This window comes from Ostrea edulis, chromosome 9, assembly GCF_947568905.1.
Source record: "Ostrea edulis chromosome 9, xbOstEdul1.1, whole genome shotgun sequence".
Classification (NCBI taxonomy): Eukaryota; Metazoa; Mollusca; class Bivalvia; order Ostreida; family Ostreidae; genus Ostrea; species Ostrea edulis.
Window position 1 is genome coordinate 44,426,014 of NC_079172.1, and position 144,179 is coordinate 44,570,192.

The 144,179-nt window shown below is 34.9% G+C and overlaps 6 protein-coding genes and 1 long non-coding RNA gene across 16 annotated transcripts in view; 4 read left to right on the plus strand and 3 right to left on the minus strand.

Annotated features, from left to right (window-relative positions):
- The first annotated feature begins 11,502 nt into the window (after positions 1-11,502).
- LOC125659722 (zinc finger protein ZIC 4-like) lies at positions 11,503-18,672 on the plus strand. Its single transcript, XM_048891492.2, has 2 exons — positions 11,503-12,646; positions 17,684-18,672. Exons 1-2 carry the CDS (start codon positions 11,785-11,787, stop codon positions 18,226-18,228), a joined length of 1,407 nt encoding a protein of 468 aa, XP_048747449.1. The 5' UTR covers positions 11,503-11,784; the 3' UTR covers positions 18,229-18,672.
- Positions 18,673-44,859: 26,187 nt separating this feature from the next.
- On the plus strand, positions 44,860-50,653 carry LOC125659642 (zinc finger protein ZIC 4-like). The gene is made up of 2 exons (XM_048891380.2): positions 44,860-46,319; positions 50,010-50,653. Exons 1-2 carry the CDS (start codon positions 45,455-45,457, stop codon positions 50,516-50,518), a joined length of 1,374 nt encoding a protein of 457 aa, XP_048747337.1. The 5' UTR covers positions 44,860-45,454; the 3' UTR covers positions 50,519-50,653.
- A 26,117-nt stretch (positions 50,654-76,770) lies between these two features.
- Positions 76,771-78,410, plus strand: LOC130050172 (uncharacterized). Its single transcript, XR_008798581.1, has 2 exons — positions 76,771-77,012; positions 78,034-78,410. It is a non-coding gene; the product is annotated as an uncharacterized LOC130050172 (long non-coding RNA).
- LOC125660405 (zinc finger protein ZIC 4-like) lies at positions 77,770-80,601 on the minus strand. Its single transcript, XM_048892220.2, has 2 exons — positions 79,449-80,601; positions 77,770-78,476 (listed from the first exon to the last, which is right to left on the minus strand). Exons 1-2 carry the CDS (start codon positions 80,305-80,307, stop codon positions 77,914-77,916), a joined length of 1,422 nt encoding a protein of 473 aa, XP_048748177.1. The 5' UTR covers positions 80,308-80,601; the 3' UTR covers positions 77,770-77,913.
- Positions 80,602-95,561: 14,960 nt separating this feature from the next.
- LOC125659403 (LHFPL tetraspan subfamily member 6 protein-like) lies at positions 95,562-103,542 on the minus strand. Of its 4 annotated transcripts, none has more exons than XR_008798584.1 (4): positions 102,336-103,542; positions 99,920-100,018; positions 96,774-97,483; positions 95,562-96,413 (listed from the first exon to the last, which is right to left on the minus strand). XR_008798584.1 is itself a non-coding variant. In XM_048891072.2 (3 exons), exons 1-3 carry the CDS (start codon positions 102,712-102,714, stop codon positions 97,359-97,361), a joined length of 603 nt encoding a protein of 200 aa, XP_048747029.1. In that variant the 5' UTR covers positions 102,715-103,542; the 3' UTR covers positions 95,562-97,358. The 4 variants fall into 4 exon arrangements, 1 of the variants encoding a protein (XP_048747029.1); XR_008798583.1 differs by having other exon boundaries at positions 96,766-97,483; XR_008798582.1 differs by having other exon boundaries at positions 95,562-96,438; positions 96,766-97,483.
- A 4,325-nt stretch (positions 103,543-107,867) lies between these two features.
- On the plus strand, positions 107,868-128,947 carry LOC125659694 (transcription factor RFX4-like). The gene is made up of 14 exons (XM_048891439.2): positions 107,868-108,316; positions 108,582-108,732; positions 110,279-110,489; positions 112,221-112,406; positions 116,530-116,598; positions 118,209-118,239; positions 118,337-118,447; positions 118,635-118,715; positions 121,875-122,038; positions 122,726-122,826; positions 123,036-123,236; positions 126,331-126,425; positions 128,482-128,608; positions 128,700-128,947. The coding sequence occupies exons 2-14, from the start codon at positions 108,603-108,605 to the stop codon at positions 128,774-128,776; spliced, it is 1,584 nt and encodes a 527-aa protein (XP_048747396.2). The 5' UTR covers positions 107,868-108,316; positions 108,582-108,602; the 3' UTR covers positions 128,777-128,947.
- A 7,255-nt stretch (positions 128,948-136,202) lies between these two features.
- LOC125658228 (GTPase-activating protein skywalker-like) overlaps positions 136,203-144,179 on the minus strand; it is a 34,104-nt gene continuing 26,127 nt past the window's right edge. For all 7 annotated transcript variants that reach the window (XM_048889398.2, XM_048889403.2, XM_056149330.1 and 4 more), the window contains 3 exons: positions 141,602-141,760; positions 140,635-140,843; positions 136,203-140,009 (listed from right to left, as the gene is read on the minus strand). In XM_048889398.2, the coding sequence (XP_048745355.2) occupies positions 139,874-140,009; positions 140,635-140,843; positions 141,602-141,760 (504 nt within the window). In that variant the 3' untranslated portion in view covers positions 136,203-139,873. The remainder of the gene's footprint in view (positions 140,010-140,634; positions 140,844-141,601; positions 141,761-144,179) is intronic.

Consider the following 144,179-nt stretch of genomic DNA (forward strand, 5'->3'; position numbering starts at 1 on the left):
TAATTGAAAAAATAATGTTAAGAGAAACTCATGTTTGTCCACTGAAAGATAATTCTACATAACAAAATTTATTTTTGTCATTAAAACAAAAAAAAAAATAAATGAAGTTATCATAAAACAAGAACGTATAACATATTTTTGTAAGACAAACATGATTTTATAAGGACATAATTCAATTTTGTTTACACAAAACTGATTTTGATCTCAAAAAGACCAATTCCCAATTGGCGTCCCGCAATTGGAGGTAAATTTGTTTGGAGATAAATCCCCTCGGTCTGAAGATTTACTGAGAAAAATAAACCCCAAGAGGTTTCTATTTTTCTCAGGAACTCTCAAGACTGGGTTATCTTTCTCCAAACATGGGATTATTAAGTCAATTCAGTTTCTCATGGCCTCAAATGAGCGAGGGTGCCTTGGGGATCCAGGTTAATAGGGCTTGAAACTAACTTTTTTGTCACCAATCCAGTTGGACTGATGGGGTATAATTTCAATCAGTCCGCAGAAAAAATTACCAGTCCACCAGAGTTTTCAGAAATAATTAAACATATTTCGTTGGTGTTATTAAAATAAAATAACGGAATTTAGCTTGATATGCCTCAGACAATATTGTAACACTTATGTGAGATTTATATTTACTAATCTGGTTCATAATGTAAAACTTATACGGTACCAATTTTGATGCACCAGATGCGCATTTCGACAAATAATGTCTCTTCAGTGATGCTCAACCGAAATGTTTGAAATCCGAAATAACAATGAAGTTTTAGAGCTATTACAGCCAAAAACATCTCATATCTACAGAGGAATGCCAAATGTGTGTTTAAGATTCCATAAGTATGTTTTCCAAAGTGACGTTTCAAAACATTGACTAGTACCATCGGACTGACTAAAACAAATCTATGTCAGTCCACCAGACTTTTAACCAGTCACGGACTGATGGGCATATATTAATTACAAGCCCTGGAACTTAGAATAGGTCCTCAGTAACCCTTGCTTGTCGTAAGAGGCGACTAAATGGGGGCGGTCCTTCAGATCCGAGGCCCCGTGTCAGAGCAGGTGTGGCACGATAAAGACCACTCCCTGCTCAAAGGCCATAAACGTCGAGCATAGGCCTATATTTTGCAGCCTTTCACCGGCAATGATGACGTCACCATATGAGTGAAAAATTCTCGAGAGGGACATAAAACGATACCAGTATATAATCAATCAATCAAATGAACAACTTAGCCCAATAAATGAACAGTCAAAAAATTTGTGTATTGAATTTCATGTAAATCCTAAATCGAATATATTAGATATGGGCTATCCACATCTTTTCTTGTTACCTGCTGCATACGTCATAACAGCTTTCGATACTGCTATATCTCCATGTTTCGGATTGGCAGGAAAACTACGTATAAAAGTTTCGACAGGATTTAGAGGAGCTTACTGACTTTCACTGCATGCCTATCATATTCCGATAATGAAGAGGCTATTCTTCTGAGTAGGCCTATATATGTCGCAGTATTTTATGGCCAATCAGATTAATCATAAGCAAGACTTGCTACACCCAAAATGCAAGCCTAGTTGAGTTGCCCCTATGAGAAGCAACTTTTCAGGAACATCTCATGATACTGCCTCTACCTTTGGATATCTGCAAGCATACCCAATCCTCCAGTAGACAATCTTTTCTATTTTACTGGTAGGACAAAAAAGGGCAACCTCTGTGTTTTTTCAATGCTACTTGTCTTGGGAACTCTTTAAGGTCTGATGAGTACGCGCAAAGGCAAATGTATATGCTCAAACAGCTGCTGTGAACGAAAGTTGAGCTTTGTCTTCGTCAAGGCAGTTATAATTGCCAAAATGCAAATTTTTACTCTCAAGGCAAATGTTTGCCTGGTGACGATTAGGGCGGTGACTGTTGAACCACGCCACAGTTCTGCCATGAGAAAGGTTTCTGAACAATTTGCCCGTCGGATGGGATAACGAAATCCAATAGCGTTGTCGTGTTAAAAGGAAAACAACCCCTTCACTGTCATGTTGAACGTCTCTGTGGATTTCTAAAGAAAAAAGAATATTGTAAAAGAAAGACTATTGTGGGATGCCACAGGGACTCCAAGACTTCAAAACCAGATTTATTTACAATAATTCACACACACACATGCGCGCTCACACACACATCAACACACACACACGCGTAATATTTTATCATATGGGCGGGTTGGTGGGTGGAAAGTGATATAGTTGAAAAAGAACTTATCATGCAAACAAGCAAGGAAAAGTACTATACAAAAATATGGAAGTAAACAAAAACAAAAAAGATGAGAGGGGAAAGTCTAAAATAAAGAAAACATATATAAAGAAAGAAATATATATAGGTACCAGTTTATAGAAAGGGGAGCAATACGAGGTTCACATTTCTTTTTTGATAATGATAAGTGTACTTGTGAACTATATTTCAAACAGTGCAAAGCTAAGTTTACCACTATACAAAAGGAGAGTAGACTGCGTAGGATGTGAGTTTGAATAGTAAATGAAAAGTCAGATCCTGTGCTCACTGTATTTAAGAAAATCAATAATGAAATGGATTGTACTTTCACACTTAAACATATCACAAGTGGAAACATCTCGTAAATGTCGCTGAAACAGATTAACGTGTGAATTACTTGCACTGTTTCTTCGTTGATGACGCTGAAACAGATTATCGTGTAAATTACTTGCGCTGTTTCGTAGTTGATGACGCTGAAACAGATTAACATGTGAATTACTTGACTGTTTCGTAGTTGATGACGCTGAAACAGATTAACATGTGAATTACTTGACTGTTTCGTAGTTGATGATGCTGAAACAGATTAACATGTGAATTACTTGCACTGTTTCGTAGTTGATGACGCTGGAATAGACTTGCACTGTTTCGTAGTTGATGACGCTGAAACAGATTAACATGTGAATTACTTGACTGTTTCGTAGTTAATGATGCTGAAACAGATTAACATGTGAATTACTTGCACTGTTTTGTAGTTGATGACGCTTAAACAGACTTGCACTGTTTCGTAGTTGATGACGCTGAAACAGATTAACATGTAAATTACTTGCACTGACTCGTAATTGATGACGCTGAAACAGATTAACTTGTGAATTACTTGCACTGTTTCCTAGTAGTTGACAATGTAAGACATTTCCTTTACGTTTTCACAGATTATACAGTTTATATAGCTTTTAGTACATCATATATTGGGAGCTAAGTATATGCTGATACTGTTGAAATCTTCTTTATATGATATGGTAAGTGAAGATTAAGTTTCTAAGATGAAGAAGGCACATGAGACAGTCCTGATCCGAGGAACATTACGTGAATTCTGTGAAGATTTACACGGTATTATGTATTCCTGTAAATACATACTCGTTGGAACAACGCCATGCACCATTTTGGAAAAAATAAAATACTTGAGAAATAAATTTCAGTTTTGGAAATACACGAGGGTATGAACTATGACGCTATACGCCGGTATATACTTTTAAAGAAGCGCAAGTTCATAACCTCATGTATTTTCAAAAACGTAATTTATTTATATTTACGTTCTATTTTTATTTATTTTTTCTCGGAATAAATATATTTATTAAGTTTCATGCGCGCATTGTTTACAACTGCAACGCATTCATGAGGAAATGGCTATCATTACAATTTGTAAATATATCAAAGGACCCTTCTATAAATACAAAGTTTCTCATCCTTGTTTCGCAAATATTTCTAAATGGAAATTGAACACTACTGTGTTTCTGTTCATTCAGTATTCAGGCTTTCTGTCATTGATTAATTGGGCAGTATTGTCACGTTTTAGAACCAAAAAGATATTTTTTGAATTTTCTATTCGAATTTTGGGAATTTTTAGGAGATGATCTTTTACCTTCATTTTTCAAAAGTGGCACTACGTTGGAAGATCACCCCCTTTCCAAAAATGCATAATTTGGTCCTATGATCTCCCTAAGAATTGATTTGAGAGAAAAAGCCTCAGTGCCTTATTTATGCGTCATTGTATGAATTACTTCTGGAATTGTGAAACATACATTCAGTGTTAGGTCTTGGGATTTTCTTGAAAGTTAGATATTCACCGCTCCGAATGTTATTATCCATATCTTTTATAGTAATTACCATGCTACCACTTTCTTGTTTATTGTTCTATTACGACCCTTGTCTTCGTAAGGAGGAAATATGTATAAGCTCTGTCTATCATCTAACCATTTTCGTTAATTGAATATTGTTTGAAAGTGTATTTTTCAACTCTAGAACTCCATAAGTGCAATAATTTAGAGTTGGTATACACAAACTTTCAGAGTTCCAAGTGTATGATAAAGAAAGATAAAGAAATGTTTATGATAGATAAGTGCAAAATATAATCATGATAAAAATTTACAGATCAGATTGTAGCACACAGTTTAACTTAAGAATTCTGTTAAAATGGTTGTTCGTTATGTACAGCATAGTGTTAGTGTGTGTGTGTGTGTATATATATATATATATATATATATATATATATATATATATATATATATTCAAAGTGACCAACAACACGAACAACAGTGAATTGTCAAATTTTTGGGACAACCTGTCCCTTCCTCAGGATGATAGAATATTTACATAAAAAAATAAACTATATAGAAAAGGAAACTAAAACTAAAACTAAACTACAAAAGCTGATAAGAAACAAAACGTCTACATATTAGAATTATTGAGTGTAATATGTGGCAATAGAAAAGAGAAAGGTGAAGATAACGAACAGTGATCAAACTCATAACTCCTACAAGCATTACAAAATAGATAGTTGGGCAAACACGGACCCCTGGACACATCAGAGGTGGGACCAGGTGCCTAGGAGGAGTAAGCATTCCCTGTCGACCGGTCACACCCGCCGTGAGCCCTATATACTGATCAGGTAAACGGAGTTATCCGTAGTCCAAATTAGTATGCCAAGAACGGCCTAACAATCGGTATGAAACACGTGAGACAGCATTTGACCCAATGATAGGTTGTATTGACGAACTAGATCGTTATAACTACCGTAGAATTTGTGAAATGCTGACTTCAATCGAGACTGTTGAAACCCCTGATACTTGGTAGGACTGATCAGTTTTGACGCTCGATGGGAACAGATTTTTCTATTGCCACATATTACACTCAATAATTCTAATATGTAGACGTTTTGTTTGTTATCAGCTTTTGTAGTTTAGTTGCAGTTTTAGTTTCCTTTTCTATTTAGTTTTCTTTTCTGTGTAAATATTCTATCGTCCTGAGGAAGTGACAGGTTGTTCCGAATTTGACAATTCACTGTTGTTCGTGTCTTTGGTCATTTTAGTGCCTTTTTATATCCTTTTTTTTATTAGATTCGACACTTAGGATATTGAGTGTTGTTGGATTGTTTATATATATATATATATATATATATATATATATATATATATATATATATGGGTATCCAAATAAAGTGAAATTTTCTATGCTTTATATTGAATATTTCTTCACTTAGGGCAGTTATGTTCATTTAAGAGTTCATTGCTATTTCTGTGCTTTAGATAGATTTAGCCCCCTTTTCATGTTGTTTTACTAAGAGTTTCCCTATTTCTCTCCATATCCGGATAACACGAGATTTTAGAAATAAATAGTAACGGTTAAACCAACCTGAAATGGATATTTACGACTTTACGTATTTGCTTACACAAATCCAGTTCAGATTAAGGATCCCGCGGGAACGCTAAATGTCTATAATTTTCGTTCCGGGCTATTTACGTTCCGAACCACGTAAGTTTAGTTCCGGCCATAATTTTGGTTCCGGACACACTTTTAAAAATATAAAATGCTTATGTTTACGCACATTTCTTACGGGTTTTGTTTCATTCATCGGGTTTTACATTAATTAAACACTAATATCATTAGAGCCAGATTATTTATACGTCTATTTTTGTGTTTTCAAACAACCAAAAATTGTCAGATCGACAGGTGTTTATTCTTGTTTTATTACGGAGGTTTGATATCCAATTCAAAGGATTGTAAACTGGAGGTGTGAAACCTGTATAGACAGAGTTGTGATATGACTCCTTCTACAATATGCACCGACACAAACCACCACATTATCAAGTGTACATGTAGCATCAGATACTGATCCACATATCTCGAGTAAGAATGAGACTTACTGAAATAAGTTTAGATTTTTATTTTTACGCATCTAGACTATATACAAAGATGTTTGCAATATTTTTCTTTCTTTATTCATTAATGTCATCATATATCTTTAATGATCAAATTATTTCTTACTGGTTACGCGTGAGAGAGAGAGAGAGAGAAAGAGAGAGAGAGAGAGAGAGAGAGAGAATGTACCAGTCCTAGATATGCATGCTTAAAAAAAGTAAAAACAAAAGATGCACACACTTAAAGCATCTGTCTGACACTAGATATGTGCAGTGGTTTGTTAAATAATGATATTTTCATATTAAACATATGTAGAATTGAAATTTATCAATACAAAACGAAACAAGTCAAACATGTAATCAGTTAATGAGATTAACTAAAAGGCGGTCACGGCCTTCTTATCATGTGACCAATGTTTATATTACTTTCTCGTAATTACGAGATAATTTTCTCGTAATTGCGAGATTTTTTCTCGTAATTTCGAGATATTTATCTTGTAATTACGAGATCTCTTTCTCGTAATTACGAGATAATTAGTAATTACGAGATAGTGGAAGGTGAATTTATCTTTTTATATGATACTAATAGGCTTTCTTAGTAGTTGGATCAAAGTGAATATGGATACAAATATCAGGTGTCTACGATTGGATTCGTATTTTCTAATTTGTCATAAGATTCGGCTTGAAACTTCCCGGTAGATAATGCGGTATAAATAGGTCACTCGGTGCGATGCACGTAATATAATATTGTTATATAATTTTGTGATTAAAAATTATATCAGATCTATAAGAAATATGCTGATATTTTTTCGCAGCTGAGTCGGCCTCCTATACACTGTACAAAAAGGGTATTTATGCATGATGACTATTCTTCATAACCTGCGAATGTGTCACAAGTCGAAATCAATATAAGACATAGACCAGGGGAAAATCTTATTAAATTTCTTGTCATACCGAGAAATGACGTTTTATTGATTCATATAGGTTCAATTGTTACGACTCAGTAGTGTGTGAAGAATCCGTGGCTGATATGAACTCAGCCTCTTAACAATTTCCTCAAATACTATCTTCCTGAATATATAGGGGTATATTGCGTTCAATAGTCACATCTTAAACAATTGGTGTTTGTGAGTCCATATCGTAAAGGCAATCACCCACTTAATGAAGTTATGCAGTTCTGAAAATTAAAAACAATGCTTTGATTAGTTGTTGAAAAGGAAAACCACCAAGAACACTGTTAAAGAAAGATGTCATCCAAAAACCTGTCAGTGTGTTCTATACCTGAACATTAAGTGATGCCCAGAAAAGATATTCCCCGAGAAGAGATTGAATCTCACAAGCGGTTAGATACAGATGACATTAAACGGCGAATCTTTTATAATGTCCCTGAAATCAGTTGGGAGGGGTTGTATATCATTTTTGGCCTTTCAATCTCTCTCTTTGTCTGTCTGCAACAGTAACCTTGGTTATGACCTTTGAATTATACAAACAGACTTCAAGCAGAAAGGTCGAGGCGAAACCTATGAGGCTGATATAGATCAAGGTAATTCATCAAGTTTATTATTAAATTTGTCATATATGGATGTAGCCATACTCTGGGGCATCGTGTTTAACATACAAGTCTTTACGAATACCAAAGCCTTCCATAACAGGAAATATATATGAAGAGTTGTTTGATCCACATACATTGTACATGTAGTACCGTATATTGCATTAATGCCTTATTTCCTTTCGACACATGACCACATATATACATGTTAATAAATACCATTAACATTTTTAAGGTCGTTTTAGATTCCTTGAAGGTAGCACAAGACTGCCGTTCTGTAGTCACTGAGATGCTGTTCTTCAGTGACGTTTTTAAATTACATTTGTTCCCCGTTAAGATGTAAAAAGATAAATAAGTAATTAAGAACTTAGATTAAATTTCCCCGCAGTTTAAGAACATCATATCGATATACAATGTGTTATAATGTGAATTTTTTTTTAATTACGTCATTATCTAACGGGATAAAGGGGATGAACAAGAAATTCAATTAGGCATGTGGTATGAATAAATATCAAAAAATATATTTAGTCCAGAATTAGTCATGTTTCACATTAAACTATAAGCATCTAATTCCGTTAGAAATCTTATCACAGCCCACTAAAATCTATAATCTAGAGGTTTGACGGAATTCGTTCAACGATTCTTTTTGTGTCAAGTTACACCAAATATTATCAGAATGATTGCTCGTGAACTGTAAATTTCCGCAGTTTCGCCACATCAGACGATACTGGACATAACATCAAAACTGGTATTTTTTCGAGATATATACGAGTTGATTAGATAAGCCGTTTTGAAGTTATATCAGTAACAAGGTCGTTGGGCATAAACTGAGACTCGACAGGCCGATCCCGACCATAAAAGACGTCTTGGTCGCTAGAGCTCAATGGTCTTTGAAATGATGCCACCACCGATTTAACGGATCTAAAGACGATAGATCTCGCATGTGATGATCAACTTGATGAAAGTTAAGGCCAAATGTAAATCATGTGTGATGTGGAAAGACAGTATTGCACTTCCTTGATTTAGAGCGAATGCTTGACCACTTTCAGGCAGCGTGATTTTGAACACATGCCTGTTGATAATGAGTGTTTGTGCGTGTTTTTAATGTAAGCATATTTACAAGGCCAAGTTTAAATATATTCATTAAAGATCATTTTTGTCGATAACATTCCATTCTCTTTATAAAAAAAGGTTACTTTATGTGTGCTTTGGCATAATAATAATAATAATAATAATAATAATAATAATAATAATAATAATTGTTTCCTCTCAATTAATCTTTCTTCAGAAATAATCTTATATCCTAATGCCATGCACCGGTAGCTAATAGAGTTTGTACCGAAACATTACAATACTGACTACATGGTCAAAAGCTTCGGTTTTTTAAAAAACATAGTTAAACCGTTAATTCAATTTGTATTTAGCTTATTTTTCGTTCAGAAAATCAATTACTAATTTTCTTTAATAAAGAAATATTTCAATTAACTTTACACCTATTCAAAAATTGTAACACAGCGGGATGGAGAATTTGGCGTTCCATAAAGTCATTATATATCGCTAATAGTGACCACTCCCAATGGACATTCTGCTGAGTAAATGGTCAATTATTCCAGTTTGTTATTTGCGTTTGCTGAAGTTAGTGATAAATAGTCATTAGTTACCTTGCTTTTAGTTGTTATCCCCACAGTAAAATGTTAATGTTGTAGACTTTATCTATGAATTCTGCTTTGCTATTGTGAAAGCTTCCGGATTCGGTATTTTTCTACCATTGATATAGAGTCAGAATATAAGCCAGAGAAATTAGCTAACACTTTAATTGATATACATTTCTGCTTGTTGTCCTTGGAAATTTTGGCCTTTTCAGTTCATAAGGAATAAATTCCATTCAACAAGGAAATATCTCGAATGCAGGTGTAGGCCTACATATAGAACACGTGCATCGTGTTAAAATCATTTCGGTAAAATTATCTTTTCTGTGTTTCCGTATTTAACGGTGATAACAAACGTATATAAGATATAACACCATATGTGGAAATTAGGATCTGGATGTGATCGTCTTGGAATCCGAGATATCGCTAACTGACTCTTCGCAGGGTGGCGGTCTCGTAACGGGTGTTACTAATTACGGATCCAGGAAGCGGAGATGGGAGGAAAGATTTCTTTCCGCTTAATGAGCGTTAATCTAAGCACGTGCATTGCTCCCATAGCCTCGATGATAGAATAACCGTGCGTAAAATAATCAACAAATACGTGTAAATGCGTTACATCAGCCAAATGATTAGTGTAGAAACACCGATGACCCTTGAAATAATTCCAATTTCTTTTAATTGGAAACATTACTAGAAAAAACAAGACCGGGGAATAATGACAGTGAAAATTTCGAAGAGAGACAGAGTTTAACTTAAATAAAAGTGAACTTAGAATTAATTAACTGAAGCAGAAAGAAAATGTCGATGAATAACCATAATTAAAAATAGATAATTATCCAAAATCATAAATCTTAAACAATGGATTGATATAACCACATTCCGCATCCTTGAATGTATCACGCAGAGTGGGGAACGGGGGCTTTAATTGTATACAAAAAGTGGATCTAGGGTGTGAAATGCAGGGGGTCTATTTTGTTACCACACCGTCACACGGCTAGGCTTCCAAACTGTGAGTTTGTCGCACAAACTGGTAATTTTTGGACAAAAACGTTAAATTATTACTTATTATCGACACTTATTTGTATAATTATTTGTTATTGATTCCTGCTTTTGTAATAGAAAATTATATAAGAATAAGAATGGCAACATTTAATCCCACACCAAATATTCATAATAAAGACTGAATGTGCGAAATTAGATCTGAGCAACGGAAATTTAGTTTTCCCCCCATTTATTCTATGATTATAAAAGTTTACTTCATCTGCCTATTTTCATGTATGGCGATTCCTATTTATTTACATACAAGTAACATGTCTCTAGAATAATTTTCCTCCTAATCTTTCAAGAAGATATTCAAATGTCATAAAATTACTCTGCAATTGCTTTTGTAAACAAATGAATGAGATAATACCCAACAAGGAACCAGATGACATACTTTTGATTATGAAGTGTTAATCTGACTGAATCGTCTTATTTTGTAACAATGCATGCCATCACGAGCACCCTCCTAGCCAAGTTTAACCCAGCGGTCATCAGAGACACCACTAATAGCCCTCCATTCAATTCTATGTTAGGGCCAGTCTTATTTTAGATATTTTCCCTCTCTAATTGGCTCACTTTCCCATGCTGAACGGACAAATTTGTCACAAAACACCCTAAACCCGTACCAACTGATGACGACGTACAAATACGTTAAACCTCCTTTTGAAATCAATTCAAGTTTACCAGTACGTGTTAGACGAAATATCATGTAGGGTTTGCAAAAATAAAAAAAAAGTGTGTAAAACGAAAATAATTACTACATCAGAGCAGTCGTTTTTCTCGTGAAAATAAGACGAAAATCAGCGTTGAAATATAAATTTAGTTGTATGTTTTTGTTGCATTATATGTCTTCAGTTTAGATAGTATTGAATTAAATAACACATTCACGCGTAGAGTGTTTTCAAGAGCACCAGATTAACCACGCTTACTGACTATTTACTTTTTCATCGTTATCGGCTTATGGACCTCATTTGCATATAAACCGCGCCCACATGCATAATAAACTCCGCCTTGACTGCTATATCGATCCTATCGCAGATAAGGTAAAATGATAAATAAACTTCACTTGTCAGTCAAGGCATTTTCTTCCAATCGAATAATTTTCGAAACAAAATATTTCATGGGGTCAAAATGTTTACTCTAACTCAGCAGTAACCGTCAGCAGTTCCCCAGAATCTCAGAAGTCGGAACAGTAGGGGACTCCCCATAGCCCCGATGACAGAAGTTTTATCTGGGGATCTCAGGGAGTCAACAGTATCAAACACCACCAGGGACTCTGTTCACAAAATTCATCATCAGCGGGATTGTTTTCACTTTGTGTCATTTTTACGTTTTGAATGAAATCGACCGATTAACTGAATTGGCAAAATAGTTTATTTGAAGATGATCAACCCATTCATGGATTCCACCCCCCACCTACCACCTGGGGCCCTGAAGCTGAGTCCTCCCCACCACATGAACGATGGGGGGTTTGTGCACGGACAATCAAACCAGTTTAGTCCCCCTTCCAGTGGATATGGGGTACCTCATTCCCATCACGTCAGCAGCTACACAGCCCGAGACTTCTTGCTTCGTCGTCCAGATATAACAATTCCAGGACACGATGGCAATGGGAACGGACACGCAGGGATGTTCGGAGCCTCCGGCAACCCCTTCCATTCCCATCCCTCGGAAACATCTAGTCACATGCTGCTGCCGGGACTTCATGATTCAGGACATTACCCGGGAAGTCATCATGTTAATGGGCGATTTGGACTTCATTCGGAGATGTATTCCCGTGCAGAACAGTACAACCAAATGGCACCACCTCGCCATGACCATTTTTCTACCCCACAACCATTCAACATGCCCCCTATGAATGGGATGAACCCCATGAACATGGGAGCCCATGGACCAGGGGCGTTTTTCCGCTACATGCGTCCCCCAATAAAGCAGGAACACACGTGTTTGTGGATAGACAAAGATCAATTGGAACCTAAAAAACCCTGCAATAAAGTGTTTTCTACTATGCATGAGATTGTGACACATTTGACTGTGGATCATGTCGGGGGGCCAGAGCAGGCAGATCATGCCTGCTATTGGCAGGAGTGTGCAAGAGATGGTAGACCATTCAAGGCCAAATACAAACTTGTCAACCATATCCGCGTCCACACGGGAGAAAAACCTTTTCCCTGTCCATTTCCGGGATGTGGGAAAGTGTTTGCGAGAAGCGAAAATTTGAAGATTCATAAAAGAACCCACACAGGTCGGTAATAAACATCACTGTAAATTATCCAAAATAAATTCAAAATACCATGCATCTTTTAAATAAGTATATTTTCGTGTCGGTTTCATTTGAATCTGGACACCATTCACTAAAAATCGAATTCTCTTAATTCAAATTATCATTTAAATGCATTCGTTTATATTAAAAAAAAAATACTGCAAGATAATCTCTTATTAAACTGCTCATATAAAGGTTGGTGTGGTTATCTCCACACTGAAACTTTGTTTCCGGCTCGTGTCTGTTGTAATTGTTTGAAATTAAACTCATCTTTTGTGCATAATCTGACATAAAATAAAAAAGTCACACGTGCTGTAATTGTTGTTTCACGGCTTAAAGAAATGTTTGTTTATTTACATTCAAGAAATGTTGCGCAAAATTTATTTACATGTTTCTCCGCGGAAATCAGAACGGACTTACAATGTACATGATTATTGACGCGGGAAAAATCCCTGGGGGCCTGTAATCAGGTGAAAGTTAAATTTTCCATAAAACTCTGTAACACTATTATAAAAAGCGAGGAAATTGAAAGTTAATCTTGTACAATTAAATACTTCGATGGTCAATTTTGTCGCTGTAAAATTAACTTTCGTTCGCTTTGGAAAATTCCTCAGGGTTTTAGCCTCTAAGTAATTGACGTGTTTTACCTATCAAGTATATAGTTTTATCAGGTAACCCCTGTCCTAAGTACTATGTCTTTAAAAATCGTTTTGTCCAGGTGCAATATTCATTTATAGACCATCAAAGCATGCTGTTAAACCTTTATTCACATAATTAAGCATTGGTGTCCTGCTAAATACATCTATGATATGAAAAAAGGTAAGATAAAAGTAGTAGAGAATTGGGCCAGTTCTGGATTTATACGAATAGGGAATTCTAATCTCTAAAACACGTGTTCGTTGTTTGTCTATGCGGAATTATTTTGTGAAACATTCTGTTGATATTTCATTTTATAAACCTGAAACCTCTTGATTCAAACCAAAGGATAAAAAAACCCTCACTTTTATGTATTGAATTAAGCTTGCATTATAATCTATAAAAATTATTATTTATAATAATCATAATAAAAGCATCAAAATTATTTTCATTATTTGTTAGAAATATTAACTATTAACTCAACGTAAACAGTGGTAAATACAAGAGACCAGAAAATATTTCTTATCTAGTATTGCCCGTAACTTTTAATGCATTTTCCTTTCTGAACTAGCAAAGACCACAGTTAAATTCGTTTTACAGCTTTTGGTTCCTTTAATAGCCTCCGAACTCTAGTTTCCGATTTGATCCACAATAACACTTTAACGATCTATCACTTGATAAATTACTAAATGATAGTTCTTCCCTCTTGGTTCCCTTGTAAAACCCAACTTTAACAAATTGAAAAATTTGCGTCTGTGCAAATGCTTGAAAAGAGCAATATAAAAGTGTCTAATTCTATGTAGATGGCTTTGATTACAAAATGGTATTAGGCTGTCAATTCAACAATGCTCTGAACAAACCGTGGAATACGAAACCTGCATCTTGGTTGCAACTTTAAAAAAGGACCATAATTGAGATTGAATTCATTATGAAATGAATGGTAACTTGATTTGAGTGTTTAGAAAAGGGTGCTAAAGGATCTATCAGGGCTCTCGAGGGGTGAATAGGACTGTTTTCGTACAACATAGCCTCTTCAGTCATCTCTTGATTGATTTTGAGGCCATTCAATTTACTGTAAAAAATCAGCTGCACCCTGACATATGTTCTCATCAGAAACCTAATGCTGCCGTGCAATATCTTTTTTTGTTATTGCAATTTCGAATTTCAAAAACATCGCTCAGGCTGACCGGAGCTCGGATTTAAACTGCCAAAATAAAGAAAATATCCGCTCATAAACGAATCCTTTGCTGCCAATAATCCCCTACCCTTGACATGACATTTGGAATAAACTGTGTGTTGATAATGTTCAGTTACAAAGTCCTAGAAAAATAAAAAGCATCTAAAATCGCACCGTACACTACGTGATGGTACTAATAATCTTTAAAACCGTACCGCATGACATAACTAAATCCGCGATATTCATCTATAAAAATAATTCTCACGAATATTAAAACACAGAAGGTATTCATTTACTGAGCAGAGCAACAAATATAAGAAGGGGGAGTGTTAAACAAGATGTTATGTTTTAAAGTCACTCTAAAATGCCGCTCACTGATCATTTTATATTCACTTTGTACATCCATACAACATACTGAACAGTTTGTTTTAATTTTCAAAAGCCATTAGAACATATCCAAAACATAACACTTGAAAAGTGTTTTGTGTATATTTAATATTTCAGCTTAGTCCGTCACACATTATCACATTTCTGAGAGATACCAAGGTACCAAGTTTTTTTTTTTTTATCAAAGATGTTTTAATTAAATAAACTTTCCAGATGCCTTCAGTGCTATTAATTAAAGAAACCTAATAAATTCACAGCATGAAAACTGACCTTGTTGATTGACGAATTGGAATATTTGTATTTGATTAAGTTATAATCAGGTTGAAACAGCAGGGATTGTTAACAATAAATAAAGATGACGGAGTCCCCAGTCATTATCATATAATCGGCGTATTCCCCTCCCGTATCTCCAATGATATTTCTGAGATTTCAGTCTAAGTTTCGGCTAATATGGTAAAAGCTCCTTGATAATTTCTATCCATACAAAGCATTTTTCTTGTGTATGTGTGTGTGTACATGGCGATTAGCCAAACTCACTACAATGTATATCTTTATTCTTAAAAAAGAAAAGGACAGTTCGATTTGATACACCGGTGTACATAAACCAGGGGTGTATTGATATTAAAACTTGAAGCATGATAGCTAAAAATATTTTTGATGGGTGTGTGTGTGTGTGTGTGAATGACGTTCGTTAACAACATTTACCATGCTATGACATTTTATTATAATAATTGAAAATTCAAACGGTATTCATGTCTCTTGTTTACACAGTTAATTAAAATACCAAAAACCTTCCAATTGGACACATATGTGCAATCAACATATGAGATTGTAAACTAATTCTCTATTAACTCGTATCGCAATCACTACAAATTATCCTCCACGATAAAATATCGCATATCAATTTATAAATCCAAACATTTCACCAGTGTCAGGGCTACTGCGGCATAATATTGATGTACATACGATACGGGACCGCATTCCCTGTCTACTGAAATCTTATCGCCCGGGCTAAATGAGACGGCGAGAGTTAATGAAGGGACCGGGGGTTGATAACAGACCACGGCGGGGGTCGGTGAAACAGGTAGTGTCCATTTTATTCTGGATGATCTATATGATTACTGAATAACTTGGTATCACACCGCGCGAACATACATGTAACGAAAATATTGTCTGTACAGTAATGATAATAATAATCACAAATTTTAACAAAATTGTCCTTTTCATATTTTAATCATTTCATTTTTTTTTTTATATTTCATACTAATTGAGTTATTATTATTATTTTCAAATTAGCTTGATTTTCAAATTATTACTGATAAAACATAAACACAATACAATGAAAATTCTAAAAAGTAAAACACTTTTTGAAATATTTTTTATAGTTCAAATGGCACATATATATATTTTACAAGCGCAAAATTTATTCATAAACACTTCGATTAATTTTATGTTTCAGTATTTAATGAAATTATGAGTAATTATTCAGAATATGAATTATTCTATGATCATATACATCTACAATCACATACTGTAGTTTAAGTTAAAAAAAATTGCCGAATTCTGCTTTGCAAAAGAATGAGAAATATATTCGTAGTTTAATACGAAATAACAAATTTAATCAAAATATAAAATTCGAATAGTATTGCAAAGCATTATTTCATTATCTACTTAATTTATTTTAATGTCGCATGCCATAAATATCAGTATTCATCTGTACACTGAAAGAAATATCAATTTTACTGGAAAAGAAGTTTAAATTATTCTTACCATAATTATTTTCTATTGTTTATAATTATCATATTTGGTTGATCAGTATACTTTTCAATGGCTTTTTAATGATATATTTTTGTTGATCAGTTTACTGTTCAGGAGACAGTAATTTGCATACACTCTGATCGGTAACGAGTAATACTTGACGTGTAAACCCTTCGCATACGTTTTACGCCTATTACATGTGCTCCTGCACTGTGTATAATTGTTCCTATTGAGAATTTGTTTTCATGTCAAAACCATGTTTTTATCTGAGTGTCAGAAGATGGAGAGAGTTGCTAAACAAATTAATTGCTGGGATGATAAGTTGCTGTCAAGAGCAGACAGCGTTAGAGAGAATCAAGCGGTAAAGGAAAACAAAGGAGATATTGGCCTGGTTGTTAAAAGCTTCAGATTTATTCCTGAAAAACAAAGCTTGCATGAACTGTTTTGGGGTCTTTTTAAGCTGTACATAGTATCAAAAGTCTTACATTTAGAAGAGTATTTTAGGAGACTATAGATATCCCCCACTCCGTTTCAAATCAAGACCAAGTCCAACCTTTCACAATATTTTAGTTACATTTCTCATATAGAGATAGAGACACATAAGCAGTCTGAAATATGGTCATATACTATTACCCTTCTTGCTGAGGATATACTAGTACTAATAAGGTTTGTTTGTCACTGTCAACAGAAATGTATCGGTTTGTTGAAGCCTATAGAAGGCTAGACGAAGCCAGTCTTCTATGCACTTTAACAACCTGACAATTTCTGTAGACAGTCAGAAACAACCTGAATAATTGTTTTGTTTTCCTGAGGACCAATAAGTTTAATATGTAATATGCGTAAGGAAGAAATAGTTCCGGACGCCATGACGTCGTCTAAATTTTGCTACTCGACATCTAAAAAATTTTTAGGCGCTAATCACATGACGCGTTTTATCCAATGACAGAACGTCATTGTAGTTCGAGGGGCAAAGCAAATGTTTGTAAATATTTACATGTAATCTGAAATTCACTTGTGAAGGAATGTATTCAGGATTTTATATTCATGTTTTCTGATTTTAGGTGAGAAGCCGTTTAAATGTGAGTTTGACGGATGTGATCGTCGATTTGCCAACAGTTCGGACAGGAAAAAACACAGTCATGTGCACACGAGTGACAAACCGTACAACTGCAAGGTTAGAGGCTGTGATAAAAGTTACACACACCCAAGTTCATTGCGGAAACACATGAAAGTTCACGGAAACATTTCACCAAGTATGGAAGAAAAAGATTCAGACGACAGTCACTCTGAAGGGGAAGCTCATCCTCCTCCTAGTCCGCCATTATCAAAACCATTGCAAACCCCGATCCCGAATAACACCACAGGGAATTCACAATCACAGCAACAGACGACACCCGTTTCGTCAATGTCGAGCCCGACCTTGCCACACGAAGGAAATTCTAGTCTTCCACATAATAACACAACGAACCTGAGCGAATGGTATGTTTGTCAAGGTACAAACGGACCCCCGGGATTGAGTGTTTCCCACACGAGCGAGCAATCGCCTTTAAGCACTCTCAGTCATCTTCAAAATCTCCAACCACCTCCGATTCTTCAGTTCTCTTGAGAAATCGATTTTTCACGTTAAGGATTTTTTCAGATCATCGGTGTTAAAATGAAATCATACTCACCTCCTGCAAATAATTCTACATCTAATGTTCGATATTTGTATTTTATTGATCAGGTATGAATTTTCTGTCTTTTGGATCCTTGAGATTTCTTGATCGGTTTGGGGGGATTATGAGAATGAGTTGTAGCCGTGACTTATCAATGTGTTACAAACGATTCTAGTGTTTTAAACCGACCGAGGGGAACGGATTCTCACGGGTCTATCCCCAGATGTTGTAAGCCACAGATAACTATATATTTGATTTAGGATTAAGTTATTTTCACATTTCATGTTATTGTCATTAATCAAATTATACACCTGTATGATGATATGTGATAAGTGAATAATTATACCCATGTACAACATGGCTAATAATGTAAATAAAATTCCTACAAAAATATATATATATTCTGACGTCATGTTTTCTTTCTGGGTCTATGTTTGAAATATTAGAAAAATATGTTTGATTAATAATACATCTATATTTAATGTTGAGTAACACATAATCTAGATATTTGATAGCTAGATTCCTTCGTCCAATGATATATTTCCTACCAGAAGACATACGGTTAAAAGAAATGAAGTGGTTTATTATTTCTGTGAATTTACTTTACATGATCATAATTGATTACTTCTTGAAATACTGACGATGATGAAAAACTCAAGGTATATTTATTGATAAAATTATCAATAACTGAGCATTCTAACACGTGCATATAATCAATGAACTCAGTTTGAAATCTACTAGTATATTGCATTATGGTGCCACCAGTGTTTGAAGTCAATATATGCGTTCGCTGCAAATCACTCTCCGTCTCAAAGATTGTGTACTAGTGCCCTTACCTCTGCTACATTAATAGTGAAATATCTGAAGTCTAATTTATACCAGACTCTCAATTGTTTCGTTTTTTGTAAGAATTACCTGCTAAGTAATCAAATCTCAATGTATTCACCATGTCTGCGTGTCGCAGTCAGCGCCATGAATGCACCGGTTCCCGCCCTCTATTATCTGCGGTCCTTCTCTCATTATGTGCGGACCTATCCTGCACGGCGGGTTCTGTTGACTCTCAGCATTACAGTTAATATTTCACTGCTTTTAAGAACATTTCATTGTGTTCCTGTGGTTTTTAGGATTGAATTAGTTTTCGAATGTTACACATTTGTAATCTAATTTTAAATGGGTAAATACTGCAAGAGTGAAAATCAACGGCAACGAAAGTGTTTTTTATGGAATTTTTTTTTTAAGATTGCAAAAATACCCATACCATTACGACGTTTATGCATTATCATAACATAGAATGGAACTTGGCTACAATATTCATTTTATGCGGCGACGATCAATAACAGCATTTTCGATATTTCTTACCTAAGTAACTTTTTAAAAGTTACTTAATATAAAGGGGGTTCTAAGGTACGCAAGAAATAAAAGGGGTTCTAAGGTACGGAAGAATAATTGTTTTTCAATCTATGATAAGATTATATAGCTAGATTTACCGAGATAAATAAGGATTCACGCTCGACTTTACGAACATTAAATAGTACCAGAAAACCCAGCATCATAAGGAAATTGCAACAACTACGAAATGTGTTTAAAGACAACCCTGAAAGAAGGGAAAAGATGCGATATAAAACCGATAAAACCAAAAGGTTTCATTTAACAAACAGAAAAGATGAATTCTCTGAATCCATTCACCCGGGCCTAATCTTGCATTCTCTGACTGAAACCGCTAACCTGGCTGTCGCCGCGTGGACATTAAAAGTTATAATGTATGAAAGAACCAACAACAGAGACCTACTGCAGACAAATGGAGCAAAATAATTTACTGAATTAATTCTGGGCACAAGAGACCTTCTTCATACACTGTGTTTTTATATCTGGAATGCAAGAAATTGATATTGAATTAAGTTATTCTTCTCTCATTCAGAACCGAAGAATTCAAAATTTTGCGAATACCCAGTTTCAAAGTTCGTAAAAGAAGATTTCCATGAAGTAAAGATAACCATATAGTCATTATAGTGTGATGCATCCAACTACATAACCTAATGATGTCTAAACCTTGCGTTGAATTGTTATTTATACGATTCTGCATAAAATGATGTTCACTAATTCATTTTTAAAATTCATCGGCATTTATTGTGATGGAATATCTACCCTGATTTTTTGGTACAGAGATAAGTGTCGGGTTCGACATACACAGCTGTCTGGATTCCTGCTTTGTACGGAATCATTATAATTTTGACTCTGCATTTTATGTGTAGGATGAAGATGAAGATAAAAAGTGTTGATATACTTTAGCATTTGTGTATCGAGTTATTTAGAGATTCTAAATGTTTTAATACAATCTGTTAAAGACTTTATGATGGAAAATATGTAGCGATAAGGCTAGCGGCAACTGTAGTTTCAGAGATAGAATCTGCTGTTTGGTGGCAATCTCGGGCCATCGACAACAGCTGTAGATATACAAAATATGGACCTTGTATTCAAAGATATCGGTATCAATTTCTATATGTTTCTTCAAAATTTTACATGTATAATTCGTGCAAAGAGTGCATATTAATGGAATCTGTTACTAGTGCAAATATGGCTGTCTAAACGGATGGAGGAATATTTTGGAAAATATAATATGTTTTTGCAACAGAAAGTCAGCGAAAAATTAAACGCAATTTTACAGACCTTTTGTAAATTGTGATAAAATATTAATACCCAATGCCTTATTGTTCAATTAGAGCCCTCCATTTATGGCGTGGATAATCATTAATTGGGGAGGACACTTTTGAATCCTCTTTCCGTTTTTTTACATGTCTCAGTCTAATTTGCATCAAAATTATTGGGTTTCACTTCCTCTATCAAAATGGTGTGAGAGATTCTGCAGTGAAATTTAGGCGCGTGTCCATCAAACTTAGACCTATAATCAAAACGCGATGCAACACTGTTTTCAGATGTTAATTTGGAGACACCTTGGACAATAGAAAATGAAAATTGAGAGAATCGATTTCTTTCATAAGATCAAATCTTATTAGAATCACAGCATGCATGTCTCAAGTCTCCCAAAATGTTCAAAAAATACACGTGCGAATTGTAGCCATTGTGATTGGTTGAAGACGGTCCCGCTGTGCCTCGTTGTCATCTTTGCTCTAATGACCCGGCTGAAGATTACTCCGCCGCCTGCGTCAGTGATATATCATAACAACGTCAACCTTAAATTACGTTAATATTTTTATTAAATAAAATGAAAAGGAAAATACAACTTGGACTTCACAATTCTTTGCTTTTCTTAGACCACCAATACGGTTTATTTCCTATTGGTTTCTATCGTATTGATGAATAGATCGCCGCGGCGCACCTATAAAGTTTCAAATACTTTTATTTAACTCATTAATGATAAGGTAACATGGAGCTAAATAAACAATTGTTAATGATCGACAGCAGGTGTAAAAACGCGGATTGTGTCAGCATCACAGAGTGAGTGAAGCTAAGAGCACGTTATCATCTAGTCTGATCGTGTTCCCGGAGATTTCTCCGCGTTTCCACTGTTTTAGCATGCTGTGATCGCACGGAGTTCCACAGTATTTCGGATTCATTTGAAACTCTACTCCATCGAAAGAGGATAAAGTCAAACTCGGTATTTGTAAGATGCATTTTTAATATCTGCGTTTATGACTTCAAAAAAGAGAGTAAAATACACATTACAAACATCTTTCTGAAGTGGATGCTCCTAGGCAGCATCGCTGACCCGATACAGAGATTCAGTACACTTAAGTCATGTCGCTATAATCACAATCATACCACAACATCTTAAAGGAATTCTTGTCTTAAAATTGTCCTTGATCAATATCTTTTTATCCCAATCAATATGATATTAAATCAACAAGAATTCGGCCCGCGACCTCTCGTCCACGCAGTAAAGGTTCCGAAGTGGGACTGTGGATATATTAATTGAAATACTATATTTCTCGACAATCGCCGAAAGCATATGGGCCACTAGTTCACAAATTAATTCATATAGGATCAGAAGTGTATTGAGTATAGTTTCCTATAATTTCGAATTTATAATACATATGATAATCTTGGCTTTGTAATTACAAATCTATATTTCTCAGTTACATGCCGTGAATTGCAGCACGCAATCAGCTAATTCTAGAATTCATTAAGAGAACAACATATTGTAAAAGTCGTCGGTTCCAAGTCCATTGGACTGAGAATTAATCCGCCATCATAATAGAGCTTTACCGATTACAATACGTGCAGGGTTTGTCAATAACATGACCTATCGAATTGTTACACAATATGGTCTAAGTTTAATTTATCATATCGAGACTGGCACAAAGGGCCATTAACTATAATCTCACTGTGTAACATGCGCAGTCGAGCATCCTTCAGTCTCGTTGTCGTTTGCCTAGAAGATACACCAGTGTGCGATTCTTTGAATTTTGATTGCTATAACCTGTCGTCTGTAACAGATTGAGGACGTTAAGAGGGTCCGAGAGGGCCACATTCCTGTTATATTGGAAACTGTGATATATACAGATATATTAATGTGTACATGTACCTAAAAGTGGGAATAGAAATTGTAACTGATGAAAATTTATCCTGAAACGGAATCAAATACTAATCAAAATTGATGTGTAGTCCCTTGTTTTAGTAAAATCTAAATGACAGAAATAGATAAAACGCAATGAGGAGACGAACAAGCAGGCATCTATGGAGTTAATTGTTATTCACTAGATTTACGGTAGAGCGTTGTTAGCAATTAAAACTGGCGCCATTTAGAACAAATTCTATTTATTTTTTCCGAGGTAAGGATACCCGTATTTCCCCCTATAAGGCGGTATCGAAGTAGGCAATTCATTTAGGCTTCAATTAAACATTAATGCGATTTCGCTGTAAAAATCAGTCATGTTGAAGACGCGTTTTCTTCTTGTGTCAAAAAATCATTCACGGATTTATAGACATATATTGAAAACATATTCTGTCATTCAGTCGCGGGACATATTTTAATATGGTGATCGTTGTTGGATGCGCCTGCGTGTCTAGCTACCGGATTAACGTTAAGGTTTCAATGCATACAAATGGCCGCCGTGGCTTGCAAGGATCATGCTTTTGAAAGGGAAAAGGCATCTCGTTGACACTTATTCTTTAATCATACGGACAAGAATATGGTTCACCTAGATGATTGTGTATAGAAATTGAGCGATACTGTTTTCATTTCGGTGGTTTCGAGGTCTATACATGACTAATTTGCAAATCAAAGCGTAAAACTGCATCCTTCATCCCTCTTCGATTAATAATAAACTCAGTGGTTCTCTGTTTGGATAGTGTTATTGGAGTAATTCAATGGACACGCCCACATTAGCTAAAATTTCTTCGGCCTCTTCTCCTTGTAATGAATTTGAATACCGTCTTAATTTACTACAACTATTTCTTAGTTTATCAAGCCTTACTGACATTAAACACGGCATTATTATTTTTCATACAAAATAGTAAGCGTCTTCTTCATTTCTTTGACAAACCTTTTCGTTGTGACAATCTCGAAGCCTCAGAGCTTGAGTACTTCAATAAAGTCAACAAGAATAACGGAACATTGCTTTTTTTACTTCCACATAGCACTTGACTGCGGCACCAAGGTGCAACAATGCAAATACTGCCTTGAGAAAATGGTGAAGATTTCCCGCCCGATAAAATTCCTTTGTGTGGTTTTGTGAAGTACTACATTAATTAAGCGTTTGAAAATCGAACACGCTTCTCTTTATTGGCACAGAACATTTCTTCTTTCATTTTTCCGCAGGGTATCATTTAAAAATGAGTAAAATGGTACGGTCAATCTGTCATTTGTAAAGGAAGAACAAATTATGGATGGGGAAGACAACGGATTATATATAGTCCATCAAGGAAAGTAGGAAATTTACATTTCAAAACTTCAAAAATTAAATTGCGTTTTATGCTTTTTTTTTCCTCTCTGATTTTTGTTTTAGATCTATTATATGCAATCACCCAACGGAAACTGATTTAATCGTTTAATTAGATATTTTAAAATCTATAACATTTTTTTGGTGATATAGTCAGTACCTTTTCTTATTACCACAAACCTTGTTTGAATTACCTTCGACCTTTGCTGGCTTTTAATGATTGTCAGTATGGAACTGTGGGAGATTCGGTCTTGTTCGTCTCACCGGTTTATTTATTGCAAGAATCATTTATCATGACCACCGGTCAATGTCAGGCCTCAAAGCTCACGTGGTTTTCTGCGGATTCACTTGCTTTTTTAATGGAACACAATCGTTTTTACATGAACCATATTCCATCATTTATCATCTACGAAAAGATCATAGAAGTTTATCATTTACTCTTATTTCCATCTATTTCTCAGTTTTGTCTGTTTTTGTTTTGCATCTAATCTTGATAGACGATATGTTTACATCCTTAATGATTTATATAGTCTCGAATGACAAAAAAAAAATCATTATGCAGAAATGGAGTTTTATATTTCCATGGCAAAATCATTTCATTTCTATCTTATTCATATCATCACCGATTATATAGGAGAAAAAAGAATCGCGCTTAACTTTCATATACACATGGTAAAATTTGATAAGATCGAGAAATTTTTGTTCACGGAGATATTTTTCTTGCTAATGACGGAGTCGTATGTAATATATACATACAGACACCCTCCGAAAAATAAAACTTGGAAAATGCAACTAGAATGCCAAGTTAGATTAAGGAGTTTCAAGGGAGGACCAAAACCAGAAACAGGTCTCCCGTCAACTCAGTCACAAGGAACCTTGTATTCCAAGCGAAGGAAGGCAATAAAAAGGGCTTCTGGAAGTAACATTAATATGTTTCAGGAGAGTTCGTTGTCAAGATTGTTAATTTATTTAAAAGCAACATTCTATATCTTGAATAATTTGCAGACAAGGAGATGGCGACGAAAATTTGAAAATGAACATAGATTGTGTATGACTGCTGGGGTGTTGCTAATATGAAAACATCTAAAACTCGGAGGGGGATTTTGACGTTTTGAACAAACTAAGAAGTTCATTAACTTTCCTTCAAAAATGCCACAGAGGAGATTAAACGAATTGTGTATGTTTTCTCTCAACAAATATGCTGATTATAAATTCATGACAGATTTTAAAAACTATATTAAGTTGAAAGATACAACACTAGTAGGAAGCCATTACTTATTCAATAATATAGTTTCATAAAGGGATGAGACCCTTTAGAAATATATGCTCAGCATATAAATTTTCCATAGTATGTCTCTATGAAATAAACAAGTTTGATTTAATGTCCTACCAGTGTCCATTTGTACACTATACCCTGATATTTCAAAATTGAATTAATCAACTACATGTATATCTCTCAGTTTCAATTTACACTAGAATGCATCGCCTACAAAACTTGAACCCAGACTTCTATAATACTGTATGCTGGAAAAACTTCAATTTGATGCATTGAATCACGCTTTCGTTCAGTTTAGTATTTGTTCTGAGGCATTGTGCGACTTTGCAATGCATTGGCGGCAAGAGCGAAAAACTGGAGAGAAAGTATGGATTAAAATTCTTCATTCTAGTACCATAGATATTTTTTCTCGCAGTGACTAAATGACAGGTTTTATCCTAAACACGATCTAACGAAACACACAAGGCGTGATACACGCAATCACGGCTAATCATTGTCTTTTCTTTACCTTTTTAAGTTCCTTGGCAAAATTATAACGATGGAGATTAAAGACAGACAAATTATCATCCTTCTAATTCAATTGTAAGTAGTCAAGATATAATTAAAGATCAATGCAGCAAGAGACTCTAATACACGATCTGCATTTTTTGCCGTTTTACATGTACCATACTTTAATTTATTACATATTAGTATATAACATCATATATTCATTGCCCCTGAAGGACTACAAACTTTGGCCTATGCTCGGCGCTTACGGCCTTTGAGCAGGGAGGGATCTTTATCGTGGCACACCTACTGTGACACGGGGCCTCGGTTTTTGCGGTCTCATCCGAAGGACCGCCCCATTTAGTAACCTCCAACGACAAGCAAGGGCTATTAAGGACCTATTTTAACCCGGATCCCCACGGGAATATTTGCTTTAGAAAAAAAAAAGTAATCCAGAAGTTATTAATACTTTGAGATATGCTTTGTTGGACACGTATATCAGAGAATACATATATGAACTTTCTATTGACTAATTATTAAGATTGTCAAGATTCTTTTCCTCCCAAGGTTAGTTTAAGGTCGTAATGGGTTTTTTTTTGTTCATTCTGAAGGAGTTAAAATTCTGGTTTATTACGAAATATGTACATCTGCCAATGTCTCCCCTTCTCTACATGGTATCTGTCCTATCGTGAAGTTTGAATTTACCGGGTGGTACTAAATATAAAATTTACAATATGACACCTGTCAGAGTGATTTCATATTTGCTTATACACCATTTCAACGAGATGGTACATGAAATCTCACATAATAGGTATTCCATTCACCTCATGTACAGTACTTGTTGAATATTTTCCTGTTGCATCACGCAAGGTTACCTCGCTCGACAATCGGAAGTACCTTTATCCAACGGGTGTTAAATAAATAGCTATGTTCTTATACGACCATAAATACTTACTATACCCAATTAAAAATCATAACAACACTATTTATGGTTAATTGCTCGAAGACTTGCGCATTTATTCATGATAAATACATATATACACGCAATCTCCCTCTCTGCCTTGAGGGAAAATATCTTCAAATCTACAATGATATACATGTATATATATATACCCCTTATGCGTAATACATATTTGTATCATATACATTATACACAAGCATGATAACCATACATTACGACACAATTGTGCATGTAGAGATTGGGTGTACAGTGTGAGAACAGCGCAGTCTTGAGCTCGAATGACTGAAAATTCATGCTCTACATAAGCGGCCTTACTGGTATGACACGCCCGAATCCCTTCACAAACTATAAATAGCAACCACATGTTCGATGTAACAGGTTAGATTTATGAACCTGCAATAAATGATTTTTATGTTAGTTTGCTCAATGATGCTAGGGCTCACAGCGGGTGTGATCGGTCGACAGTGGTATGCTTATTCCTCCTACGCACCTAATCCCACCTCTGGTGTGTAGGGGGGGGGGGGTGTCCGTGCTTGCCCTACCTTTAATTTTGCATTCTTTGTTGGAATTATCATCTTCACCTTTTCATGATATAAACCACATGTATGATATAAATACACTCATGCATCAAGACGTCACAGCAACGCGGTTCAATAGTTCACGTCATTATAAGCACTGACATTCCTGAAAAAAACCCAACAACATTGTAACCCAAAATAACACCTTCTTATATCAGTGTCTCGGACTAAATCTGCCTAGCATCTTCAAAAGAAGATACTGTTCCATCATATCGGTCACAAATGAAAATATAAGAAATAGGTCGGCACGTGATCAAATCAGCCTTGACCGATCGCGGTACCTCAGCGGTAGAGCGTTCGCTTTGTAACCAGGAGGTGGTGAGTTCGATCCCCGCTCGTGCCATTGTCGCGTCAAACCTTGGTCATAAACAAAGGTAATGAACACCTTCGTAAACCTTGCTCCTTTGCCAACCAATCTGCATATTAGAAATGTATATGACTTTAATAACGGAAATCCCGTGTTGCGCAGACGTTGTCACGCTAAAGAACCCTTAGTGCTACGGTCCTGAGCGCTAAGTTTAATTATAAATTTGTGGGACTTTATCTATAGCTGGTAATGTTTCAATATCGGTGAATATTCTTTCGAATAGACGTTAAACAAACAAACAGACAAAGCAATGTGGGTTTTATGGTATTTTATCACGTGATCGACTTTATTCTTGTCGTTAAGTTGTTTAAAGCTGTATGACCAGATATTTCTCTTCCAAACCATAAAAAATTATTATAATGCAGCAGTATATGCTGTTTAGAACGCCTGTGCTTGCGCAACATGTCGATGGAAGAGCCAAGAAAGAGAAAACGTGGTTGTCCAAGAAATACCAAATAAAGTGTTTTACAAAAGCGCCGCAAGAACATGCAAGGTGAAGATAACGAACAGTGATCAATCTCATAACTCCTACAAGCAATACAAAATAGATAGTTGGGCAAACACGGACCCCTGGACACACCAGAGGTGGGATCAGGTGCATAGGAGGAGTAAGCATCCCCTGTTGACCGGTCACACCCGCCGTGAGCCCCATATCCTGATCAGGTAAACGGAGTTATCCGCAGTCAAAATCAGTGTGCCAAGAACGGCTTAACAATCGGTATGAAACACGTCAGACAGCATTTGACCCAATGCGAGGTTGTATTGACGAACTAGATCGTTATAACGACCATAGAATTTGCGAAATGCTGACTTCAATCGAGACTGTTGAAATTCCTGTACCATCAACTTGTTTGTCACTAGCTTACCTCGATGTAAAAACTGACTATACCCAGAACAAGCTCTTGCATATCGAATCAGTTGAGATATATAAACACCATATGCAGGTGATAATGGAATATTGCTACATAAATGTGGGAAGTTGACGATGGAGAAGCTGAAATCATCCCGTTTGTCATACAGTTGAGTGACATCGTTGATCTTGCTTCAGTATCCCTCTTTGTTGACGTTTTTTATAAACACGAATTTAAAACCAAATACGTCTGGTTAAAACAGTTATAATAATATACAGTCGTAGCTCGGTGGTAGACCGTTCGCCTCGTAACCGGGAGGTCGTGAGCTTGAGCCCCAATCGTACCAATGACCGCATCAAACCTTAGACATTAATGTAGGTACTGATTGCTCCTTCGCCAAACACTCGGCATTTAGAAGTAAGTAACACGGGTCTTTCGGATATAACCTTAAAAACAGAGGTCCCATGTCACGGTAGGCGTTGGCACGTTGAAGAACCCTCACCGCTACGGTCCTGCGCGTTATGCATAGGTCTAAATTTGTGGTACTTCACCTACAGCTGGTGACATCCCAATATGAGGGGGAAATTCCAGACGGGACGTAAAACTATTTAATAGTACATCCTATTTGAACCATAAACAATGTACAAGGAGGCATTTTACGACGACGAGTGACTTTTTGGCGTGATATACAGAACGCAATATTTATGATAGAAATAAGCTTAATCGCAAAATATGAATATAAGGAATAAATGTTTAGGTTGTTTGTATTTTGGAGGTATGAAATAATTAACCCTGTGAGATATGTGTATATATATCATTGTTCGTTATCTTCACCTTTCATTAGTGACGTCATATACGGAATATGAAATTTCAAATCATAAACTGTATGGATCTTATCTGATGATCGTTTTCTCAAAATTCCGAATATTGCAAAATCGATAGTGTTTGAACAAAAAGAATATTATTGACAATTTCGTGCATTTCAAAATGAATTTGAATTTGCCGATCCTTTCTCTTGATAAAAGAATACCTGTGCAAATCCTACTTCCAGATTTGTCCGGTCCACCATGATCAAGGAAATCCGCTGTTTAATTCCGTCCTTTTTAATATTGCCCATAACTGAAGGAATGTTGATATGTTGTCAAACAATAAATTTAAACTGACTTTTAGTGAAAGAATATCGGATGCTCTCTTGAAAGGAAGTTTTTAAACCTTTTTTCAGACATCACCATGACTAAAAACTATTATACAATTTCTTTGTTACATCCTGTACTCGTTTCAAATATGTCACACAATCTACATGCCAGTCCTAAATCAGGAGGTTATTTATGATTTGCTTTGTTTGTTTGTTTGTTTTCCCTATTATTGTTTTTTGATTACTTCATGTTGCGCCAACAATCCTCTGAAACTACAAAATGAAATTTCTGTTATTGTGGATCTGTATATGATAACCTCCCCTTACTTTTATTCCTTTTTGAACTCCGTGTACCTAGTATAAATGTGAATACGGACGGTTCACGTGTGCATTACAAATCAAAGAAATGTGAATCCAGGCGGTCTTTTGGGTCACGTGTGCATTACAAATCGGAACGTTGCAAGTACAAATTGTCAGTATAGCATACATGTAGGTATATCTGTCGTTTGATTATGTATTGAACAAGTAATTAAAATATGAACATGCAAGTGATGTCAGCAAAAACTCTCAACATTTTTTTTTATTCCACCACTGTTTAGCAGAACACTGTGATGAATCCAGGATATCATAAAAAGGCCACTTTGAAGGCTTAAAGTTTTCTTCTTCTCGATATTAAAATAAGAATTAAAAGTTAGGGTTTTTGTAATAATTTATGAAGCGGGGTCAAACTTTCTAGGCACAAGTTGAGGTCTGCATAATTCATAAAATAGCTGGGACCAAAACAGGCAACTTGGGGCTTACGACCTAGGCTAGTCAAACATTTCTAATATGCTTCTCTCCTTACAACCCTAGAAACCCTTGGCGATCAAGATGGGGCAAAAGTTTGTGAGGTGAGTAGTGTATCAGAAATTCTTGTCTAGCCATAGAGACATAGAGATTCCACGTGTTAATTTCACTTTAACATCGATTATCCCATTCTATCTTCTAACGTTACATGTGTGAGTCCATTTTTAATCCACATCAGAGACCCCAAAAAAAAAAAAATGTTGAATATTTACATTCACTTCGTTTCCCTATAACTTAATTTCTTACTAACTGAAATTAAAGGTCAGTATTTCATCAAGTTAAAACTTTCAACTTTTGAAATATGCTAATCACAGCGTATGTATATACTTGACCTCAAAGAGTACAATATGCCGCTTATTATATGGGTTTATCATCAAAATGCAATTGAAAAGATTAAAAGGTAAATATGAAAGTACAATGTACGTGTATACGAGATGGCATGCCTTGAGCCTCTCACACCGATATATACTGTATTTCTTGAAACGCTGTAATGCGCTCGATTTACTATGTCGCTGTGAAGAGGCTTGAGGTATAAAATCTAGTATATTTCTAAAAGCTGAAAGACATTTCTTGATTATATAAAAAAAAAAAATAATCGCACAGGCGAGGGTTAAATCTAATGAATATTAAAACTAAAGTTATTATAATTTTTCAATACTGGAATTATTTATCAAAATTGTATTATAATTCTTTCCATTTCATATTATGTCGACTTTTTCTTCTAAAGAAAGAAGCGTTGCATTATACAGTTAGCATGGAGTATAGATTACTGGTGCACTTGTTTTGATATCTTTCTTTGCACTTTAGTGAATGCATGTACATTCATGCTTTTAAAGTGATGTGTTAATGATGTTGAACGCAAACTTTACAACATAACTGCCTTTGCTACCACTGATAAATTCAAAATTTTCAGCGTGTTCATTTTGCTTGTTTACATGTTTCCAACTGAGAGGAAACATACAGATATGTACCTGGTTCCATGACCATAAAGTGAGAATAGACTCAAGTCAAATATTTGAAATTGATCAAATCCATAAAATATTGACATTTATAAGTCAATCAAATTCATGCTGAGATTTTTTTAAAAATATGAATCAAAATGTCGGTAGAGTATAGTAGTGTGATGTTCACACGCCAAAGGTCAGTTCAGGGTCATAGAGCCGGGCATTCAGATTTAATTGGGCTGAATTTCTTTGCGATGTAAAAATTTAAATAGTCTCAGTGTTCGAATCAGTAGAAGGTATTCCAAACACTTTTATGGAGGAGAAGATGGTATTGTTCAAGATTTAGTGCCGAAATTATGTTCAATTACCACAAAAGGTATATTCTTTCAAGATTTTCATACCTGGACATGGAAATTGTTTTGTAATGTTTTCCTTTTTTGTATTTCATGTGTATCAAAATGATTTTTTTCTAAAACAGGTTCCCCCCTCAATATCAGTCCAAAGTATCTCCATAGAAGGTATCCGACAAAACTAGGCTTTTTTTTTTTTTTTTACTTTAGACCCCATTGGTATGTAATCGACTCATGAATTACAACATGGCAACTAATCAAAGAGTCCAGAAGTTTTTCAACATTTTTTTTTTTATTTAAAAAAAAAAAAGCCACAGTAAACGTATGTTTAAAATATGTAAATCATGTATATAACTGTCCGTAACTCTGATGTTGAACGCATTCGGTTATCATTGCATAAGATTTCTTTGAAAAGAATTAGTGAGTTATTTTCAAGTTCAATCAAGGCTGTATAGAGTACTGGGATATTAGGAAGACACCGACGTTTTTCAGGAGATATTTGCTTTCTGGGTAACCAATATCGAGACAAATCAAGTCCAACCTGACTCAGCGTTAAACACACATAGATGTCCTCCATCGACCGGGATTAATGAAGATCATCGCTTACCAGAGATCCCCCTTACTCATATGATTAGAATGTGACCAGCGCAATTGACAGGTTAATCTTAAAACAATGCAAACAATACGATGCCACTTGTGAAATTAAACCAATTTTAAATATTTGCCCCCTTTGCGTTCCGCGTCACACGTGGCCAGCGATAACTGGAGTTAGTTGTGACAACTATGTCATTAAAGTGACCACTAGTGAGAATTGATTGTCACTTTAAGCCCATGTTTGTCTAATTAACTGCTAGTTCAAATTCACCATGCAGCTACTGAGCGCTCAAACGAGGCAAGATTAGATAAATTGTATATCTATTCAAAACCCTCAGCTTCATGAACATATCGCAAAAGAAAAACTTTCTTACAGACAAAATAAGTTTATGTTTAAGTTTTCAGAAATTTCGAAAAATACCTTGGATTTTTTTTTTTACGATAAAGCTTGTTATAAAAGATTCCTAGAAATATTTGGAAAAGGTTTGTTGTGATATTCAGATTATTCTGCTTCAAAGAAGTACGAAAAACCAAAAAACAAAACAAAAAACCACCATATCATCAGAACTTTTAAGAAACCTGTATTTTTTAAGTAATGCATACTTAATGGACAGACGTACGCCAGTTAATAAAGCAGACGTGATTTTGGTAAATACACTCCGGATTCCCGCCAATTTTAAGGATTATGTTAATTTACAAATTATATCCACTATACCCTGTAATAACCAGGAGCCGCACATTAAATTGAAAATGAGATTTATATTCTTGAATCCCCGTCGAGGTGACGTGAAATATGGCGGTGTATGAATTGTATGTGGCAGACAGCGTACAAGAGCCGGGATTCAGTTTCAAGCATACTTCTATAGGATGCGATACCACTGACAACAAGACTTTTTTTTCACACAGCATTTATATCTAAATTTCACGACTGCAGACTTTTGTTATCCGTTTTCATATTCACAAATATGTATTGTGATACATTTAAGCACTCCCAGAGATAAACTTGATATTCATTTATGATATATACAGTCGTACCGCTACTCGGTCTACATTGGATATATTTTTGAATGGTTAAAAATATGTTGATATTCATAGAGAAGGAAACAATTTATTACAGTACATAAACTCCAAGAATAGATTATTTATATATATATATATTGCTGTCAAGTCTACGATAGAAGTCTTACTTCTCAATATTTGTACATCCTCATAGACATAGTGTTACGAAGCAATTGTGACTTCGTTCTATAGTGCTTCGAGGTTTAAGAAATAATGGTCCATCTTTACTGGGCCTTGTAATAATTACGCGAATCATTACACCTTCCAATGCAAAACATCTATCACCTTACACATCCTAAAACTAAACATGTGCATGCATTCCTTAAGGAGGTATGCTACACCAGAGAAATTTGATGTAGATGAAAAGTGGAGGATATGTACAACAATATTTTGAAGTTGAAAATTTTCAAATTTACTTTATTTTGTCAAAAAATACAGTTTTAGTAAAAGGTAATCTGAAAAAAAATTAAAACTCCTGCTGGACTCGAACCTGCGACCTACAGTTAAGCAGTCGGTATTCTTTTTTCTCTCTCTTTTAGTCGATATTCTAACCTACTGAGCTACTCGGCTAGGTATTTAAATGGAAAAGGAAAAGTCAAATATTGCTGATATCGATTTTTTCATCCATGTTTTCAAAGGAAGTCAGCCATTATGACGATGTAGAGTACTACCTTAATCTCAACACTTTTTCTCAAAAGAATGCAAGTCCTGTTTTAGAGGAATATGGGCTACCTGGTATGCGTTTTATATAAACTACCAACGCATTACTAATAATCCAATTAAACCCGCATGATTTCTTTTAATGAGAAATAAAAACTCTACAACAACAGTCATCACATATCCAACTTCCGGTTTTTTGCAATCAATATCGCTCCTTACCATGACAATCGTGATAACGTCACTATCTGACGTCATATTTACAGCAGTAAAAACTGTCAAAGTATGCAACTGATTGCCAATCTGTTGATTGAAAGGTCGCTTATGACTTAAGTCAAAGAGGAGAAGCTTATCTGGCTTTTATTTTCTTTTATTTCTACCTGAGACTGGAACATATCTGTATATCAACATGGCTATTTGGATAACCCTCTGCCGCAAGCGACCAGATGCTACTTTTAGCTTCATAATTTGCTTGAAGCAGTTATCATTGATTAAATATAGCTTTATTTACTCACTGTTTGAAGGTAAATACCCAAGGCGCGATAATTTGTTTCTGACTTTTGAAAATTGTCCATTTTTCACTCTTAAAGTAAAGGAAATGATTTTATCATAAACATATCTGTTGTAAAGGACGGATTTTAAAGCTAATGGTGAATTCGATATCTCCTGTTTCGAGTTCCATTGATCTCCTATCGCAAAAGCAATGTTCTGAACCTGTTTCGCACAGAATCTTATAAATGCTTGTGAAATGTGTATCACTCATAAACGAATTATCATTCGAGGTTTACAGCCCGTCGAAAAATTATCATTAATAAGAATTTTACTGATTTAAACAGGGAAAAACAACACATGTTTGTTTGAAGTTCTACCATAAATCACTACAATTCTCTGTATATTTCTCTCTGAGCTGGTGCATCATGCCGACTCCAAAATTACTGCCATCGTGAATCAAACAAAATCAAAGTTCCTGCTGTGTTATAGGTGTCCGGTAACTTTTGATGCGTGTCAGAGTGTTAATTCTTATTTGATTAAATTAATTCCGAAATGATATATCAAGTGTATTTCTAGAATTCTATATTAATAATATTCCTGCGAGTGTTCATAATGCCCCCAGTATTACTCCATATACGCTTCCTCTCTGAACACTAGCCGGAAAATGAAACATAAATAAGGTAGAAGACAAATAATCTATATACATCGGCATGGGAATGGTAAATTTTATATTGTCCCCAACCTACGATCTATCAATGAAATGGTATAATAATCTCTTTTTCACTCTGAATGATGACGTTATAATGAGATAGTGTTTTTAAGTCTATGTTGAATAAGACCATATAACAATGCCAGTAAATGTACTCTCTGAGATTAATGAGATGCTAATTCCTTGGTTATTAAAAGACATAAGGTTTATTATACCTAAGATCAACTTTCGACTTTTGCTTCTCGGCCTTCTTTTGAATTGATGACTGAGATTGTCCTACTGTGATCCTTTTTATTCTCTCTGTGATGAAAAATGACACGTTATGGTATCCGACTACCACGAACAATTAGTCCCTCCAGGAGGGGCTATATACAGAACCTGAGTGAAATAAAATCCATTTTCATGGTATTTTGAAATCTGATTCCATTTTCCATTACACCTGAAGTAAAGGCTATCAAGATACCAAAGGTAAGAGATGCTATTTGTTATACCTTATGATCGTCTTTTGAACTCCACCTGTACAGAGGAAGGTGGTGCACTCCGCAACATCAACAAGGATGTTTTCAGATGAGGAATTGCAGAACAAAACGATGGGTGGGTGGTAGGAAATGGAAGGGTACAATTAAATATGTTCAATCATTTCTTTTATGATGATGATGTCCAATTGGTGCTTCTTTTTTGTTTGACTTTTTGGACACCTTATAGCTTCTATTTCTACACTAGCATGGGTACTCAAAGATATATGTTAATGCTTTAAGTGATAAAATACATTATTTCTCTAACCCTGGGAAAGGTGAAAACAATCTGAAACAATCCAGATTATCTAAGCCTTCGAAAAAAGCCATCAACTTGACGTTGCAAAACATTTTCACAGGTAGAAGGATAAGCATTTAGGCCATCTTAACACCTCGAGGTGCTTCAAATAGCCATCCTACCTTCCACGGATCAAATCTATTGATTAGAGCTCCGTCTTGCCATACCTTGCCGATTCTTTCGATACCCCGGGTACGCCATTCCACGCTCGGCATCCGTAGCTGTTTAGAGATTAAAGCAATGCGCTCTTTTTATCTCATTTGGTAAACACTGGCAAAGCAACGATAGTCACGGAGGGACAATCCGATGGTTCATCCAGGCTTTGATTTTTAGATAAAATGGCATGAAAAATGATCCTTCTAGTCTTACAGCTGTTTACGATGCACTAGTTTAAATGTATTTATCATTTTCAAACTCCACCATTTTTGAGAAATAAGCAAAACGATGGGCTTTAATTACCAATGTACGACTTAGGTACTTAAGGTAGACCTCCCGCGGAGGAAAAACAAGGGAATCAAGACACATAACCCGAATTTAATCAAAATTAATTGCTGAGGGAAAAGATAAATACAATGTCATACTCGCCGATCAAGAGGATTGTTTGGATGTCGTAGAGCGGCCACACAAGACTAGAGAGATTTGTGTGTCACTGGGTTGTGGCTCAACAGAATTTTGTATGTAATAGAAACTTTGGAAATTTCGTCCAACTCAGGAATCCCTATAGTAATATCGACGTCATTATCATTTTTATCAAGTAAAACGTGAAATATAGATATATACATGTATACAGACATCTTTCATTTTATCTTGACGAAACTTTCACATGTTTCATATATCTATGTCTGATTCAGGCGTCATGTTTACGTTTGATTTTATGTATATCAAAGTAACAGAAAAAATGACATGGAAGCATGACATTGGCAGTTCCTTGTTTGTCAGTACCTACAGTATTTATACATGTCTGTCTTGTTTTTCTAGCAAGTCAATATCACAAGAATGAAAGAAATACATTGTCAATGAAATCTACATTTACACCTTCACGAAAATATTATGACGTGCCCATTTCACAAAAAATATTATACATGTAATCTACATGCATAGCATTAGATGAGATTTTAGACTGCAGTTTTCTACTCGGAGACTTAAATAATGTTATTCATGTCTCTAAGAAACTATAGTTTACCTTTTAACTATACTTGGCGCGAATACAAACCCGCTTCAGTACCCATTAAGGGTAGCCTTTGTTGTTGAATAGACGATCTTACTAAAATGGATGTTTTGTGTGGAAAGTATAGTTTTCAGTTATTTATTCATTAGAAAAAATATAGTTTGGAGATTTAGGTATTGTTCATTAACTAGACATTTATAAAGTGTTATTTAGAATCGTTAGGTTTTATAACCTAATTCGTAAGCAATATTTTAAATATAAATATAGATATCATAAAACGTGAATGAAACATTGCAAACTACATAACATCTGCAATCAATATAAAACGAGTTTTATCAACTGCACGCTATACCTTCCGTACTGTTAACTATAATTACACTGCCAATGTTTTTTGCATTTGATATAGCTAAAAATTGTATTTGCCATATCCTTACGAATCCGCTGCAGTGGTGAACAATGCGCGTATGAATATTATAGTACGTCTATTTTCAGTGGTTGGGAATTCTGATACAAATAAAAGTAGAATGTAAATATAAGAAATATATTTCATTTCTGAATATACATTGTACATGAAGGGATGAACTGCGCCGCTTCTCGCCAGCATAAAGCGCCAATGAAGTATGCCGGTGTGAGGCTTCTCGTATTTTCAAAAATAACATTTATTTCTTAAATGTAATAAATGTTTTACATAGTCTATTCTAAACATCTCTAAACCCTAAACAGACTTTAAAGATACATTTAAAGATATATTTTACAAATATTAAGTAACGTTAACCAAGTGTATTGTTTAGGCCTGTTGAATAAAGATTCAGACGTAAATTAATGTTTAGGGCTTAAAGGAAACTACATATATATATTACAATTTCATTAGTTGACTTTTCTTTTGGTGAAAATGGCGTGTCAATGATACATGTATATACCTTACATTTTTACGTTTGATATTTTTCGTTTGGTAAGATTGTACATGTGTTTATGCAACCTTTGCCAGGTATTTACAGTGGTTCCTGTTACCTCAGGGGCTTGCTCCCCTTTGGAAATAAATATTATAAACAATATCATATTTTAACCATAGTATTGTTTACAATTTTTGACGGGAGCAAGCCCCTGTAGTATGACGTAATATGGTTTTTATTTCAGCATCAAATATCAACATCAAATTCAATTTAGCATCAGTCGTCATAAAATTTCAAAAAGTTATAAATTCTTACAGGTTTTTTAAAGATAAATTTGTGTTGAATGAAAGGTATTGTTTTGAGAATTAAAATCATAAATTGTAATGCTAGGCAGATGATCCTCATTTTTGTCACTAGAATACTGTTATTATAACAGCGCTACCCGCACCCTCGTTTTTGCCTCCACACATAATGAAACTTTATTCAAGGTTATTATGCTAGCTCAGTTGCGCATATTTTTACACGTACCATCCTTGTTACGTCATTGTAAAACGTACGTATATAGTTATGTGAAATTGTAGTTGGTGATAAAAATCTAATTCCACCCAGGCACGATTTTAAAGTGGGAGGAGGGGATGGGAGAGCCGGTAGAGAAGTTGGCTTCACAATTGTATTTTAGTCCAGGGTGGGGGAGGATGTCTACAGGTGTTTTGTTTTCTGAGGACGGGAAATGGTACAGGATTCGAGTAAAGGAGAACTCGGAAGGATGTTCCTTCATGGTATTTTGTTTTCGCAAAAACCCCACCTAGATGTTCTAAAGATTAAGACAGAGAAAAGTCAAGTCTTTAGACAGATATGGTGTAACGGTCTTTGATTTGACATCATAAAACAAATGATGAAGTGGCGGATCTATTTGAGAAGGTTGTTTTGTACAACAGAAATACAAACTTTTGTGAACAGCAACCGCTTATGTCGAGGTTTTTGTTATACCGGTGATGCGAAATTCGATGACGGACTCCTCCTCAACCAATGCTTTAAATAGAGTTAGTTTAGCATACGTTTAACAATAATCAGTATCGGATTTAAGAGGGGGGGGGGGGGCGCAGCCGGCGCGCGCCCCCTAAAATTTTCAAATTTAACGTAAATCGTGGTATCTTGTTTAGAAAAATGATATTTATCGATAAAAGAAGCAATAATTTCTTCCACTCCCGGAGAAATAGATGACAAAATCTTTTGATTTCTTGAATTACATGTACTTTATTGGGAGAACTTAAAATTTGCGTCATTTTACTAATTTCACCTTATTAAAAATGATAGAAAATAGTATCAATGACTTAAATAAGAGACATATTTCAAACCCTATGAAACCCAGGAGCTTTCGGGGGATTTGCCCCCTGGGTCCCCACCAGGGCTTCGCCCCAGATCTCTTGCCTCATAAAGTGGCGCCCCCCCCCCCTAACCGCAATTCCTGGATCCGCCCCTGATAATAGATGGTGTATTTCCCTGCCGTTTAGTTATATATTCTGTACATATATATATAAAGGGAAGAAAGCAGATGATTTGTCAGGAAAGTGTAACTGTTTAACAAAACAACTCTACACAAAGTCGTTGCCTTCAAAGGTTATATTCAGCATAGACGTGAATGTCGAACAAGGAATGATTTTTTTTTTTTAAATTTACGAAGTCAAAAACGATATCTTAGTAAATATTTTCAAGTAATAATAGGAAAAGGCTTAAAATAGAGAGAAAATATAATTGTTATAGATCAACATTATAAAAATGATTAATTTCTTAACTTATAAACTCGGTACATTTGTAGAGAAATATTGAACTAATTGCGATATATTCATGAACTATATTCTACGAATAAAATGAAACATATACATACAAAAACTACGGTTGTATAAATATAAATGAAATTGGTTTCAAAAGACAGTCTGTCTTTTGAAACACGTTCTTTACGAAATGAGCCGAGTGTTGACCATATGACTGCTGTTTTGCCTCGGACTAGAATGGCGCTCTGTCATTGGATAAAACGCGTCACGTGACTGTCATCTAAATTTCTTTAGACGGCGAGGCTGAAATTTAGACGGCAAGATGGCGGCCGTTACGTCTTTTTAGAATTGACACTAACTTTTCGCCAAACCCAATCAATACGGAAGTCCCGAGTTCCCCAAGACTTATTTCCCTTTGTCGAACTCTTCCGTAAATTATGACGTAAAATATTATGAGAGTGGGTACATTTGCTAATTACTATCGTTGTATTATTTCTTAAAAGATGATATCTAGAGTTTCTAAGACCATCCTATCTCAAGGAAAAGGCAACTTTAGTGAGTTTATGAGTATTGGGTAACAAAATGGCTCAAACAAATATTGTTAATTGCCATCTTTCTTTGATAAAAGCGTCACTCATATAGAAGAGGAAACGAATAATAATTCAATAGCCAATTTGATGATCTTATTCAAACAAATTATGCTTGATATGGCCAGAATATGCATACCAGTGATTGATATAAACAAAAGTTACGCTTTTATTACATTAATCGTACGTAATCGTTATGTACAATGCCAGTCTACGATATAATGAATACATTGTGTACCCACCTTACGTCATAAAATGCGAAAGAGTTCGACAAAGGGAAATAACTTTTGGGTAACTCGGAACTTGCGTATTGAAGTAAATTAATTAATTATTGACTAATTTGTTAATTTGTGTTCAGGTATTGTTATTACTATGTTGAAATTATCATTGTTCAGTTCTTGTTGACTGTTAATAAATGAAAGCATTGTATTTCTTTCTTATATTTATTAACATGCAAAAGGGTTTCGTCCTCGACAAAACAAAACACTTATTAAGTTTGTTACTGACTGTCTACGAAAATATGACGGGTTGTTCCAAGACCATAAAAGGCTTGGCAAACAACCCCACATACTTCCGTATACAGTCATTAACAAACCTAATAAGTAATATTAGCATACCACGAGCTATTCTTCCAGCAATTCTTGAATCTGCATATCTAATTACTCTTTAGTGTTTCAAACATAATCTAACACAATAAATCTTGTAAGATACGTCTTTAGTTCTAAATCTTAGTCGATGAACTCGCCATCAAAACTTACCGATGACATGGTTTTCTCTCTGACCACGTGTGAAGGCACGAGAATTGCATCCATCATACAAATAATGCCAACTGAAGATGTCCAAGAGTTAAATTAGTCAAGAATGAATTAAAATTACCGACCGATTCCTGTCATCTTGGGTGAAATCAAATAATTAACGTTGCACAAGTAATTATATATCGCCATTATAAATACATTAAGCATTTTAGTTTGGAAACAAAACACACAAAAATTATTAGTAGGTATTTACCTTTAAGGTTACCATGTATTATTTTATTTTGATAAAGAAAATGGACACATGAGGTATGATTTCTGCAGAAATCTGGACACATGAGGAATGTAAAAAAAATATCAATTTCTTCTCTTTACGTTTTGATGGTAGATAGCATGTTTGTTATACAGGAAAGAAATATATCGACGATGTTCATCGAAATATGGTCACACATGGCATTGTTTCAAAAAGTGACATTCCAGAGGGTGCAGTTTATTTGTTAACTGTGGATCTTCGCTCCACAAATTCATAACGCGAAAAAACCTCAGAATTTCAGTTTATCTAAATTTTAAAAACTGGATAAAATAACGCAACACTTATCTTTGTCAGTAAATATCATTTTATCATGTATATGTCCCCAATAGCCACGCAGAATAGAGCGTTGGTTTATAGTACATACAATATTCATAATTTACATTAGTTATTCATCGGCTCCATCCTCTATTGGCGTATGGCGTTTTTTATTTTCCCTATTCTTGAATTGAAGATTTTTATGGCAATACACATTTGAATTTATACTTGTATCACTTTTGTAAAAATAGAAAGTAAATTACTTCGTTGCGAATAGGTGTCCCTATAAAAATGAGAAATGTAATTAAATACCTCGATCCTCTCGATTCCTGCAATAGATCGCCTTTATCAGTCCACTTTCTTTTGAAATCTTCACTAAATCATTCAAACTTTAGTCAATCGGGGTGTTGTTGTTTTTTTTGGTTGGTGTTTTTTTTTTTTTGGAAATATTAAATTAGTGTTCAACAAATATAACGACGATAATATAATCAACAAGTCTGGACCCTGTTCACAACAGAAATATTTGAATGTTTAATTAAGTTTGCAACTTTTGCAATTGTCATTTTTGTATAAGCTAAAAATCAGTTCGAAAATGATACACAAGATTTCAAAACACAAGTCAGACTTTGGTGGTATATAGTCGTAATTCCTTTGGTAAACCTTTTGTGACGATATATTTTCGTACGCTCATGCATTCTGAACGAAAACTGTACTACATGTACTTAAAATTTGTAATACAGGGTGGGATGAAGTATTTTGTAGATTCATTAGATTTCGTGGGGATTAATTTTCGTGGATTTCTTAGGTATCCAAATCCCATGAATTTCAAACCACACCGAAACGCAAATTATATGATATTTTGATTCACGAAAAACTATATTTGCAAATCTCCGCATTCCACAAAAATTGGCTTCCACGAATTTTAAATACTTTAATAGTAATATACATTTAGGATTCGATGTTGTGACAAGATTGATGAGTATAATCAATGGCGATCCCAAAATAGTAACAAATTGTCCCTCTATGCTGCGGGTCTGCAGAAAAACAAAACAGTTTGAATGTCTTATTTTTGTTATTATTTCATTTTTCACGTGCAATTCCTTGACATAGATATGTAAAATAGTGGGATGTGTTAAAGAGTAAGAAATGAGAGCGTATTATAGGTACCGGTAATCTTTACTATATATATATATATATATATATATATATATATATATATATATATATACACACATACATGCATGTGGTTTGTTTTGATTCGTACAAGTGTACTAAAAAAATCATCAATAAAACTTAGAATTATGAATTATCAATAGAACACAAAAATAAAAATTTCATAGAGGTCGCAGAGTAAGTAAACGACAAATAAATGAAATAGTTACTTCTTAAATATTGAAATGCATGTTTATTAAAAGTAATTTTTATTAAACGTTTTATTCTAAATTTAAAAGATGTGAAATTTCACCATTCAAATCTGTCGTGGTGTGTTGTCAACGTTAAGGAATAATCTCTAAACTAATACAGTAGCCCCTCGTGTAGCTAACACTATCTAGGTATCGCTGAGATTGTTATAAGATCTGCAGACTATCATTACGATGGATGATGAGTTTATGATGACAGACAGAAGTAGAAGAACTTTAAAGAAAATTACTTAATGAATTGGTTGAAGTGATTGCTGAAACATTTACAAAATTATCTGCATATCTTGTACCTGTGGTATATATATATATATATATATATATATATATATATATATATCTTCTTTCACATGTGTAGACTATTTATAAATAACTGAATTGAAATACATAGACATCCGGCGAAAGACATCAAAATAGAGGAAATGCAAATATAATTAAAAACGTAAAAACTTTTTAAGAAACAATTTCTTTCGTTTTTTTGTTGTTTTTTTTGGGGGGGGGGCTTTTTTAATTTTTATTGTTTTACTGTATTGATAAAATAGATCAGGCACAAATCCTTGATCTCATTGTGTTCAAAACGTAGACATTACGAAACTAACACTTACACATAACAAAGGAAAACCTGATATCGTGACTACGAAAACAACACTAAAAGTAAGGAAATAGGATAAACTGTGTAAAATTCAATACGGGATTCTGTTTTCATAGAGTGCATGTAGAAAATAGTTTAGATCGGCTTATAAAACACTTTTAAATTGCGCTCAAATAATAAAGTGTTAGTACCTTCAATCAAGAAGGGGAATTTAAAAAAAAGAAAAAGAAATTTAAAAAAAAAAAAAAAAAAAAAGAAGACAGAAAGAAAGATGAAACGAGATTTTTCCAGTTTCAAATTTAATAACCTCTTCATATTTATCTCTAAACAAAATAATATCTTAGTTGATCAGTTGAGTTTTCTTTCCAACCCGCACGCTAATAGAAATTATGACATTGCCCTATCTAAATGACCGCATGTCGCTCGCAGAACGAAGGCCGGTCGATTTCATATGGCAAGGGTAATTATGCTTGTGGAGTTATAATTAGTTCCAGTCCCCTCAATATTTTCCGCAATATTCCCTCTCTCCTTGGAATCTTTGCGTTAAAATAATTTGATTGGAACAGTGCAATGTGCCTATGAACAAAGTACTTATTTTCTAATGTCTCAATAACATTGATTTTCGCCATAACGTTTTGTATATTAATTTTTTAAAAATTTGTTTTAATCATTAATCCTATCATAAATGATAATTTTTAAAATATTTTAAACATAAAACTCCCTAGTATAATACTTACTCAAATTTTGAAGAAGATACAAATTAAGATATATAAAGAAATTGTAATTGGTCAAACTTTCAGAAATCTAAATAATTCAATATACATTTCTATACGTATAAATAAAAAAAAAATCAAATATATTTGCAAGTTATACATTTTCGGTTAATAATTCTAGGTACAATAAATACTCTGCAGAATAAAAACATATAATTAAAAAAAGAAAAGAAAGAAAGAAAGAAATACTAGTGGAGCGCACATAAGAAAATATTTTTTCATGAAATTATACCTCCATTTAATTCATCCATGTAGTTTGTGTAAGCTTTGATTGCTATATTATTGATTTCACACTGATATTAAGACCCAATGACGATACAAAGGGGCGGAGTCAAAGTTTGATAAGTCTCCAACAGCGCAAACATACTGGTCTCAAAACACAACGCCGTAACTCGCACACCGTATTAAATATCCAGACGCACCGTTCACTGTTTATCCAAAGATGTTTTCATTGTACTTTATTACTGTCAAAATATCCTACCAATATTCCGGAATGTAGATTTCAACCTTTAATTTCCGAGGAAATGTTTTAAAAAGACATTGATGGTTAAAGTGTTTGTTTGTTTTATAAGACGGTGAATATTCCAGTATCGTTGCAGAAGCTACAGGATTTATCTTGAGAACTTATTGACTATGCTGAGTTCGTTTGTGGACAGAGGTGACTCCCAGCATCTTTCGACCCCCGGGGTGGGATACCCTGATGGCACAATGCTTCAGAACCAGCAGTATAACTACTACAATACCCAATCAAGTGGATACCCAGTGCCGTACTCCAACGTAGGAAACTTAGCATCCCGAGATCTGTTGATAAGGAGATCTGAATTCGGACTGTCAGCCAATGATGGAAACGTTTCCGCTCGTTCAGGGATGCTTTTTCCTGCCTCATCCGGATTCCCGCCACAACATCATCAGGAGGTTTCTCCGCACGTGCTGTATCAGGGACTCCGTCCGGATGTGTCGTCATATCACAGTCCTCGTCACCAACACGTACATTCTCAATCTGGGTACTTTAACATGCCAACTAGTGGAGGCGATATGTATGCTAGGACTGAACAAATGGGGTTTAATGCCACGAGCAGAATTGATCAATATGAACACGCACAGCAGCAGTTCATGAATCCTATGAACATGTTACAGAGTGGTCCGGGATTATTTCTTCCCTACATCGGAAGACCTACCATTAAACAAGAAAGAACGTGTCTTTGGGTAGACCCAGAACAATCGGATCCAAAGAAGCCTTGTAACAAAGTGTTTTACACAATGCATGAAATAGTGAATCACATTACCATAGATCATGTCGGGGGACCCGAACAGACCAATCACACATGTTACTGGCAGGAATGTGCGCGGGAATTCAAACCATTCAAGGCAAAGTATAAGCTGGTCAATCACATTCGAGTCCATACCGGAGAAAAACCATTCCCATGTCCCTTTCCAGGATGTGGAAAAGTCTTCGCTAGAAGTGAAAACCTCAAGATCCACAAACGAATCCACACAGGTTTGTATTATGTTTAAGTAAAAACCTCGAAGTCTTGACTACAAATCATAATCGCAATGATATGAGAATAGCCATTTCTGATTGAATTAGTATACACTTTCAAATACTTAGCTCAAGGACTAAAATTATCTAATTAAAGTAAATAAAAATTGGCCAATTGTACCCTGAAAAGACCTTGTTATATGTCTTTGCATCATTTGTTGGATAAATTTACAGATTCTTATATATGTCAGAAATCTCCTTTTTATGTTCATTAGATACTATACATATAATTTTAATGACTTGTATTTTTTTTTTAATAATTCACTAATAAATAAGAAAATAAAAAATATATACTATTGACATTAATCTGCGATTAAAATAAAATGTTACCCATAGTTGTTTTTAAAAAAAATAATCCTGTCATAAAATATATGTGTGGTGATCGTTTACAATCTAGGTGTAAATGTAAATTGATTCGTGGCGATTGTAATAGATAACAATATAGATACGATCATTGTTTAGGAAAATATCTGATAAAGCAATGAATAAATAGAAATCTAGATTGACATTCACGAATTGGCCACGTACTTATATTACAACTTGACATTGACAATATTCCGAGAGTTTATTTTGACTAGATAATTTCCACCACCTGCTTTCTGAACATTTCCGAGCCCGATGTTTAGCCAGTCAAAATATTTACGGTACTTACTCCGATTTTATTATTTCTGAAACAAGTAGGCGCGCTGACAGGTGTGAGAAAAGTAGATCACCTGCAATCACTTTACATGATGTGCACGGGAGAGTCCGAGGCTAGGAAAACATGTGCCCTGTAGACTAGTCTTTGAACATTCAGTGTTCCCACAATACATTGCTTTGAAAATGGACTCCTAACTATTTTTTTACTCAATTTACGAATCGCTTGAAGACATACGCTCTGGAAAAATATGTACAGATGTTAAAGTACAAACGAGAAAGCTCCCTCCGTGAGAATTCTGAGGAGGGAGGGTTCTCTCCCGCCATCTGAGGAGGTCATTACGAAGCGTTATGTATTGAAAATGCATTATTTTTTTGTCCTTCAAAAACCGCCGAGAAATATGCTTCTTTTGTAGATGGTTGTGTTTTGGAACACAGGTCCTTCTGAACAGCTAAGAACGATTTGTCAGAATTTCTTTTTCTTTGATCTACGTTTTAACATCAATTGTTGAGTTCTGGTTTGCTCATTTGTGCATTCTTTATATATTTTAATAATTAATTTTTTTTTCAACTACAGTAAAATTTGTCAGCAGATAAATTCATTATTTGATTCAGAAAGTGCGCAAAATCAAATAAATAAATAAAAAATTAAATCACCAGATTCAGGAATCATAACAAATCAATTCTTTCCCCTAACGCGATTCTGAAATTATCCTGTCGCAGTGAATTTATCATTTCACAGAACTGCTGAAATTTCCAGATTTTTCTTCTCGGTCTTTTTCAGTCAGGATGCTGACCATCTGAGAGAGATATTACAAGTGTCTTCCAGCCACAAATCGGCCAGCAATTTAGATAATAAACACACAATAAGCATCCCCAAGGACTGTTAAGAAATAATTAGGAAGGGTAATCTAATCGCCAATGAGATTAACGACGTGTCCATCACATAACTTGATTCAATATCGCGAACATGAGGATGGGTGATGCCGAATTTTACGCCCAATGTACCATGTAGAAAATTATAACTTGTACAATCCTTACAATAGTGAAAAAGATTATGAGAGAGAGAGAGAGAGAGAGAGAGAGAGAGAGAGAGAGAGAGAGAGAGAGAGAGAGACCGAGAGTGAGAGAAAGAAGAAACGGCAGTGAGCTCATTTTGTAAGAATACATGTATAACCGAGTATCCGAGATACCGGAAGTTTAATTTCTTGTATGTAGCAGATCTATAACACATTATGGTTTTCTTTGTAATTAACAAAGCCCAGGCCTATAATTCATATAATTCTACATTTAGCTTTATCTATAAATGAGGTAGTTTTGACTTTCAGCACTTCTGTCAAATCTGCCATCTAATTGCAGAGAATTTATCAACATCATTATCCGAGAAATCAGATAAATTGACAACAAGAAGATATTATATCAAGGACAAATAGGAGAAATTTCAGGGGGGAATGTTGTTTATGTTAGACGTACATTTAGTTCAAATTCTTCTTTTTTCCTTAAAAAATTAAAATCAACAATTTATTGCTAGTTGATTTTATGTTGATATTTATTATATAGACATATATAATAATGCACTCGAAATCTAAAAGCAAAAATAATTCACTGTAAAATGTATTTCAATTTTACAATTAAATATCATTATCATTAACCAATCGATTTCGCTTACAACTACTGCATACATCTTTATAAATTAGCCGCTGGTTTTCCTATTCCTGTTTGATTTTTCCCCCCACGAAGTTTTAAATCACGGTCGTTTTGTCCTTTTTATATAAATGTTATGAATGTGCTATATCCACAGCAGTTCTTAATTTTCATTGAAAATAACGAAAATTAATAGTAGACAGAAAAAAATAATGGCAGTATTAATTGCTAAATGATACTAAAAATGTCTATTTTAAATATTTCAGAGCTAAATTATCGTGAAATATTCCGAATATATTGACTGACATTTAAAATGGTCTTAAAAATACTCTGTCTTGTGCTTTGAAAACATCTTAAGTGAATTATAGAATATTAATTAACATTCGTCCTCAATTCGCAAGTGTGTTTAAGTCATTATTTTTAGTCATTTTCTTTGCTTTCTCAGTACAAACTTTTAATGATCTTTACTTACAAAGATCAACCTGTAGTAGACAATTATTTGCATTACTTTTGTGTTATTTGAAGACCAAGTAATTCTGCATCAATAGGGCTTAGTGACTGCAGCTGCACAGCAGTGTTTATCGACGAATTAAGGGACTAATGTCAACAAAACGCCTGAAATCGGATTACCTTCGAGATGTAGCTTTCATTTTCGAGCAGCAGGTTTTGCACCATTTGGCTTAAAAAGTCGGGGTCGGCGCCATGCGAGGGTCCAAGGTGGGCCACTTTACCCATTGATCTTCTCTTGTTCTTTTCTCGTCGTCTTATTCAGCATGTCTGGTATCGAAGACTATGATATCTTATTATTTACCTACGTTATCTTGGATATATGATCCTCCACGAAAACATAATAACTATAATTTCAATAGCTTAATCGTAAAATAATAGGTATTGTTCATGTTCACCAACCATGGCATCAAGAAATTGACCAGCTTCTCCAACAGTTTGATAATCTTAATTTATGTAATTTTAACATTTGCGTCGTTGAAATTTACAAAGTGCGTAGATTCAGCTTTTTACATAAGCAAAGTTCAGAAGAGTTGGCCAACACAAAGGACATGTAATCAACATTTTAAAAATTATCCAAATATCGAGATACTTTATTTAGAAAGTTAGTACACACATAATATAGATAGACATTTTATGTACATCATGCATGCTGTCAACCTACGGGTGTATTGCAAATACCTCTACAGCTGATAATGAAATAAAAATAAAGTTGCGCTCTTCAGCTGAAAAAAGACTGAAATCGAAATTATCTGTCCCAAGTTCTCACTCGTAAATCTTCACTTGAACGTCGAACAACGATATTCATTCCTGTAATGCTAATTATTATGTTGTTTATAATATATACTTCTTCTTTTGTAGGTGAGAAGCCGTTTAAGTGCGAGTTTGAGGGATGTGATCGTCGATTTGCGAATAGCTCGGACAGGAAAAAGCATTCCCATGTCCACACCAGTGATAAGCCTTATAATTGTCGGGTTCGGGGTTGTGAGAAAAGTTACACTCATCCTAGTTCACTACGAAAGCATATGAAAATCCATGGAGATGTGTCTCCGACAATTGAACGTCAGGATTCTGATGAGGTGTCAATCTGCAGCGAGAGCACCTCCCGAACCTCCCCGTCCACAGATCACGCCATTAAATCTCCTGCATTATCCGAACAACCAGTCGAACGAAAACCTGATATAAATGTCATTTCCGGCGCACCACACTTAGACCATAGCATTCATCCGCCCGAAGTTCCAAAAATGAACGATTGGTTTGTGTGTCACCCTCGTACTACAGTGAATCCTGGAAGTAAAGACCACACCCATTTTTCCAGCATCGCCTCTCTGTCGTCGTTTCATCCAATGCCCATTATGCAATATTCGTGACGTCACAAAGACCTCAGTTAGGAACGTTTTACCCATTTTTTGTTAAAATTTCATAGCTTAAATAGATATTGGTGTATTTAACATTAATGTTTTATGAACTGATTTTTTATGAAATAAAAAATATTACAAAATTAGTATCGATATCTTTTAAACTCTTTAGTAATATTATTGGTGAACTTATTTTACTAGTCAGTGATAGGTATTTAAGATACTATATATCATTATAATTCGCGATATTGAAATGTTTAGAATAAATATTTGGAAATAAAAATCCTTGTTAGGTTAATATACACGATTGTCATTAACGATTGCTATACACTGCATATACTCCTTTGACTCACCCTTATAAAATATTCCATTTGATTCGTGCTACAGTCACATTGATTAGTCCGAAAAATAAAGCTATGAATAGATCATCACAAGCAAACGCTAGTATAATTTTTAAATTGAAACCAAAAACCCACTCTCGTCCAAATCATGGAATTTGTACCATTAGAATTTTATGATGCGGACCTTTATACAGTTGTCATTTACTGTCTTCTAGGGTCCCATGCATTACAAAATTACATACCAAAGAAATATAATAGGACGTCAAACTTAAAGATATCATTTTGAATTTTAAGGAATAGAATTCTTGAAATTATACCAATATCCATTAGTGAAACCTTGATGAAATATCCAGATGTGTAGTAAATCAACTAAACCCTAGAGCAGTGGCTTCATAGAACTCGTTTACATACATGAACGAAATGTCATACACGTATGAATATCATACACGTATTAATTGGGTGGTATATCATACACGTATTAATTGGTGGTATATCATACACGTATTAATTGATGGTATATCATGCACGTATTGATTGATGGTATATCATACACGTATTAACTGATGGTATATCATACACGTATTAATTAATGGTATATCAATTGCTGCTCTTGTTTACTTCCATGGAGAAAACAATTATTTTATGTTTTATTACCCTCGGTTCGATGAGCAGTGATACTTTAAAAGAAAATCTTATGATTTACAAACACTATAATTTCTTCACATCTTGCAGATTTTCTGAATTAGTATATAAAATGAATTCATAGTTGATAAAATTTGGACACTTGCATCTGACCTTACAAGTGATGTGAGTGATGTGTATTTTATAGAAAGGGAAACAATCTTGTTTGGTTTTTTTAATCGTTGGTTATTTCGTGGTATACACATTTTGTTGTTTGTCATTTTGTTACTTTAACCTTAGTCAAAACTTACAAAAGACTTCATACTGGTCAAGGTCGGATCTTTATTACTTGTCAAAACTTTTGTTTTACGGTACGGTATTGCTTTTGAAATCTATCAAATGGTAGATCTATCGACACACTATTTATGTAATTGTAGATCTCTTGAAGAATTATCTATCTAATGGTACATCTCGAGAAAAATCGCCAGTAGTCAAAGTGTGGATCAATGGAATGGTAGATCTGTTGAAGAAAGTCGATTAAAGCATTTGATCCTAGTGTCTTCAAATCCTGTAAAATGATTAAACAATTTAAATCTGTTAGAGCCTAATGAAGTGACTTAAATACACTAAAGTGTCATGATAAAGGGATTCTCAATATCATACATCCACGTAACTTCCTGCAAGCCGAGTTCATCTTTAAGTCTTTGAAAGCCTTCATGATTTCTGTATGGAATGAAATATTTATCAAATTAGATTGTACCACCCTGAATTTCTATTTTCCCGCTATGGTTCCTGTCTTACGTCTTTAATGGTTAAGTAACAAACATATGATTTGTTTGGATCAATTGAATGGTTATTGTATTAGTACCTGTATAGTTAGTTTAATTAACAGCATTTTATTCAATAAATAATTGAATAGGATTAGGCAACATGGATAGCCTATAAATACCTTATCCCTTTAGTGTCGCGGCAATCATGCCAATGTTATAAATATTGAATATAAATTATACATGTAATATGTTACGGTATGTGATATCATACTAGTGCTTGTAATGAGTAAAACAATTATAAATATATGTAGTTAGGAACTATTTGAAATATATTCTATCTATAGCATGGCATCTTTGCGGTTGTGCTCAAATGTCGAGTTCACACGTTACCATGTCCCTGTGTGAGGGTCAGTTTTATTGTCTTAACGTTGACAAGAATATTATAGGTAAACTTGAATTTAATCAAATATCAGTAAATAGGTACATTGTTTCACAATATATTTCAATTCTATGTTACATAGAAAGTCTAAATTCTTGTCCACTCGTCCGCATGTAGCATGATTAGGAGATTTCTAAACAGTGCAATACTAACTTAACCGTCTCCTCAAATTTGAACTACCAACAACACCTGCATCAGCAGAGATGAGGGTAAATATTTCCTCACGTAGGTCTAACAAGGTTCAGCTATGTCCCATTATCTCTCTAACCAAATAGAACAAAATAGGTAACGAACAGAAATAAATACGGTCTGTACGTCACTTCAATACTAGAAATATTTTAAATATCAGTCGAGTCATTGCTATTATCTGGGGTCTATGATAAATCTGTCATCCTCCTGTTGACAGTATACCGTATCTGGTTTGGCCCCGGGTACTTCGGTCCGTTCTCACAAGGATATGAAGTTCCACTATGACTCACCGAGAGGGCGTTCGAAATTACGGCCACCTTCCCACTGGCCTTGTGCGAAACCTACTAATTAGAGGGCATTCGAAAGAGCCAGGTACATTTTGTCATGGCAGAAGAATTTTGCTACTGTCAGTTGCTTTTTACATCAACCTACATTGCTCCATGCAATGGAATTATCAACTGGGGTCTAATCATTACACCTACATATATATGCCAAGATATTTCTGTGATTGTATATTTTTGAATTATTGATTAACAAGTATAACGCTATAATTTCGGTTATTTTAACAAAAATTAGAAAAAGAAAAGGGTGCCGAAATTTGGAAAATTCACAGCATGTAGCTTATTGTAATGAGTCATTTTGGAAGCCGCGCGGCTTAAACATCCGAACTTCGACCAAGTGACCGCGCACCTGTACGGTAGAGTCGCAAAGGCCCAGGCACTGCTCCTCAACTATCAGTCAGCAAACAGAAAAAAATACCCACACATTGCTGGCTTATCTCAGAACTAACTTTTTCGAGTGTTATGATTCCCGATTAGACCGATAATGATGTTCTATCAATAGGGTACTATCGACCTCTGAATTGTTCAATATTAGTTAAATCTTTGTGTGTTATAAGCATTTTATGATTATTGAGTATGATTAGAAATGTAGGGTAGACATCTGCATGTTTTGCAATAAAAGTCCTGACAAAAATCATATCATATCATGTAGCACATGAAACAATATAAAAGGGTGACGAGGCTCTCTCAGACATCATATTTGTTATTGAATATTTGGAGACGGTACCTAATTGCTCATATTAGATGATAAAACATCTTTGATAAGAAAGTTAATAAACTTTCCGTGTGATAGAAGCATTCTGAGACAGTGGAAAGTCTTAACAAATTATGAGCTCGGAAAAATCAACATTTCCTGCCTGTGGACGTTTCCGGAAGCGACCTGTCAGTGTCCACATTAGCACCGGGAGTAGTGTATTAACCAGAACAAAAACGTGCTATAATCACTGACGGACTCAACCAACATGAAATACGTGCAATGACACTTATTATTATAAAAGGACAAAGCAAAGTGCCTTCACACTGAGATAGAGAGAGAAAATTACCCTCATATTACCCACCAATCGCTGCCCCTGTTATTTTAGCACGAATTCCAGCACAGCAAGGAAAAGACTCACCATGAACTCCCAGCAGTCTCTAGCGGAACTTGTCTAGTTAGGACTGCCATGCCGGTGGTCGCTTATGTCTTCATAAAAAGCTTCACAGTTGACGTGTCACCTTTGTCGTGTCTTCTTTATTATCCTACTGTGGCAGACACAGTTTTTTTTTGTCGTTGTAAACGGTATATGATATAACTAGATACTCCAAATACATGTAAATCAAAACATTTGTTCAATGCAAACACATTTGACAATCTCAAGGTCAAATTGTCCTGACAAAACCTTATACAACCTTGACCCTATGCAAACGAATTTTAATGCAACGATATTGTAAACACACGGCCTACATAAAACATTTCAGGAAAAAGCCAGCCATTACCAAACATGATCATCGTTAATATCATAAAGAAATGTTCATTCATGTGCAATTTTCGTTTGTCAATGAGAACATGACTAGTTAGAAAATAGTAAATTAATGTTGTTACTTTAGTGAAAGACAAGCATCTCTTTGAAACTAGATTCTTTCTAAATGTACATGTATACTGTTTTGAAATACGTTGGAAAGTGGGACACACGAATCAATCTACAAATTTTTCATTTCTACCAAATACATGTATAGAATAACGGAAAGCGACTACTTTTTTCGTGAATTATTTGTAAAACCTATTCGCTACAATTGAAATTCTCTTGATATAATACTACGGATAAAGAAGTCGTGGATTGCCTGTGTAGAGTTAAATTTTTAGAATTATGAATAGAATTATTATTGAATGCAAACATATTTCAAACTATGATCGGATAGGGTGGAAAGGAAGAGGTTGGTCACTTGACATTGTATCATTGGATAAGGCATTTCAATCTGTTTTGTCTCCATTCACCTAGCTTTTGTGTGTGTGTGTGGGGGGGGGGGGGTGTTAGTGCCCAACCCAAGGTTAGAGGTCCATTTTCACATCTGTTTAGCACTTAATTAGTAATAAGCACCACTCGTTTTAGGCTTCGTTCCCACTCGTTTTAGGCTTCGGAACTAAGAGAAGGTTTTCACTTCTAGCATTAGTAGATAATCTTGGATACTTTTCTCTGGACTTCTCACTGAACATGAATACCGTTTGGTTACTTGGACGTTCTGTTGATGAGCTATAATTTTCTTTAGGGTTATCCAGGGTCAGGTCATTGTTGACAAGGATATGATAGGAAGTTATCCGTTAGATGGGTGGGCAAACAAAGTATGGTACAAAGTCTGTTTAATAATTGTCTCTGCTTCTTTTTATAGATAAATTATGCATACCGAGTACATCACAGGCAAACTGAAGACTTACAAGTGTAGAACCTCCTCAGAGAGTCATATATATCAAGCATCAGTAACCAAACGAATATCATTGACTGCACTAGGGACATGTTATACACTTTTAGTGAATTTAATACATGTTTCATATCTACCTCTATTGACAATCGTTTGAATTCCTAGTGAAGCCCAGGGTCAATGGTGTTCTTCCTCCTTAAACGAAGGTCACCAATGGCAAAATTAATGACATAAACAGGATTGGTGTTTTCTATGGCTACCTTTGGATTTGAACTGGAAATGGCAATATTTTACAGACTCTGTGTAGAGAAGTCTAATGAATTTTTAAAGATTATTTATTAAATATATTTAGTGTTCACGTGTTAATTTTATCGAAATGAATTATCATTTATCTCGGAATGTGGATCGTTTTTGATCTCGTCAACAAAAAGGTAACAGTTTATCATTATATGATATGATAGTATTCTCCAAAAGGCTCCCAAGTGCGGACAGCTGTGATGTTATAACTTATCAGTATTTACCTACATGATACCGCATACTCTGCAGGTCTACTTATGGTGTAGCAACGTGATACCCTACACGAAACAGAGGGACCGTCAGCAGCTGCCAATAGAGAAGGCACACAATGAAAAAAATTCATGTCATCTTCTGTTTGTTTGTATTTGGTCGGTTGAATATTGTTTATCGTCCCTCTCGAGGATATTTCACTCATATGGATACGTCACCATTGCCGGTGAAGGGCTGTAAAATTTAGGCCTATGCTCGGCGCTTACGGCCTTTGGAGCAGGGAGGGATCTTTATCGGGTCACACCATGCTGTGACACGGGGTCTCGGTTTTTGGCGGTCTCAACCGAAGGACCGCCCCATTTAATCGCCTCTTACATCAAGCAAGGGATACTGAGAACCTATTCTAACCCGGATCTCCAAAACTGTTCAGTGGCTCTGTCAATGGAATGCGAGTGGCTGGATAACGGGATTGGGCCGTGACATCACCAGAGTGCTGTAAATTGAATAGTCATTTTTCAGCATATACGCCCAATGAAACGACGTATATTGATATTACATCTCTATTACATGGGATTTCTTAATACTGGACAGTTTACTACTGGGATCGAACTATCTAACACTGTGACGTCGGCATTAACTACTAAATACGCATACGATACACTTCTATGCCAGCCATGTGTTCTTTCGGTAACAATTCTTATGATCTCGGTCCTGCATGTGTATGTTTCCGTATGGACACGACTAACCCCCACCCATCCCCTCCAAAAAACCTAAAGAAAACCAAACACCACCACCCCAAAAAACCAACAAACAAAAACCCAGTAATAATAATGTATAATGAATAAAAACAACAATTGGAACAGCTGCATGACTGGTGTGATATGTATGCGACATTTGTGACTGGTGCGATATGTAAGCGACATTCGTGTGATGGGACTGCAATTTGCTATGACACTTTGCTTTTTCTATTTATAAAGCAATAAAAGATATACCAGATTATATGTTTAGGACAAACGCCATCAAGTGGCCAAATTCTTTCCTCATAGATTTCATTATTCATGATGTAAATCAAAACCTCTGTCAAACTAGTATCTTTTTGTCCACTGTCCACTGCCCTGCAATGAAAAAATATAGGATGTTGCGGCATTTTCACCTGAAAACACCGGTACCACGTCAAATGGAAATCTCTCATCAGTGTGTCCACTTACGTCAAATTCTCACCTGCCACACCAGTTTTTGCTCACAAATACCCCAATTAAAGGCTTCATTGTTCAATCACCATTTCTCTTACTGACCAAGCATGTCCCCTATCACAGTTTTTTTCTCTGCGAACGTGGGGTCCAAAATGGCAGCAAGACGATGGTGTCTTGTTGATTTTTCGTTTGTTTGTTTGTCGAGCTTTGGCGGAGGTCTACAATTAAGTTTTGAACACTCATTTTTTATTTCTTAATCTTTTGAAATAGATAAAATCTAATCTGTGATTGAAATGTTAAGTCTTTCGGCTGTAGATTTTGAAAAGTTATAACAGAATTAGTTAAATTTATATATTTTCTTTGAGGCATTTGATAGAAAGTGTTTTCCCATCCATCTCATAAAATGGCTAAATCTGTTAAATGAATCAAGCTGATTTTACGAGACACGGAGATATTCTATCCTCCATCACTTCACTACATTTCACCCTGATTTATTAAATGATGAATTATACAGAAGATTAATGTATTCAGGATGTTGGTGATATTATTTTTAGGAGACAATACGTATTTTTGTTGGATTCCTGAGTGGTCACAAACAGAAATGATAAATTTCAGTAAGGCATTCAAAAATTTACATTGCATTCATGGTAATAGTTACCTAGAGAAAGACAGTTCCATTCAAAGATAGTTTTTGAAGAACAGTTTATCCTTGCTCGTTCTTTATTTAAATTCCACTACAGTGAAATTGCGTTAAACATCAGAGAGAACTCGTTGCATATGGTCTAACATCATCCTACAATATCAAATTTATGGCAAAACAAACACGATAAACTTGTAAAAATAAATACATATGCCATAGAATTTTCTATATCAGAAGTTATTGAGTGTCAAAGTAAAACATCTGTCTGATTCAGAAGATAGGGGAGCGAGGTATACATTATGTGCTTGGTGCAATTTCCATAACAGTTTATTCTTCAGATAATGTACAACCATAATGATAATGGCTAATACTGATTAAATGTTCTCACTCTCTACATATACCCCCCCCCTCTATACAATATTTGTGCTTTTTGAATTATTTCAAATGCAGTGTGTATTTTGTATAATCCTCTTGAACATGTTCAATTTACGTCAAATGACTGTATCCTATTTCCATTTTCATTGACTGTGTATAACGTGAAATATCTTTATGGTAGTGTTCCGGATTCTCATTTAAATACGCTATATATAATTTGATTACGCTATATATAATTTAGTTACACTATATATAATCATAAAAGGAGAATGGGGAATTTACAGAAGATACTAGTTGTCGTAGAAGCGGGTTTAATACGTTACATTACAACAGGGTTGTTTAAAGAAGAAATTACGTGTAAACATGCTGATATGTCATTTTTCTTACAATAAGAAATTACGTGTAAAGATGCCGATATGTCGTTTTTTTACAATAAGAAATTACGTTTAAATATGCCGATATGTCGTTTTTTTACAATAAGAAATTACGTTTAAATATGTCGATATGTCGTTTTTTTACAATAAGAAATTACGTTTAAATATGCCGATATGTCGTTTTTTTACAATAAGAAATTACGTTTAAATATGCCGATATGTCGTTTTTTTACAATAAGAAATTACGTTTAAATATGTCGATATGTCGTTTTTTTACAATAAAAAATTACGTTTAAATATGCCGATATGTCATGTTCTATTTTTAGATAAAGAAGTACATGTAAACATGTATGTTATGACTGGTTGAATGATAAATACGGCATACCATGGCTGTGCTAGAATTGTAGTCCTCCAGCACACGGGGACGCTTTATAATGACCGGGCGGTTTTAATTAATTCTAAAAGGGATGAAAGATTTGAAGTGTTGATGTATTTCATAATATTGATTTTCCCCGTCAAAATCAGTTTAATTGTGTCGTAAGTTGTTAAGTTCGAGAAAGCGTTATTCATGCTGCTTCACAGGAAGTGTATGTAAACGCAACCTGATTCCCACAGAGAAACAAACAACTAGATTCTTCGTGAATTCTATTGAAATCACAATTATTTGTCGATGATACATACCCCTTTTACAAGATTGGACTAATTGATGAAAAAGTGTCACCCCCTTAATGACGAAAGGCATCGAAGAGTTGATTGTAATATGAACATCATTAGAAGCGCGTTCACCCCTGTGAACCCGCCATTGTTAGGCTATGCTACTCAACACCGCCTCAAAATTCTGAACGTTTTAAATACACTAAATGCATTATGTACGATTCTTTAGAAGGAAATAGACTATCAAAATTGACGAATTCAGTATAATTGATGTTGAAAACGTGTTTTTGTTACAGCTATGAATGACCCCTGATGCGTGTCGCCCCGGGTGGCATTATCACGCCCACTTGTCCAGATTCAATCTTCATTTGAAAATACAATTTGAGAAATATACGGTTTGAGGGATTATCCTCTTTATGACTAACTGGATCGGCTTGTACAAATTTCATTTTTAGCAGCTTCAATTTTTTTTTTTTTTTTTTTTTTACAAGCGAGCACCTTCGTTTAAAAGGGGATCATTTTTCATTTGTCACAGTGTAACTATATATGGGATATCTGCTGGGAATATTATTCATTCATTTCACAAGTCAAGATAGAAAGTGTTTTGAAAAATGATCAAAACCAGCGTGAAATTGTGATTTCCCCTTTCAGTTGTGGATTAAAGGACTAAATTGCCGACGAAATTTCGAATGAAACATTTTTGCTTTCATATTACATGTAGATTCATAAAATCAAATGCAAAGCCCTGAAACATTATACAAATGATACCGATTAACATATATGCATTAAAAAATCTTAAATGTTCTCCATATGAATGGTAATTTATGATAAATATGGAAACGCAAAACACTTTTTGTATAGTTATTGGCAGAGCTGTGGAATCCTCTAAGTTACAATGAAATACCCTCCTGCACAAATCTACGTATTGACAGATACCTACATGTTGTGGAAGGTGTGATTTGACGTTCCATAGAAACGGGAGAAATGTATGATAATCGTCAACACCTTGAACCAAAACTTGAGCTGATACTTTACATTTCTCGCATTTACTGTTTACTGCAGGTATTTTACATCCCAATCTCGTGAAATGTGCACCTTTAGATATGTCTATGATGTCATGAAAGTCAGTTTACATCGCAGAGTGTGGTAAAACTACACTCCTCCCTTGACACAGTTTTACTGAGCATCCATTCTACAAATCCGGTTTTGAAAGGTAACAACATGCTCACGCGCCACAGTTGACGCTCATCAAAGCAGTTGCATTCTCCCATGTAAACCTTAATCTCATTGTGAATCCAACATATCCAACGGGACAAAGTCTGAATGACTTTATTCTACACTATATCTTCATCAAATGATATTCAAGGGTTTTTCTTAAAGCAAATAATTTCCTACGTAAAATTGTAGACCTTTATTGCGACCCTGATCTGAGGGCCATAGATTTAACAAACTTAAATCTACTCTGTTAGTGTACGTGTATAACCGATGCTTTCGTGCAGATTTGGCTCTGCTGGTGTAGTGGTTCTTGAAAAGATTTTTTTCGATGATTTTTGCTAATTATCTCTCTATAGAAGGGGCGTGATTCTCCATATGAACGAAGTTGCTCTCCTCTACTTGATTTGGTTGAAATTTTCCCAGAGGTTCTTTTGAAGAAGTGTAAAGGTTAGACAGACGGCTGATAAAAGATCTCGAACTTTCAGCTCAGGTGAGTTCCACTAAAACCTTCAGAAACAGTTCATTTGTTCAATCCATGAACTGTTCAATCAACAAAACCCAACATAGTTTTCGACAGTAAACCCTTACATGTAGTATAGTAAAACAAACAACAACCTTTAATACTAGTCTTAAGTTTAGTATTTATCGGTTAGTGGTACTCATTTTCTGCTTCAAATATGACAGAATAATTCGCTTTATTTGATTTGCTAGTTGAAAATAATCACACACTTAAGCTTCTAAAATAACATCTGTGGTTGAGAACATTAATACAATCGTATTACAAGTATTGCAACATCGCCAAATTTTGATTTAATTATCAGACGTAGTACTTGTTACTGAGATGAGTTACCAAAATAGTACACATATCCATCCACCTCTCTGTCTTTCGATTGTACTTTGCATCATGCTAGGATTCCCAAGAGAATCGCAATGAAAATGTAGCACGTGTTTTTAACTGCTGCACCAGCACCTGGAAGTGGGAGTATTCTGTCAGCAAACGTATATCAGTGTCGTTACGAATAGATAGGTCTTAATTTGGGTGTCTGACAGTCAAATGGCTATCTAACTGCACTTGATGAAAGCGTTCATCTGCACCTGATCTCTATCACAGAGGTGCATCGCTCAAACGTTTGACATTGTGGGAATGAGACCAATTTAGGTAATGTAAAAGTTTTGTAATATGATTACTTCATTCCATTTAACAACGAATTAAAATGCTAATTTGGAAATGTAAGTTTAATCGTCATCTGAATTAATTGGATTGATGTTTATAACAAAGATGGATCCACGGTACCTTCACACCTGCACAACTACCAGTATGTTGTCGATGTAGAAAATTTATCTAACAGATATTACAAGAGAGTATAATTAGGCTCTGAAGGAAACTTTAGAATTTATCGGATGACAGGTTTTTTGAATGACTAAATTTCTGCATTATCTGACAAGAAAACCAAACTACGGAAATGGAGGCGTTGATTTCCAAGTTTGCAGAGTCTTGCCTAGAGTGAAAATGGAAATAAGCTTGCCAATCCTCTTTCTCTGTGTTCTCTCTCTCTCTCTCTCTCTCTCTCTCTCTCTCTCTCTCTCTCTCTCTCTCTCTCTCTGCTGATCCTAATTACAACTACTCTCTCATGTTGTTTGACTATAAGAGTTTTACATGATCAGATCCATTCTAGACGAGAGAGTAAGAGCTTTATTTGGTGCGATGTTCTCGTGGACTTACTGAGGATATGCTGCTGCTTAAAAGGGATCACGCCACTTGACGCCATCACTGAATGAAATTATCAACGTCGTTTTGCAGAGTACAGGCTTCAACTTCGTTAACAAATTCTCGGGATTTGTGCAAAAGATACCAGCATGTCATGGTCATGCGATAGATGAGGATTGACAATACAAGAAATGCGATGACAAATTTGTTTTTGTTTTACAAACAAAAATGATATTACAAAAATCTGCCTTTTTTAGGGAGACAAATCACCGTGACCATGATTAGCACTGCGGGCCGTCTAAATGCTGCCCGGTTCTGCACAGTACTGACACTAATCCGGATCAGCTATTTCCCTCCGAATTATGTCCTACAGTAAGTTGTTCGTATCAAATATTTTTATCAGTGGTCTTTGTGAATGCAAAATGGCCTGAAAATCTCAATTCCTCACTGTGATCGTCATTGAAACCATTATAGGATCGTGAAACTATAATCTGTTTTAATTATTTTCATGTTGATAGAATACTGTCTTCATTCATATAAGCTTTAAAGAATAGAGCTTAAAATTCGATGCTAAATGAACGGAAGCAGTATAACAATTTGCTTATTCGTAATCTCATCAACTCAATGATACTTTTACTTTTTTTTTTTCAAGTTTTTATCATTCGAGACTCAAGGATGGGAAGCCTGTCATAAGCCATCCACAAGATTGCATTTATACACGGTATAGATTTTAAGGCACTCTGAAAACAACGAGTATTAGACTTCCTAGACCCTCAACACACAATATACGTTGTGCTCTCTCCAAACAATACGCATTAACCTTTTATAAACAAATTATACTAGTTTAGAATTTAAAACAAATACATATGCAGTACATCAACGCTCAAAAAAAGCAATGCACTTTAGACCTACAAGATGTTGAGCTTAGAAACGATGCACATATATTTATTGTGTAGAGGGACGTACTTCCCCTCATGAATTTATTCTCGTCATTTCGTCCTTGCCATAAATGAATCAGATTTAAAACTGAGCGGACGTAAACGAAAATTCATCTAGTACTTTAAAATAACAAATACTACTTTGAGTGAATTTAAACCAATCTGTAATAGCAAAAATAACATGGGACGAAACTGGGATGTCCGTTTTCGATATCGATCTCGGTATAGGTTTAACATAAGTTGAGATTGTTTCTTCGCCAAGCGCCCGGGATTACAAGGGAAAGTTACAGGTGAAAGGTGAAGATAACGAACAGTGATCAATCTCATAACTCTCATAACACCTATAAGCAATACAAAATAGAGAGTTGGACAAAGACGGACCCCTGGATATACAATCAATGGAATCAGGTGCCTAGGAGGAGCAAGTATTCTCCATCGACCGGTCACACCCACCGCGAGTCCCACATCCCGACCAGGCAAACGGAGCCACCACAGAATTTGCGAAATGCTGACTTTAAACGAAACTGTTAAAACCCCTCCACCATTAACTTGTTTGTCAGTAGCCTGCCTCGATTTAAGAACTGATCATACGTAGAACCAGCTCTTGTGTATCGAATGATTTGAGAGATAAAAACACCAGGTGCAGGTAATATTGGAATATTGCTACATAAATATGGAAAGTTGACGATGGAGAACCTGAAATCATCCCGTTTATCATAAAGTTGAGTTGCTAGTTTGCCGTTAATATCTATTTTTTACAAAAATTCTAATTATGACACAGAAGCAGACGATTCGGTGGTGTTTTTTTTTTTTAGTTCACTGGGATATATCGAATCGACATATGAATTAAAATTATTAATGTTAATAAATAAAACGTCGATACATCTAAATGTCACATTGAACGCCACAGCAAGAGATTTTTACTTCTCATGTAGAAGTTTTTCAAATGAATTTTGATTCATAAGAATGCAAGGTGAAGATAACGAACAGTGATCAATCTCATAACTCCTACAAGCAATACAAAATAGATAGTTGGGCAAATACGGACCCCTGGACACACCAGAGGTGGAATCAGGTGCCTAGGAGGAATAAGCATCCCCTGTTGACCGGTCACACCCGCCGTGAGCCCCATATCCTGATCAGGTAAACGGAGTTATCCGCAGTCAAATCAGTGTGCCAAGAACGGCTTAACAATCGGTATGAAACACGTCAGACAGCATTTGACCCAATGCGAGGTTGTATTGACGAACTAGATCGTTATAACGACCATAGAATTTGCGAAATGCTGACTTCAATCGAGACTGTTGAAATCCCTGTACCATCAACTTGTTTGTCAGTAGCTTACCTCGATTTAAAAACTGACTATACCCAGAACAAGTTCTTGCATATCGAATCAGTTGAGATATATAAACACCATATGCAGGTGATAATGGAATATTGCTACATAAATGTGGGAAGTTGACGATGGAGAAGCTGAAATCATCCCGTTTGTCATATAGTTGAGTTGTCAGTTTGCCGTTAATGTCTACTTTCAATAAAATATCTAAGTATGAAGCAGAAGTGGACGACTCTGTGGTGTCCTTTATTTCGAGCTCACAGGGATATATCAAATCGACATATGAATGAAAGCTATCATTGTTAATAGACAAAACGTCATCGGTATATCTAAAAGTCGAATTGAAGGTCACAGCGAGAGATTTTTTCTTCTCACGTAGAAGTTTTTGAATAAATTCTGCTTCATATGAATATAAAAGCAGGTCAGCTAACAAAGGAGCACAATTCGTGCCCATGGGAATATAAAACAGGTCAGCTAACAACAAGGAGCACAATTTGTGCCCATGGAAATTCCAACAGACTGTTGGAAGACCTGATCATCATAGACTACAAAAATATTGTCAATGAATATCCTTCGTGTATGGCTTTAAAAACGAAGGTCCCTTGTCACGATGGATTTTGGCACCATAAAAAACCCCATTTACTACGATTGTAAGCGCCATGCACAGGCAAAAATATGTGGCAATTCACCTTAAAGCTGGTGATGTCTCTACAGAAGAGAAAAAATCTCGAATGGGGCGTTAAACAGCAAACAATTGAAATAGATGTAGAACAACACGCATTTTTGTTAATCTTCTTAAAACAATAGTAGACCATGTAGGAAAAGATACACATCATTACTTCTATAGACGCACTTGATACTAGGTCTAGAAACAATACACATGAAGTACAATGCTTACTGGACCTAAAACACTGGTTTTTACCCTCTGTAAACACTAGAACCCCCCAAAAATACAATTGTAAACAGACATTTACACGTCAGAAAAACATCAATATGAATTGAATTGGGCAACATTGTACATCTGTTTAAAGTGATGCTAGTTTGGTTGGATCTTTCATCCTTGTACTAAATGCGAGTTATTGCTTGACACACAGATGTCACCTAATATATCATTACCCGTCTCCCCGGACTCTCCGCTGAATTCCCACTAACAGGCATTTATAGTACCGCTGGTTCAGAAAATGGTTTGTTAACGTTTTAATTTAATAACCGCTGATCTGATGATGTGTTCTTCGGGAGGGTTTCTCCAGCCAGGGGTAACACGTTTTGTGTGAAAAATAAAAGAATATAAATTACAAAATTATCAATCTATAGATGTCTATAAATTAACATGTCTCATGTTCGGAAGAGGAAATATGTTTTATAAAAAAAGATTGAAAGGCATGTAAATATATATAAATATACATGTATATAGATCCGACTTGTCTTCTGTTCTTTTTCTACCACTTGTAAATAAATTTTCAGAATTCAAGTTAAACTTTTTGTTGTATTATCAGCAAAAAGGGCCCTTAAGTATATTAGTGCTAAAGTGTGAACTAAAGAGAACATCTCTCAAAATATTAGAGCAATGTTGATTGTCGTTGAAATATTACAGTCAATCAATGACAACCAACTCGTGATTGGTAATTATGACCTTTTTCTTTACAAGTATGCAAAAAATGACGTTACGTTTTTTGATTATGACGGTTTTTTTTAAAAAAAATATATTGTTGGATGAGATAAGGGCCTTTTTTGCTAGGAACGGCTCATTTTTTCCTAAATAGCAGTTTCGTGAGAATGAACAACAATATGAAAATCTTGGGTACGTACAAAGTGCAGGGAAACAAGATATAAAACATAAATCATCGTTTTCATCACGATTGCACAAAGATTTTGACGAACCCTGTCGTTTCTTGATATACTTCGATGCACCATCGTAAGTGTTGTACGTATGTTTTACACATCTTCTTTCGTATCAGTACCATTAATCAGTTTGAACAACCGAAGATTCTAAATTCAAACAAGTGAAACAAAATTGTCAAACGTTGCAAAATCTGAAAGCAAACATTTTTTTTATCATTTGGAAATAATTTTGGGAATTTTAATGAAGTGACGATGACGAGCGGCATTCCCATTTACCACAGACTTGAGGGGTAGTGTCAATTAATCCATCTCACCAGTGGTTCCCAACAACTTGACAATTAGTAACTAGGACCATTGTTCACTGTCTTTATCATTCCATGTTTCTGTTGTGGTGTATCGCACTGGCCGGTGCTGTATTTAATGGAACGATTCTGCAGTAATTTGTCTCTATATAAATAGAGAGCACGGTGCCTAAGGCAAGGACTTGTTCCGCGTAATGCACCTGTATAGCAGATTCTCTGTCTCAATTAGGATGGACAGTTTGCATGTAGTTCTAATGCTCCGACGTCTCGAAGGGCTTGTCATTTATTTTCAGTAATTTAAAGGCCTCGTTACTGTAAACTGACAGATTTTCCACGCCTTTGTCGAGTTAATGAAAGAAATGCCAGTGCTCATGCGCAAAATGGCGTCGCTTCCTGTACGCAAAAGTAAGATAATTCAACAAATAATAGTTTTAGAAATAGTCCATGCAAGATGCATGCATGCTTTTATTGATTTCGTTTATGTATGCTATGAATTTCATTCAATTTTCCGATATATAAATGCAAAGAAACAATTCATTCAAGTATTGCCATCCGAGTGCTGGGCTCGTCCTCTCGGCGCCGGGCTATCAATTAGGACTACTTTAAAAATCGTGGCAACAAAGCCATTGACTTCAAAGACAGCTTCTACACAATAAGGCTTTTTATTGATGAAATTGACTTCCTTTATGATGGATTTTGAAACATTTCCTGATAGTTTATCAAAAGGAAAAGTAAATTAATTTTAGGATAATAAGTTTTTATGTCCTCTTAATTCATTTTTTATGAACCAGCATTATTTTTATATAAACGTTACCCAAAAAGTTTATTGAAAATTTTTCCACACCTGATTTGGAATTGGTGAATGGAGGAAAAGATATATTTCAATAATTTTAACGTAAATGTGACATTAAGGAGAAATGGAATACATTTTACTATTTCTTCTCTCATTAACTTGCATATGGCTATACATATACTGGAAATATTTGAGGGGTTTTTTTTTTCTTATTTGATATTCACATTCACCAATGCTTTATCTGTAGTAAACCTTGGCTCTTTCATTGTAATTTATTTCTTGATAGAGGCACCGTGACGCGCAAATGACCTTCCGACCTAAACTTTAAAAAAAAGAATTATCACAATTTTGAATATGATTTATCAATTCATTTTTTTTAATCTTAGGGATAAGGAAATTGTGGAAGCATTGGTTATATATACAAAATTCGCTCTCACGCTTCCATAATTTTATATGTACAAACAAACCATGCAAAAATATTACAGTATAAATAACAAGTGCTACTACTACATATGTAGTTACTACTACTACTACTACTATATACTACTACTACTACTACTACTACTACTACTATTACTAGTGCTACTACTAAATGTACTACTACTCCACTAGGCTACTATTAAATACTATCACTGTGGTTACTATTACATATATTGTGTATAGTGATGTACTTAGCCGTTTAGATTATTTGAGGAATTAAGCTAATTTTGACCTATGTTATACGATATAATTTAACGTGGTGCAGTTTACGCTTTATAATCCGCGAAGTGAAATTAGATTATTGTTTTACATTGCTTATTTCACATTCCTATGTCGATTTGATTTTCAGAGAAGAATACTAGACACCGTGCGTATTATTCTTTAAAGAAATTGGAAAATGAAGTTGTTTAACAATAAATTTTATTCTATAATAAGAACATCCTCTTCTCATACTCTCACATTAATTATAAAGCTGTATGATGTGAAATACGACATCGTGATGAAGAAATATAAAACGGATAATGAATTAATTGAAGTGGTTTAAATATTGCAATTTCTGCATTTGTTTTGGAACTAAAAGCTTATTTTGATCTGTCAAAATTTGATCCAGCATTAAATCATAGAATTACTGCCGAAGGAAAGTTGTCTTTGTTGATTTTAAAGTATTCTTTTGTAGTGTCATAGTAAAATAACATTCTATAGAATGATCAGACTACTCAGAATGAATAGGACAGCTTCTCACAGATACTCGATAATTATATTTCAGTGTAAATAAGGTCTGCATAATTTCCCATGGAGCCCCTTTAATAAAAGTAGTAAGAAATATTATGATTTTTCTATGCGAGAAACTTCTTTTGATAACATGGGGAGTCTTTGAAAAGGCATTTAACACTTTCGATCGTGTAACACTCCCTAAATGGTAAACTCCATGAGGATTTTCTACTTTGAATCATGAAAGGCAATCACAAGTAGAAATTCGCCACAGGAAGTAAAATAAAGAACCGTTATAAATCATTGAAACGAAACAAAAATCTCCGTAATACTTAAGTTCGTTACAATAGATTGCCTCACGAAAACAGAAAAGTCGAATTCGACAAATGAACATAGATGGCAATGTTATTAGTCGTTTACATTTGAAAACGGTGGGTTATTATGTGTTATAGAAAACCATGTCTCTTGAAGAGAATTAATTTTTTTTCAACAACCTTGCGATACTTTGGAATTTCTTAATACCAGTAACTTGCATATGATAGCTTCAGTAAAGTGCAGTGTGGTTAAAAAAACACCAATTGACACACTACATGTACTACGTATATAGAATTTACATTGAGAAAACTTCATTTGATTTTCAATGAACTTCTTTATGATAATTTCCAACATAAAACTATTGCACGAATACCTACGCATGATAATATGCCTGAGTTTGTTTTGATGCTTTTTTATTTGTCATTTTATAGCGTAGCACTATTTTCGTTATTTTGTCTTCTTTGGGGGAAATCAGAATTTGAGTAATTTAGCTTTGCAGGTACTTTGATGTAGAATTGTATTAGATGATTTCCCCCAGAATCTTTTGTTGAATATGTTTTTTTTGTCATTTAGTAAGTAATAAATGACAGTTTTCAATCTCAAACAGTCTTACGTTTTTGTTGAGATATTAGATGACAGCAAAACCGAGCTACGATGAGCAGAGAGTTTGGGTAATATAAGCTTATAAACATAAAAGACGTATTGATTTGAATGGTACCTTTATCTTTTACACTATCTGGATTTCATGCAAACATCGTGTTTGCTCTTGTTGTATGCTGGTTAGTCTTGCATCTTTTCTGTCCCGTAAGTAGAAGTTGAAACCTATGTAGGCTAAGAATTAATCAGAGTGGGTTCTTTTTTTTTTAAAACATCGCCACTCTCATTCATATTTCATTTTATTTGTAATTCGTATTGATTTAAAAAATAAGATGAAAACGAAATCTTTGTCAGACGTGTTCGATTTGAATTATTGTTGCTATTCTTTCTATCGGAGATATGTCAAAAATCATACTTCAGAAACTCTATTGGCATTTTAAATTAGATATTGGTAGTGTTTGCACTTCTCGATCTTGGACTCAAATTTACAATTGATTGGCTAATTTAAATGTCTTCATAAAAATATCAGTTAGAAGTACCTGATCATATTCATAATGCCTTTGCTAATGATGACTAAACAAGTTATATTAGAGTCGAAATATTACATTCATCATTTCAAGCAAACTGTTCTGATCTAGTTTACTCAAAATTTAGTCCCCACATTGTCTTCCATTATATATCAAGTATACATTTAAAGGGACTGGTTCATGATTTTTGATAAAAATATTTTTCATTTTTGATGTTACACATTAGAAATATAACTCATTTAATGTTGACAGCCAAAAGTTTGACCGTCTGAATGCAAGAATGAAAGCAATACTTTAGCCTTAAATATGTGTTATGTAAACAAAGACTCGAGTCTTTTTACGTAAACAAACAAGTGAAATATTGATTTTGTAATATAATGCATCTTAATTTTGCATAGTCACAAATTTTAACTTTTAGATTTCACATTTTACCCCAAAAATGCTTGAAATGTGAGAGATATAATACACTTAGATCAATATCCATTTCTTTTGAAAATGTAGTAAACAAGAGCATACCGCAATCTTTGTTTAGAAAACAAAGAATAAACTCTCTAAAATGAGCCTCTGTGATGATGTATAACTTAATTTTCATGTGAAATCTTTCAAACACATTAGACAGTAGATTTTGATCATTAAAAGTGAAAAACAAAAAGTTTAGGTAAAATCGTGAATCAGTCCCTTTAAAGCGTTAATTTCGTTATTGTTTTAACGAAATGAAAATGCGTGTTCTGTAAATACAATATTTCTGAAGTCCAATCCACCCTTTGAAGTGGCACTGATAAAACCATATCGAGTATATCATCTGCATGACAGTATGTAATCTGTCTTACGTTTGCTATTCAGTGACAAACAATCCTTCGATAACCTGTTACTGCTCATTGCCGCGGAAATAGAAGGAATTATGGGTGTTTAATGTGGTGAGTGTAAATCTAGGGAGCAGAAAATCGGGGTACATATCATTGTCACTGTGATAAGTGACGGGAAAAAATTAATGTCCGCATACGAAGAATTCGTAAATCATCTTTAGTTGGAATTTTCCCCAATGCTATTTGAGCAAATACTATTAATGATAGAATAGCTTCACTTATAATAGGCACATATTGTAAACGTTCAAAGTATTTTATATAATCATTGATTGTGAAATACTTTATATTTCTTGCTTCACTAGCGAAGCCGTTCATGCGAGAATTAGTATGTGCTCAATCTCGGTATCATTCTTATATGTCTACAGAAGCGTACTACAGAGTTTTTTTCTCATTATTTATAATCTTACATTCACATTGGGGCATGTATATAAGTATACGTTAAATTTGATATATTGGGAGATACATGTACAATCATTTTATAAGAAATAATAGGCCCCAAGATTATAAACTGAGAATAGACTTAGGTCAAAAGTTTGATTATTTACATCTTAAGATTTATCAAGCATAGATATTTTTTTTTTAAAAACTGCAGGTTTATAAAAATATCAAATGCAAACACATATTGAAAATGTTATTTGTTTATGAAAATTATTTCAAAAGTTAGGAGAATATTCTCAGTTTATGGTCTTGAGGCTAGGGGTCATAGTTCAAACTGATCATGATATGAATATATACTGCCTAAAATGGTACATGTAGCTTGGATATTCTTTTTGCCAAATTGTGTAACCGAGAAAACTTGCTCATCAAAGAATTCCTATTAAAATTTTTATTGACACTTATTTTGGCCCCCATCGTTCTTCCTGTGGAAAGATGACATACACTGCCCAGATTTGAATCTAATGCATACTGTATGAGGATGTATCTAACCAAAGTTTAGTCCTGTTGCTTTAAGAGAACTTTCCCCAGAAGATTTTCCCTATATATCCGATAATAATTAATATCAATAAAAACAAAATTGTATAACACTCTATCAATGTAAATCGCTTTACAACAGAAACAATACATTGATTATTAATTAAAATCCCCCACAGGAATTATGAATTAATTACAAAATATCTAATATCAACAAGTAATGTCCTATTATTGGGTAAAACTGCTGGAATAAAAATCACGCATTCACAAATTAAAAGCAAGCCTGAACAAAAGCAATTTAGATCGACCTTTTTAAAACTAGTCAGAGAAGCACACTGAGAGAGAGAGAGAGAGAGAGAGAGAGAGAGAGAGAGAGAGTTTCAGAAGATGTCTCATCCAGACGAGGGAACTATACAGATATAAAAAGAAACAGAGAGTTTCAGAGGGCAGAAGATCCAGACGACGCTCTTCCTAAGTTGTTTTTGTTGTTGTACATGTTTGTGGTAAATAAAGAAAATGTGAGGATTCTGAGCATAGTGACCAACGCGGATTGTATATACAAGCTCTTTTAGATAAAGTGATGAAATTTGAAGTGTGTGGAAGGATTTTGTATTTCATTCCCTTTTAACTGGACTCGTTCGTGGTCCCATCTCAATCCTAAGGGCCACGGCTTGAACAGAATTACCGTATCAATGCATGCGGATGTTTAATTATTGTTATGATAAATGGGAGTCTTGAAGTTCTACTGGAGAAGAACGTTTAAAAATATTTTCGTCCTGCATATTCCCACGTAAAACTTTAATGTTTGTTGTAGAACCACCCTGACCCCAATCTTCCATGTATCTAAATTACTCGAATATATGTAAGCTCTTACATAAAAGATTTTTTTCAAATTTAGACCTAGTGGTACTCGAGAAGAAAATGGTTTCATCCTTTATTCACCATTTCCTAATTATCTCCCCTTGATATAACCCTTTTCTAGAAAATGTAAATTATGTTCAGAGAGTATTGAAGATGAATATCATTTTATATTAGTATGTCCTTTTTATAATTATTGTAGAAAACAGTATCTAAAGAAATATTATTACTATTTCATTGTATAAGTTGTTGTATATACTTTATACCTATGAACTGTATGGTTCTTGGTCAATAAACAATACAAATTTGAACAAAGTTGTTAATGAGTATCTTCACCCAAGCATGGTTTGCACTAAGTGGCCTAGTGTTTCTGTTAGTGTGTATAAATCAAAAATTCAAACCTTGTAGACATTTATAATAAAGTTAAGTCACTGAAACGTTTTACTTTTACATTACACTCTTTTCTATGATAACATTCCCAGTTTTCTTTTTGATTTTTTTTTTTGGGAGGGGGGGGGGCAATTTTTGGGTATGTTAAAAAATGGGTATCAAATAGAAGTCGTCAAAGAAATTAAGGGAAACAACGGGTAAGGGAGAATGTTAATCGAAAATTTATCAGCTAAATCTTTCGTGCACCTGCGGATGATCTTGCTAAAAACCCGACCACCCGTTCCGTTGCCCAGTTATGGACTTGAAAGTAAAACCGTTGGTCGTTTTATGTTCAGAAGATAAAACAGTTTTGCTGTAAAAGTTGTTGTTTCTCGCTATACATTGATCATTTCTCCTCATTCCTATTTTAAAAATGGAGTTACTTTGCACACCTGCAAGTGTCTAAAAACAAGTCTCAACGACGAACACTTGAACTTTGAAACATTCGCCTGCAATTGGTGTGTTGCTACGGAGTTACATTCGACATCTGGGAGACCCTGTGTGGTGTGGAGGTCCTCTGCGCGTTTTACTCCAGCATGAAATCGTTTACAGTGGACTTTGATAAGCCAACAGTCTTTGCAGAAACTATTCAAAAAGACCATGAGTACTTGTGTTTTAGAGGTCAGCAATATCCCCACATTCTTTGACAATAAATCTTGAAGAAGTGGCAATTTGTCATCTTGCAAGTGTTTCACATATTGTTGATGTATTCTAACAAATTTGTCAAAATGTGTTTTTCTTCTGATATACCTGTCGAAAAAGATCTTCAGAATGCTAATCTTATCTCAAACTGTATAACATTGCTTCTTGAGCGACAATTAAAGGCACATTTTCGATGATAGTTTTGTCACTCCGAAATGCCATTGTGTTACCTGTGTGAAGTGGCTGAAAATTTCCATTCCGTGAAAAGTCGACTCATGAGGGTGAAGAGCAAGAGATATATATCTTATTTCAGGTAATTGTCACCTCACACACGAAAGAAAGGAACCCGCTTAAGGATATGTCTTCACCTCTAAGGCAGCCTTGTTCCAGAAGTACATGGTATACCCGGATGATGAATGGTCTAGTCAGAGAGGATTCCAATTGATTATCATCTGTATATAACCCAACAAATTTACATACCTTTAGCTTTTCTTCACTAATAACTTTTTTTTGTGTGTTCAGGCCGAAGGAAAATATTCCAGTGATTAATCTTCATTAAATGATACTCTTCACAATAATTAGCCTGTATGATCATTTGCAAAAGTATGCTATTCCTCTAAGATACGCATGTGGTTTTATGTACAACAACCTGTTTTTGTCTGTAGAATTTAATTCGACATCATGAGAACAAGAAATAGAATAAGAACGGATAAAATGACACTGAAGTGTCTGTTTGAAAAGAAGTAGTAAGAAATTTTAAAGTGCTCTCAACTAGAAATAGAACAACACCTGATCACATGCAACAGAACTGTTTAATGATTTTGTGAATGAACTTTACTGATAAAGTACCTTAACAGTTCGTTCGTGTATTGCAAACGTGTAATTGTAATCCGGCTTTTGTCCCGGAAAGTGACCATTCAAGTTTAATAAACCAATTAGGACTGTAGGCTGCGCTCTACTACGATTTCCATCATTCTTAACTGAAACTTGAAAGATAAGCCGCTCAGAATTAGTCACGTGACTTTCACATTTTCAGATAGTCGCATTCATGTTTACGAAAATGAGTAAAAGAACAGTGACGTAACAGACGCTACAGTGGGGGGATCTTCACGCCAATTAGACTGAGAGGGGAGCCTACAAATTTGAAAAACAAGTCCATTTTGTCAGGTTTTGTCCAACAAAGGACAGACTGGATTAAAAGACATTCAATGGAGTGTCAGTTTTGGTATTAAATAGGGGACCCAGCGAGACTCCTGAATTCGATGGACCCCGATACAAGATCTAGTCGATTGTTATTGTATGTCGCAGTGGGCTCCTCCCCGCCTCTCGGCATGCAGTAACAATTGCAAAATTTTCTGCCAAGTGCCCCTTCGTTAAGTTGATTTGAGGGTAGTTTTGAGAGAGGGGTGCTGAAAGCATTTTGGGGGATTTGTGTCATCTCAATGTCTGTGAAAATAAATAGGAGTTTGGGGGATCAGAGTGAGTGATCTGCGATTATCGGGTATGGCAAACAATGCAATATATGTGTATATCTATATCCATCTAGCTGAATCGTGTGTTGAACATACTAGTACATTGTTACAAATCTATAAACAATATCATTACTTAGGTATACCATCAATTCATGTTGGAATGATATTTATATCTATAAATGAAGAAGAAAAAACATTTCTGAACTGCGCAGACTTTAACAATGATGATTAATCACTTGACTGGTACAGAATACTCGTGTCTTTGTAGATTTATTGATACAAACCGAAAGGAAATTTACAAGGATCGTTACAGATGAAATGTTGTGTCAATGTGCTTTGCTATATGGAAAAAAAAGAAAATTTGTTAAAATTCAATATTTTTGATAAAAGGTAGGAAAACCATGGAATTTGAAGGCAAAACTTCTGTATGAAGTGAAAATTGAATAATACTTGTTTGTTGGCTGTGCAAACAAGTCCTCTTAGTACGCCGCCTTATTCAGAAGACTAGAAGGAGGATCAATTTAACGATTTGGAATGTTAAAGGCAAGGAAGAGTAGGTAGACCTGACAATGCTTACGTGGCTATTAGGTATTGTGTCACACAAGAACTCCTCTGGCAGCCGTTCTGTTGGGGGAGAAGTCTTTGACGTATTTCAATTGAGACGTTGATTTTCCCCTTTCAGATCAAAATAAAATATCAGTTGAATAACACGACAGAAGTGGAATTCTAAAGAAGAGAATGGTGTACTTGCTGTGTAAGGTTAAATGTTGATTTGTCTGTTTTCTACTAAGGACTGTATGAATCAAAATCAGTGAAGTATTTTAAGGAGTAACCCTCCACATTGTGGAAAATATGACACGTGGCTTAAATTCAGAAATAAAAAAAACTTTCTGATTAGTTGTCACCAATTTTATGAAGATATAGGCCTAAAAGAAACAATTTTTCTGGAGTATTTTGTAGTCTGAAGTTTTTGGACTTTCAAACTTTGACGCATTACCATAAGCAGACACACGTGCACGTATATGCATGTCTTTGTGGAACTTCAAACACTTACTTAGACATGTGGTTCAGTCAGTTCCTGTTGACTGTATTTACACACATACATGTCTCAAACTGAGTAATCTTTGAATTGAGAACACTTTTCTTCCTAGTTTTCATTTTCAACACTCTCAATTTCGTAAGATGCAATATAATACCATTGCAGTCTATGTGTGAGATTTCAATATTATGGTCACAGGGTATTGACAATGGAGAGCAAACATTGAACTAAAACTGACTATTATTCTATGAACAATATACATGCATGTGTGCATCTTTGAAAATTTTATCGAGAAAAACAGGTTTGGTTTTGTCATGCTCATATTCTAATATTTCATTAAGGAAGTTTAGTTTTTTGTTGTTGCAATTATTCGATAAGCTATTGTGAATCTGTAACCTATTTATTATTTCTATATGGCTCTATTCTTAGGTGAAGGCTAAATGCACGTTTGGAGAGTAGAGAGTACTACTTAGTATATATTTCATAGTCCTGTGGACTGACCGGGGCAACGCTATGTAGAAAAACGTCCACGTCCATTGTTCTCCTATTGTTTTGCTCCGAAAAAGAAAACTGAGGTCCCTAATACAATCAAGGCAGTCCCCCTACAATGACTCGCGGAGGAAACTGGTCAAAGTCCTGCTAAAACACTCCCATAAGTGAAAAATACGACCTTCGTGAAAAAGGTAAATAGATAAGGCATAATACTCTCTCTCTCTCTCTCTCTCTCTCTCTCTCTCTCTCTCTCTCTCTGCAGATAAATATAATTTGGTAAAGATGTATTGTTGATTGAAAGTAAATCATTTTTACATTTTTGACCCAAATCTGAAATATTTTTCTACCTACTTACCCATTGGAGGCAGAGAGGTCTAGGTCTTGTATGCTGGTATATAATCTATGTGCTCGGATTTCTAAACCAGTTGTAGTCCACTTCGGAAATGTTCAACTGTTTTCAATATCTCACATCTAACAATACATTTTTGTAAACAAAACAAAAAATATTTTGTACATACACTGTATAATGAAAAGTTCTGTTTGTTTGGTATCGATAAAATCTTTCTAAAACAATTGGCATGTCTTGTGAATGAAATACAAGGAGACGGTATTTCGATCGACAGTCAAAATGTCAAACTCCCCAATATCAGATCAGGATTGATTGATTGAATATTGTTTAACGTCCCTCTCGAGAATATTTCACTCATATGGAGACGTCACCACTGCCGGTGAAGGGCTGCAAAATTAAAGCCTATGCTCGGCGCTTATGGCCATTGAGCAGGGAGGGATCTTTATCGTGCCACATCTGCTGTGACACGGGACCTCAGCTTTTTGCGGTCTCGTCCGAAGGACCGTCAAATCAGGATCTCCGCCTTGTAGGAATATTTGTCAAACTAAACGACAGGGAGGAAAGCATAACCTTATATATGACGAACAACTGTATCTGTCAACATTGTTAATAATTTTATTAAATTTCAATATAATATCAATTTTACATAATGAACAAACTCAACAAATATATTAATATCATGCACAAATTACAGAGAACTCATATACAGCACAACGGGTAGTCAATTATAACGCAGTTTTTCTCTATGTATATTGCATCAAAGATTGTTGATGCGTGGAATTCAAATGTGTACAAAAAGAGGAGAGAGGCATATGCTCGCTCGTTTGTAGTCCATTATTTTGACAAATCATCCACTCATTCAGATTGGTAGGCTGTGATGCTGGCAAAGCTGCAGGGTGGATGGGCAAAGTTGGACTTGCGTTAGGTGAGTGTTTATGAACAAGATCGCGCTCGCCCTTGAAACAAGAGCGAGCATCTGGAATGACTTCTGGTTGAGATGACTGGTCTGAACTGACGCTAGGTGGTGTGATGAGATGACGGGATTTTTCTGTAGTCGGGCTCGGGATGCTTTCTGTTCCGATGCTGTGGTCGTCAGACTCATAATCATCCGGGAGTGGAGACATGTTGCCGTGGGCTTTCATGTGTTTTCTGAGTGAACTGGGGTGGGTGTAACTTTTGTCGCAGCCACGGAACTTGCAGAGGTATGGCTTGTCGCTCGTGTGAACATGGCTGTGTTTCTTACGATCAGAACTATTGGCAAACCTGCGGTCACATCCGGGGAATTCACACTGGAATGGCTTCTCTCCTAAAAATGAAATGAAAATGCATTTAATGGAATTTGAAAGAAACTTACTTTCACATTCAGTTGACATACCGGTATCCATTATCCGATGTGACAATATAAATGTATCAATAGTAGTTTTAGTAAAATACTCTTGTTTTTGTTTGTTGTTTTACGTCAATTTAAGACTTTTCACCCGTGTAGAGACGTCACCAGCAGAAGGTAAAGTGCGACAAATGCATGGCGTTTACGCTTCTTTATGATCCCAATGCCTACCGTGACACAGGGCCTCCATTTTCAAGGTCATATCCGAAAGACCCGTGACTGCTTGGCAAAGGAACAGTCTCTACCTATGTTAAACATCTTAGCCGATCTTGCGAACTGAACGCGGGTATTCCGGATGTAAATCGAGTATCCTAACCACTAAGTCTAAACTCAATTTTAGGAAAGATTTATATGAATAGACGCACTGTAAAAAGAATTTGTAAAATGACCATACTGTGGTTAGAATTCACTACCGTGTTCTCATTACTTATATTCCAGCATTTTCATGATAATTCAATGGGGATGAAATGAAGTAACTAATTCGATATTTTCTAATTACTGAATGGTTATAAAGATATAGATATATTCAAAGACCATAACCACTGAAAAATATTTGCATGCACTTTGTGTATTAGAAGAGAAGTCATTAGTTATAATCTAAAACAAATTAAAGAATGTTATTATTTTTTCAAAGTTACTGATAAAATTTTGAAACGAATATTAGTAGTTATTCAAAATCAATAATTCAAATATATTCAATTCATAACAGAAATCACAATTTTCCATTAAAAAATTTGTGATTCTATATGTTACCAATTGAATTTTAAAAATTTAAATTCATAAAGTAATGCACAAAATTTTCATTGTAAAACTTTGTGATTCTGCTTTATGAATTTAGATTTAGAACTAAGTGTTGTTAATGTAAACAAATAAAACTGAAGTATGACCTACCTGTGTGGGTTCTTTTGTGAATTTTAAGATTCTCGCTTCGTGCGAAAACTTTTCCACAGCCTGGGAATGGGCAGGGAAATGGTTTCTCTCCGGTGTGGACTCGAATATGGTTAACTAATTTATACTTGGCCTTGAAGGGCCTCCCATTCCGGGCACATTCCTGCCACAGACATGTATGGTCAGCCTGCTCAGGACCCCCAACGTGGTCAACAGAGATGTGGTTGACGATTTCATGCATGGTGGTGAACACTTTATTGCAAGGATTCTTGGGTTCAGGTTGTTCTTTGTCTATCCACAAACACGTGTGTTCCTGTTTTATTGGATGTCTCATATATCGAAGAAATGCCCCTGGTCCATTGGACCCAATATTCATTGAGTTAAGGCCCCCCACAGAGGGTACATTAAACCCCTGGGGTTGTGGGTAATGTTCAGGTCTCTGAGACACCATGGGGTGGTACTGATCCATACGAGTGTACGTATCAGAGGGAAATCCCAATCTGTTTGATATGTGGTGTCCGGAGGAAAAGTTTGGGGGATCCTGGAGTCCGGACAACAGCATATGGTTATCCGAGGGATGGGAGTGGAAGGATCCCGAGGGTGTTCCGAACATTCCGGTGTGTCCATTTCCATTTGAGTCATGTACATTAATAGGTAAATGATCTGGACGTCGACGAAGAAGATCCCGTGCCGCGTAGCTGTTTACATGATGTGAATAAGGTACTCCATACCCGCTTGAGGGGACACTGAATTGATTGGAATGTCCATGCAGGTACCCTGCATCGTTCATATGATTTGGAGGGCTCAGTTTTAAGGCCCCGGCACCCAGGTGTGAACTGGTCTCCAGGAACGGGTTTATCATTCTCCTGAATGATCAACTTCACCACACGAAAAAGTAACGATGTCCAGTGTTTTACAGAGTCCCGTGGTCCCCGGCTGACCACGAAGTCAAACAGGAATCTGCTGTTTGTAAACTTCAGAATCTGCTGAGAGGCAGACCCAGGTTGCTCGGTGTTAGAATAAGCGCTGCAAGTTCTCCTTGTATACTCCTGTCAAAATCTCACCAGTCGGCCGGGGGGTTCTAAACAAAGATTTTTTCAAGGTCTTGATTCACTGTTAGGTGAATGAAGAAGCTCACTGTTGGATATCAAAATATTCGGAATCATTTATATCACAGCAAGATATAATCCTGGTATTTGCATACAAAATCAATATGCATATATTCTGATTGGTGGTTACTCTATTTAATTGATATTCCGCTTGTCTGATTGGTCGACAGAACCCGTAAATCGATAGCGCTTGGAGTAGGCGGGGTTAATTGTGACACGTTCCGATTATGAATAAACATATAATCCAAGCTAAGAGAAAAAAACTGTTCATGCTTAATGACACTTCATCAAATTTTCAATGACATTGAACACTTTTTGATTAAGATTTTACATGTCATATGAAAGATATAATTAGAATATTGTCAATTGGGACTTCGTTGCAATTATTTTTCATTTTGAATTTGTTTTTTATCAAGATTTTCTCGTAGCGTTTTGGGAATGAAATAATCATGAATATATTCTGAATGTTTTAAATAACATTTTCTAATAAATATATTTTACATTCATATCTACTATGTCTTATATAGATTGTTAAAAACAGAAGGTGTATTGCATGAAATTAAACTATATTCCATGTACTATATATACTAAATTAACTTTGGAAATAATATATAGCGTGGTTTTGTGATTAATAGATGCATGGTGAATATGTTAAGAACGTATCTCACACTTCTGCGTGATACGTTAATTAAATTTACACCAAGAAGGGGTTTAATTAATTTCTCATGTGGAAGATTAAATATAATGGGAGCAAGTTAATTGAAAAACAAAATAAATAAACACGTAGTAAAAATATGTTAAAGTTTATCTCAAGTTTACATTATTTCATATAGAGCCTTCTATTTTATGTCGTTTTTGAAAGGGAAATACTTAATTACATGCCTGAAATATTTCGTGATGTTGGTCTTATTTGGACCTTGCTGTAAAATTGTAAATCGAGAGCTCGGGATTGTGGCCATCTCATTAGTGTCTAACATGAGGTTTTTGGGCCAAATAATACATTTTCGGTAGAGTATATAAATGAAAACATATTTAACAGTAAACCATGTGTTGTTTGGGGGGAAATAGATTTTGAGTTTGACAGTAAGACTGTACACCTAATAAGTGTCAGCAGTAGCGCCACCCAGCGAGCAAATATTGCGTTATCCGATATTTCTTATCTAGGAATAATATTATTCAACCGCTAATGAGATTCATTTGATAAGTAAATCAATGACACTGGTGCAATCACTTTCATAACGCTACATACTTTATTAATTTTCTTCTCTTTGGAATGTCAATATTTGCGTATTATCAGATTTACACAGCTTTTGTCAATATGTCTATCTTTTCTTAACGGCATTTAAGATTAGAAAATTTTCTCAGTGTCCTTAATCTTCTTACAACAGCACCACCACTTGTTTAAACGAAAGTGTAAACCGATAGATTAGGGTTGACCTAAACCTGATCACCCGTCAACTTTATGAATTGGTCATCATTTTGACACACGGCAGTTAAAAAATATTAATCACTCTCAGAACAGGAGACTAACTTTCCGTCTTGAGGCAATCTGTCTGGCAGATACCAATATATTTTTATAAGGGACAGAAAGTGACCACAGCTAAATTGGATTTTTTGATTTTCAAATTATTTTCAAAACCGGTTAAGCCATGTGGATTTTTTGTCATATAGTAATTACAATTTTCATGAAAAAGGTAGAAAAATTGTTGACCGTGTTTATGAATGACATTCGATTCATTGAGAGGCAAAGGCAAAAAATTGACTTCAAAATCTTACTATCCAGCATGCAGCTTTCTATAAATATTTAATTACTTTATGGACGTTTTTTCTATAATAATTTGCAAGATGATTTATTATACTGTCGGTGGGACCACAGGAGGTTCTTTGAAAATCGAATTAAATTATTCTCTAATATAGCAATAGGAACTTCACTTGTAAATACAATATCATGTTGACGAAAGTCATCAGAATTATTCAATTTTCGCCAACAAAATCAATATCTTTGAAGTATTTCAGTAAACTCTCTTTGACAAATTATAATTTATCATTAATTTAGCATAAAGTTTTATGCAATTTTGTAAAAATTTATCATGATTATAATTCTCATACCGTAAAAATTTCATAACAAATATTACTAAGTTCAATATAATTTAAAAAAAAAACTATCAATCGTTATTTTTTTTACATCTACCATTTATTGACCTGAATTCATAAGAATGTTTATCATGTTATCGTGTCACTAATGTGTATTCTTGTATACGGAAGCTGAGAATTGTGTGGTACACAGTGGCTAAACTTCCCGCCATAAAAATGTCAGCAAGGCGAGTGGTCAACGGGATACATATACCGGAAGCCCGTGTCTCTATATTATATCCCTGTGTGTAGTGTATGTACACTCATCAAGAGGTCAATTTCAATTAGCACAGCAACGAATTTACGAAGCTTTGAGCATTATAACATTTAATATGTATTCAAAATACTTGCTGAGATTTTAAAAGTTCAGTGACGTTTCATGTATGTCATTTAATGATCTTGTATTTTTGACGAGTTTGAATAATTGGTTAATTAATGATCAGCTTGCGTATCACACCATTAGCCTCGGACACATGCCAGTACTGAACTGAAAGATAACTGTATAAACACCAAGCTGATTCATTAATTTACAATTATCGTCAGTTGTACTATGAACTGATAATTAATGTCTACTAATTGACGGAAGCTTTATTTCAATTTCAAACGAAATTCAGTTGACGAATTTGAAGTGAAAATATAGAAAGCATTTAAGAAAATTATGTTTAATCTTTTCCCCTGAACTATAAATTTGTATCATGATACGAACTTGTTTTGCCAAAGATATATATATATATATATATATATATATATATATATATATATATATATATATATAATCCATTACTCAAACTTTTATCTGCGAAAGTGCTATAGATAAAAGTTTGAGTATTGGATTTTATTTTTTGACTTTATTCTACCCCGATACCAAGAAAAAGAATTTATTGAATATATATATATATATATATATATATATATATATATATATATATATATATATATATATATATATATCGGACAGCTGTTGAGTAGACATGGAGTAAAAACTCCAATCAGTGAGAATAACCCCAGATTCCAGACATAATTATAGATTATTTATTTTCATTTCACTTTATCTCCTTAAACTGGTTTCTGGTTTCTTTCCTAACATTTAAATGAGCAAATTGATCGAATACATTCGAGCTCTGCATTGGATATCCATCCGTATTCTTCATAATACACTCATATATCAAAAAGTCAGATAATCTCCATTTGCATTGGGTATATTTGTAAGTTTTTTACAACCCAGTAATTTTAAAAATGCACAGTATACATGTAAATACATCAATACATAATATATTCTAGGGAGGACGCATTAAGTTTTCAGAACTATTACCACCGTTGTATTAAAATAGAATATTCAAATCACGTGAATTTCTGATAACCGATCTTATATTACATTGGGGGATGATTGAATACACCGTGACCGTCTATAAACCATGATGAAAATTGATAAATTAATATTATTTTGTGGAATCATCAATTAATTGTTTGGTGTGGGGTTTTTTCAGCAAGAGACTCTACGATTTGATTAGAGAATGTTATCCTATATCACATTCCTGTAATCACATATTTTCCTCCACACCAAGACTTTGGAATATTTTGTCTGATGAATGTTTCACTGATATCAATGTTTGAATTTCATACATATTATGTTCATTGATATTACCGGTATGGACCATTGGACTTTCTTTTGAATAGTTGAATTATGTATTGCAAACCAGTACAAGCTTTTATGAAACGTTGACACATTGCTTTGAAAAATAACGTGTGCCCACCCCCTCCCGTCAGGTTGCACTACCTCTAAAGATATTTCATGGTTTCACTGTTATAAGATATGCTTTAAATCATTTTTCTTCTAATAACTAAATCACTAGATTATTGCAAAAATCCATGAATATAAAGGCTTACGGTAGCTTTTTTATCAAATCATATAGGACCTTAGATGACGTTACAACAAGCACATTGTGTATTCCAGAAACCCCGATATCTTATTCACAGGAACTAGTAGTCCCCTATACACGTGTCAACACCCGCCCTAATCCTCAAATAACAAACACACAGGAAGTGCGTGTCGCTACTGGGGCCCCAAAAGTTATCTGCTGATTGTCATTAGGGGCAATAGTTTTGGATAGCAAATTTACATGTGCAAAAAGTTATAATTTTGAACGGGAATAAAAACAAAATTCTGACAGAGTAAACTTTTACCATTTTAATACATATATGCGATTAAATTTGTATATTTTAATGCGTATATGATCACCAGTTGGGGTGGATGTTGCTTATAAGATACAAAAGTATTAGAAGATATATAAATTGAAGCAGCACGAATAATTACGGGAATGAGATTTAATTCTCCAAGAAGTAAATTGTATGCCGAATTGTAATGGGAACCCTTAGAAACCAGGGGAAGGAATCAAAGACTTGTCATCTTCTATAAAATCGTAAATGGATATACTCCAAACTATCTTAGATAGAATAAAGTAAAACATGACACCGTTATTACAACCTTAGAGCCACTAGGACATGTACTGTTCCTCAGGTTAGAACATCATCTTATATGAATAGTTTTGTACCAGCAACAATAAAATGCTGGAATAACCTTCCTGAAGACAAAGCAAAATCACTTTCCATTATATCTTTCAAAAACACAAACTTTAAATCCTGCAAGAAATACATTTATTGAATTACAGTGTATATGATTATGATAAGCGTAGAGTAAATATCATACATTGCCAGCTTCGCAATCAGGCTAGCAATCTTAATGCACATGTCTTTAATCATTGTCTTATTAGTAACCCATTTTGTAATCGTTGTGGTAATCCATGTGAGGATAGTTACCATTTCTTCATGGAGTGTCCATATTACAATGTACAAAGAGAGATACTCTAGAATAGTTTAAATTCTCTTACTAATATCCTTGTTTCTGTCGAAATATTGTTGTATGGTTTCAGTGGTGAATCTTTTAGTTTTAGTACAAATTCAAAAATATTAAATATAGTACATTCCTTTCTTGGAAAAAGTATAGGATTCAGTATTTAAAACTGTTTTTCAAAATGTATGTACAAAACATGTGTACTCACTCAATACTTCACTGTACATATAGCTAAACATATTTCTAATTTAAACTAATTCTTACCAGAACCGACACCCAATTGCAGTCTCCCTTATTTAGAATTGTTTAATTCTTTTTCTCTTATTTTTAATCTATTTTCTTTTTTAAAATTACTTTGTTGATATTATCACGTTTTATATCAATTACACCATTATAACTGACCTAAGATCAATGGAGGGCTTATATATTGCGCCTGCAGCCCATCCTATATATATATATATATATATATATATATCTTACAGTAAATTTGTTTGCAAACATGTATAGCAGATTTCGTCTTTAGAGCTTATATTTGAAATTACAAACTCTTGTTCCTAATTCTTCAGACATTGGCTGTGTTTTTGCATTTGTTTTATCGGATAAAACATATGGGTATGTAACATTCAATTTTAGATGAAGGTCATCAAATCAATCAATCTTTATTTAGAGTCGAACACGGTATATAACATTCCACAGAGCCCATAAAAGAATTCATAACAGACCATTCGAAAACGTCGTAAGGTTCCACATCTTTATTTTCATTGATGTTCACAACAACAGAAACATCCCGTTTCACGTGACATTTTTGTGTTAGAAATCGCACATACAATAGGAACCCCGTCGCGCTAATAAACGTTATTTTTACAGTTGGACGGAGTTATGTAAGTTACAAACAAAAAGCGAGATTTGCAGATCCCTGTGATAAGTGGACGATAAGCAGTTTTGATTAGCACGCTATTGAGTCGGCATCTTCTTGATCATTCAAAGCGCGACAACTTCTGCACATAATAAAATAATAAATTCTTCTGATCTATGCAGCTACTAAATAATGAATGAGCACGTGCTTAATCTAAATTTATTGATATTTATTGCTGCAGAGAGGTACCTAGCTCTCGGGGAGGGGGGGGGGGGGTAAAACAGATTACAAAAAAAAAGGATGCATGGGTTAATATACAATACAATGTATTTTAATGGCTTGGTTTTGTTGTAATAACTACAAATATAAAATTCCTGAAAATATATTATTTATTACCATGAACCACACAGTTCATAGATTTAACGTATATGTATGAAATACATAATCATATTCATAAGACAAGGCAAGAAAAAAAACCGAAGAAAAATAAGTACAAATTTTCTAATCATGAATTAAAGCATACCAGACAACCCCAACCCCTCCAAAAGACCCAGAATAATATTGATAATACTAACGAGGATAGCTCGTAATATCCTTTAAGTATATCTCGTAATTTATACCCCAGAAAATGGACAAACCAATATAAGTGACACTCCTGAGTCCTCCCCATGACAGTGAACATAATTTACAAAGTCTTTCATTTCTTGGTATATTATAAAATTGTCCATGTTCAATCTCTATAGGCGATCAGAAGATAAACAGTATTTACTAGTGTATTGTACTGAAATATTTGATTTTGGTTTTGTATAGCTGAAGATCAAACCCATCATTTAAATATTTGTACAAAATACACTTTGTAGAAATTTCAAAATTACTATGTGCTTCTCGTATGAACATATCATTTAATCTTAATTTCACCTCACATAAAATTGGTTTTCATGTACATATTCTTTATAATTCCACACGTATTCAAAGTATTTCAATCACATGCATCTCTCATTTCTGATAAATATAACTTGGAATACAATTTTTACTATTTTTAGTTTTAACTAATATTTCAGGAATACAATTTTTACTATTTTTAGTTTTAACTAATATTTCAGTAGTGTAATGGCTTCCGCTCTAATTTATGATATATCTTCATAGAAACAGTGTATTTCTTAACATCTAGCAGTTTTTTAAAACAAAAATCTGAGTGTATACTTTCTCTAGATGCAATCACCAAACTTCACAGCAATAATTTGCAACACTACCAATATATGTAACGAACAATGGCAATTTTGTGCTTACATTAAAAAACAATGATTTCATTCATTTCACTTAGAGTCTTTCTACACTGTGGTGCTGGTGCAGTCTGTGTCTTATGTTTACCGTTATTATTCAGAGTTATTTTCAACTAATTCGCCCTGCACCAAGCCCTCTTGACAACAAAAACAGGATACCTAATTTCTATGCCTTACATATGATTCAATATTACCATAGATATATTTTATCACATGCAATGTTTCACAATCAATGCCATGTCAATTTCCCCAATTTAAGAACATCATGTTTCTTGTCAATTATATATATATATATACACTGTATATATATATATATATATATATATCCTTCGATAATCTGCAAAAATGTTTTTTCCTTTAGCAATACTTCGGCTGATTAGCCATTGTAAAACTAAAATTGTCATCTGTTGTTCGATAACCATATTTAAAACCAAATTCAGCGTAATTAATAATCTCTTGTTCAGCGAGGATGTAGACAACCCGAGTCCCTATATAATTATTACAGTCATTTGAATTACCCATTTTGAAAATTGCTGTTATGATACCTTCTGACCATCTTTTATAGTTATATATGTCTCTGGTGGTGGCCTAGGGAAGTTGAACAAAGTTCAATCCTCTAAAGATGAAATGCGAATCAATAAATGAAATAAATGCTAGCACTGGGTCTTAGATTTTATTGTATATTTGTCGATGTATTTTTCGTGCACATATTTTGAGTTTAACCCCGGCCCTTTCCTTTCACGCTGTGGTATTATTATCTGATGCTGGGCGGTAGAACCTATTGTCAATGTAAAGTTTGTTATCACCTAGTTGGACGTTGTGCCCTTCCTTACGTTTTTTTCTCTCTCTGCAACAATTTCGGGTGGATATTGTTCATTCATATAATAATTTGTTCCTCGTAGTTTTTTAATCTCGTGGGGATCCGGGTTAGAATAGGTCCTCAGTATCCCCTTGTTTGTCGTGAGAGGCGACTAAATGTAGCGATCCTTTGGATGAGACCGCAAAACCGAGGTCCTGTGTCACAGCATGTGTGGAACGTTTTAAAAAGATCCCTCCCTACTAAAAGACCGTAAGCGCCCTCTACCGGTAATGGTGACGTCTCCATATGAGTGAGAGAAAAAAACCACCAATAATATACGATAAATCAATCGTAGATCCCCACACATACTTTTAATTAGTGTTAAAAAATCGAAAAAAAAATTCATAATCGATAATCGGTCATAATCGGAAGAACTGTATTGATCAATGATCGATATACATGTAATTGGTATTTACATGTAGTTAATAAATGTTTATTATTCTTGGGGTTATTTCTACTTAGTTTTATGGATATGTGCAGCATACAGTGTGCAGCTAGTGTAGCTGGTGTCACTGAATTCCCACTTTTCAATGTGGAGTCCACTCTGACTCTCCCCTGCACATGCCTCGATATAAAAGAGGGATTAAACAGTCAGATGAATCTTGGATAAGATATCAATCAGTGTACAGGCGACAACCGATTATGAAAAATAGAATCGATAATCGGAATCGAAGAGCCAAAAACGATCGACAATCGATTGTCGGCGACAATCGTTTCATCACTACTTTTAATTAAATATTTTGGATGTATCTCACAAGGGGAGTATGTACATAAGATCTGTACAAGCTTTCCACACTTCCGGTGCCTGTGCGATATAAGGCCTCAACAGTGCGCAATTTTTTTCTGTGCCGTAAATCGAAGGATTTTATAAGGGGTGGATCTGTAGCTCCCTGGTCTGTTCCGATATTTTCCCCAGAGAGCTACAGATCTGCAGCTATATTCAGCATTACTTTTACTTACAGATTTGAGGCCTTTTTCACTTTTCTATTTGTTAGGTGTTTTTTTTGTTTTTTGTTTTGTTTTGGTTGTTTCTGCTGTCCACTACACGTCCTCCTCTCTGATTGCCCACAGTGTAGACCGCTGCAGAAGTGTCAAGATAAGCACAAAAACTTTCTCCCGGTTTTAAAATGCGTCCACTCTATCGCACCTTATTCAATATGTATGTATATACAGTATGTATGTATGTATGTATGTATGTATGTTTGCATGTATGTATATTTGCATGTATATATGTATGTACTCGTATGTATGTATGTCATCGAAAGACAACTCTTCGAAAAATACATAGATGGGACAACTCATTGAGATCAGACGAGTCATAGAATGGGTATCTCATACACACGACAATTTATCGACACTCATAGAAACTAGTTGAGGAACAAGAAAAACAAACAATGATTAATTTTGATTATGTTTTTATTAACTCATTTAACATAATATTCAACATTTCATTATTATGTGTAAAGCCCTTAATGTATTGTAGATAGCTTTTGTTTCCTATCCGTAAAGTAAGTGAAGATTCTATAGTATTTTTTTAATGCAATTTCCACTTTGCGGGGAAGGTCGATATCTTCATCATGTACGAGGAAACTTATAAACATTTCAGTTAGGGATTGTTCTCCTTTGAAAGCATAAACATTTTTTCTGTAAAATTCCTCTTCACTGTACAGCTTATGAGGGACTTAAGCATGCTATTTATATGCAATGCCAGGAGTGAACCTTAGTCGTAAGACCAGCTCGCCCTGAGTTTATAAGTTTTATGTCAAGATAAGAAGGGTTCAAGAAGAATATATGATTTCGATTTGTTAATGTCTCAGTTACATGTACAACATTAACCTGTCTGTGAATGAAGCTGACTAATATTTTAACACTTCAAGGTGATTTTAACTGGAAACAAGTGTGTACAAATCTTAAATGCTTGACAAAAGATAACCCCTTAAGGAAGGCTTCTACATCGTCATAATGGCCGGTTTCCTTTTAAAACATGAATGAAAATAAAAATATCAGCAATATTTGTTTATTCATTTTTAAAAATATTATTGCCTTGCTGAGTAGGTTAGCACTATGACTCTTGAACTGTAGATCGCGGGTTCGAGTCCAGCAGAGGTTTTAATTTTTTTCAGATCGCTTTCTACTAAAACTGCATTTTTTGACTAAATAAAGTAAATCTAAAAGTTTTCAATTTTAAAATATTATTGTTCATATCCTCCACTTTTCGTCCAGATCAAATTTCGCTGGTTTAGCATTCATCCTTAAAGGGACATGGACACAGTTTGAGATGAAAATTGGTCAACAAAAATTCAAGTGTCAGTTGTCAAGGTACATAGGAGAAACAGAGCTCACAATTGTTTGTTATGTAAACAAGGCTCGTGCCATGTGTTTGTTTACATAGGTTGATTATACAAGTAAAAGTTTCGTTTAAAGCAGATTTTTTAATTTATAAGTTAATTCTGAACACAGTTAAATAGTTTCTAGTATTTGTAGTATTTGGCAACATCTCATTTTGTTTTAACATGCTATTTTCTTTTAAGCAATCTATATATGTAAACAAAAACATGGCACGAGCCTTGTTTACATTTCAAAGAATTGAGAGTGCTGTATATATATATATATATATATATATATATATATATATATATATATATATATATATATTATTCGGTATATACATACATACAATCATACATACATAAGATACCAAGGATAACCCATTAAGCTCGAAAGCTTATTTCCAATGGGGTCCTTTTGATGTATCTCGTTTGTAACTCAACAAATAATATTCAAATTTTAGTAGACCGTTAGAAATACTTTAATTAAGCATTGTAAACAGTAAAAATGGAAAAATCAAATTTTCAACACAAATTGTGTCCATGCCCCTTTAAGTGGTTCCAGTATAGAATTGTGCATAGAATTCTGGGAGTAAAACTGCTTGTGTTTTTCAAAGGTAACTGAAAGGCAGCTTTGTACATGCTGGGGGCCATGACACACTTATCATGATATTGTTTAAATAATTTGGTCATCCTTGGAAGATTTCATCTGCGTGAAAACTGGCAAAATAGTTATTTTCACTGCACATAATGTTATACTTGGTGATGTAGATGAAGATACAGTTTTAAATCTGATTAATTTTAGTCATCACAGCCACATTCATGACTGTTTAACACATGATCTTGCTGGCCTTGACCTAGAATCTACAATAAGGTAGAGCAAATTATTGTTTGACGTGCTTGTCATTTAATTATTCAATGTCAATTCACAAAATATGCGCCGATCTTCAAATCTACATGGCAGCACATGCACCTTAGAAGTACCACCGTGACCCAAGGGACCTTGAAAGTAACAGTGCCCGATGGAGGTGACATTCTATGCAAAATTCAATAATTCTTGACTTTGATTTTTCAGTTATACGATAATACTTTAAAACATTTTCCAGTCACAATCACTGGCACACACTCCTCTTGAAAAATCCACATGAGGCCGTGATGCTAAAAGTAGAAATTGGAAAATCTAGCCGAAACACACATGTAGATCATCGTAAGGTAAATTGAAATTAAAAAAAAAACAACTACATAAATGAAAGGAAATGGAATTTTCAGTGACATTTCTGGCACCCTACAGCTTTTGTATAACCGGAAAAAGGAAGTTACGCTGGAGCATGCCCAGTCGAGTAGATACCAATACTTCCCAAGATAACTAGTACGAGTTATAGCTCTTGTAATGATAAAAAAAAATAATAACCTGGTTTATCAAGGCAGGCCTTTATGTTGACATTTAATCTGAATGTTATTCTGCAATGTGATGAGGACCAAAGCTCCGAGCAGAACCATTGGGCTCTTATTTTTTGACGTTTTGTTGTTAATTATGTGAACAAGTACTAAATCGTCGACATGCAATAGCACTTTGTTGGAAGCTATTTTTTCCCCAGGTAACAACACATAACACTAATGGGTCAAGCAAAGTTATATCTTTCCTCAAACCCTGAATCAGGTCATTAAATGTTTCTATAAATACACGTGTACAACCCACATCTGAAGGTCCAACTTAATCTCATTTGATTTATTTACACCTTGCAATGATTCTACAAAATGCTCTACCAGCAGGTGATGCTATTACCACAAAAAACTGTCCACATCACTGAATCTATTCCTAACCCTAAAATGACAAGCTACATATGTAGTACAAGGACCTTGTGTATTTCCTGGTGCAACTGAGACGCTTAAATATTGGCACAATTTCTGAAAATGATGCATTAATTTTTGGCACACTGATTTTGACTATGGATTACTCCATTTGTCTGATCAAGATATGGGGCTTGTGGCGGGTTTGACCGGTCGATAGGGGATGTTTACTCCTCCTAAGCACCTTGTCCCATCTCTGGTATATCCAGGAATCCGTGTTTGACCAACTTTGACAAACTTTCTATTTTGTATTCCTTATAGGCGTTATGAGATTGGTCTCTGTTCGTTATCTTCACCTTTCATTCGTTAGAAGTAGCAGATGCAACAAATACGAACTTATCCAAGTAATGTACAATTCCATCATTATATGATATGGTATATATTGTAAATATAAAAATGTTCTCGAACCATGAACAAAATGCTGAACAGCCTACTAGGAGGCACTAGTCAATAAAGTATGAATACCTAGCAGACAAAATTCTCGAGGACTCATTACTAAAAGCCTAAAGGCACTACAAATGTTTATTTTTGCACGAGCGTCTTCTTTCCTTTATTTTGAATTGTGGCAACCATCAGATGAAGCGTGGTTGACTGAACTAACTTGCTGATCTAGGATTGTAATCATGCGTCATGCACCAAACTTGCTTTTTTCGGTAACCTAACAGGATTTCACCTTAAATTGGACATTGCTGGGGCTGGAGAGGGACCTAAAAATCTACCCAGATTAACTCCTTAGACTTTCTTAATCTTGACTGTTAATTCGCTGGAGTGAATGGTCGCAGATTTCATGTTCTTTTATTCAATCCCAATTCTAGGTCCCTGATAAAAAAAACTTCTTTGAAAACCATGTGCCAATATGTTGGGAACTTCTTCGTCCGGATAACTAATTAACAATTTGTGCAGATTAACAGTGCTAGTAGGAGTATGTCACAAGTGTCATAATTCATCGAGTACGTATGTTTATTCAGAAAAACAATCTGTTTACAGCATGTGATTAACAAAATACGAAGATGTGGCAACAGTGACTATAGCAGATGCTGGTGGATGGGCAGTAAAGAGGCGAGTTGGCCTCTGCGAGTACCCAGGACGGATTGCTGTGGAGCAGGCTTTAACTGGGGAATTGTTTGACATTGCTAATCTGGGAAGGCCTACAATTCAAATAAGGGTGTCATCCATTACACTTGACACAAATATGCAAAAACCTATATTTCTGCTTTTTACAAAATCCCTGGAAGATACACGAATGCTATTTGAAATGCTTTGGAGAATTTTGATTATTGTTTAGCACTGCATGTAGGCTGTATATAAAACAGCCGTATCTCTGCATCAGCAGAACCCTAAATGAGGGTGGAATCAGTGGGTTTCTTCAATCAGAATGCCATACTGAAGATTCCGTATTTTACGTGAGTATTTAATACAATGTATCGCAAAATGTCTCGTAGATGTCAATTCGCGTAATCATGAATTCGCGAGTGCTCTATTGATCAAGAGTTTTACATGTATTTCAGCAATATAAAGATAAAAACGTGTAATGTTTTTTCGCGTTTTTTGGTGCTTCTCGTGAAATTACACGATAATAAATCCCACGCTTATGTTTAAGAAATTACAGTAATCTCTGCAACTGAGAGAATTTGGTAAACGTTCTGCACTCTTGATTCCTAATTGTTGTCATGGAACGAATTAAGCTTATAGCTTGCGTAGACTGTTTAGTACAATGATTTGAAGCAAAAATCAAAAAGGCATCAATGGACATTATTGTATGCGCTCGTGAATAATTCTATATGAAACGATTTTTATTTTCCTTCTTGGCGCACAATTTTAATGATATAAGGTAATAATTAATATCACCATTTTCAGTTCATATATTATTTTGAGAGGAACCCTATTAGTTGGAGGAGGGAGAATGCGTAAAAGAAGAAAGGAGGAGAGCGCGGGAGAGGCAGACCTAATTCCTAACCGCCCAACCACTACTCTACATGGGGATATATAATCCTATCTCAAATACAGAGAAATATTAAAATGAGTTATCTTCCTTCGCACTGTGTTCTAGACATACATTGCCAGTAGCGGATCCAGAAATTGTCAAACGGGAAGCACAGTATAAGACTGTCTTGAAGGCCGCAGGAGGTGAGACCCCTGGACTTAATGAATTCTGACTAAATAAGTCTTAAATATGTTTTACATGTAGTGGGGTTTGTTTTGTGGTTGGTTTTTTTTTTTTTTTTTGGGGGGGGGGGGGCATTTGTGAGGGGGTTTGCCCGGTGCTGGATCCGCCAGTGATCGAATAGGTGTGGATAAATCATAAGAAATCAGCGGTGGACAAGAAACCAAAAATACACGTGCCTTGGCAGAATAAATTGGTCAAATGGTCTCCCATGGTCACATGATTTCCTGTATATGTCTTATTAACTTAAAACCGTAATAAACATTTTTATAGTTGTCAATCTACACTGCGTTTGCTTCTAAAGTTTATAAAATCTTCACTACAAAGAGGAAAAAATCAACACAATTGGTGTCACTTTATGAAAGGTGAATGGTGAGAATTGAATTCGGCAAAACAATATTGAACCCTTAATCGTCACTATATACATATGATATTTGAGTGTACAGTTTCTTATGTTTTAGAGATCAAACCTCTCGTCAATCTAAAGATTCCATAGATTCGCATCCAAAGTCTTTGCACCCCTTCTGAAAAATCCTGGACACTAATCTGTCAATATATGAAGTGGTGGATCCTGTAGGAGCTGGGGGTTGAAATGGTCACCGCAAGGGGAAAACGATTCCGTATATTATAAGTTGTCTTTGGCTGTTCATTGTCATAAATAGGGCACATTAAATGGACACATATTGTACATGTAGTAAATTTTATTTTACGACATAATATCAACAAAGACATTTGAACAGTGTATGTAACATGGTATTACACGTATATACATTGTACATGATTATGATGCACTTAAGGTTAAACATGGGGCATGCTTCTATCTCTTTCTTTCTGTCTCTTTCTTCTTTCCTCTCCAACTTCCCTTACACAGTTACAGCTCAAGTTATACTCTGATAAGTCATGACTCTCTCTCTCTTCTCTCTCTCTTTCTCAAAAACTTAAATGCGAACTGTCTCAAGTATCATACATGAACGCGTATGACACGTGATACACAAATACGACGGTGGGAAATGTTACGTACCGGCTCTGTCATGTTTTCACCACAACTTCACGTGGACAAGTAAAACACCCATGACCACAACGCTGACCCGAGTTGTTACAAAATAATGAATCTTAACGGCGGTGGACCCTCCTCAATGTGTATGTACTTATAGACTAGTATATCAGTATGTACATGAATGTACCTATAAACTAGTATATCAGTGTGTACATGTACTTATAAACTACATGTAGTATATCAGTGTGTACATCTACGTATAAACTAGTATATCAGTATGTACATGTACCTATAAACTAGTATATCAGTGTGTACATGTACTTATAAACTACATGTAGTATATCAGTGTGTACATGTACTTATAAACTAGTATATCAGTGTGTACATGTACTTATAAACTACATGTAGTATATCAGTGTGTACATGTACGTATAAACTAGTATATCAGTGTGTACATGTACCTATAAACTAGTATATCAGTGTGTACATGTACTTATAAACTACATGTAGTATATCAGTGTGTACATGTACATATAAACTAGTATATCAGTGTGTACACAGGGCTGTAAATTAACCTTCAATTTGGAGGAGGCAGGAAATTAGGCGGGGGTCTGGGGGCCGCCCAGGCCCCCAGACGCTGAGCACATTTTGTGCACACTGAACACGTTTCGTGCAAAATCCTTGATTCTAGGGCCTTCTAAGATGTTACTTGACTAACTCATTCTAAAAGAAAGATTTGGAATGCTTTTTAAGGGAGGTATCATGTTCTTAGTTATTGGAAACAACATAAATTCTAATGAACTTTAAATTTTAATTTTTTTTGGCTCAAAAGTTGGAGGAGGCAGCTGCCTCCTCCGCCTCCATGTAATTTACGGCCCTGGTACATGTACATATAAACTAGTATATCAGTGTGTACATCTACGTATAAACTAGTATATCAGTGTGTACATGTACGTATAAACTAGTATATCAGTGTGTACATGTACGTATAAACTAGTATATCAGTGTATACATGTACATATAAACTAGTATATCAGCGTTTTTAAAGTCGTTATGGTATAAATATTTGATCCAGTTGTTCCCTTGGCATGCAAATATTTCTCCGAATAGCTTGGAAATAAGTAGCACTATTTTCATGAATACAGAGTCATTATAATCCAACCAAATTCAGTTCCGTCGCCGAAATGTTAGAAAAACCATATCCTTTATTCATCAATCCTAATACATGTATAACGAAGGCTATGGTTAAATTTAACTGAGAGTGGTCCTATATTCCTTGAAAGGACTGTTTTATAGACCAACAAACGTTATAAAGACAGACGGACGACGGGGCACATTTCCATCAAAAACTCATCCGACTCAGCTCAGTTGAGTTAAAATCTCTACAGGTAGTGATTGCTCATATACAAAAATATGTTGTGTTTTCTAGAAGTGAGCGAGTCTGCGCTGGGGCACATGTATAAAAATAACACCTTCCATAACGCTACACGTCGGCATACGGTCGGTCCCTTTTGGGTGTGCTAGCACAGCAAGAAAACATGGCGGCGAACAATGTGAGGGCGGCTCCCCCTGCCGTTAAGTAAAATGCCCAATAGAATGTGCAGGTTCCTGGAAAAGATAGAACACATAATAATATAAAGAATGTATTTTCATCTGATATGTGAATATACCAGAACTGGTCTCTGGTTTCGAAAGGATTACAACAGTAATAATATGCAATTACGAAAACCACTTGGACCCGATTACGTAATAATTACAAAATAGTTGTCTCAATTTCTTTGTTTTTCTAACAAAGTCTCCGATTTTATGGTTCTATTCGAATTTCATATCATATAGCTGACTTTGATAAGATTAAATCTATATAATCTATCACAAAATTTATGAGCCTGATAAGACAAACATTTATAAATTACTTTAGAATCATCTAAAACGTGCCATTCTATAAGACAGATGATTGTTTTCTGGCAAGTAAAACGTTTTTAATACAATATCTTGAAAGAAAGGAAATAAAAGCACGACATGATAGGGCATCTTATCTCCCAGGTACACCTAAATCCTGTTCAATCAGCGTTTCTCAAAATAAAAACATAAATTGGTGTAATTTCGCAAAAATCATCCCCGTTTTATAGATTAATTTGACTGAAGGCTCTGCAGGTATAAAACAGAAACACGATAGTTCGCCAGATACAAAGAGATAATGGCTGCTTCCGACACGGTTTCTTCCTTGACTTCCGGCGGTCGCATGCGCCCCCACACTATGAAACGGCAGCAGTGCTGCTGAAAGATGACCTGCCTGTGTCTGTGTGTGTCAGTCGTAGAGTTGTCTGATTATCGTTTGTTACAGAAATATCGACCATTGCCATAGTAATCAGGATCAATCAGGACGAGATAGCCCATTAACTTTAATAGTATATAACTCGAGGCATATTGATGGCAGAATATCACAAGAAAATATATGTAAACCGAATTTTAGATATACACATTGCCTTTAATTGCCTTTATCTAGTAAATGTTAATTCATATATATATATATATATATATATATATATATATATATATATATATATATATATAAGTGCATACACTGTTTTAACATTTAAACATCAAAAGATGACTAATTTGGACTCATCCTAAAGTCATAACCCTGGGTTATGATCGAAATTCACCATTTTTTGTACATCCTTTTCTGCTATTCCTAAGTATGCATTTAGATTTTATACAGTATCAGCAAACTTACACATAAATACTATATATATACTAAGTTATATACTAAGTTTGGCCCCACCCTGGGGTCAGAACCCTTAGTCTGGGGATCATCAAATTTACAATTTTGGTAGAGGCTTAATTACCTTCTCTACATCACTATGCATTTAGTTTTTCTTACACGTGTGCGGTTCTTGAGAAGAAGACTTTTGAAAATTGGTCAATTTTGGGCATTTTTTGTCCCATCCCAAAGGCCCCAGGGGTGCAGGAATCCTGAAATTTACAATTTATGTTCCCCTGGTTCCAAATATGCTTCATACTAAATTTTATTGATTGATTGATTGAATATTGTTTAACATCCCTCTCAAGAATATTTCACTCATATGGAGACGTCATCACTGCCGGTGAAGAGCTGCAAAATTTCGGCCTATGCTCGGCGCTGAGGGCCTTTGAGCAGGGAGGGATCTTTATCGTGCCACACCTGCTGTGACACGGGACCTCGGTTTTTACGGTCTCATCCGAAGGACCGCGCCATTTAGTCGCCTTCTACGACAAGCAAGGGGTACTGAGGACCTATTCTAACCCGGATCCCCATGGGATTACTAAATTTGAAAAGAATTGGAATGATAGTTTTCAAGAAGAAGTTAAAAATGTCTATTGTTCACACATTTAATAACTGACCATTTTGGCCCCACTCTGATACCAAAACCCCTACCCCTGGGATCATCAAATTTACAATTTTGGCAAAGAACTATCAGTTCTTTCTAAATATTCACTTAGTTTCAACATAGTGTCAATAGCACTAAAGAAGATGTTTTTTAAGTGTTTTACACATAAAAACTATATACCAAGTTTGGTTCCGCCCTGGGGTCAGAATCCCTACCCCGGGAATCATGAAATTTACAATTTTGGTAGAGGCCTTCCTGCTCTCCATCACCATGCATTTAGTTTTTCTTACACTGTACACGTGTGCGGTTCTTGAGAAGAAGGTTTTTTGAAAATTGGTCAATTTTTGGCAGTTGTTGCCCCCATCCCTAAGGCCCCAGGGGTGCTGGATTCCTGGAATTTACAATTTATATCCCCCTTGTCCTAAAGATGCTTCATACCAAATTTGAAAAGAATTGGACTGGTAGTTATCAAGAAGTTAAAATGTTCAATTGTTAACGCACGACGGACGACAACCAATTGCAATAGATCACCTGAGTTTACTCAAGTGACCTAAAAATAAATAAATAAGATCCAAACAAACAAAACATTCACCAAACATCAATACAAACAGCAACCAAATCTTCAAAATGAACAAAACTCATTCATGCTTGTGTCATTAATGTTGTTCCTTACCAAATTTATAGGAACTGGACAGGTTCCCGCATGCTTGCTGAACCTCTTCACTGGTCCAACCGTGCGGGTAAATAGCAACACCTCCCCCTACAAGCAAACCTAAGAACAGAGAAAAAGAAATTACAAAGATAATAGTATATTTCTTCCTGGCACTTGTATTGTCATTAAACTAGAGGAATCAAATATAAAATGCTTCACCAGTCGTGTGTTGGAGATTTCTATGTATAACAGGATATGCATGGGTCTGGTCCCTTACATATGAAATGTACAAAACAAAACGGCGGACGATGACGGACAAATTTTAATTAGAAAAGTCACTTGAGCCTTGAGGTCATGTGAGCTGATGCAAGACGAAATTTCCTTAGACCAATTATGTATCGGGCACCTTAAAACCAGGACATTATAAAGTGGTACAATGAACTGATGATGCTAAAACCATGAAAACAAATATCTACAAGTATTAACTGATTGTACTACAAATATCAACTGTAAGTTCTGAATAACAGACATTCATTTTTTATGTAGGGGCAGTATGGTGGTCTCTTATAAAGCGTGATGCGTTTCTCATTCGTTCGAGCATTTTCAACGGATTCACGAACGAACATAACTTGTGTCAAACTTATAGATTTGTCGGTGGAGCCCAAATGTAAGATGAAAGGTGGAAAATCAATGATCTAAGATCTACATGCAAACATTTAGACTGCGTACAATACGTAGGTCAACTAGCTATATATAAAAAAAAAAAAAAAAAAAAAAAAAAAAAGAAGAACACCCCCCCTCCCACACACACACAATTACCAGAATGAGACTCCGTTTTTTCGTATCATGCAGGTGTTAGAATTCCATTTCTTTTACATCTTCTTCTTTCCATTTCTTATTATTGCATTATTTATTTCATTCATTTAAATTGAAAACTCGTTAATGTATTCTTTCGTGTCAAGATTCGGAAAACTAACTTCTATAGATGGAAGCTTTTTTTTCTAAAATGGTGAAAAGGACATTGGATCTGTACAAGGATTGATGCTACACGTGCATGGTTCTTCACCTGGTGACATATATAACTGGTGATTGCAAAAAACGGACAGGTGTAAATCACCGGTATACATCACTTGGGTTGTTTTATTGTTTACGGGCAAGTACGATATTTGTTAACCACAACGTTTTATAATCCTGGGATTGGTCACTTGGCCAAAATATAGGTGGTCATTGGGTTCTCTATACACTTGTGGTTTTTGGCATCGACACACCCACTTTCCCCCTTTCAACTCAATCAATCTTGTATTTCTTTGATCCAAACCGTTTACTGGTTTTGCTTAGCTTGGATCACAAAATGACACTCTTCACAAAGGGGTTATATATCTCATTTTCATAAAAAGTTAAATCTTGTAAAGTTATTACTACCGGATATATAGCAAAAGAGATTGAAGTATTGTTGAATGGTCTATTGAACTATTGTTGAATGGTCTCCTGACGTTGGTAGAGTAAAACGTATGAGATAACCTTTAAGTATGTCAAACTTCAGGTGTATCAAATCCCCCTTCTTTATTAAATAAAATGACTGCCCTCAGCATTGATCGGATTTTCTCCTACGTCCCAGTATCTCCCTACAGATTATACGACAGGGACACTAGGTGACAGAGGACCAGGTGTTGTTGAACTTGTTTACACCAACCCACTAACCAGGTCAGTTTTACAGCCCCCCTGTTTATCATGTCATTACATAAACCCCTGTGTACATGTGCTAATACACAGAAGATAACATGAATGAAATTCCTAATGCACTGGTGCCAACATTTTCTTTGAATTTGATAAAATTATCAGTATGGTGATGCCCTTACCACGAGGCGTGAAGATTACTTGCACGTTTTTGCCTGGGTTTTTTTCTGCTGCAGTTTAAAGAGTTCTGTGTTTTGTATTCGCATCATGACTCACAGTCTATTTTATTTTCTAACTCCAATTGCTGGTAGAAAATCTCTGAATCTTGGGCAAAAATAAATCGATAAAAAGTATGAATCACCAGTGCCGAGCGATGACAATTGTAGTCATTGTATATGACAGTCTAACATACAGACACCAGCAAACAGCTGTGCCGTCAATTTAGTTTCATAATATGTGATTTAGAGCGTGGTCGTACGTATTAACTTTTAATACCTAAAAGCAGGTGTCAAATTTTGTAAATTGCGCTTGGTCATTATTTTTATTTATAACAAAGATGTGCAGTTCATGATCAGAACCTCCAGATCAACTCTCTCTCTCTCTCTCTCTCTCTCTCTCTCTCTCTCTCTCTCGTTAAAGGACAAATTGTCATCTCCTTTATGTACAGATGTACTAACATATTGACAAATTTGATTGTTAGAATAGATTACATTTGTCCTTTAAAATAGAAAACATTTGTTAATAGTGCTATAATACGTACCCGAACACATCTGTAAAACACCTGCAATCCTAGCAATAAAAGGTGAAACTATTCCCCTGATACAAATCGCCAATATAGCAATTAAGGCTATTAGGACAGCCAGTCCACATCCGGCCCCCACCGCTACGGTAGCCACTTGCCACCATAAGCTGGGAATATCACTGAAACTCGAATATCGTCCACATTGCTCCACCATTTCAAATGCACCATCTAAGGTTCTTCGCGGGTAGTTACAGCGCCTGAACACACCGAAATACACCGGTATATCGTTCAGCTGTCCTTTCAACCAGTAAGGCATGTAAAATCCAAAACTGGCCCCTATCGCGGCCAGAAGGGACAACAAAGCCCAGAAAACCCCTATTCCTGAGAGCCTGGTCATCGCTAATTGTTGCCTCTGTGAGCGGCGCAACAGCTCTGTACGCCAAAGATCGCGCTGACTATCCGTACCAGTAATAAGAATTCCAGCTTCGCATTTAAGTTATTGAAGTTCATTCATGATTGCGCTTCGTTTGTGCGCTGTTTTATTGTTAATATAGATCATTATCCAATTTGTATAGGGGCATATATCGGAGCTCAGCTGAGAAAGCGCACGGCGAGGCGATGGTAGTCCCTCTACTTGTGGTGTCGATTAACCTCACCATACCGGCTGAGGTTTTCCAACAAAAGATTTCATGTCAAAGTCTACAGTCCTTGTAAAGAAAATGTCAACCTTAACTCTCGAGAAATCTCTCTATCATCCGTTTACCTCACGGCTGACGAAAATGAATTAAATATGTTGAATACCTTTTTTCATAATAAGAAATCGATTGAGGTTTTAAAAACAGGTTGAATAAACAATTATTCAAAATCTTTCCTGTGAAGACCTTCGTTCAGGTAGAACGTAAATAATGCTATTATCCAAACACACGTATAACTGTTCCGTAACAAATGAAACAACACGGTAGAATTTTCTACACTGCATACGGTGGAAAAAGAGTCCCAGGCAATTTTGTGTATTGCTGTAATATTTTGAACCATGTCTTGATTCATTCCGATTTAAAGACCGCGTTTGATAACTCTTGACCCATATTGTACAAAATCTGATACCCTGTCGATTAAATCTGACAAGGAACAAGGATCTACACAACAGAATCCAGAAACAAAGGCGCGTTCAGATCCCACTGTCACGAATTAAGGCGTCTTCCGTATCTGTGTTATATCAGTTTCGACAAACCTTTGATTAATTCTGCATGCAAAGAAAACTGCAAATATACGCGCAGAGACAAGATTTACAGAAAGCAATCTGAAATTTTACTTAAGCTAGGGTATTTTCAAGAAAACACGTTCTTGCCATCAAGCGTAATGCGCACTACTCGCCTTCGTTAAAACTACATGTACGTAGACCAGAATCTTGAGGAAGAAGATTTAATGATACCTGCAGGATATCTAAAATCAGTTTGGCAAATGAATAAAAAATATAAGACATCGATACATTAAACTTAAAGATTTTAATAGGCACAGCAATATTTTTGAACTTGAACGCAGGATAATTTTTGACGTCTTGCTCAGCCAAGAATAGGCTTTCATTTGAGTTAGTACTGAAAATGGTTGCACGACAGGCTATAAGCCGTGAACGCCATCTATATGATTACGACGTTATCAAGCAGTAGCTACACGAATACACATATGTACACGTAATTAAAAATGTCAGCGTATCATACTAGTAGTAAATATAAAAGTTTTCATAAAAATAAAGAAAGGGGGAACAGGTACAATCTGACAATTTTTTGTTTATGTACATATAAAAAGAAGAGAAATTACACAAGAGCTACACCCCCCCCCCTTACACACACACACACATAGATGATGCGGGAGTACAAATGTTCTTATAGAAATGATTTTAAACTTAAATTATCATGAAGAATATAAATGATGATTAGCGTCTGAAACATATGCTACACTTGCATGACAGTCTTGTTTGTCAATTTTAAGTTTTATTGAAAAGTTGAATTAGGCAATGAACTGTAAAAATACATTCCTCATATATAAACTAATTAGTTAGTCCATGTCACTGAAACAAGATAATTACACATTCGTGGATAAAAAGTCCTACATTTTCTAATTCTCTTTCATCTACCAGAAATTAGTTACCAGTACTGCATGAACGTACAGTGTAGTAGGTGTTTTTTGTTGACTGTCAATTACGTTAACAAGAACTCCGGTAATTAATCAACATTCGATTATTATCATATATATTCATCAGTGACTCACCTCTACAGGGTCAGAGAGAGCTTGATTATGGTTTTTGGAACAGGTTCATTTCCAAGAAAATAAGTTCCCATGTAACTAAATCCCCGTGTAAGTAAAGTACCATGTATTTAAATTCATATGTAACTAAATTCCCATGAAATTAATTCCATAAGTAACTAAATTCCCATGCAACTAAATTTCCAAGTAAATAAATTATCAAGTAACTAAATTCCCAAGTAATAAATCCCCATATAATTAAATTCCCAAGTTACTAAATTCCCATATAACTAAATTTCCAAGTAACTAAATTCCCTTGTAACTAAAATCCTACATAACCAAATTCCCATGTACATAACTAAATTCCTATGTAACTAAATTCCCTTGTAACCAAATTCTTATGTAACTGAACTCCCATATAACTATTTCCATGTAACTAATAGGTAGACATAATACCAGTGACGCCTGTAATGATGGTGCGTGTGACCTATATATCTTTATAGAAAGTCCATGTCAGACGTATGTATAGCTGTTGTTTGATATTTTCACGCTTTTCCGAGTCACCTCGCCTACGCAGAAGTACTTTCACAATTATTTGCTTCGTAGAAATGTTTATTTCACCATCAGTTGCATTTGATACCAATATTTACCAAGGTATCACCGATGTCAAGATGACTACTAACACTGTACAACAAGCAGCCAGTAAGTCTACAATTTCTAAGACTATGAATAAACCTTAAAAATGATAAAGTGTGTGGTATAAACCTATCTGTTGTATAGTTTGCAGATTGGACATAACAACATATTTTAACAAATAATGAAGACATAGAACTATGAAATGTGATTCTGGGCACAGAAACACAAGATATTGAGCTGCATTTGACATGGAACTATCATCAAGTGTAATAATTAATAAAAATTAACAAAAATTCAACTTGTTATCGGGCCGCAGAAGATGGAACAAATTCTATTTCTCTTTCTTTTTTTTATGGATAGGACCTCACTTACGATATGCATTTTGTACATAACTTCAGGACGAAGACTTAATTGTGAAGTCATATTTTAATTAAGGTATCTTTCTTGTTATAAATTGTTTAGTAAACAAAATTATTTAGTAGAAACAATTTTACGCGATAGGACAACGATTTTAAAAGATATACATGTACAATGTATATGTACATGTATACAAGCGTATGTGTTTTGAGTTTTAACTAGTCTAGACTCGACTCCCCTTATCACTCAAGACCACTTGTATATATTTATAGACCTGACTGAATCCGTAAAAATGGTCTAGAATCCACAAAACACTGCACAGCCGCTTTGTATTTCGTGAAGAACAAATAGATATAAAGAAATTAATGAAAAGAATATTAATTAAACCCAAAACAAACGCAGCACAAATTGACAACTATAATGTTTATTTCATATTTTTTTTAATATACTAATTTGCTTGGAATGTTTCTAGAGATTATACAACCCAAAGGCTAACATTAACCCAAATAGGTATGTATTACATTAATTTCGGAACTATTTTGAAAATGCATTCACATTAATCCAGCAGAAACGCAAACATTAATTCCAAAGAAACACAATCCATATCAGAACAGACCAGTCACTCTCGCTGCCTGTAATGACATCAGAAGAACGAACTTCACAACCAAAAATATGATTGAAAAAGCTAAGATGTCTGAGGATACGACAGAGTACTCCCAAAAGTGTGTGTGTGTGGGGGGGGGGGGGGGGGGGGGGGGAGGATTATCACTACACATACATTTAATTTAGAACTGAAAATTAATATTTGATTGTATATTGTTTAACGTCCCTCTTGACATATGGAGACGCGTCATCATTGCCGGTGAAGGGCTGCAAAATTTAGGCCTATGCTTACGGCCTTTAAATTGAAAGTACAGGGAGGGATCTTTATCGTGCCACACCTTCTGTGACACGGGGCCTCGGTTTTTGCGGTCTCATTCCAATTATTATTTGTATTTAACAGTTATCTTTTAACGTTTACTTTTAAATCAGAGAAGATACAACTTTATTGACCATTAGAAAGTTTCCCATGCATTTAGTCCACAGGGATATGCGGTAATTCAACTAATTAGTTAGAAATGTATTCTTTCAATATACTGTTTCCAATCAATATGTAGATTGGATAATGGGGAAACCTGGAGAGAGAGAGAGAGAGAGAGAGAGAGAGAGAGAGAGAGAGAATTTGAAGGAAGTCAGATGGCATCTCCATAAGGCAGGAACGAAAAACAGAACAAGAGGCTAATGGACCACATCGCTCACCTGAGTCACCTTGGCCTTGCCATTGTTTAGCTGTTGTGATTTTTAAAAGATTTTTTTATCAATATTTATCCCCATGTTGATCCCATATTGTGGTCCCGAAATAATCCCAAAGGACCACAATATAACTGAAAATGAATTCACATAACACGGATATGCCTCAACATCAATATAATCAACACTTGCTGTTCTGGTCAAGTCCAAGATCACAAGGTCATAGGTCATGGTATGAAATGAAAGATCTTCCCAAAAGAAATCGATATACAAAACATAAAAGATCTATCTTAAATAGTTGATGATATATTGAATAGATAAGATTTTTTATATCAAAAGTGGGTCAAACTTCCAGGTCAAGGTCACAAAGTCAAACACTGAAGTATATCAAGGTCTTGCAGTAAAAATTTCTATACAAATCTAAAAACTTTTCCTTAAGTAGTTCAGGAGATATTGATTAGGCAAGAGTTTTAAAGAAAGTTGGTCAAAATCAAATATGATTGTATCAGAAGGTCGTCGTGTCATAAAGAATCTATATACAAAATATGAAAGCCATACCTTGAATACTTCTGAAAATATTTAATAGGTTACATTTTCTTAAAAGTAGGTCAAATTTCAAGGTCACAAAGTCAAAGGTTATAGTATGAAATAAAAAGTATTGTCGTAACCCATAAAAAAAACTATATACAGAATATGAAAGATCTATCTTAAAGGTTATATTGAATAGGTAAGATTCTATAAAAGTAGGTCCAACTCCCAGATCAAGGTCAAACTTCACAAAATTAGGTCTTGTCATAAATAATCTTTATATAAAAATGAAAGCTCCATCCGAAATAGCCCTGGAAATATTTACTGTGTTACATTTTCTTCCAAGTAGGTCAAATTCCACTTCTCTGGCGCTGTGATTTTTGAAAAGAATATTTGAAAAGATTTTCCCAACGTAACCATATGTAAAATGTTGATCCCCTATTGTGGCCCCACCCTACTCGCGGGGGGGGGGGGGGGGGGGGGATTTTACAAACTTGAATTTGCACTATATCAGGGAGCATTCATGTAAAATTGAACTTTTCTGGCCTTGTGGTTCTTTAGAGAGTTTCCCTAATAACTCTGATCCCCTATCGTGGCCTCATCTACGCCTGGAGGACATGATTTTAACAAACTTAAACCTGCATTTCGTCAGAGAGTTGCCATGTATATTTGAACTTCCCTGGTCAAGTGGTTTTTCTTCATAAGATGTTGGACACAAGATCATATAGGAGTGATCATAGGAGTTCTTAATTTACCCAAACCTTGCAAGAAGATAAGCGTCCTATTGATGTAGATTTGCACCGTCCAGAACGCCTCGGTCCTTTGCACAAGAAAATATAGAAAGGCTTGAGGCTTTTCGAATTACTTGATGTATAACTCCAAAATGCGGGAAACTGTGAACGATACACATTTTGATAGACCCACTGAGACTAGCTACACAGTAGGTAAGTAAACTGGTGTAAGTTTGGACAGTTTATGCTCTCTTATGAAAAACTTTTCGGTTTATAATTCGTGAACTGTCCCAGTATTGGCCCAACACTTACTTCATACTGTATCGTATAAAATGAGAAAAATTCATTTATTTTCATTCAGTATAAATGTAAACTTGTACCATAGGTCTAATAATATAAAACTAAATTAGAATAATGTTCAAATTGATGTATAATACCAATAGACCTGCAATTTTACAGAAGTGGAGTTTATTTACAGATTCTTAGTTGTAAACAGAATATGAAAGACCTGGAATATCGAGTGCCCTCTCCTCACTATCTTAGACTTTCTATGGGAGACAGAACACTCTGTTTGAAGACCTATAATGACCCTATTCTGACATCCACCAGGCTCCAACCCAGTGAATCTGGTATTTATATTTCTATATTATTCTCTGACTATATGAAGTACAAGACGGTGAATAACTCTTTAGAACTGTTGTTGTGTTACAAGTTGTATACCATGTCCGACTCTGAACATCTGGAAATTGATTTCAAGTTATGACAATTTTTCTAGACCAAGGTTTTGAGGTGATGCACATACATGTATATTACACATACTTAGAAGCATCTGGGATAAATGACTGGTTTAGCTTGAAGCTTTCCATATACAGTAGTTAAAAAAAGGCTAAATTGCTTAAATGCTTAAACATGTATTTTTTAAGTTTTAGTCAGAAATTTTGATAACATATTTCATAGTTTTCTTGTTTTTTAAAATTACATTACATATGTACACATATATGTCTATGATTTAATTTCACTTGCAAAATGCAGTTTGATTGGGTAGTCTTCTAACTTTATCAACCATCTTTACATCATATATAAACATAGTTGATTTTTTATAATCAAGTCTCTCTACAATATAATTTCTTTGTACTTGTTTTGTTATCAAATTTACCTTAAACATTTATGAACTATTGCTGAACATTATGGAAAGCCAACAGGGTCAAAATTCTATCCCTGTAACTGTATTTGTAACTGTGCATTGCACCATTCATTTATTGAAATGTTAAATATAATTAATGTAGAAATTTTAAATATAACTGTAGAAACAGGGCTTGAAGCCAGACTGATGGGGTATAATTTTAACCAGTCCGCAGAAAAATTTACCAGTCCAACAGAGTTTTCCAGAAATAATTAAACATATTTCGTTAATGTTATTAAAATGAAATTTAACTCAATATGCCTCAGACAATATTGTAACACTTAAATGTGGGATTTATATTTACAAATCAAATTCGTCTGATGTCTACATATTGAAACATGCCAAATGTGTGTTTAAAATTTCATAAGTATAATTTCCAAAATGATGCTTTAGAAAATTAACCAGTCTCATCGGACTGACTAAAAAAAAAGTCCGTCAGACTTTTAACCAGTCACAGACTGACGGGCATATGTTAATTTCGAACCCTGTAGAAATGTTAAACGTTATAACTTTACAATTGATTATTATTGGTGCAATGTCAATCCAGTGGGTTGGAATAACTTCATTTAAATGTTGCTACGTTATGCGTTATCCATGCAATATTTAGAAATGCATATTCGAAAGTTTGAGTTGCTAGTGTGTAATTTGTTCAGTGATAAGTATAGATGCAAAATTTGTTTTGAGTTATAGGTAAATCCATCATTTCATTTGTTCCTTTGAAATTGAATTCTCCTACTTTGTAATCAGTGTTTACAGAATTCAAAAATGCCACATGTATCACATTACTTCATCATTCATTCAATTAAATTTGTAAGCTGTAGTGCCACATTATGACAACAGGGGACGTGTGGTGTATCAAAAATGCAAAATTGATTTCGAAGAAAAAAATGCTATTATTAGATAAATGTGTGATTTGATTTACAGTTGGGAAACAAGCGTTGAAAATGGAAAAGTTTTCCTAATGTTTCTGAATTCTTTTCTTGTCTTGCCAGATGAAGCAATTAAAACAGAACTTAATGAGGCAAAATCTGCAATTGAATGGCAATCTAAGAGAACATTAGGAAAGAAACTTAGCTCCGCCATCCTGTCTGATGAGGACACCAGTTCTTCTTCTTCTGAGGAGGAGGAGGGCAAGGAGGAGAAAGATTTCCACACAGAATCCCCCAAAATGAGAGGGGTGCATGGAGCTTTTGCCTCCAAATGGTTCGTACCAAGAGAATGCAACTTTCTCAGAAAAGTCTCCTAAGGGGAAATGAAATAATTTTGTCAAAATGGTTTTAGAATTGTGTTATTTTCTGAATGTCATGTTTTGCTGAAGTCATTTATTTTTGTGGGTACATATTTTCATGGAAATGAAATGTTTGTGGTTGAAAACATTTTTATTGTACATGTAGAACATTTTTCCTTTTTCATAGAGGTTCTGAATTTGTAGTGCTTAATATAAAACTATCAAACACAACGTTCTAAAGTTGGATCCCAACTAGAATATGTTTTAAAACACTATATTCTTGCTTAGCCATGCAACATTTTGAAGAGGCTATAATTCTATGAAATATATTAAACTTGGCAAAATTGAATTGGATAAAGGTATTCTGATGATAATAATGCATCTAAACTTGTAAATCTTTATTCTTACCAACATTCAATGAACCTCCAGCTGTTTAAGAGAAAATGAGATACATGTAAGATGTCTCCCAATATGGATGTCCTGGCATTTGGAATGTACAAAACCAATATCATACCCCAATGTATTGCCAGGGCATAAAAAAGTCATTATACAGTATATATGTATGTAATTGACTTAGCTGTCAGGAAGTAATGCTTTCAGACTTGTGCATTTCTGTGTTATCAGATGAAGAGTTTTTAAGGTTTTGAGCTTTTCTGATCGAAATTTGTCCGTTGTCTGTCGTTGTTGTTGTAAACTTTTCGCATTTTCATCTTCTCCTCCAGAACCATTGGGCCAAATTTGACACAAAGCATCCTTGGGTGAAGGGAAATCAAGTTTGTTCAAATCAAGGGCCATGCCCTTCTCCTACGGGAGATAATAGTGAAAATACATTAACAACTTTTTAAAATCTTCTCCAGAACCACTGGGCCAATTTCAACCAAACTTGGCACCAAGCATCCTTGGGTGAAGGGGATTCAAGTTTGTTCAAATCAAGGACCGCGCCCTTCTCCAAGGGGAGATAATAGTGAAAATTCATTAACGACTTTTAAAAAGTCTTCTTCTCCAGAACCACTGGGCCAATTTCAAATAGGTTGGGGCCACAATATGGGATCAAAGTTTTGCATACAAATATATAGGGAAAATCTTTTAAAAACAAGAACCATAGGGCCAAAGAATTTTACATTTACAAGAAAACTTCCTGACATAGTGCAGATTCAAGTTTGTAAAAATCATGGCCCCAGGGGGTAGGTTGGCGCCACAGTAGGGATCAAAAATTACATGCGAATATATAAGGAAAATCTTTAAATATGAGCCAAGGTATCTGAAAGGTGATCGATATGGTCCATGGACCTCTTGTTTGTTTTAAATGTCTGTTATGCTGATAATACACAATACATTACAATGTGCACACTAATTTACACAATACATTACAATGTGCACACTAATTACATAAGGTTTGTAACATTAGATGTGATTTTTTGAAAGCGTCATTGTATTGTCCCATTTTTGGAACTCCTCAACTAGTCAATCAACAAGTTGTATTATTATACCTCAGTATGAAAATTCTATGCAACACATAATCTGATTTGTTTAGACAGTCACAAGCAAGGGAGAATAAAACTTCACATCTCCCTCAAACATCATATTTTACCCCCTTCAGCAGCCTTGTGCATTTCCATCAATATATTTAAAAGTTGTTCATTGCAAAATCATGTTGTAATGTAAATATTTGGAATCCAAAGAATACAACATTTTGAATTTTACAGGCTTCACCACCATTTTGTGGTCCAGCCTGATAATTCCTTCAGCCGGGGTGAAATATATCGGGCTTACATCATTCACTGTGAGAAGAACAACATCACCCACTGTAATCCTGCAATTTTTGGTAAAGTCCTACGCACTGTGTTTCCTGATATCAAAACAAAAAGGATAGGGACAAGGGGAAAATCCAGGTAATATCCTACAGCTTTGTCATGAAGTACGGGAATTGTCAATAGAACCTGTACTGTGTAACATCCTACAGCTATGTCATGTAACATCCTACAGCTATGTCGTGAAGTACGGGAATTGTCAATAGAACCTGTACTGTGTAATATCCTACAGCTACGTCGTGAAGTACGGGAATTGTTAATAGAACCTGTACTGTGTAACATCCTACAGCTTTGTCATGAAGTACGGGAATTGTCAATAGAACCTGTACTGTGTAACATCCTACAGCTACGTCGTGAAGTACGGGAATTGTCAATAGAACCTGTACTGTGTAACATCCTACAGCTATGTCGTGAAGTACGGGAATTGTCAATAGAACCTGTACTGTGTAACATCCTACAGCTACGTCGTGAAGTACGGGAATTGTCAATAGAACCTGTACTGTGTAACATCCTACAGCTACGTCGTGAAGTACGGGAATTGTCAATAGAACCTGTACTGTGGAATCATTCAATTTCAAAGGGGCTCAGTTTTCTTGGATACCCCATCCTACAAATTTCTAACCACCACAAAATACAGAATGTATGATGTTTCAATGTACAGAAATCATCTCTATGAAATTACATCCCAGCGGAACTGTAAAATATTGGCTGCACAAAAATTTGCCGCCACAGATTTAAATCATTTCACAATATGTGTGTATACTTTGAACTGGATCATGTGGAGTAAGAAAGACTGTAAAATTACGATAAAACTTGTAAATTAAGAGAAAAACACCTCAATGGTAAATACGTACTTATTAAAGTGCCAGTGGGTTATGAAAGGAGCCTGATGTATCAACTGTTGCCAGAACTTTTAAAGGGGAAAGGAAACCGAGAGTGATTGTTTATATCATGTGATTATATTGTCATGTGATTACAAGCGTTGACAGAGGTGCATGTGAAGCTTGTGTAACGCACCCTCTGGTGAGAGAATGTTTTAATTATTGTAGAATGGAAATTTTGTGTGGCATATCATTGGGGGGGGGGGGGGGGGGACCTGGTTCTCTATGCATGGCCTCAAACTTGGGGTTCCTGTATTGGGTTTATTATCTGAACAGACTAGTCAAATGTAATTAAAGCAAATACGAAAATTTGACATTGAATATATGGTACTTTATTATTTTACATGTACTAGCATTCAATTTACATTAATTGTGTGAAAGGCAGATGAGTTTCATCATAGGTGCCAGATAGCTGAATAGGTAGGGCCCCTGGAACTGAAAGATGAAAATGCCTGCCATGATATAGATATCTAGGGTTGATGTCATCAGAGTGTGAATACATTTAAAGAGAAAGGAATGTGGCAGTCAAATGAATTTGATTGCTGGTGGCCATGCAGATGGCTCAGTTGGTAGAGCACCTGACTAGAGATTCAGAGGGTCCAGGTTCAATTTCCCATTTGGTCCATTGTATGTTCTCCCTTTTATAACATGGTTTAGACTTATTGCTTCCTTTGAAATATTTCCAAACTTTAGAGAAAGATTTCAATGACATGTTGTCCATAGACAGTTACAGGACCCTATCAATACAGTATTTTCATATTTTCTATTAAGGAGGAATAACACCTTGTCATAATGGCTGACTTCCTTTTGAAACACGAATGAAAATATAAATATCAGCAATGCTTGTACAGTGTATATTCCTTGTAAGTCTAATTGCCTAGCTGCATGGGTAGCTCTGTAGGGTAACATGTTGACTACTAATCTGTAGATCGTGGGTTCTAAAATAAACTTTTCAGATTACTCATTGCTATGGTTGCATTTTTTAAACTAAATAAATAAAGTAAATTTAAAAGTTTTTAGTTTCAAAATATTATAGTACATTTCTTCCATTTTCCACCCATATCAGATTTTTTACGGTGTGTTAAATTCATCCTTAATGTGCGCGCCTGCACAAAAGAATTATTCTCATGCATTTATTTTTAGCTCTTTGGGCCAAAGACCAGAAGAGCTTATATATAAGTAAGTTGTCCATTGTCTGTAAGGAATGGTTCAAGATGAATCTCCCACAAGTTTTGCCGAATTTTCTGTTTAAAGTTACTGTTTTTAAAGAAAAAATATTTATACATTTTCATATTTTCCCCATGAGACCAAGTATCAATTTTGGTTTATGATAATTACATATGTATACCTTCTATGGATTTCAATGAGTATTCATACAGTTAACCAGCTAACCAATGGTGTTGTAGCAGTGTTATATAAAAAATCTCACCTGGATGTCTGACATGGGTAATATTGGTGGTTATAGATAGGCTTGTTCACTGTGAGACAGCAGTGTAAGATTTTTATGTCTAATGCACTGCTATGATGTCATTGAAATTTGATGGTATCTATTTTTATTTTACAATACTTGAGGGATGAAAGTGATTTTTACTCATTTTATATGATATTATCTATTGAATAAATGACCTTTCTTATTCCTTAATATGTGTGTTGTCTAATTTTACCATAGTAGTCAACCGACATAAATTAAGTTGGGGCAGTTTACACATCATGATCAGTGAAACAGTGTAATAGTATGAACTGTCCCATCTTACTTTACATCATATAAAATGAGGCAAAATTACTTTCATTCCATATAATTTAATTTAGTAAATCATGCTTGATAAATTTATAATTCTAAAGAAAATATTAATTCTATATGATGCAGACTGATATTGCCATAGCAACAAAATTGAAACAGAACAGCCAAATTTATTGTGATGTCATTCCTAAGGACATCATATAGTGGAACTAAACAGCAACTTTATTTATAAATACGATATAAAGAATGTTGATTAAGTCAAAGGAACCAAATCACATTAATGCGTGTTACAAGTAAAATCAAATTATATGGTAATATAATATTTTGTATTATTTTCCTCAAACTTTGATTTGATTTAACTTTATGAACCGCTAAGGTTTTTTTTTTTTTTAGTAATACATGTATATACATAAAGTGTCAGCCATTTTGGGGTATGCTTTCTGACTTGGCATTAGAGTTCTAATGAGGATTTTGAGAATTTTCTCAAAGCTCCTAAACTGGATAAAATGTGAGAAGTAGGGGACTAATAATCATTCATGCATCGAATTTATATTGGATAGTGAAATTCTGCCAAGGTCAAAGCCTTGTCCTTGACAGTAAATCTTATATTGTTTCCCTAGTGGAATTTCACTATCCTACACTCATTATAATAAATGATTCTGTAACAGGAAGGGAGAAAATGCGACATATCAGACTGGGACTCAAACCCAAGCCACCTGAATCTCTAATCAGGTGATCTACCAACTGAGCTATCAGGTCACTGGTGATCAAACCCATCTGACCGCTGCATTCCTCCCTCCTTAAATGTCTTCCCTCCTTGAAGATATCAACCCAGGATCTTTATCCTCTGGCAGGCATTTTCACCTGTCAACTCTATGGCACCGTATGTAATAGGAAGGGAGAAAATGCAATGGACCACACTGGGATTCAAACCCAGGCCCCCTGAATCTCTAGTCAATTGCTTTACCAAATGAGCTAGCTGGCCATCAGTGTTTGAACCCGTCTGAATGCCACAATTCTATTATTCCTTGTTTTAATAGGATGCTATATATTACAGGACCCAGTTGCACAAACGTTAGTTAAGTTTAACTGACAGTTAACATCTAGTATACATCTATTTACTGGCTATGTATTACAGGACCCAGTTGCACAAACGTTACTGGGATAGTTAAGTTTAACTGACAGTTAATATCTAGTACATGTATACACCTATTTACTGGCTATGAGGACAATAGCAAGTTTATTGTCCCCCAAGACCGCAACTATTTCCCAAGGCACAGCCATAGCCAGTAAATAGGTGTTTTATTATACTAAAGTAGACTTTACTTGTGTCAGACCTACCAAAGTGAAGTAGACTAGCATTCGGCATTAGATGGAATTGACTGAGGTGATCTGACTGGTAAAATAATTACAGTTATCAGACTTTGACATCACAATAAAGAAAATGCGGGAAAATATAGATCCAGTAGATACTTTGGAGACTATTTCTCTAGGGCAGATAGGGATTGTTGATCAATCGAAACTCATCTTGTAAGCTACATAGAAAATAAGGACTGTAGTTGAATACTATTGAATGTTACAGATATCACTATTGTGGCATTGGAATCAAACCCAGAGCAGCAAAAAGACAGAGTGAGAGCCACAATGACAGGTATGGGATTGTAGAGATAACATGTAGGTTAGGACTTCTGCATTTTGTGTCTTCATGTAAGCCACAACATGTTTTGTTTTTCAAGAACCCCATATATTTCAGTATTACCCCTCAATCTACATGTAAGTGGCTACATAAAAAAATTATTCTGTCCATGATTTTTCGTACATTCAAAGGCATACATGTATTGATATTATGACATCTTGATGCCTTATCGTATGTACAGCAATAATAAATGACTGCTTAAATTTCTTTAGACAGTAACAAAATGGCGGCCTTATGTCTTCTATTACCATAAATAACTTTACTGCCATACTGCTTACACCTCGCCCAATATGATTTTTTATCCAATCTCATATCTCCTAAACCTTTCAACAGAAATTGATATAATTGATCACAAATGATCCTTGAGACGAGATATTTTGGACCAAGATCTTTCAAGGTTGTTTTGAAAAGGTCAAAGTCACTCAGAGCATATAAAAGTTCCTTATTTCAAATTTTTTTTAACCAGTTTTGAAGAGCTGAGCCACCTGGACTTTGAAAAATTTCAAACAATTCAGCTAGCTTTCGCTCATTATTTCGACATTTTGGATACTATTACTTATTAGGATTGTTACTGTCAACAGAAATTTGTCATGTTAAAAGTCCATAGAAGGCTGAACATGACAAATTTCTATAGACAGTAACAATTCTAATAAGTTTATCATTTTGTTCAGGACCAATATATTTAATATGTACAATGAATATGAAAGATATACAATTAAAAAGACATTCTGGATACCATGCTGCCATCTAAATCTTGCTACTCGCTATCTGAAGTCATTTAGACGACAATCACATGATGCGTTTTATCCAGTGACGGAACTTCATTTTAGTTCGAGGCAAAACAAATATAGATAATGAGAATACACAGTCAAGTACTTATGCAGAAAACTTTTTGCAGAGTTATGGCCCATGGGCGGGGCATTTGTGTTGCTCTGACACATCCAATCTGATTATAAAACCAGACCTTCAAACTAGCTCCCCCTTCAACGAGCGAGCGGACATAGAAAAAAGGGGGAGATTGAGACTGCTGACACATCTAGTTTGTTTGGCCTTATACATTTTACAATGATACGTGTATGTGTGTGTTATGCTGATACATTTGTAGAATTACCAATTTACAATCAACTTGAACATGAAAAGGCATTCACAGTTACAGATGTTTTTTGTATATATATACATACATAAAATAAGTGTAATTAAGTGATGTACATAATGTATTCTGTATTGACCACCCCACAGGGAATATTGCTTCTACCTATCAATGAAATATGATACATTGTACTATATTGTTCATTAACATAACACGCCATACACAAGGTGTACATCTTTATATATACATGTAGAGGTATGTTTTCACGACAAATTCTTTTCCATTGGCATTATAAAATTTGATTATGTTATTGATAGTTATGCATTCTAGAATGATCATCCGCTATGTATCTGTCATAACCTACCTGGGATATGAGAGATTGCTATCCAGCTAGGCCAGAAATGTGACAAAACTTATTCCAACTTCATTAATGATGTTCTTCAATATTTATAAAGAATATTAATTTTTCTTCCAGGATCAATGAAATCCATGATGGAATTACTTCAGTAAGTATGATTATTTTTAATTTAAAGAAACTTTATGGGGAAGCTAGTGAAACATTTCAGTATCTTAGAATTAATATGAATTCATTCAATTTTGTAGATTTGTAAAGAATCCAATATTTTACTTGAGCACTCACAAGAGTTGTTGCCCTTACTACAGAATTTTCCTACCTGTCAGGATCTTGGACTTCCAGAGTCTGAAAATCAAGTGGTATGTGTAATGTGTACATGGAAACTTGAATAACTCTTTTCTTCCTTTTCTTTGTGGATTGTGAAAACTCAGTAACTAAGTAATTATCTCCAGCTTAACTTTGAAAGGAAAATGACTTTCCAATGAATTTGTAAAGTGCAGATTGCAAGCAGTTGGTATTTGATAAAGATCTATTTTAATCACACAGTTGGAGGAGTTTCTGAATTTAACATACAGATGGCATGCTGTGAGAGTGCTGGACTGTATCCTCAGAGCTGAGTTCTACCAGGTACACAAAGCGCTTTTCATGTGTAACGGGAAGGGGGAATTGAATACAGAAATGCACTTTGGAATTCAAACCTGGGACCCATTAATCTTTTGTCACTGCATACATTCCTTCCCCTTTTTAAAATGATTTGCACCCACAAACTGCCAGGTTCTCTTCAACAGGACACTCTCCTGCCAGTTATAAGGGAAGGCCAGGGAGAAAATGTATGGACTAGGCTGGTATTTGAACTTTGGGGCCTAGAATCTCTGGTCAAGTGCTCCACTAAATGGTACAATATATTACACTATGTTTGGTCATTGGCATTTGAACCTTTCTGACTGCTATACATATGTGTAGGAATACTTACTGAACCTTTCTGACTGCTTCACACGAGTAGGGATACTTACTGAACCTTTCTCACTGCTTCACATGAGTAGGGATACTTACTGAACCTTTCTGACTGCTTCACACGAGTAGGGATACTTACTGAACCTTTCTGACTGCTTCACACGAGTAGGGATACTTACTGAACCTTTCTCACTGCTTCACATGAGTAGGGATACTTACTGAACCTTTCTGACTGCTTCACACGAGTAGGGATACTTACTGAACCTTTCTGACTGCTTCACACGAGTAGGGATACTTACTGAACCTTTCTCACTGCTTCACATGAGTAGGGATACTTACTGAACCTTTCTGACTGCTACACATGAGTAGGAATACTTTCTGACTGCTATACATATGAGTAGGGATACTTACTGTTAGTGATACTTACAGACCACAAGTGGAGTTGCTTGTGTTGCAAAACACACAAATTACGAATCACTATGGTATGTTAGTCTGTCTGACACTGTCACCTGATGCATACAGTGGACATGACTATATATTACTGTCTTACCGAAGACTGTGCTAGTCTTGTCCTGTAGTAGTCTAGTAGTTAGGGCTAATATGGACCGTGGATATCGGCCTGGGTAGCTCAGTAATTAGAATACTTGACTAGTAATGCAGGGATCCCGGATTTGATTCCCAGTCCAGTTGTAGATTTTCTTCTTTTCTATATATTACAATTGGTGCCATTTTTTCCTGCCAGGGGTGAATTAATCTGGGTTGTGTGTCTTCAAGGGTGAAGAAAATTAAAGAAGAGAGGAATGTAGTAGTTAGGGCTATATGCATGGACAGTGGATATCGGCCTGGGTAGCTCAGTGGTTGTACCTGACTAGTAATGCAGGGGTTCTGGGTCCAGCCATAGATTTCCTCCTTTTCTATGTACAGTCAAACCTGTATTAAGAGACCGTCCAACGGAGAATGAAAAAAAGGTCACATATGACAGGTGGTCTCTTAATACAGGTTGCCTATTTTCCGCAGTTAATTGATAAAATTTCGCAAATAATATATACAATGGAGAAAATGACTACATGTATTTGGAATTTATCATTAAGAATATCAAGTACGGTTTTAATAGTTGTAAAATTAAATTAATAATACACTGTAGTTAAAAATCTAGAATACAAGGTGTTGTATCATAATTTTTTATTCATCAAAAATTACATTTAATCTATTTAAGAATGATAAACTTTTCATGCATTTCATATTACACATTTACATGAAATTTAAAAATTATTTATGACTGCATATAAATTTTATAAAACTTATAAACACTTTGTTGTAAAGGGTATTTATGTATAGCCTGCTTGTACAGTGTAACTAAAAAATGCAATGCTTGTGGTAAGAAAACAAATGGTGAAGTGTTGCGTCTCCTTTTGTACAATAGATGCTGGAAAAATGTTATTCAATTTGAGAAACATTAAATAAATCACAATATCCATTGTACATGCACAGCAAATCTTTTAAGCTTAGAACTAATGCAGGCAATTTTCTTGAACTCGGACGTGTCAAATACTCGGGACATGTCGAAGTGAGCCGCTAGTTCCAGTCATTATTCTGGAAACCTTTAGTATCTCATGGAGGAAAACTGCGAATACTCCGTTTAAAATTTAGTCCTAAGCACAATATTTACCTGATTTATATCACAATCGGGCAAATTTTTTACTCTGTTGAACATAATGGTATAACAAGTGGTAGATTTTCATTTCCGATCTAGCCTACCCGGCACTTCTTAAAGTTAGTCGAAATTCACACCTTCAAATACATCGGCCTTGATTCCCTGATCCTTGATTTTGTTGAATAAACAACAACTCGGGTTTTATTAATTAACCACACTCGACCCTGCATGTTGACAGCTTAGGTATAATAATTTATCCAGAGGGCCGACTAAACAAGATCATCGACAAACTGTGCGTATAAAAACGAAAGTGTTAAGGGCGATAATTCCCAGAATAGTCGTGCGTTTGAAAACGAAAGTGTTAGGGGTGATAATTCCCAAAATAGTCGGCTCAACCGAAATTAGTAATCACATTGTAATCGAAAATGTACAGTCGTTAAATAGAGTTAAAATTTCGTGAAAATACACGAAAAGGTTGTAAAAATCATGGTCGTTGGTCGTGTCAGACAGGTGGTCGTTTAATACAGGTACAATATATAGAGTAACGTCTTGGGGGGGAACTTTTTATGGTCACATACGACTGAGTCGCTTAATACAGTGGGTCGCTATGGCAGTTTTGACTGTATATATTACAGTTCACTGTTGGTGCTGTTAACCACCCCGCCACTGCATGTTGTCCTGCCAAGGGCGAAAAGAATCTGGGTTGAGTCATGCTTAAACTACAGTAAACTGGTTCCCCACTGATTGGTGCTACACACAAAGGGTCAGCGGTACTTTGAGTTGTTTACATTTGTCAATTGATTTTTATGTTGCACTAGAGAGATTCCTAATGGTAGCGTCATTGAAGCCTCCTTGAAACTCGTGCTTCATAGTTCACCGTATATTCGTACCATAGTGTAGTAGACTAACGTCATTATAAGCTAGCATCGTTGTTGTTTTGAAATGAACTCTCATGTTATACACATGAGATTTTGATACGGCCCAAATCCTGGCTCTCTATAATTAGTGCTGACCGGTTGTACACGAGAGAAGCAAGGTCAACAGGGGTACCAGTTTAATGCGTGACAGTCCATTATCTTTAGAATGTAAATTGGTTACTTTCCTTAAACAGCAAGTTGATTTTTCATATCTGAGAAAAATAATATATGAATTTACTGTTCATTCCATTCTATTGGTAGGTGAAGGACATTATAGGAGAATTCTGGGGGTCAGTGCCAGCCCCTACACTGAGTTTGTTGTCGGTGCCACTGGTATTAGCCGCCATAGAGAGATGTGATCAGATAGTTTACAGAATCATCAGTGATATCCTCCTACCTCATGTCCTCACTCCACTACCTACAGGGTAAGTTCTATATAACATACTGCTGTCACACTCCACTACCTACAGGGTAAGTTCTATATAACATACTGCTGTCTCACTCCACTACCTACAGGGTAAGTTCTATATACAGGCTGTCCAGCGGCCCTAAAATTCCTAATTTTTTTCAGTTTTGCTAAAATTCCTAAAAAAAATGTAAAATTCAAGGGGAAATCCTAAAAAAAGCCCTTATTTTTCATGTCAATTCCTACTTTTTTATCAGTCTTGAAAGATCAAAATGCATTCATACAAAATGTGTGTTATTAACGTAGATTGCAGTTCTTATTCAGATAATGCTGATGCAGTGAAAGGCAGTTGACCTGTGGATCCATGTGTCAAGCTTGTTTATTGGTTGTGACTTTGTGATAAAGAGTTGAGATTTATGTAACATCTTATTTGTGTGTCATGTGAGTTTCTTTATTGTCAAATTTGACAAGGTAAGTCCTTTTAAATAATTAAAACTTCCGCAATTTGGTTAAAAATTCCTAATTTAGCCCTAATTTTTTTAAATTTTACCCCTAAAATTTGCCCTTATTTTTTGTCCAAGGGTGCTGGACAGCCTGATTGAGTCATCAAAAGTTACCTGTATTTATGATATTTTTTAGGTTGAATGAAGATAAATAGGGAAGTGCAATCAGATATGATAATCAAATTGTGTTCTTGTTGTTACAGTCTTATGCTAACTCTGAAGAACTTTGTAAAGAATCTCCTACATTGGCACGAGGATGGACTGACCTATATCCCCTCAGTCATAAAGCATGCCAAGGTCAAAGGTAAAAATCATGTGCTGAGGGTTAAGGAATTCCTAGTTTTAAAATGCTGCAGCTGGACCCAGTTGCTTAAAAGCTATTTAAAAATGAATTTAATCTACAGTTATATTTCATTTTATACCATACAGAGGAAAGGATAAGTTAAATTTGCATTTAGTTCTAATTGTATTCACGATGTTCCTCCAACTTGACCCTCTGAACATTTTTTATAGCTTGTCATCAATTCAAGACCAGTTTTACAAGACGGATACAGATTAATCACATGAGCGTCACTGCTTCTACAGTGATTGACAGTGGAGACATAGCTGGGATGATCCGGGGAGGCTGGCACCTGTTACAACAGTCCTTCAGGGACAATCCTTCACTGTACCATGTCTCCCAGGACTTGGCAAGCACAGATCTGGTATCTCAGTGCAAGTATCTCCATCATGACTTTATTTCTAGTGAATTTGCTAGCAGTTTTGTAGGTTAACAACAAAGTGTATATAATAGCACAGCTAGGTTTTTCATGGTTTCCTGTCTTCATGAAGTAGTAATTGTAAATGAAATTGTAGTTAGTTCCAAAATTTGTCAAATTGTCCATTGTTTTTTTTAACACACTACTTCTTGGACTTTTACAGATCTATACAAAATTATCTGTGCATTATCAATCAACTTCAATGCATAAATTGGAAAAAGTGAAGATTATCTGAAACAGTGTCCTTTAGGAATGTGCTTTTAATTGACATCAGTAAAATTATAAATATTTTATATTTCAACCCCCCCCCCCCCCCCCCCCCAAAAAAAACTATTAAAAAAATGAAGAAAACAAACATTCTGTAAGTATTGCATAGTAATACCCATGTCCCCCTACCAGTCCCAAATCAAGTTGTTTGTGTAATATTTTGCATGCAATCCCCTTGAAATCTATTTTGTGTAACTTAATTCAAATCAACAATCAAAGCGGCAGATCCAGGAATTTTTGAAGGGGGAGGGTGTTCTATCATTAATTTTTGTTTTAAATTTTTCCGACGAAAGGGAGTTCCAACCTCTCCATCTCGATCCACCACTGAATCATTTGCAAACAAAATGTCTTTATCATCACATCAAAATCAAACAACTCTTCATTTGAATTCTGTTGCTGTGTTTGAAACAACGTCAATGTGTCATCCTTCAGTATTCTGTACAATGAAGCATATAAACATCAGCAATTCACTTCTACATGGTCTAGCATCTTCAACAGGCACAACTTTCTTCCTATATTTTTGTCGGCACATGATGTCTAGATGTTTTTGTGTTTAAATAAAAAGATTTAAAAATCTGTAATTGGACATTTCTGGACGATCGGTCAGATATGATTTAATTTTTGATATCAGAAAAATATTATAATTTTGATCTCTTGTGATATAGATGCAGCAAATCAAATGAAATGGATTACAAATTGGTTTTCCTTAGATTATATAGATGTCATAAAAATACACAGAACTATATAGACAAAGTACAAGAATGAATTCAGTCAACCAGGAGACGTAAGATTTTAACAAGTTTTGTTAGAAATACTTCAACTGTAATGAAAGTAAACCTTCATGAGTATTTACTCATTTGATAACCATGCACATATCAAATTTCAGATTCCTAAGTTAAGGCATTGTAGAGAAAATTCCAGAAAACTCTTGTAAAAATTCACCCAACTGTGACGAAACCTAAACTGTAGACATACAATTGTAAAGAGCATATTAAATTTCAGCTTTCTAAATTAAAACATGGTGAAAAAAGTCCGGAAAACAAAAATTGAAGAAGCTCATTTAACCATGCTCCCCAAAAATTTTTCAGGGAGAGTATTGTCACCGTCGTGTCTCCTTCCATCCAAGCTTATAATCCTTTCATCCGTAATTGATCGTAATTCATCACAAATAAAATTGGGACAGGGACTTTTGGACCAAGTATTCCTTGGGACAGGGACTTTTGGACCAAGTTCATTTTTGGAAAGGTCATGGTCACTCAGAACTTGTACCTAATATAAGGAAAAAGTTCTTTATTTCAACAGTTTTTGAACAGGTATTGATCATATATCACACAAATAAGTAACAGGTAAATGGCTTTCAGACAAGGTCACTCAAAGTCATATTGTGAAGGTCAATGTCATTCAACATATATACCTTATGTATGAAAAAGAAAATTCATTTCAACAATATTTCAACAATTATTGATCATTGTGTGAGTCATATGTCATATGAAGTAGTTAATTGGTTAGAGGCAGTTTTACTGATGTTCTTATTAGAAACAAAAGTGTTACTAGATATGTATCTACTCATTCTAGGTAACCACATATCAAATTTCAGATTCAGATGGATTCAGAAAACCATAGTGTAGTGATCACACTCAATGAAGTTAGCAGTATCAAAAGACAGAATATTGATGGGTACAGTCTACTACAGATATAATGAAATCCAGGGGACCGGCCTGAATTTTTCATTATATCCAAAGTTCAATATAACAGATAGTTCAATATAACTGACTTCAATATAAGTGATCCCGTGGGGATCTGGGTTAGAATAGGTCCTCAGCATCTCCTTGCTTGTCGTAAGAGGCGACTAAATGGAGCGGTCCTTCGGATGAGACCGCAAAAACCGAGGTCTCGTGTCGCAGCAGGTGTGGCACGATAAAGACCCCTCCCTGCTCAATGGCCATAAGCGCCGAGCATAGGCCTAAATTTTGCAGCCCGGCAATGTTGATGTCTCCATATGAGTGAAATATTCTCGAGAGGAATGTAAAACAATATTCAATCAATATAAGTGGAGTGGACTGTATATGATAAAATGTTTTATGATACCTCAGTATGAGAATTCTATGCAATGTGTAATCTGATTGGTCTGGACAGTCACGTGCCAGGGATGACAAAACTTCATATCTCCCTCACAAACATCATATCTCCCCATCATATTTACCCCTTGGGCAGCCTCGTGCATTTTCCATTAATTTAACATCAATGTATATGAAGTGTATTGTGATGTCACAATAAGTCCGAGTCATTCTACTTTCATAGTTCGTCTCTGATACACAATTAAATCACCTGGTTTTGGTTAATACAAAAACAAGCAAGTAAATTAGCATTCAAAGAGAATGGACATACAAACACTGGTTATCATATCACTGTATTTCATTGTTTGTACCTTCTACCGTAATATGTTGACGGCGTGCGGTGTTACCGTTAAGGCGATCTGAGCTACATACAATGTATAGATGAGCAGACTCCAATTTCAAATGCACTTTTGTAGCCTTGCTTTGTTTCGGTATAATAAACAATTTATTGCATGAATGTTTGGGAGATATGAAGATTTATTCACCCAAGAAAAATCATATTCCCCTCGGACGTTGCCCTCAGGGAATATGATTTTTCTTCGGTGAATAAATCTTCATATCTCCCTCACTATCATGCAATAGATGTATAAAAGCAGGGTAATGCAGTTGTCTTCATTGCTCTTAGAATCATGTGTTATTGTTGATGATGTTTGTTCTCTCTTTCAGTTTTACAGGAGTATGGTCATCTTTGGGACACCTCTAGTTCCCTCCTTCAACACCTATATTGGGTGGAGGGTGTTGTGTTGAAGAGCATGGAAAAGGTATTTTTTAAATTGAGTGGAGGGTGTTGTATTGAAGAGCATAGAAATTGAGTGGAGGGTGTTGTGTTGAAGAGCATGGAAAAGGTATTTTTTAAATTGGGTGGAGGGTGTTGTATTGAAGAGCTTGAAAATGGTACTACTTTCTGTATTTGGTGGAGGATGTTGTATTGAAGGGCAAGGAAAAGGTACTTTCTATATTGGATGGAGGGTGTTGTATAGAAGGGCATGGAAATGGTACTTTCTATATTGGGTGGAGGGTGTTGTATTGAAGGACAAGGAAAAGGTACTTTCTATATTGGGTGGAGGTTGGGAGGGTGTTGTATTGAAGAGCATGCAAAAGATGCTATTTTCTGTATAAGGTGGAGAATGTTGTGTTGAAGAACATGGAAATGGCACTACTTTCTATACCTACATGTGTGTTCTGTACAACTTGTAGAAAAACTGGGGGGGGGGGGGGGGGGGGGGGGGGTGTTTCCCACTTTGAATCACTTTATATGTTTGAAATTAATCAGCGAGACATAATTTTTTTTGGGAATGTCCTATTTGTACATTTGGTATAATATATATATTCTGAAAATATTCATAGGAATTGTATTTTTCTATAAGCAGACCTACTGATAGCAAATTCATGCTAAATAAAACTTGTTTATTTAGATATGTCTCAATCCCTCATCCAGAAGAAGGCATATTGTTTCTGTAGTATCTGTCAGTCTATCTATCAGAAAATCTTGTGAACACTTCTCTTCCTGTGTTGCTTTCATGGATAGACTTCATTGCCATTTTGTAGATATGCATATTGTCAGAACGTAATGATCCATTTATCTTCCTAAAAGTTGTGGTAGATCTATGAGAGGGTGGAAGATGTAAAATAGCTTGTGAATTTTAACACTTCTTTTTCTATATAGCTTATCTGATAAACTTAAAACTTGGTACAATGCTTCATTGCCATTTGAAAATATCCATATTGGTGGGATAGGAGAATCTAATTATTCTGAAAGTTTTAGTGGATCTAAGAGGATGGGTGGTGTAAAATAGCTTGTAAACACTTCCTCTATGGCTTATTGGACAGACTTGAAATTTTGTACCATAATTCATTATCATTTAATGATGTTCACACTAGCTGTTCTAACCCAGGGATCTGATATTTTCCTACAATTACAGTGGATCAAAATGAAGTGCTTTATAGCTTTTGTTTAATGTACAAGGGTATGCTCACTTTCGTACAGGTACTTCAGCATAACAGGTATTATTTCTGTATGATATACAACAATGACATTGCTCATATCAATGTCAAATCTTTTCTGCATCTTTTTCCTCAATGCACAAAGTGCAGTTCATAATGTCTATGTTCCTGCTCATGCTTTCTCCTCCATACCATGCAGTACATTAAGGGAAGGGGGTGTAATTTGGAGCACTTTCAATCTGGGGAGCTGGGAAGACATTAATTTTTAAGGTGGTTCACTACACCCAGAAATAGTTTCTCAAATCAGTACGAATTGATTTAATTAGAAGAGATATGATAATATACAATAAGTATATATGTCAAAAAGGCAAAAAATATACAAATTTGGATAAAAACATGATTTTCAAAAAAATTAATTCAACACATATGAACAAAAGACTCTGGGGGATTTGCACTCGAGATCTGCGGTTCACCAGCCCAATGCTTTAACCACTGAGCTATGATGATAAACAAACAAATCAATCGATACAAATAATTTCACAAAACATTTAAATCGCCATCTTGTGACGTAGTGTCATACAGAGTATAAGCTTTAGTGTAGTGAGCTACCTTAACAAAAACAAATTACACATGTATATTTTAAATTATGATAAGTGATGTACTGTATTTTTTGTGAAAAGTTTAAGTATTCCTTCAACCCTCCCTCCAAAAATAATTAAATTTCAAAATATGCAAAATAATACTACAATGTGGCAATTTCAAATGATCAATCTGTAGTAAAAAAAAAAAAAAAAAAAAGGGGGGGGGGGCTGCCCCCTATTCGCACAGACCTGCCATAATACTAGTAAGATGTGAGAATTGTGTAAATTTTAGATAACACGCCTCTCACAGAAGGAGTCCAGAGTGAGGCAGGAACTCATCAGACAGTTTGTACTGGAGTGGACCTTCATCTGCTCTCAGATTCTGAAAGTACTGACTTTCATAAGTCCTGCAGCATTAGGTAAAAAAAGAATGATTTAAAATCTAAACTGTTACAAGCGTTGTGTTCTCTAGATTACATGGATTTTAAAGAAATTGCCTCTTTTTTTCAGGACCTCTGCAGTTGCTAGACATGCTGTATAGAGATTATATGCTTTTCCTGCTGGAGAGATGGAATATCCATTGTTGAAGTAAATCTATTTTTGTTGATTCCTTAATTTGTTATTTTTTGTCCTGCAGTGAGAAAGGGAGTTCTATGTAACTTCTGAACCTTGCACATTCAAATGTAAAAACAGACAACAGCTTTAAAGACAATTGCACTCGGATTCATGTTTATAATAAAATGTTTTCACAACACAAAGTTTATTTGTATTGCCATCTAAAAGATGGTGTTTAAAACATTGAGACTAAATACTGAATATTTGGTAATTCTGGCCTGTTGGAAATGTTGCTTTATACATGTAATACCTGTACCATTGGCAGTGAAAATCCATAACCATCAGTTTCCATTGGAAAGGTTGATCCTTGGCACTACACAGACCATGGTGCAATGGCAAATAAAACTTCAAATTACTCGCCCTTGATTACAGGTGGCGCACGATCCGTTAACGTCCAAGGCGTTTCTAACCTCATGTTTAAGAGAGCGTCGGAAGATTAGAAAGTTGTTGAATATTTAGTAACGATGGCGGATTACGGTTCGTAGGACCTCACTGCGCTTAGAGACGAACTTAGAAAACGCATTGCAAGACTCTCTGGGCGGGAAGGAAAGCACATTGAGAGTTTCAGCTGTAACCGAATTTTCTCTGTCACATCGATTAAATAAAGACATTCAATACACATTGAACGTTTTTCATTATAAACTACTTCGTGGTGAAGTTTACATACTTAAACAGTAGTTTAGGTTGAATATACAATACAAAATAATTCTTTATAAGTTGTTGAATTGCATATGTTTAAAACAATAAGATGCCCCCCCCCCCCCTTCTTCTCTCTCTCTCTCGATTGAGGATTAAGAATATCAATTATAAATATATCCATATATATCTGAAATTCTATTATTAAGCTGTTAAAATGTGTAGTAATAGTGAATGTATATGTATAACTTCTCTTTTTTATTAGTCCATAGGGCAAGCGAGAGCATAATAATTGGCAGGTCAAATAAATTTTACTACCCCATATGCTAGCTGTATAATAATGATTCAAAATTTCGAATTTCTACATTTTAATTGAATTTTACAATTTGGATTGCAAGTTTAAGACGGAAGTTCAAGCTTTCTTTCAACTTCTAAGTTCACGTCTCCATCCATATACTATGATTGATATACTATGAGTTGGTTGTACTCTGCGTGAAAAGTACGACTAGTTATACACTGAATGGTTGTATCCAAATGACGTTTGTCCATGGTGTTGCAGGAAACTGATGTAGGCCTACATAATTTGACCCGTGTTTACTTTCATGTATAAGATTTATCATGTTTATATGTACCATTACAGTTCATGATATGAATGATTTAATACTAAAATACATCACTTAACAAATGTAGTACACTTTTCAATTTGAAGGTCAATTTGAATGCTCATACTTCACATTGAAATCGAAGTTACAAGTGAATATTGAAAAACGTAATGCAATGATTTTTTAAAATAAAAACCACAATGAACAATAGTCCTATGTGTGGCTTTTATTATAAACACAACATTGTATATATGATAGTGAAATTTGTAATTTAGTTCACTTGGATAAATTTATAGCTTTATGAATTTGCATTTAATTTTGATAAAAGTAGATATGATTCAAATTTTGTTTCTAAAAAATTCAGAAATATCTTAATCTCTTGAGATGCATTTTTCTTCTGGTTTGCGTCAACAGTTAAAATAGGCTAGGACTGGTATTCGTTTCTTTGACGTATTGGACTGTACTTCCGTGGGTCAGTTCATAAACATGACATAACAACATAACTATGATAATGCAAACTTTGATAAGTTAGAAAGTTTGACAATTTCATCTCATATATTGATTAATTTCATACGTATTGACTATTGAAGAATCCAGACTCGTTTTCCCTGAAATTGAAACAATATTTTACAACACTTTTTGAATTATAACAAAATTAACAATGAAAGTAAAGTGTTGAAATTAATTTACAATCCAGTCATCAAAAACGAAAACAAGACCTAAGAATATTCACTGCCTTACAGTTACAGTCTGATTATAGCCACCCCTCCATTGCAGTCGTGTTGTCGTACCGAGTGACGGCGGAAGGGGGGGGGGGGTGCTATTAGCAATCGCATTCATTCATATTTTGACGACCTTGGTTAACTCTAAAATTAATTTTTAAATGACATCTGAAATGTATTTTTGTACCATACTTGGTTTATATATTGAGGACTCAAATTTCCCCTGTTCGATTATAGATCTAGTCTAGAAAGACGGGGGGGGGGGGGGGGGGGGGGGGGGGGGGTCATAGAATTATAAGATCATTGATGACTGTATCACTAAGGATAAAAATAAAATTTCAGCATAAAACATTCATGCAGAATATTACGATCTACAGAGCAAATGTTTAATCCCCCGTAAATACTATCTGCAACAAAGTCGTCGTCTGATAGATCTGTGAAGTCGGACTGAACTGAAGACTGAAGTTTATAGCGCACGACGCTAAGTGGAACATAAAACGATCGTTGTCGCTGTCACATTTGATGACAATGAACCAATTGATTTTTTTTAAAAGCTTCATATCTCGGGAATTCTACCCCCGCTCCCTGTTTGCACAACAAAAACCTTGCACTCTCTTATAAATCTTATGTACACCGGAAGTCAACAAGGACGTAAACGAGTCTTGCGCCACCTATGTTTGAAATAGGGGAAACAACTGACAAATATTCGCAATTGTAGTCGATCATATTTACACCAAGATTTTTACAGGAGTTATGGGACTTTTGCGCTTCAAATCCATTGTATTTTGCGGCGTTGAGGTACATATTGCTACACATAGCAATCTTGTTTCTAATAAGGATTTTGAAGAAGCCTTACTAAAACTTCATACATCTGGGTAAAAGCATGACATCTAGGCTAGCATTGACATTACACCTTGACACTTTACTGGATAATGCTGTCCCTCATTTCTGAGGAGTTTGCCGAGGATGACTGCAGTTCATTTACGTTACTGTACTGTTGGGAATTTTTCCTCCCGACATTTTATAAACAAACTACGTAAAATTGACGTTTATTTGTGACGTCCCAAACGGAGTAGGAAAACACTGTAATAATTAGAATTTATGTAATGGGCGATGTCCACTGGATAAAGGAGTAAACATGTTCTTAAAATTTAAAATGCCTTTGAAAGGTTTTGATGAAAAGCTTTACATAATGTAATATTTGTAGCACTAACACAATATGACTAATTTGGACCCATCTTCGGGTCAACACCCTGGGGTTGCAAAATTCATAAGTTTGGTACACCCTTTTCCTAAATGTGCATTTGGTTTTTATACCACATTAGGAAAGTTCAAGAAGTATTTCAAATGATAAAGAATATATAATCACTTATGATTTTGTCTCAACCCTGGAACCAAAAACCTTACCCCTTAGGATCATGAAATTTGCAATTTTGGTCTACTTCTAAATATTTATATAGTATCAATAGCATTAAAAAGGGTATGATCTAAATGTTTTACACATACAATGTATACACTATATATACACACAAAGTTTGGTCCTCTCTGGAGTCGGAACCTCTTCCCTGGGGGTCATGAAATTTCTAATTTTGGTATAAGTCTTCTGATTTACATCACTATGCATTTAGTTTTTCTTGCATGTGTGGTTGTAGAAAAGAAAAATTTTGAAAATTGGTCAATTTTTGTCTTGCCTCTCGGGGGTGCAAGAATCTAGAAATTTACATTAGGCCACCCTTGTCTGAAAGATGCTTCATACCAATTGTAACGTTATTTTCTCAATATCTGACAGCAACAAGTAAATGGTACACATTATATATGAATGAAACGAGAAAATTATCACCTTTCTACCTGCAAAATATGGTCAGCTTTTGAAGCGTGGCCAATAACGGCCCTTGTCCTTTGAAAAGAATTGGAATGCTAGTTAGGCCACACCAATTTGTAAAATAGTTCTTCGGATTTTCAAACAAAAAAAGTGAGGCGAGAGGGCGAAATTATTTTACAAATATTATTTTTAATTTTGGAGATAAAAATTATAAGGCGAGCGAATACAAGAAATATAAATATTTTTAATTGAATTAAGTGTGATTTTAAAAAGCGGGCGCCTAAAAATAAAGATCTAAAATCATCAGATATCATTTGTTTACCACATAAACTTAATATTTTTCAACTTTGTTGATATAGTTTACAATAAATAAGAAGTATTTCAGGTTTCAAAGACTTATTTTCTTCATACCTAATACATGTCCTTTGCAACATTAACTGATAAGGTCTTTTTGAAGCATTTTAAGTTTCATTTCTACAAACTTTCGATTCAGAGATATGCATATTGCTAGGGACACATCCAGTTTTGACATTCATTGCAAATGCAATATCCATTGCATCGCTTTGAGCATTTTCTTGAATTTTGATATGACGTCACCAAACCTTTTGTGAATTTGTCGTTAACTGTCGGTCCTGTTTAAAATAGTCATCGATCAGTACCCCTTGCTTGCAAGAGGCGAATAAATGGGGCGGTCCTTCAGATAGGACTGCAAAAAACTGAGATCCTTGTCACAGCAGGTTTGGCACGATAAAGATCCCTCAGTGCCATAAGTGCTGAGCATAGGCCTAAATTTTGCAGCCCTTCACCGGCAATGGTAACGTCTTCATGTGAGTGAAATATTCTCAAGAGAGACTTCAGTGAATATATAGGCTAATCAAACAATCAATCATATGCTATCAATGTTCTCTAAATAGTGGCATCGAATAGCGCTTCAAAAGTTTCATCGGCTTCCAGTTCGATTCCAGCATAACGAACAACTTCCAATCCAGTGTTATGAAGTATCGTACACATTAAGATAGACATCATGAATAACTTAACCGTATTACACTGTTAGGAAATTTCTCGAGAGCCCGCGCTTCTGTCATTTGTCAGTATATACATCAAAGTTATTTGTGCGCTTGTTGTAAAAACTAAAAAAAATATTTACGGATATTTTTGAACACGTGGGCGGATTTTGATATTATAATTTGGATTTGTTACAAATAGAAGCGGCGAATCCGACGAACTAGATTACAAATTGGCATGGCCTTATCGAGAAGTTAATTTTTTTCTAATTTTCACATTTAATAACTGACCATTTTGCCCCCACCCTGATACCAAACCACTACCCCTGGGATCATCAGATTTATAATTTTGGTAAATGATTACCTGCTCTTTCTAAATATTCATTTATAAATTAGTTTTAATTTAGTATCAACAGCACTAAAGATGTTATTTGAATGTGTTACACATAAACGCTTATGTAACAAGTTCAGTCCCGCCCTGAAATCAGAACCTCTACCCTAGGGATCATGAAATTTACAATTTTGGTAGAGGTATTCCTGCTTTACATCAATATGCATTTATAACCATTCCAATTCTATTCAGGTTTTGTATAAAGCATCTTTGGGACAAGGATATAAATTGTAAATTTCAGGACTCCTGGGTCCTGAGGGGCGGGGCAAAAATTGACCAATTTTCAAAACACTTCCTCTCTAGAACCACTTGTGTAAGAAAATCTAAATGCATCATGATGTAGAGCAGGAAGGCCAAAACTGAAAATTTCATGATCCCCCTGGTAGAGGTTCTGACCTCAGGACGGGGCCAAACTTGGTATACAGTGTTTATGTGTAAAACACTTAAATAACATCTTGTTTAGTGCTATTGATTCTAAATATATATATTTAGAAAGAACAGGTAGTTCTTTACCAAAATTGTAAATCTGATGATGCCAGGTGTAGGGGTTTTGGTACATGTATCGGGGTGACGCCAAAATGGTCACTTAATAAATGTGTGATCTTGATAACTACTATTCCAATTGGTAAGAAGCATCTTTGGGACAAGGAGGACATAAATTGTAAATTTCGGGATTCTTTGGGGGCATGGCAAAATTGACTAATTTTTATGTCTTCTCTACAACTGCATATCTTTAAGAAAAACTAAAATAAATGCATAACTATAGGGCAGAAAGGCAGCCTCTACAAAAGTAAATTTCATGATCCCAGGGGCAGCATCTTCAAAAGTGAAGGGTTATTGATTCGTTACCTCGCACTAACCCTTGATATCAGTCATTATATAAAAGTTGGACTCATTAGACCATTATGCAATCCACTATAAATAAAACATCCAATGAAATCACTGAATCTTGTTATGGTGTACATGGATACAAATGACGCGATCTCATACTTCGAATCCCGCTTGCGCCGGTAAGTGAGAAAGTTTCCCAGTTACTTTCGGAAGGTCGGTGGTCTCTTCCCAGGTACATTGTATCTGGGTTCTCTCTTCCACCAATAAAAACTGGGCACCACCAAATAACTGAAAAATTGTTGAGTGTGGTGGAAAAACACAAACTATGTTTATTGATTATAGTAGATCAAGTTTGGAAACCTTTTTGCTTAAGACAATATTGCTTAAACGATTGAAATAGCCATAATTGTAGGCATCAATACACATGTTTTTATTTGAATCTCTCGCTTCGCGTTATGAATAGAACCACATTTTCATTGGTTCCCACTCTTTTGTGGAACCAATCAGAACGAGCCCAACTTTTTGATAGTCACTGATGTCAAGGGTTAGTGCGAGGTAACGAATCGATAATCCTTGACTTTTGACTTGGGGCAGAGGTTCTGACTCCAGGGTGAACTTGGTATATATAGTGTATATGTGCAAAATATGTAAATGTTATTTGCTTTAATATTATTGTTACTAAATTGAAACTAAATGGATATTTAGAAGTAGGTAGTCCTTTACCAAAATTGACCCTAGAGGCTAAGGGTTTGGTTTCAGGGTGGAGCCGAAATTATTATAGTGATTATTGTCTTTATCATTTGAAGGACTTCTTTAAGTTTACCGATACAACAACCCCATGGTTTCGACGTTAGGGTGGGTCCAAATTAGTGATATTGCTTAATGATAATACATATATCATATGTAAAGCCTTTCATCAGTATATGCACTGTTGAGGGTATCGAAGTTTGAAGAACACATTGTTTTATACTGTTGCTGAGTATTAGAATTTAGCTTAGACATTCAGAACAGGAAATTTTTTCTAGATGTTTAGCCCATGGGACTAGTGATACTTTTAACTAGTACTCATGTGCCCGATAAGGCCTGTGGGCCCCTTGTTCTTGCAAGTGTGGTTATAGAAGACTTTTGAAAATTGGTAAATTTTTAGCAGTTTTTTGCCCAGCCCCAAAGGTCCCAGGGATGCAAGAGTCCTGAAATTAAAAATTTATGTCCCCCTTGCCCCAATAATGCTTCATATCAAATTTGAAAAGAATTGGAATGCTAGTTATCAAGAAGTTAAAAATGTTCAATTGTTAATGCACGACGACAGACAACAACCAACTGTAATAGGTGATCTGAGTTTACTCAGGTGACCTAAAAAGATACTGATATACAATAAGATAAACAAACATCATTTTTAACATTTAATGTTTTTCATAATTATATGATTTCACATGTAACATGCACAACACAATGAAACAAACCATTACATTTTTTAGCATTACAGTTTTATTCATTTTGATGAAAATATTAAAAGCGTTTACGATCTACATGTAATACACGTGCTATGAATATATTTGGACATTTTTTGTAATCTCATATCTTTATGCAAGAAGCAGTATATGTGTAGAAATAACATCACTATACCTTTGATACATATGTGACATAAATTCACATAAATCTGTATAAATTCTCTTCTAGCTATGCAGCTATGGAAGAATAGATCTGGTAAAAATGCATGCGCATTCAAAAACACGAAATATGTTTCAAATGATTTAGTGGAAATTGTTTAATTCATTACATAAAAGAATGATCTTTAGATGCCTCTTAAAAAGTATTATGAGCAATCCCATCAGCCTTAATGATCCACCGATTACTAGGCAACATCAAAGCTGAAATCAGTAGCATCCAGTTACCATGGTGAAAAAAGATATATGATGTTTATATTCATGAAATCTAATCCCTCATGACAATTCCCTACAAGGCTCGAAATCTTCTAAAGGGGATTTTAAACTGACAAAAAGATATTCGGTTTTGAACCAATTTTAAATGAAGGTTACAAAAATTATGCAGAGTTTAATACAGGCTCAAATTTTGCAACAAAACTTTTGGTGATCTTCTAAGTCATGGCCAAACTCGGCATCAAAAAGACAAATACAGCATACACTATGAGCTTTCAGAAATTCTTCACAAGGTTTAATGTTCTGAAGGAGAATATCGTACTTTTGAACGTTTCTCCTGGATATACATTTGTACACATTAAGCATGTGGGGTCCAATATAAATAGGGACATATTTTTGTTTACCAGCTTTCCATTAATGCGAAGATTTGTAAGCTTTATAGACTAGAAGCAATATGGTAACATATGCAATATGGCCGGGCCTGAAAACATCAACATTTGGAGCATGATTTTTGCATTTTTGTTTAGTGCATTGCAAGTTTATGATTAGTTCTAGTAAAAATCAAATAGTCTGATTACCCCCCCCCCCCTCCTTCCACTCGTCCTGAAGAGAGTAACTTTAAGGGGGGGGGGGGGGGGGGGTGTTACCAGTAAAAAAAATGTGTGTACTTTCAACACATGATTACCTTTATCCAACAATTAAGTTTGAACCCCAGGAGTCATGAATTTAAAAACCATAAAATACAATAATGTATCTGCAGGATTTAAAAGACTTATATGTATATATTTTGGAAGTCTAGCTCAATTCTTAAGCTTTGAGGAATCGGAGACCTTCATAATTTCACATATTGTTCTGAGATATTGAAAGATGTATGCCAAATTAATGCAATACTTTCTGCAAAGTTGAAAATGTTTCAACAGCTTACAAACGATGAGCAATGAGTCAAATAAATGAAAATGTGCAACATACGGTAAACGTCAAATAGATCCAAGCAGGCTGACCACTATAAACTATGAGCATATATGTAATATATGTCAAAAACTTTGTACTGTGTTCTTGTTTAATTACTGAAATACTGCTCAGAACCTGGCCATTATTTTATCACATTCATTTTAAAAAAGATTCAGTATACTGAAAATCATTAACGTGTTTAAGCCTATAATTGGTATTCTATTTATTAAATCTAATAGCATTACAGACTGGGGCATGGTAGACTCCTCTTAATGAGAAGTATTGGCTGAGTATTGTTTTTGGTTTAAAAATATAAACAGTAAAAATGCCACAAATTTGTTTCTAGATCATGTTCTTATGGCACAATAGTTCAAGAATCTGTTCAGGTATATTCACTAATATTGCACTGGTTCGGTTTGTCAGAAAACTAATACAGTGTACGTGTTTAAATGCCACATATCATTTCTTAAAGGGGCATTAGCTGCCAAAGTCATATTTGTTGATCATTACCAAAATGACTGAAACAGCTTTACAGTACACAAAAATCACCACAGACATCTTGCAATCTTATGTTGTATAATTCTGACTTTAGAATATCTTTAAATTTGTTTATATAGAAAAAAATGGCTGAAACATTATTATATGGAAGTACATAATTCATTGCAGAGAAATATTACGTAATTTTCATAAAATTTCATTGGAGGTTAACTTAATTATTTTCACTCTTGGAGTTATCTTTCATTTTTAATGCATTCCAGCATCATGCTACAGAATTAAAAAGTTTTTATGTCCTCATTGACAGCTAATGTCCCTTATCATCATGAAGTTTTATTTTTAAAAAATGTATGTTATTCTTATGATTTTGAAATACGAGGGTTGATTCAAAAGTTTATGGAATTCCTCTTTTATATTACATTAAATCTATTTTAAATATATATATGACAATATCAAACCTACTCTTCATTTATTTTTTAAAAAATTATGAACGCCAGGCAGTACCACTTTGACAGTTGCCATAGAAATGGATATTATGAAACTAGAAAGGCAGGGGATACTTTATATTTCTTCATAATATTTTGTTATCCTAATTTACCAGAGAAAAAAAGTGCAGAATGTAACCTAAATGAGGTCATAATAAAAACAAGTTCTATGGAATTTACCATTTAGATATTCTATGAGATTCATTGTTTATCATGGCATTATTAGAGAACATTGAAAACTAATCATTTATAAGTCTTGTGAAAATCTTTGGCACATTCTGACTCAGATGCATAAATTGATGATAGAGGCAGGACAGAATGCAATAAGCAAATTGTGTTCCAGTGTCACAATAGATTTAAGGAGGGGAGAACTTCAGGGGAAGATGATAAAAATCAGGCTAGTCAGTGGACAGTTGTCCTTTCCTTGCTGAAAGAGTGAGGGTGTTGATGGATTTGGACTGCCTGCGCACAAGATTATCATGGATATCAGGAGCTCATAGGAAACTGTGGAATGCATTTTAAAATTTGATCTGAATATAAAGAAAATAAGTGCAAGATGAGTGCCTAGACTCCTTTTTAAGGTGAATGTGACATGACGTTTTTATTGCAATATCATGTTAAAGACCCCTGGATTTTGCAACATACCATTATCAAATAAATTGCTTGGGTGACATTAAATGTTATCACTAAGGAATATAATTTCTAGTCATATTAGAGTCTCTAGTTCATAACTATGTATATTTTATGTCATTACTGCTTCTTTTAGAAAAAAAAAAAAAGTCCATGCACATTTGGATCAACCCTCATAAATGTAATTTGGTTTCAAATTAAATACTACTTAATGGAAACGTACGAAAGAACCTTGTACTCTGCAAAATAATGGTTTGTTAAAATTTCCAAGAAAAAAATTTACTGCATTTTTTTTTCTGTTAAAAAACATATCTGAATATTATTATAAAAATAAAAAAATCACACAAAATTCAACACCTTGACCTGATCATAGTATTGCATTCATCCATACATTATGCTAATAAAAGTATCACAATCAATTTACAAGGGAATATCAAATGAACATATTCTCTGTCAGCATTCCAACCACTGAGAACTGTACCTAACGAGTTCCACACTTGGAGATAAAATTCTGATACACAACTTCTGTCTCAACTTGAGAGGATCAGAACTATGTAACATATAGATATATTATATAGCTGTAAATGCCCCCTTTTTCACACTGTATATTTATCAAGTGTTTACTGAAATCCATACACTTCCACCACTTTACATGTGAAGTCCTGATTAGAACACAGTGGCGGATTGTCAAATGTATCACAATGCTCTGTCCTGCAGTGAAGGAGATTCTCGTCCAGCTGTATGGCTTCACCACTCCTGTGCAAAGGAATTTAATACACAAGGTAAAATGTGTCTTTAATCTTTAATGTGTCATACTTTTGTTAAGCATGTACTCACAGACCAATAAGTTGTTTAATATAATTTTAAAAGAGTTAAAAAAAACAACAAATCTTTAAAATAGTTAAAAGTTACCATTGTATTTCAGGTTAAATAATTTCAGAGGGGGGGGGGGGGGGGGGGGGGGGGGGGCAAAATGGGAAATTCACTCTTGGACAAAATTACTTTATTTTCTAAATGTTTTTCTTTTTAATCTGAAAACTGGGAACTCCCTGTGTCCCCTATTTCTGTGGACTGCAACTTATGTGCAGTAGAAGAGCACTTGCTTTTCACCTCTGTGACCTGGATGCAATCCTATCCTCTCTAGAGAAGTGAACATGTGTCTGTCCACTTCTCCAAAGAGAACAGGTTCAATCCTTGTTATTGGCAGTGCTTCTGTGTGAGAGGATATGGTGGTTACCTGCTATAACAATAGGATTTCTTTGGAAAAAAGCTTATTAGCTAGCTTTCATATGGCACCTACCATTAAACTGAATAAAGAATATTTATTGATGGGTGAACTAAACTCGATCACCTAGAAAGTTGAAACCCTCAGAAATCTTACCCTCCTCCCACAGAAAGGATCTTGCTGTCCCCAGCCAGGAACATGTTGGCCGTGTTGGGGATGTTCGCCTCGTGGAGTCCAACCCACTCGTACTTCTTTCTCTCGGGGGTCAAGGTAAACACAAAGGTCTCTCCTGTACCGAAGTAGTACACATTCTTATTGCTTTTCTTCCTCTCTCTCCAGTACACGGAACAAAATGCTCCAAAAATCTGTAGAAGAGCAAGTATAAAATAATTCTCTTACAATTAAAGTTTGGTCACAATTTTCATCTTTTAATTCACTTATAAACAGGGTATCTCTTCTTTATTGCCATAGTTGCATCTCTCTGTTCTGGGTCCACACACTCCCCAAAACCTGTGGTTGTATCATCTGCTGATTGCTCAGTTCTTATTGTTATATGTATGTGTGAACATTCAATGACATCATCTATAAAATCGTATCACATTCTTCATATAGCAAAGTGACATTCTCACTTCCTGATGTCCGTGACAGATATCAAACAAATGTCAGAAAATTGTCTTTTCTGTTTTAGTGAGATCTTTGACGCAAGATTTGATTTAGTTGATGATTATTGGAAAGAAATCACCAGATTGGTTATTATTGATGTATTCTGAGAAGATTTGATTGCCCTAGTGAAAATTAGGTATTGAATAAGAACAGAATTGGTGGATAAAAAAACATTGGGTTGCGGGAGAGTGTAGATATATACTAGCATGTAAATTTCTTTTAGAGGAAAAGTTATAGCCAAAAACTTGGAAAATTATTGAAATTCTGATATTTAAAATGCAGTGGTAGTGAATATATGTGATAAATCACTATGTGTGGATTTGTCTGTATGGTCATATAATGATGATACTGTGTTCACACAACTTGACTTTTACACTATTAAGTACATTGCAATATTGTACTGTGTTTGAATTGTAGTTAATTTTTACAACATTTCGTTTCCTTGTACAGAGTGACACACCTCGTCTGTGGTAGTCTTGATAAGGATCAGCGTGGGCTGGTGATTCTCCACTTGTGTGTACAGAGTTCTCAGACTTGTTCCGTGTTCCTCTGATGTGTATAATAGTTCTGGTTGGCACACTGCAAACCTTGCCGGCAGCCATGACCAAATGGTATACAGCTGGAAACAGAAGTATGATAAATGTGTTTTAAGTGATGGCATTCATGCAGTATAAGGTCTACTTCATGAACTGTGAAATTCTGGTGAACCACATAAAATCTATCTTTTATGTAAGCATAATTTCCTTCAATAGCTTTGAAAAATGAATAATTAAATTTAATAGATTACCTTGTGTGCTCGGTTAAGATTTCAAATGTTAATAAAGATGTTATTAAAGATGCCAAGTTTGGACAAGTGCAGATTCCTTTGAAATTGTGTGATTTGTCAATTATATTACACTTGATTTAATATAATATGAGAAACTAATTATGAACATGCATGTAAAACATATTATATTCAAATGAAAGATACATATTTCCCACATAATTACCAGTGTAAGACAGCATTTTCCAGTGTAAGAAAGATTTCTCCATCTTACACTGCTGTGACATCATTGATCTGACATTATATATTTTCTATGATTTATGTCACAAGCTGAAGTAAAATGTTTTGTATTGTTTTCTTCATATTTTAATTTGATGTAGCTTTCTGGGGGGGGGGGGGGGGGGTCTTGTTTTTTTTAAAGTTTACATATAAAGTATAAATCATTTTCAGGAGTGCTCTTTCTGACTGTCTAATTAGTTTTGCATTGAAGTTCAAATGAGGATTTTGATAATTTTGAATTTTCTCAAAGCTACTGAATTAATGCAGTAAACTGTGGATAAAATGTGAGAAAAAATCCTTCATTATTTACTTGTGTGGGATTGAGAAATTCCACCTCTAGAACAAGATTTGTTGTCTATATAAAGACTCGATCAGCAAAGCCTCATCCTAGACTGAATCTTGTCCCTTCAGTGAATTTTTTCAAATTCCAAACTCATACTTTTAGAAGATTCTATTAATTACAACAGCAAAATAAAAACAACCTTTTGGAAGATCAAAGGTACCACCAAACATAACCCAAGACCTTGTCCTCTGACCTAGCTTTTACACCAGAAACCCAATAGCACCTATCTATCTCTGAGACTGAATCAATAAGGATGGCCCTTACGCAGCGCCCAAAACATTCAGTCCTCACAGAAACACACAGGGAACTGTGTCCTCAACAGTATTGTTGTCAGGGAGTAAGAAGTAAATTAGCTGTATCCAAATCAATCTATCATTAGTTCTCTGTATAATTCAACAGGCACATCCTTGAAATACCTTAATATAATGTCCTGATACAGATATCATCACATACAGACACCAAAGATATCTCTCACTTTAGGAAATAAATGCCTATAGGTTGTATAAAGTGTGGGTGTGGGAGTATACAAACACTCATATTCACATTAATTTTATAGTCATTTGAATTGTTTTATTTTACAAATTTATGTATAACTAAATAAGACAAGTGGCCAGTACTTTTATCGATAAATAAAATAATAAAATTCAACGAAAGAGCATTAGGTTTATTACTGACCATCAATAAAATCACATCTTCATGTATATAGAAACATACACCTATATTTATAGTTATAATATTAGAAACATACACCTACATTTAGTTATTAATTCAAATCTAGATGTACATGTATACACCTATATTTAATTATAAATGAGAAACTTACACCTAGTTATAAATTCACATCTTCATGTATATAGAAACATTTACACCTATATTTAGTTATAAATTCACATCTACATGTATATAGAAACATGTACACCTATATATCTTTAGTTTGTATTCAGCTAGACATAGCTGTAAGATAAAACTTGTTTGTAATATTGCCTGGTTGATTGGAGTAAGATAAGCAGTGGATAACATATATGTAGTTACTGTATTATGCCAAAAATTTGTAAAGTTGCCAAATAATAACAAAAATTAAATCACTATTCCCATTTACTTCATCCATTTACATTAATAGAATGTCAACTGGGCTATTTTTTTAAAAAGGAAATATTTTATCACACTCAATGTTTAATTAAACTTTATATATACATGTATGTATATCAGTTCAATTAACTTTGACCAATCTTATTTTGATGGAAGGGGTGGTGGTGTGGAAGAAGTGGTGGTGAGTTTGTGATCATCATTGTCAATTTCTAAACTTACAGCATTCCAGAAAATATTAAAAGCAAAAGATGAGAAACTTTCTTGATTATCAAGAGTAAACAAGTACAAAATTCATAAAACAATCCTCCTAAAGAATTCCCCACCTTTTTGCATGTCAGTTTCTTGCGGACTTTTTCAATCGTTTTATCATCTACAGAATCTTCCTCATCATCGGATGAATCCGTTTTCTTAACACAATGTTTATGGAACAGCTTGAACGGTTTCTGTAGCGTTTTACCAAGCTTTAAGGGCATTGTTATTACAAGTTACTGGCACCGCGTTTTGGTTCTTACATTTATATATTAGAAAAATTTTGGAAAGCAAAGAGTCTAAATTCTAAAATAT

Coding starts and splice junctions, on each gene's coding strand:
- LOC125660405 (XM_048892220.2), bottom strand. CDS start 80,307: ATGATAAACCCGTTCCTGGAGACCAGTTCACACCTGGGTGCCGGGGCC. Junction 78,477..79,448: donor TCACAAAAGAACCCACACAG/GTAGGTCATACT, acceptor TTTCATTTTTAG/GAGAGAAGCCATTCCAGTGT.
- LOC125659403 (XM_048891072.2), bottom strand. CDS start 102,714: ATGACCAGGCTCTCAGGAATAGGGGTTTTCTGGGCTTTGTTGTCCCTT. Junction 100,019..102,335: donor TGTTTTACAGATGTGTTCGG/GTACGTATTATA, acceptor CTCTGTTCTTAG/GTTTGCTTGTAGGGGGAGGT. Junction 97,484..99,919: donor GTCCAGTTCCTATAAATTTG/GTAAGGAACAAC, acceptor TATCTTTTCCAG/GAACCTGCACATTCTATTGG.
- LOC125659722 (XM_048891492.2), top strand. CDS start 11,785: ATGATCAACCCATTCATGGATTCCACCCCCCACCTACCACCTGGGGCC. Junction 12,647..17,683: donor TCATAAAAGAACCCACACAG/GTCGGTAATAAA, acceptor TTCTGATTTTAG/GTGAGAAGCCGTTTAAATGT.
- LOC125659694 (XM_048891439.2), top strand. CDS start 108,603: ATGAAAGACCTGGAATATCGAGTGCCCTCTCCTCACTATCTTAGACTT. Junction 108,733..110,278: donor GCTCCAACCCAGTGAATCTG/GTATTTATATTT, acceptor TTGTCTTGCCAG/ATGAAGCAATTAAAACAGAA. Junction 126,426..128,481: donor TGTTGAAGAGCATGGAAAAG/GTATTTTTTAAA, acceptor TGTAAATTTTAG/ATAACACGCCTCTCACAGAA.
- LOC125659642 (XM_048891380.2), top strand. CDS start 45,455: ATGCTGAGTTCGTTTGTGGACAGAGGTGACTCCCAGCATCTTTCGACC. Junction 46,320..50,009: donor CCACAAACGAATCCACACAG/GTTTGTATTATG, acceptor CTTCTTTTGTAG/GTGAGAAGCCGTTTAAGTGC.